Genomic DNA, 144,179 nt, shown 5'->3' on the forward strand with positions numbered 1-144,179 from the left:
CATAATTTGCAGTTTTCCCAGGTCTCTTAGAAATTCCACTAGACATCAGGTTTTTTTTTGCGTGCACAAAATGGGGTTGCCACCTACCTAGGCTTCAGGCTTTGCCTTTACTCCAAACTAGTCAATGGCGTAACAAAGGCCCCTGCATGCCTTAACGGTGCTGGAGGGCCCCCGAACTCCAGGGGGCCCCTTAGCACAGTACACTGGCCTGAGAGCTCCAACTTGGTTCTGGGCGGGAGTGCCTCAATGTACTGTGCAGGGGCCCCTCTCAAGTTTTATTACGTCACTGAAACTAATCCTAACAGTTGTTCTGCCGAGGGAGCAGATTGAGGATTTTGATGCAAATCTGTCCACAGTGGAGCAGAATGCCTACTAGAGACCAGGGATATACTTTTTCTTTGGAAAAAATATAGGTTGGGGACAGGCCGCCAAGGCTTATCCCCACCCCTAATTAACAAGCAGTCCTTCTGCCCCCCTGGGGCCTACAGCATCCCCATGGCAGGCAGCAGGACATTTGGATTGTTTTGAGCATAGTTTTTACATATAGGGTCGCAGAGGTGGGGAAGGGAATTAATGTCAATTTCTTCTCATTTTCCAGGCTGAATCGTTGCACTATTGAGGTTTGGGGTCAACCCTCAGTCTTGGAATCCTACTAAACCTAGACACCATGGGAGTCTAGGGTGGGGTGACTTGTGTGGATCCACAAGGTTTTCTATCCAGAATGCCCTGCAAACCTCACACTTTGATTAAAATTATGCATTTTCAACATATTTTTAAGACAGAAACTTCTCAAATTTGCATGTGTCCACAAAATTGTACTATCCAGTGGTCCTACACTTCTCACAATATAAATGGTACCCCACACTTGTGGGGCTGTGCAAACAGCTTTGATAGGATAGCACCTAACCAAGGCACTCAAGTGGGGTACCATTTTTATCAGGAGAAGTCTGGGAATACAGAACAGCATACAATTGTTCATTGTGATGAATATCTCTCCATTATTAGCTTCTAACTATAAGGTAGTGAGCAAGAAAGATCCCATGAGCCGAAAGGGGGGGAAGTGATCAAGATTGACTGTACCATGATCACGGTGCGGTGTGGTGTGGAAATCATACTGTGGGCGAGAAACATCTTGTAGTTCAAGGAGGTGGTCAGAGAGGATGGCACTGGAGAGTATAAATCTGAGGAGGGTGCCACCATAGAAAGTGAATGCTCCCTGCCTTTCACACCTCAGCAAATTGACAGTCTGGAAGTGCCAAGTGGAGTCGCAAGGAATGTGGCTACTCATGTTTTTGTGATCCGGCGATCACTGGGAACACTTTGCCTCCCTGTCCGGGGAGACCCTCAAGAGCCTCTGCAGGGGTCTGCGGTTAGATCTCCTCAAGAGGTCAGAAATATAGGTGGTCATTACAACCCTGGCGGATGGTGTTAAAGTGGCGGTAAGACAGCCAACAGGCCGGGGGTAAAAAATTAGCAATTACGACCGTGGCGGAAACCGCCAACAAAGACAGCCACTTTAACACTCCAACCGTCACGGCGGTACAAACAAAACAGCGCGGCGGTCACCGCCAACAGACAGGCGGGAGACAATGTACCGCCCACACCATTACAACCCACCAATCCGCCAACTTTTCCGGGGCGGACTCACCGCGGATAAAAACACAGTGGAAACAGGAATTCCGAAGGGAAAACGTTCACCTCTACACACCCCACGAGGAACGAGGACACCATGGACCCGGAGCTCCAAATTCTACCTGCAATAGTCTTCCTGCTCCTCTACCAGGAGCACGAACGCAGGCGGTGAAGACCATAGTGAGTACTGCACCTACAACACAGGGGAGGGGGGAGGGAAAAAACAGGGACACACACACGCAACACCCCCACCCTCACCCTCACCCACTACAACACACACACTATTGCATATTAATACATCACAGTTACACCCCCCAACCCCCCCGGAAGAATGCCAAGACAATAGAAAATGAGTGTAACCATTGTAATATATTAAAATCAAGTACGCAAAAATATATTTATACACCATTTACAAAATATATACCAAGCATAGTAGTCCAGGTAGTGCTCCAATTAAGTCTGCGGATCACTGGGCCCACACAGTATGGGCGAGGCCCACACAATATCCCCGACCATGACGGAGAGAACACTGCAGGAGCATCAGAGAGCAAGCAAACAGGCACCTCAGGGGGAGGGAAAGGGGGGGCACCTCAGCCGGTTGAGTGCACGACGCCAAATACACGAGGGGGCCACATGCCCACTGTTCAATCCTGGGGAGTGCAAAGCCACAGTCTCTCAAGTCTCACAAGTGGGTGGGTTGCTCACTCTTCCATCATGGGGAGTGCAAAGCCACAGTCTCTCAAGTCTCTACAGTGGGTGGGTTGCCTACTGTTCCATCCTGGGGAGTGCAAAGCCACAGTCTCTCAAGTCTCTATAGTGGGTGGGTTGCCCACTGTTCCATCATGGGGAGTGCAAAGCCACAGTCTCTCAAGTGGATAACAGTTTCCACTGGTTCTGGAGGGGGCATGGTGCCCAGAGTGCTTCATCCTGCTGAGGACAGAGGTAATGAATGGATCTCTCCACCGGTTCTGGAAGAGGCATGGTGCCCAGAGTGCTTCATCCTGCTAAGGACAGAGGTAGTGGATGGATCTCTCCACTGGTTCTGGAGGGCGCATGGTGCCCAGAGTGCTTCATTCTGCCCGTGACGGACTCAGCAGCGTCAGTGCCCTTGGCACTCATGGGACAGCGGTGCTTGAGACGGCGGTGCCTTGTTCAGCGGTGCTTGAGACGGCGGTGCCCTGTTCAGCGGTGCTTGAGGCGGTGGTGCCCTGTTCAGCGGTGCTTGAGACGGCGGTGCCCCGTTCAGCGGTGCTTGAGACGGCGGTGCCCTGTTCAACGGTGCTTGAGGCGCTGGTGCCCTGTTCAGCGGTGCTTGAGACGGCGGCCTCCATTGCAGGGACTCAGCTGCTGGCGGACCTTCATGGCCCAGCGGGGCTTTTGCTTGTGGTCCTTCATGGCCCAGCGGGGCTTTTGCTGGCGGTCCTTCATGGCCCAGCAGGGGCTTTTGCTGGCGGTCCTTCATGGCCCAGCGGGGCTTTTGCTGGTGGTCCTTAATGGCCCAGTGGGGCTTGTGCTGGCGGTGGCCTCCTGGGCAGCTGGGCTGGTGCTAGCGGTGGCCTCCTGGGCAGCTGGGCTGGTGCTGGTGGTGGCCTCCTGGGCAGCTGGGCTGGTGCTGGCGGTGGCCTCCTGGGCAGCTGGGCTGGTGCTGGCGGTGGCCTCCTGGGCAGCTGGGCTTGTGCTGGCGGTGGCCTCCTAGGCAGCTCGGCTTGTGCTGGCTGTGGCCTCCTGGGCAGCTGGGCTGGTGCTGGCCTCCTGGGCAGCGGGGATGATGGCGGTCTTCTCCGCTGTGCTGCTCTTCCCAGACTTGCCGGGTTTCTTGTGGCCCTTCCCCACCTTGGAAGGTGTCACAGCTGACTCCCACCGGGACACCTGGGAGCGGCTTTGGTGGCTGGAGTCTTCCCCCTCTCCCGCCGGGCACTGGCCAACTTCTGATGCTTCACAGGTGGGGGACTTTCTGTGCTGTGGCTCCCCGCCGCTCTGGCTGCCCTGGTGGCCGGTGCCATCCAGATTCCGGTGACTACAGGCACCACTTGTCCGGGAGATGTTGTGGCTGAGGTGCTAGTTCGGGACCTTGGAGATGGATGAGGTGGGGGAGGTGTGGGAAAGAGGTCAAGGTTGGACAGGAAAAGTTTTTTTGACACACTGCGACGGGTAGCTGGAGGGGGTTTGGGAGTGGAGGAAGAGTTTGTGGTTGTAGGAGGTGCTCGTTTGCTGACTTTGGGTGAAGGTGGATGGCTGTTGGGTGGGTGTGTGCCTGCGTTTGTGTTTCTTCGGAGGGGGCGTCACAGACACACTGGGAGAGGACACAGGGGACGTGTGAATGGTAGTGGGGGTGGTGACTGCACGTGAGCGGGGTGTGGTGGTGGGTGTGCTGGAGTGAGATGTAGTGGCTGTAGAGGTAGTGCATGCAGGTGTGAGTGTAGACGAGACAGGGAGAGGGGAGGGAGGAGGGAAACGAGGAGGAGGGGGACACAGTGGAGGCAGTGGATGTTGGTGTGTCTGCATGTGTGCGATACTTGCGTGAGTGCCTGTGGGATGTGTGGTGCTTATGTTTTCCTGAGCTTCCCTTGTGTGTTGACGTGTGTGCATGCTGGTCTGTAGGTGTGCTTGGGATAGGCTGAGGTACAGGTGATCGGGTCGGGGTGGAGGAAGTTGGAGGGGGGAGGCTAGACACAGGGACAATGGCTGCCATCAGTGCTGAGGCCAAAGTCTGAAAAGCTCGCTGAAGGGCTGCCTGACCAGAATGAATGCCCTCCAGGAATGCATTTGTTTGTTGCAACTGCCTTTCTACACCCTGGAAGGCATTCAAAATGGTGGACTGCCCAACTGTGAGGGACCTGAGGAGGTCAATGGCCTCCTCACTGAGGGCAGCAGGGGTGACTAAGGCAGGGCCTGAGGTGCCTGGGACGAAGGTGATGCCCACCCTCCCGGGTGAGCGGGCACGTGGTGAAGGCTGAGGGGCTGCTGGGAGGGCGGTGCTGGAAGGGGGGGTGGCGGCTGTACCTGTAGATGTGGGGGTCACGGATGTTGCCACCACCACAAGGAAGCTCCCATCAGAGGACGAGTATGTGTCACTGGTCTCAGCTCATGTCCCCGCCGTGGAGCTCCCCTCGCCCTCCGTCCCACTGATGAAGTCCGATTCCATAGTGTGGCCCTCCATGGCCATGTGGGATGCAGCCCCCTGGTTCTCCAGTGCCACTGCTCCTCTACCTGATGATGCTAATGCACACAAGAACAGGAAGACCACAAAAAAGGGGGGGGGAGACAGAAGAAAGACATGTTGAGTGCATGCATTACCGGTACCGTTGGCGGACACGACAGACACAGAAGCCCCCTGCACTACGCCGCGCTCTTGGGCTCCACTGTTCAATTTGTGGGAAATGGCCTACAAGGCTATGGACGACATCTGCACACATAGATGACACAGGGGCATGACTAGGTGTAGTTGTTACTCTACAGAGGTGGGGTGGGGTGCCACATGGCCTGCCTTACAGAGGTACCTTGCCTACAGAACTAGCCCTGGACTAGGGAAACCCACAGACCCCCTCCATTGCGCGAGAAGTCAGCAGAATGCGAGTGTACTCACCCCCTTGTGGCTGCTGTGATGCCCTTAAGTGCCCATCCAACTCCGGGTACGCCACCGCAAGGATCCTGAACATCAGGGGGGTCATGGTGCGACGGGCACCCCTCCCACGTTGGGAGGCCATCCCCGGCTGAGCCTCCGCCATCTTCTTGCTCCAGCGGTGAATGTCCTCCCATCTTTTCCGGCATTGGGTGCTCCATCTGTGGTAGACCCCCAGGGTCCGGACGTCCTTTGCGATGGCACACCAAATATGTTTTTTCTGGTGGGCGCTGACCTACATGATTTGTACAGGGGGAAGAGAAAGTTATTACCAACTGCACCGTCAAAGTGATTGACCCCCATCCCTACCCTTGCCATGTGGCACATGCACTCACCGTCGTTTCATGCACGCTGCACTCTCCCCCCTTCCTTTTTACATCCATCCCTCTCCACACAGGCATAGCCCATACAGCATGCTCCCAGTGTACTTACCTCTTTTGTCTGGAGGACCGTAGATGAGCGTGTACTGGGGGAGGACCCCGTCCACGAGTTTCTCCAACTCCTCCGATGTGAAGGCAGGGTCCCTTTCCCCAGACACTCAAGCCATTGTCTGAGGTCACAGCAGCACTTGCAGTGTAGGTCCTCTCCTCTCTCCGTCACCGCCGGCGTACATCGTCATTGGCTCCTGGGACCCATAGGGTCCAATGTTAACCAATGCAGCATTGCGCCGCGGTCTTTGACCGCCTACCGCAACAGTGTACAATGCCAGCGCAGTTACCTCACATCCCATTGTCCCACTTTAGAGGTCAGGCAGCCGCCATTTCAGGGGCCCACATGGCTTCATTTTCAACTGTGTCACACATACCTAGGCCTAGACTCAACACACATACAGGCCACTTTTTGAGTATGAATGGTGTTCTGTGTAAGCTGTGGGTACTTACCTCTGAGTTGTTTGACTCTGTGCTCGCTGTTGTCCTTCATAGGCACTGTCCGCTGGGACATGTGAGGAGATGGCAGCATCCTCCGGTGTACCGACCGTTGGTGGATCTGTCGACAATGGAGGAAAGGCATGTGATAATCACATACAGGCTTGACTGTGCCACAATCCAGGAACTGAGTACCCAGTTGGAGCCAGACCTGATGTCAGCTATCCACCATCCCACAGGAATCCCCCCCTCTCAAGTGCAGGCGCTGTCAGTACTCCATTTCCTTGCAAGTGGGTAATTTCAAACAACAGTGGCCATAGCATCAGGGATGTCCCAGCCTATGTTTTCCAACGTGTTGTCCAGAGTGTTGTCTGCCCTGCTGAAACACACACGGAGCTACATCGTTTTCCCTCAGGTGGAGGATTTGCCCACAGCGAAAGGTGATTTCTATGCCCTGGGACATATCCCCAACATCATAGGTGCCATTGATGGGACCCATGTGGCTTTGGTACCCCCCCACAGGAGTGAACAGGTGTACAGAAACCGGAAGAGTTATCATTCGATGAATGTACAGATGGTATGTTTAGCAGACCAGTACATCTCCCATGTGAATGCCATGTTCCCTGGCTCAGTGCATGACGCTTACATCCTGCGGAATAGCAGCATCCCTTATGTGATGGGTCAACTCCAGAGGCACCATGTGTGGTTATTAGGTGAGCACTTATAAGCTACTCAGTGGAAATGGTTGTCTGGGTCTGGGGATATCCCTCCAGGTTAGTGTGTGTCTAACAGTTGTCCCTCACCATTTGCAGGTGACTCTGGTTACCCCAACCTGTCATGGCTACTGACCCCAGTGAGGAATCCCAGGACAAGGGCAGAGGAATGCTACAATGAGGCCCATGGGCGAACTAGGAGGGTGATCGAGCGGACCTTCGGCCTCCTGAAGGCCAGGTTCAGGTGCCTCCATATGACAGGTGGATCCCTATTCTACTCCCCAAAGAAGGTGTGCCAGATCATCGTGGCCTGCTGTATGCTTCACAACTTGGCTTTGCGACGACAGGTGCCTTTTCTGTAGGAGGATGGTCCAGATGGCGGTGTTGTTGCAGCTGTGAAGCCAGTGGACAGTTAAGACGAGGAAGCAGAGGAAGAAGACATGGACAACAGGTACTCAGTGATCCAGCAAAATTTCCATTGACACACAGGTAAGGCTACAAACCTGCCTACTACATGTACTTAAACACTACTACCTCTCTACTGTCTGTCGTTTTCACCCACTGTATGGTCACTGAGTTGTCACTTTCCCTTATGATTTCACAGATGTGGGTCCCACTGTGTGACATCTGCTTTTATTCCTCATGGACTAGAGCTGTGTGACATAGGTATGTTGCCATTACCAATAAAAAAGCTTTTTGTCACAGTTATTGCTAATACAGTATTCCGAAATCACAGACAGACTCCAGATTTTTGTATGCTTTAAGGGTGTTTAATTAAGTGATCAATATTGGAGGGGGTTGCAAAATGGTGAGGGGTGATGGGGGAGGAATGTCCATGGCAGAGTCCAGTCCATTAGTCTCACAGGTGCATTGCCCAAATGGGCATAGGAAGTGGAGCTGGGGCAGTTTAAGGATGGACAGGGTGACAAAGTTGGACAGAAGGATCACATTCAGGGTGGTCTCATTTCTTGGCGGGGGTCTTGGCATCGTTCTCTGTCTTTGTCCTGGATCTCAGGGACCATTTGCAAGGTGGTTCTCCATCTGCAGGGGGTGGGGTGCTGGTGTGGTGGTCCTGTGGCGGAGCGTCCTGTCCACTAGCGCTGGCAGAGGTGTTGGGCAGTTCATCGTCCAGGCTAGTGTCAGGGGCCCCTTGTTGTGCCACAGTGTCCCTCCTGGTATTGAGTACTTCCTTCAGCACCCCTACGATGGTGCCCAGGGTGGAATTGATGGTTCTGATTTCCTCCCTGAAGCCCATATACTGTTCCTCCTGCAGGTGCTGGGTCTCCTGAAACTTGGCCAGTACCGTTGCCATCGTCTCCTGGGAGTGGTGGTAGGCTCCCATGATGGAGGAGAGGGCCTCGTGGAGAGTGGGCTCCCTGGGCCTGTCCGCCCCCTGTCACACAGCAGCCCTCCCAGTTCCCCTGTGTTCCAGGGCCTCCGTCCCCTGGACTGTGTGCCCACTGCCACTGCCCCCAGGTCCCTGTTGTTGTTGGGGTGGTGGGTTATCCTGGGTTCCCTGTAGTGGGGGACACACTGCTGATTGATGTGTCCTGGGGACGGAGGTATGGGCCCGCTGGGTGCTGTGCTGGTGTTTCCACAGGGGGGAAGCTCTGTAGTGGCCTGTGACTGGGTGTGGGAACCGACTGTCCCGAGGTCCCTGATGGGCCGGGCTCGTCATCTAGATCCAGTTGGACAGAGCTGCTGTCATCACTGTGGCCCTCTTCTGTTGGTGGTGTGGACATGTGTGGACCCTCCTGTCCCGTGACTTTGGATAGGGGTCCTGCAGGGGTATAAAAGCATGATTATTGCATCTGTGTGTGTCAAGGTGTGCAATGGGTGGGTGACCGTGTACCCCAGTGCTAGCATTCCTGTGCGGGACCTTGTGTGATGATGGTTTAGGGCGGTGTATGGGTATGTGCAGTGGGCGTGCTTTAGTGATGGGTGTCCATGCTTTGGTGTTGTATGCAGGGCTTGGTGTTGGGATGCGTGGTTTGTGATAGTGGGACATTTGTGAGGAGCAGGAGTGATGGGGGTGAGTGTGAGGGTGGGGTTATGTGCTGGCATGCAGGTAGGGTGGAGATGTAATAGTAAAGCTTTGACTTACCAGAGTCCATTCCTCCACCTACTCCTGCGAGGCCCTCAGGATGCAGAATCACCAAGACCTGCTCCTCCCATGTTGTTAGTTGTGGGGGAGGAGGTGGGGGTCCGCTGCAAGTCCGCTGAACCGCCAGGTGGTGTCCCCCGTAGGTTGTTCCACCTCTTCCTGATGTCCTCCCGATTTCTTGGGTGTTGTCCCACTGCGTTGACCCTGTCCACTATTCTTCGCCATAGCTCCATCTTCCTTGCAATGGAGGTGTGCTGCACCTGTGATCCGAATAGCTGTGGCTCTACCCGGACGATTTCCTCAACCATGACCCTGAGCTCCTCCTTCGAGAACCTGGGGTGTCTTTGCTGTGCCATGGGGTGGTGTAGATGATGTGTGGGATGGTGTGTTGGGTGATAAGTGTGCTGATATGTAGTGGGGTGTTGTGTGAGGTGCGTGGAAGTTATGTGGCTGATGGTGTTGTGTGCCTGTGGATGCTAGTGTTGTTGATGGTGGTGTCTCTCTCTGGCTTTCGTTCGTGATTTGTGGTCATAAGGGTTTGTGGGTGATTTCGGTGTGTGTTTTATATTGTATTGGGTATGTGGGAGTGGTGTGTGTATGTGTATCAGATGTGTGTATTTCGAATTGTCCAATGTGGCTGTGTTTTGTAAATGTGTGTGTATTTTGAGCGCCTCGGTGTGTACCGCCAATGGAATACTGCGGTTGAAAGACCGCCTCATGGATTCGTGGGTCGTGATAGTGTGGGCGTATTCCTGTTGGCGTGACGGTGGAGGTTTTGTTTTCGCCAGTTTATCACTGACCTTTGGTGTGGCGGACTTATGTGGGTGTCTGAATTTAGGAGGATTCCGAACTGTGGGTCATAATAGCTGTGGCGGAATTCCGCGGCCGCGGCGGTGTGGTGGCGATCTTCTGCACGGCGGTAAGCAGCTTTTACCGCCAATGTTGTAATGACCCCCATAGTGTTTGACCAAACACTTTCCCTAGCCAGAGGTTAAAGTACTTTGTTTATGTCAAAAGGAACCTTTAAATTTCCATTTGCTTCATTACTAAAAGAAGGGAAGGATGTAGAGAGACACCCGGCCTCTACAATACAATATACCCACTTTTCAGTCTGAGGGCAAAGAGCATCCCAAGGACAGAAATAATGGGCTTGAGGTTGCTTAAGGTTTTTAGCCGACAAAAGTACCCTGTATGAGTGTGTTGTTATTTTACTCCGTACCAGTGAGGCCTAGCAGCTAACATGTAGGCCCCTGCTACTATCACCATGAATCCTTTGGTTGAATTAAGTCCTTAAGTAAACAAATCAAATACTTACCTCAGTAGTAAGATTCAATGATTGCAAGCCGTTCATGAGAAAAATGAGGCTTCACATTATGGCAAAATGGCAGTAGCACAGCCAACCTCATTCCACACAGTATACATCACTCTGCTTCTGTCTAAGGCACGCCTGAGCAGTGGAATAACACAGGACCACACTGCAATTAAGAGATTATCTTCTCACACACAGTGTGGGGGAACCACCGGAGATGCATGGTTCAGCAAGCCGCCTTTGTGGCTTGGTATTTGAGTTTTTGCTTGGAAGAGAACTCATTAGAATCACTGGTAAATTGTTATATTGAATCCCCGACCAACCTTTTTCCATTCTGTTCACCTCATTTTTAGAATTCAGAGCAATTGGTGTTGCATACATCAAAGGATTTGTTCAGATAAAGTTTCAGTGTGAGTAATCCATCTCCTGTGGGCCGAATAGCGGTGTTCCAAGGCAACTTCATATTTTTCTGGAAAATCACACATTCTTGAAATCCTATGCATGTGTAAGCCAGACTTACATTCAAATAACTAATTTATGAATTCACTGAACTTCTGCAATTGTAAATAGTCTTTGTCACACAGAGGTTCCCATATTAGTAAATGTCCTACTGTGGGTACAGATCAGGCATTCCTGGGCGGGAATGTTCAAAAAGTGTGAGCAGGTTTACAAACATATTTTTGTAGGTATTCACAAACCATTTTGACACTTTACGTCCTCAAATTAGATATTTACATGCTGCTCTCAACATGTGTCTGACGGCTACACTACCTGTACAGTGCAGCCGTCAAGAATTTGTCACGGCCAACGGCCACATAAGAAAATAAAACCTTTTGGCGAAACCACCAGAAGCATATTCATTTAAAAAATCAAAGCTAGGACAAGAGTGAGAAGCAGTGCTTAATTTGTAAATGAAAAGGTGCCGGTGCCCAAAGCCCTTCTCTTAAACATGCGGCTGCTGCAATTGAATGTGCGAACACGGAATACTTAGGCAGCGTAATCCTGAAGCCATCTCGGGCCTCCTCAATCCATATAAAGCTACTCGCTGCCCCTTCTGCTCCCTTGCAGCTTTCTGCTTTCTTCCTTTGTGACGGTTTTTCGTTTTTCCCTTCCTCCGTCTGACCCATATGTGCCTTTTACTCCCAGCAAATGCTTGATGCAGAAGAATAAGCCCCGGCCCTCAAAAATAAGTGCAGGTGCTCAGCACCGGAAACAACAAGCACAAATTAAGCACTGGGGAGAAGCCACCTTCATGTCCTGAGTTAGATTTCTCTTACTTTTTGCTGTAACACCAGAAAACAAAGCATGCTGATGTCACAGCAAAACAAAGTGAAAGTAGACCTTGATAACGGTGCAGTCCTATTTCATATTTGATGGTGCTGTGGGGCAATACACTGCCCCCGAACACCGATTTCTGCAGGAGAGACAGCGCTGAAAAGGGACAATTTCCTGATTTCTGCAGGAGAGACTGTGAGCGCGTCTTACATTGTTTGGTTACTTACTTTAATTCATAAGGGGATGCGTTCTTATGTCTATGGACTTTTTGACTCGTTTAAGATGTTCACACCATTAATCTGTACATCACAATGAATATCACCAAATAAACAACACAATTCTTAGAGTCAGTATGCTTACACACCATGACTCATTTGGCCACAAATAACCACACCTTTTAGTATCAGTTAGAATATTTATTTCCCTAGATTAACAACTCTAAGATCACGTAAATTAGTCTCAAAATCACATGATAGACATCCAGAAACAACACTGGTTGACCGAAACGTCTAAAGAATCTTAACTTTACTAAAGCATTAATAACAAGACTCTCAATGGGGACAGTACAGATCAATAGCAAGAGTAATTGCGCAATGGAAATAACATACATTGGATCAACAATTGAATGATGTCAGATCGTTGTCAAAACGGATGAATAGAGAAAACTCCTCAATAGCTCCAGATTAGCATTAGGCTGTTAGGCTGCACAGAAAAGTTTTAGTAACACAAATTTAGGAAACATCTAGCTATGGCTCTATCAAAACAGCAGTTGGCACCTAGAAAAAAAAAGACGAATCAACAATGGTCCTTTCAGCATATACCTGTCCTTAAGGATCAGCAGGCGGCTTTGTCTTCATCAGGGGGGCATCATCATCAGGACAGAAAGGAAAGGAAGTGGAGATGGTTCAGAAGTGGGGCTCTAAGCTCTTTGAACCATCAAGATAATATCTAAGGCAGACAGCAAAAGCGCTACAGGTTCTAGGCATCAAGCGCTAAAGTAAGCACCAGCATCATTTCATGGAGCATTAGAAAGTAAACTCAAAAATAGGAAAGTACCAGAATGTCAGTAGACAGGCTGGCAAGTATGAAAGGGACAGAGTGTCAGAGATGTGGGGCTTTGCATAGAATTTGTGCTGAGAATTCCAAGAGCAATGCAGTTCAGTTGAAATTGTCCCACGTTGTCATTGGTCAGAAACATCTTGCGAGAAACAATCGTCCAATAATAATTTTATTCCACATCAGTGATATAACAAGGCCGTCCTTTGCACGTCAATGATTGGTTGGTCTCCATTTGCGTAAATCAGTTTTTACAATAAGAATCAATGTTTAGAGCCTTCCGTCCTCTGTTAGTAGACCCATTGTTAGTTTCCAGGAGCGTTGATGTTCCATACACTTCGAGTTTTAACAATTGCAATAATAATGTAAGAATATTCAGGTTTACACACATTTCCTCAAAAGAAATACATTTTGTTGTTTCAAGTCCGGTCAACTTTAAGATTTAGACAAAGAATTTGTTATTCAGCAAACATGAGATCATTTTACTAACGTTGCCTTTTTCAGTATTTGGCAGACATTCAGTTTCAGCATAGGCCTCGCTAACTTGAGGCTTTTAGTTAGCATAAGTACGTTCATAATGTTTAGCTACAAGTATGACAGATTACTGTACTGACATTTATTTAAACTCTTAAAACATATTAATAGACTTGTTAATAATTAACTTTGTATATGATAGTGGCCAATCAAGTGGGCACATTTCGAGTCACTCCATTTTCTATGTTAATACATTTTCTATGTAAAATCAAATACAGGAATACATTAAATAATTATAAGTAGAAAATCCATCTTTCACAAGACCGTGCTGGAAAGGGACAACATCCCCTTTCCTATGCTATTTCTTCTTAGTGGATACATGTTTGGGGATTGCTTCCCGGAGGGTCACACTCCAGTAGATATCCGCCCAATTAAACAGCAGGTAGTAGCTAATTGTGGGGGGAGCTGCCCCTTGGGCAAGAGCAGTGCCTTACCCAAATCTGTCCCCCACCCACACACGGGAGAGTGTAGAAAGCCCACTAGACACACCAAAGTGGGTATGGACAGTCCACACTCTCTCTGAGCCATGTCACCACCCCAGAAGTGGCTTAAAGCAAATGAGGGCATGTTCTCAATCTGCTCCCGGCCCAGAGTGGAAAAAATCCCACTAGACACAGGGGATTTCTTTATTCAGGTGGGGACAACAGTCCCATGGGAAGGGGATATTATCTCCCCACCAAGGATAATATGGTCTTTCCAACCTCTGAGGATTGATTGTGGGTGAGCCCCAAGCTGCCCCCCTCGGAAGGACAGAACACTCACTAAACATTATGGATTTCTACACGGCAGGGGGGAAAAAAAGGATGAGGAAGCCCACCCTGGCATTGGGCCATGCCCTGACACCAGAAGGTGCATGCAGTCTTGCCCACAAACTGCCCCAGGAAGTGGGAAAACTCACTAGACCATAGCAATTTCTTTTATTCTAGGGGGATGAAGAGTAACTTCCCCTTGGGCAAGGGCAAGTGCTCCCTCATGCCATCCAGGCTAATACATTCTTCCTGTCCATCTGGGAGCACATAGGGGAATTAGCCTCCAATCTGCAGCCCCCCCCCCCGGAGTACAAAAGCCATTGGACACCAGGGCTTTCCTCCTAGGAGACAAAAAAGAGATGGGAGTGGGCCTACTTGGAATAGGCCCATGCCCTCACCCAAGAAGGGGCATACTGTCATAGGGAGATTTGCCCCCAAAATGCCTTCTGCGTTGGAGGTAGAATGACCATTAGACAACAGGGATTTATTTTTTCTGGGAGGAGGAGGGGAGCGAGTCCTTCGGCAAGGGCCAGAGCCCACCCTCCAAGGAAATTATGGCCTTTCTGCCTACCTGGAGGCCAGATTAGGGAACTTGCCCTTAATGTTCTCCCTCACGAGGGTAGAAAGAAGAAGTGTGCAAAATCCACATAATTTGCTTGTGTGTAATTCTCCCACATATAAAAACTCACATAATTACTGTACATGCAAATCTGTCATTTACTGCTGTATTTTAGTACTAAACGTATCCTTGCACCCATATTTATTGCAAGAACGCATTCAACGCAAAACACATTGCCACGAAAGCAGTGCAAACAACAGCAGCTTGTGTTCTGTTGTTCCTGTGGTTCACTGTAAATGTTTACAGTAAATAATGCATTTGAGGTTTCTATTTACTGTGAATGGTGTACAATTTTGCAAAGTGGTGTGATGGAGTAATTTTGGTAATGTTGCATAGCAAGCATTATGCAAAATTCATGAAATTATATAAATAACTGTCATTATCACACAGTCCAGTCGCAAACCAGATCACAAATCCATCCAAAGTGCAACCCCTGACAGTCCATATACACAACCACATAGATCCAAGATATTACAGGGCTTAAGCGGAGGTGCAAAGCATGGTCAAACGGCTTTAAAGCAAGTGGTCAAGATATATGGTTGTTAGTGTCTGTAAATGACCTAATATGACATGCATCGGCATCCAGAACTGAGTAAATGAGAAATGTGGGCGAACTTATGGCCTTGATATGAGCACCATATGTGCACAAACATGAATGTATGTAAAAAGGGTATGCACACTGCCCCCAACACAAAGAACAGCAGCCACCTGAGGCAAACCCAAGACCAGAGCACTTGTAGTACTGGAACTTTCTGGGCATGGCACCTTGTTAGAGTTACTAAAATCTCTGCAGCCATTTTGGAGTAGTTGGAGTTCTCTCCAGCATCGAGCAAATCTTGACTTACCTGATCCAATAGTGTCTGGTCCTCTGCAGCAACTCTGAATTGCCTAACAGCTGACCAGCTTCTCTCAGGAAACTCTCCGGAGTCATAGAGTCGTCTTTATACAAAACAAGCAGTAAGTACCCATGTGACTAAAGCGCAAGCAATCTAAATCCCAGGACATCTGACTAATTACTGACAGCAACAGCAAACCTCCACTAATTTGTTTAGGTTTTAAAGCACTGGAAGTAGGTTTACTAATCTCTGCACACTAAATACTTGGTACTCAAAAAATGCATTAGAAATCTAAAAGTGCAATTGGAAATGACAAAGGCCAAACAATGTAAAACCTAGATTATTAATAGGCGGGCCTTGCGAAATAATCGCTGAGATTAACAAGATAATAAAACTGCAAAGACTGCAGCATGCGTCTTGATACAGAAGATCACTGTCAACCAGAGTATTCTTGACTCCTGAAAAATACAAACAGGTATACTGCGGAAGGAAAACCTTGCCATACCTCATCTGTATGACATTGAGTGACTGTTGTAAATGTAGGGAAGTATGCTCCTATCAAGGTGTATTACCACTCCGAGCTCAAGGGGGCGTGATAGGATTCTTGATGTTCATTGCCCCAGAAGGGCTGGATATCATAGGTCAGTGCAAATATTTGATATTGAATTTTGAATCTGGGTCTGACAATTACGACAGCATAATTTCCATTTTTCCCAGGTCTTTTAGAAATTCCACTAGACATCAGGGGATTTTTGGGTGCAAAAAATTGGGTTGCCTCCAACCTAGGCTTCAGGCTGTGCCCTTACTCCAAACTAGTTAATAGTGTAACAAAGACCCCTGCAGCCCCGAAGTGTTGGAGGGTGCATGAGCTCAAGGGGCCCACCTTAGCACAGTACCCTGGCCTGAGAGCTCCTGCTTGGCTCCAGAGGAGGGCCCCTGCATGTGCTGGTCAGGGGGGCCATCTCAAGTTTCATTATGCCACTGAAACTAGTCCTCACAGTCTTTCTGCCCACAGGGCAGATTTATTGTTTCAGTGGAGAAGTGTGGCACACTGGTTCGAGCGGGAGACCCTGAAGCAGAGTTCTGGCTCAAGACCACGGTTCAAGTCCTGCTTGGGCAGGTCTTGGGCTCAATTCTTTTGGACCAGATAATTCTCGCCTCGCTGCCTAATCTAACTAATGAGTCCCACTCTGCAACTCTGGGCAATAGCTTGCTTAATCTCCCCAACAGCGCTTGGATGCCTGGCTTCACCCGGGGGGTGCCCAGGAGTGGGCACCTCACAGGGAAAAGCCAGGAGGGGTTCCATAGCGGTATGAGTACAGCGCCTTGAGACCCTAACGGGTGAGTAGTGCGCTATACAAGTACAAAGTTTACAGTGCAAATCTATCCACAGTGGAGCAAAACACCTACTAGAGACAAGGGATACACTTTTTCTTTGGAAACAATATAGGCTTGGGACAGGCAGCCAAGGCATAGGGCCTATCTCCCACCCCTAAATACCAAACATTCCTTCTGCCTCCCTGGGGCCTTCAGCATCTCCATCCCCATGGCAGGCAGCAGGAAATTTGGATTGTTTTGAGCATAGCTTTTCATGTAAGCTGGCAGAGGTGGGTAAATCTCAATCTCTTCTCATTTTCCATGCTGAATTGTTGCACTATTGGGGTTTGGGGTCAGCCAGAAATCATGAAATCCTACTAAACCTAGACATTTTTAGGAATCTACAGACCCAGAGGAGTCTAGGGTGGGGTGACTTGCGTGGATCCCACAATGTTTTCTTCCCCAGAATGCCCCAAAAACCTCAAACTTTGGTTACAATTATGTATTTTACACTCACTTCAAAGAGAGAAACGTCTTGCATTTTCAGGTGTCCACAAAATTGTACTCTCCAGTGGTCCTACACTTCTTTCAATTTAAATGGTACCCCACACTTGTGGGCCTGGGCCAAACACCTGTGATAGGATAGCACCTGGCCAAGCCACAGAAGTGTGGTACAGTTTTCATCAGGAGAAGTCTGGGAATACAGAACAGTATAAAATTGTTTAGTATGATGAATTTCTCTCCATTATGAGCTTCTTACTGTAAGCCAGTGTGCAAGAAAGATCCTATGAGCCGGAAGTGTGGGAAGTGATCAAGATTGACGGCCCCATGATCATGGTGCAGTGTGGAAATCGTACTGTGGTGAGAAACATTTTGTAGTTCAAGTAGGTGGTCAGAGCGAATGGCGCGGGAGAGTATGAATCTGAGGAGGGTGCTGTCATAAAAAACGAATAGTTCCAATCTTTCAGATCTAGGTGAATTGACAGTCCGGAAGTGCCAAGTGGAGATGGAAGAAATGTGTCCACTCATGTTTTTTCTATCCGGTGATCACCGGGAACACCCGGCTTCCCTGTCCGGGGAGACCCTCGAGAGCAACTCTGCAGGGATGTGCGGTGAGATCGCCTCAAGGGGTAAGAAGTATAAACTCCGACCAAACCCTTTTGCTAGCCAGAGGTTGAAGGACTTTGGCCCAGATTTAAGAGGGCCTAGAGTGATAATAACAACACATTAGCATCATTTTTTTACGCTAATGTGGCGCTAGATGGCCAAAAACGCTGCACCATCTTTACAAAGTGCCACAATGCATGTATTTCGCCACTTTGTAACCCTTTGTGATACATTTTTCAAAAAAAAAATTTAAGAAACAAGAAGGGTGCGCGATACAATAAATAATACTTGCTACAGTTGTCGCAGAAGCATACATGTCAGGTGATTTACAGTCTTGTTGTTGTTGATCAGCCTATTAGCAATATACATCACCCTTGTAATATATATGATGTAACTCCCCATCATATTAGTGCTTGCTGCAGTGCTGATTCCTATGGTCTTACATATATATGTGCACTACCCTTAACAACCTGTACAGCAAACATTTACAAACTTAAGCTCTGGAATGTGTGTTTCAGGGGTTGCAAGCCTTTTGCGCTACATTTTGCCTGCATCAGGCATAATGTATGCAAAGGGGGCGTTCCCCCATTTGGGGGACCGAAAAAATGGCGCAAAGAAATCTAAGAGTTTTCTTTGCATCATTTTTTCAGCACTTTTAATGCTTGCTCTGAGCAGGGTTTAAAAGGAGGCTCCCATTGGTTACAATGGGCCTCTGGGTGCTTTGCAGGATTAGTGTCAACATTTTTTACGCGAATCCTGCAAAGTGGCAAACTAGTGTCAAAAATTCTGACACTAGTTCCCTAACTTTCACCATGGTGCACCGTATGTTAAATACGGCGCACATATGATGGCGTTAGGGGGGTGCAAGAAAAGTGGCGCTGCACTAGGTACAGCAGCGCCACTTTTTATAAATATGCCCCTTTGTGTATATCTTAAGAACCCTTTGAATTTACTTTTGTTTCATTACTAAAAGATGAGAGGGATGTAGAGAGCCACCCGGGATCTACAATACAATGTACCCTCTTCTCAGTCTGAGGCCTGGGAGTGGCCAGAGGATATAAATAATGGGCTTGAGTTCGCTTGAGGCTTTTAGCCGACAAAAGTACCTTGTGTGAGTGTGTCGTGATTTTACTGCGTACCGTTGAGGCCTGGCAGCCAACATAGAGGCCCCTGCTACAATCAGCATGGATTCTTTAGTTGAATGAACTCTAAGGAAACAAATCAAATACTTATCTCGGTTAGGGTGACCACCCGTCCGTAAATTTCACGGACCATCCGTAATTTCGCCCTGCTGTCTGTTGGTCCGTGATGAAAGCTTTAACGGATGGCATTTGTCCATAATTTTAGCCTTTCACCTGAAGGGCAAAGGAGGCAGGGAAAAATTATGGGCAGATCAGTTTCCCCAGCTGGACTGGAAGGCAGGGAGTCTCCTATGCTCTGAGGGAGGGAGGGAGGGGCAGACAGATAAGAAAAGGCCTTCTTGCCAGGGGGTCTCCTTCCCTAAAGACATGCAAATGTGGGCAAATGGTAAATCTGCAAATACAAAGGGGCCTGAAAACCTGCATTGACTTTACTAAAAGGAGTCACTTGAAGTTTTCTGGTGGCAAAGATATTTCTTTTAGAGAGGTATTGTAATTGTGTTCAAAGGTGAGCTGTGGAGTGTGTGGTTTTAATAGAGTAAGTAGTGTAGAGCAGCGTTTCCCAACCTGTGGTCCGCAGACCCCCAGGGGTCCGTGACACATTCCCAGGGGGTCCGCAGGCCTGGACTGGCATAAAAGGCACTTCCCCCAGCTGGGCCCTCTACAGAAACATGTGCGTGCTTTTTTTATCTGTTTATTCAGTTGTGTGGCAGCTTTAAAAGCACTGCCAAGTTCAGTGTAAGCTTTCCCACATAAATGAGAGTGACAAGATAACTCTGGTAATTAATGTACCTACTCGGGAGATGGGAGTTTCTCTAATAGTGGCAGTTTTAACCCATTGGAGGTAGTGCAGATGGTTAATATGCCAGATGCAAAGAACGTGCATCATGCAAAGAGAACCACATTTTAGGTGCATAGCACAGTGGGTTACCGCTTTTGTCACAATGATTCTTTTGTTATTGTGCAGTTCATAAGTCACAATCATAATCTAGCACAGTGAGTTATGAACTGCCAATAAAGAACTACATGGAACAAATTAGAAAATTATATTTTTTCGAATTCTTTCATTACTGCTAAAAAAAAGGTTTGATTGCATAGGAGTACGCTATTATTAAAGTCAAGGCTAGCCACTGTGTTATGTTCTGAATCCTGAATTTGTGTTTTTCCAGACCAAGAACTCTTAGAAAATGCGTAACATTATGGATGAGGTGAATCCTACACCTTATAGTCCCCTGTAAAGTGTTTCGACACCCTAGTATGAGAGGTGCTTTAATCAAACTAAATACATGTGACAGAAAGGCTATGGAGAGATGAGAAGCCTTTATGGTTTTACTTCCTTTGCCCACCACACATTAAATTCAAAAGTTTATGTATCTAAAAAATTAAGAGCAAAATTTGCTTGGGAAATGTAGAGTCTGACTTGAGGATTTAGCTTTCCTAAATAAAACCAAACATTGAAAAGTTAGTCGCCAAGATGCAGCACCAACCTTCCCATTAAAGTTTTCAAATGTTAGCAATTTTTTCCAAAATAAAATAATGATATCTTTACTAATTTGAGTATCTGTTTGGCGTGTACTTGTTTGTGTATTTTTTTGCAAATCACAGTTTTAATGTTTGAAATTTAAATCGTACAAATTTCTTGGGGGCCCCCGGCTTCCAGTAGTGATTCAGTGGGGGTCCTCGGGAGTCAAAAGGTTGGGAAACACTGGTGTAGAGTGCCACGGCATAGGGTGCTGAGGTGCAGAGTAGATTAGAGTGATGTACAGTGTATTGATGTAGAGTGCAGGGGCATAGAGTTGAGCGTTACAGAGTAAAGTGCATTAGCATAGAGTGTATTAGCTTAGAGTGGAGTGGCGTACAGAGCAGCGTTGCAGAGTGGTAGAGAGTGGAGTTGTGCGGATTAGATTGGTGTTGCCTAGACTGGAGTGGTATGGCATGCAAACGAGCAGAGTGCAGTGGTGTAGAGAGGCGTAAATTGCAGTGGCTTAGATTAGGGTAGTACAGAGTAGAGTACAGAGGCATAGTCTAAAGAAGCATAGAGAGCAATGGCATAATGTTGAGTGGTTCCGAATGGAGAAGAGTGCAGTGGCATGGAGTGGCGTAAAGTGGAGTGATACAGAGTAGGGTGCAGTGGTGTGGAGTGGTGCAGAGTGCATGTGTGGTAACACACTGCCATTACAGACAACACATTTTTGATTGAAATGACCATTACATTTGCACAGATATACCGTTTTTCAAATCAAACTATACTGTGCATATACGATGATGTGTGGAAACTGCATCACCTAATGCAATGATTTGATTTAATCATGTAAAGGTATTTGTTTCCACCACAGTTCATAATGAACAAAAATGTGCTTGATTTGTACTTCTAATTCTGATATATTCTGAAGTCTATTTAAATGTTGTCATCAAGATTGTCACATAAATCCTCTCACTTTGAAGTCAGAGAAAGGAAAGTAAACACTAAGTTCCCACCGAAGACAGAGTCTGACATTTGACTTCGTTCTTTGAATGCACAGCAAATATGATAAGATAAGAACAAGATTTACAGGCCTGTTTACAGAAAGGGAGCACTCGGTAGGATACTGTAAATAAGGTTTTGGAAAGGGAAGGGACGAATTCAAGCTGCATAGCCTAAAATAAATAAAGCCAGAAAATTGAAAGCAACAAATTGTGAGTTACAAACCACAAGGCCAATGGAAGCAACGGGAAGAATGCATTCACACGGAAGCACTATGAATTTACTTAAAGTGACAGCTGTGGGATACTTTGTGGGGAAAGTCCAGTATTTTAGTCCATATCTTGCAGAGGTTTGGCTACATCAATCACCCAGGTGGTATGACAAGAAGTGGTTTCCATGTTGCAGGATAGGTCTGTACACCCATTCTATCAGTTTGCCACCATTTCCTACGGTACAGAGCTTCTGGCACACCTCTTGTAGGGTTAGTGCTAGGTATCAGACATGAAATAGGGCATTTAATGATTATTTAAGGTGGTTGTAAGTAAGGAGTTGACCGGGGTGAAGATGGTAGTCTGCCACAAGGGTTTGGAAATCTAATAGCTCACTGTTCAGAAACAAAGTCCCCAATTTTAAGACACCTGCAACATGCCACTGATGGAGTTGCTCTGAGCACAGCCATCCTGTGCGAGTGGGAAGGCTTAGCAAAGGTAGTGCAGGAGCATAGGGTTTCTTCGTGTCAGTGAGTTTACAGGTTCTGGCAAGGCAAGAGAAAGCCTAATAACCCCGGATGGTGATCCGTAGAATCGTCAGTAGGAAACAATGAGCAGTGCATTAAGCCTTCCTTAAAAGTCTTTACTGGTAAAACCCATCTCATGCAGGGAGGTGGGCAGAAAGCCAGTGAGCCACCCATTGGACCTCTGCAGCTGAATAATGGCATTCTAAGTCCAGAAGATCTAATCCACCCACAGTCACAGTTAGCTTTAGAGAGGAAAGAGCTCCCGATGGCCCTGCAGCGACCAAATCAGAAGTGTTGCATGTCTGAAGAAGGAATGAAGGATGACCAGGGGAAGGTTTGCAAAATAATACTATCATTGGGGTAGCATACCATCTTCACTAGTGTCACATGGCCTCTACAGAAAGCAGAAGAGAAGAACAAAAAGCAAACCGGGCTTGGAGGGACCGTTCGCTCTGCCGAGATTTTCATCCTGGAAATCAGTGTAAGAATGGTAGATATTAATCACTAGGTATCAAAAGGTAACTGGTTCCCAGTTCAATCTGAGATCTAATTGTATATGAAGGCGAAAACAGTGCCATATGTTAAAGAAACACTAATTAAATTTTAACATTTGTAAATTTTGTTTGTGCAATTTACATCCTAAATATTTTGAAGATTCTATGTGTACTTGACACTTAGGGATAACCCAGATCTCTAGTTTGGCTTTTGCTCAATTTCAAAACCATATAAAGACATGGACAAAGCGGGCAATTGCCTTGCACAAACTTGCAAGGGGTCTGGCCCCTGCTCTCCCTTCACAAGCACTAACAGCGGACCATTGCACCAGAAGAGTTTGCCAAGGTGGATGGGTGTCGATTGTTCAACAACTTGACAGTGCCCCTTCTGTTTCGCTCCTGTGTGCAGAGACAACTCCCCAGGTACCCAATACCATCAAATAGTCTTGGTGGACCCATCTTGTCTGATTTTAGGAATTGTCCCACCTTGTTCTTCTCTTCTTTCCCATTTGATCTCGATTTCATCCTACTCTTTTATTATCTTTGATTGGTAGTCCGGGCTCCCATTTCTGAGATAATTGTAGAGTCCCAAGCATGCACTCTAGTGCAGTGAGACTACAGACAGGCAGGTTATGGGTACATCACATCCTGTCATTAGGTGTGAGACTGTCACCCACACCATCTGCCCTGCCTCTTAAAAAAATATATATATTTAGGTTGAAAGTCCATGGGCGATTGGGGTAAGCCAGATGTTTTTGTTCAATTTGTTTAAATTAGCATAAGGTTAATTACCTTAATGTTTCCCAAACTGTTTTAAAATGTTCAGAAACATAATCAAAATTTGGGTAGGGGTGATGGCCTTGCCATGAAGGGCATTAATTTACTACTGAACAAGGACGTAATGTGACACCTGAATGTAGCATACCAGGCGGCAATCACAAAAGGTCGACAGTGAATAAATAGTGCTATGTTAAAAAAGAGTAAATAAATGCACCGACAACATAGTGAGGCATGGCCTCTCTTGCGTGTGTCTGTAAAACTGTTGTTTGTTCTTGAATGTTTCTCCTGAAATTTGACCCTTTATCCTGAATTTATTTCCTCAATTTTTGTTCTGAATTTTGACCCTTTGTCCTGAAATGTTTACAGTCCTGTCCAGAATTTGCCTCAGTGTCAGGTGGTCACCCTAATCTCGGTATTAAAATTTAATGATCGCAGGCCGTTCTTGAGGAAAACGAGGCTCCACATTATAGACAAATGGCAGTCCCAGAGCCAACCCCGACACAGACAGTAAATACCTCAGCGTCACGTCTGTCTAGCGCACCTCTGAGCAGCTCTAGGGGGCCCCCTCTGTACAGAATACAACATTTTCTAGAGTAGCATTAAGAATTTTAGATTCTATTAAGGACACAAATTCTATGTCAGGACCGGAGGCTCCTATTATTCTGGTTCAAAGCTGATCCACCACCAAATTAGACACATGTACTATAGGTTTAAAATAAAACATTTTAAACATAGAATCACTAGACCAATTGGCCGTCCTAAGAACATCTTCCAGTCTGGAACCCAAAACAAACGCTTTTGATGCCTTGGCCCCCTGGTAGAATGGGCCCCATATAGAGACACATGAATACCTGCTTCAGACATCACCCAATTAACTCAGCATGCTAAAGTAGCTGCTGAAACTGGTTTGAAGGGTTTCTGGGTGGAAATAAGAAGAAAACCCAAAGGATCCACCCTGTAACTTGCAGTGCGTTCTTCATAAACTTTTAAACATTTGACAATACACAAATTGGCATTATGTGAAAAAGCTTGATACTCAACAGAAGAAGGCATACATTAAGAACGCTTGGAAATGATAAAAGAAACTTCAGAAGGAGAAAACAACCTCCCTCCTAAATCAAGGGCTTTGACGTCTGACACCCTTTGACAGGAGATTAAACAGAGTAGCTTAGTTAAGTTTGCGGATAATTGTTTCATAGATAACAAATGATTTTCTGGCCAATTAGACAAAAAAGATAAAACAACATTCACATCCCACAGCTAAGAATAACGTGGTCTAAGAGGCTTGACCACTCTGAGACCTCTCAGAAATTTACAAACCAAAGGGTGTTGCCCCGCTGCTTTATTATTGATCCAAGAACCAAGAATGCCCACCAGAAATAGCTTAATCTAAAATTATTTACCGACCTGTAACATAAACCAGAGTCTGCACACTCATATAATGTCTTTGACCTCGGATCCCACGGGATCCACGTCTCCTCGAATGCACCAACCCACCCACTTCTTCCATGAAAGGGAATATCGTTTGTGAGTGGAAGGAGCCCAAGCTTGTCATATAAATGAGGAAGCTGAAGCCAGGCCATGAGACACAGTTGACCTGATAAGAGAAGAGGCTGCGGGGAACCCACTGGGTCCAAAAGGAGCTGCGGAAACACCGGATGGGCAATCGAGAGTTCCAGAAGGGATGGAAACCAAGGTTGACTCTTCCAAAAGGGGTCTATGAGAACTGCAGATGCTGCTTGGCATCGTAAGAACGTTGCTACTCGAGGAATCATGGCAAACGGAGGAAACGCATAATTCATCTGAGATGACCAATCCTGCAGAAACGCATCCGTCACCATGGCCAAAGGGACTGGCCTCCAACTGAAAAATTTGGGAATCTGGTTGAGGCAAGACGCAAACAGATCCATCTGGCAAGGCCCCAATAGCCCCATGACCTTCTGAAAAACAGAAGGTAGAGGGTTCCAGTCACTGGCATCCCTCAGGAATCGAGAGTTCCAATCTGCCACTAGGTTGTCTTTGCCAGGGAGGAATTCCACTATCACCACGATCAAAACAAAGATGCTAGAATTCCCTGGCAATATTCACCAGGAGGCGAGACCTCGTTCCCCCCAGACGGTTGATATACCGGACTGCGGACACATTGTCCATCTTCAGAAGAATATAACAATTGCTCCTGAGGGGGGAACAGAGATCTGATGGCAAAAGAACCCGCTAAGAGTTCTAGACAATTGATGTGGAGATGCAATTCCTCTGAGGAACATCTCCCCCCTGGCCAAAACGGACCGCATCTCGCTCCCCAGCCCCAAAGACTGGCATCTGATTCTATCACCACCTCGGGAATGTCCCCAAAAATGGCCCCACCGTTCCATGCCTCCATGTGAGAGAGCCACCACTGAAGCTCTTCTTGGGCTTCTAGAGATATAGGAACCAGGTTATCGTAAGAGAAACCCCTTTGAAGGAAATGGATTTTCAGTCTCTGCAAGGCTCTGAAATGTAGAGGACCCAGAAAAACTGCTTGGATAGAGGAGCCCCAAAGGCCCACAATCTGAGCTAGGGACCTCAAAGAAACCATCTGTTTCGATAACGCCAGCTTCAACTCCCTCTTGATCGATTTCATTTTCTGAGGAGGAAGAAGCAACTGGGCTTGTACAGAATCCACTTGGAACCCCAGGAACTCCAATTGTTGGGATGGGATCATGCAGGATTTCTTGTGATTGATCAGAAACCCCAGACCCTGAAGAAGAGAAATATCCCAAAACAGGTGGGTCAGTAAGAGCGATTGGTCTTGAGCCATGATAATCATGTCGTCTAGATAGATAATCAATCGAATGCCCCGCTCGCAAAGGTTTTCCACTACTGGTTTCAGGAGTTTGATGAACACCCACAGAGCTGACGACAGGTCAAAAGGGAGAGTCAGGAACTTGTACCAATTGTCTTTCCATGGAAATTGAAGAAACCGTTGGTGCGAAGGCGCTATGGGAACTGATAAGTAACTGTCTTTTAGATCTAGACGAATCCTCCAATCGCCTTTTTGAAGAAGATCTTGTAACAGATGGATGCCTTCCATCTTAAAATGGCGATACACCACAAAGGGGTTGAAATGCCTTAAATTGAGCACTAGTCTCTGACCACCTCCCATCTTTTGCACCAGAAAAATGTTCCTGCAGAAACCCAATGAGGTGAAAGTGTTAACTAATTTAGCAATCTCTTTCACAAACTTGTCCCCAAAAAGTTGTCCCTCGGCTAGGGGGCCAGCTTCAGCCGAAGCCAAGTCTGCCAACTGTGGGTCAATACTCAGTAAAATGGATTTTATATGCTCAGACGCTAATGTGCAATTTGTATTGCCTAGGAAACATATTGCATGTTGCGCCCACCCAGCCAGCACCTATGGATGGATGGCCGTCCTGGTCTCCTGAACTTGAAGGGCCAATTCGAGAATTTTTGCCAGCGGACCAGATACATCCAGCAATTTATCTTGACAAGCCTTGAGGGCTCTGTCAATTCCTTTCTTTGGATCCTTGTTATATTTTTTTAGGAATGTGAAATAGAGTTGTCACTCTCCAGAGTGAGTGCCGTATTATGAGGTAAATCTGACCGAGGACACTCAGATTTCAATCTGGATCTGACCTCTTTCTCAAACCCCTTACGAATATGCATATGCATATAATCCGCTACAGCTGGGGCAGGGGCCCAGTCTGACGATTTAGGATGAATAATATCAGACAGCTCGAAAGAAAAAGGAGAGGGGGAGAAGAAAGAAGAAAGTTTATGCTTCTTAGTGCGTTTCTTAGGAGGAGTGGAATCCTGAGAGGAAACAGAATCAGAGACAGTTGTAGGCAAAGTAATAGGCGTAGAAGTGTCTGAAGCATAAGTGTGCTCTGATGTAGAAGGAAAAGGAATATTGGCCAATTTACTCCTGTGAGGCCACTGTTGGTCAGTAGAAGGGCCAGTCAGAGATGAAGTATCTCCAGAAGGAAAAGGAGAAGAAGGGCCAGCTAGATCATCAATGTTTTTGGATATGGGTACCAGAGCCGATGAAATTGCTTTATCCAATGACTTCTGAATGGAAGAGTCAATAACCTGTTCAAAACAGGGGTCAAAATAGTAATCTTCGTCTTCATAAGGGACATACATCTCCAGGCCCTGGCCATAATACTCTTCATCAGACATGATATTGACGTTGTCAAAACTTCCAAGATTGAAGTGCTCACAGATGCTGCAAACAGCAAACTTCTAAAATTGTTACAACCCCAGCCAGCACAGGTCAGGGGAGTCAGAAGACTCTGCAAGTTAAATATATCAAAATAGTGGTTAAATGATTATTGCTGCACTAGGAGACAAGTGCCTGCACAGAGCAACTAAAGCCACTGCTTAAGAAATGAGGCACCATAGGGTGAATCTTGTTGAAATATCACTGCCCCTGTTAGAGCAGCCCGGGGCCGGCGTCAGTAGTCCAACGAGAGAGAGAAGTTGACCTACGTCATGTCCCTCCCTCATGGGATGTAAAAACCATGTGAACAGTCCAATTGGGCTATACACACGTGTCTCCCAACGCGAGTTCCGCGTGACCTGGAAGTCAGGCAAGCCCTTCCTGACCTTCTGGACGCGGCAGCTCAAGAAAGGGAGGCGCGTCCACATGTTGATAAACACAAACTGCAGCGCAGTAAAGAGATGCGGCAAAAACCGAAGCAAAAGACCTCAAATGCCCCAGGGGGCCACCAGCCAAGTCACGGCCGAGCACAAACCAAAGCGCATCGGCAATTGGCATAAAAGGAAAAAAGGATGCGCATAAACCGAGCGCGGGAAAAGATACAACCACATAAAATAAATGAAATATGGTGCAACTAGCACCCTAGCGAGCTAGAAGGAGCAAAGCGCCACTATAATACACAATAAAATATTCAAGTAAACTCAATATAGAACAATTTAAAATAAGCACAAATGGGGAGACACTTAACTGACTGCGAAGCAACAAAGACACGTTGGTCTACTATTGGTGGTTACGGGAGGCGGGGTTCAAAGCCTCTTAATGTTACTGTTTTTTCATTGGCTGCTATATTTAAGTAGTAAAGAATTGAGAAGCATAATCGGAGCCCCTGGTCCTGACATAAAATCCTCTGCACAGGCGGCAGGCCTCTGGGTGAATCAAGGGGGGAGCGGGCCCCCTCCAGATACAGGGACCCTCATGTTTTGTTAGGCCACTGCCTCTGAGCTTTCTGAAGCCTTCCACATTCACAATGCTGGAGATCATGCAAAGCATATTAATTAGATCGATTTCCGGGAACGCTTAGAAGTACAGAAAATGATAAGACGTTATTCATAGACTTTTTCATGGATCAACAGTAATTCACATCCAAAATTGGTAGACATGAGGGTTCTGCGCCTGTTAATGATTTTTTTTATGTTAAAACATTAACATATCACTCAAGTGGAGCCGAAACTTCTGATCTCATGCTAGAGAAAGATATGCAAACTTACTGTGGTGAAACAACTCCAGAGCTGCAGGGCTTTACAGCGAATTTTATAACAAAAGGCAAATATTTGTACAGTGGAGAGTCACAGACCCACATCTGTTGTTATGGGTCTTGTGACATCAAGAGGAACCTGAGGTGCTTAGATGCAATTAAGAGATTAGCTTCTCTCACACAGTATGGTGGAACCACCGGAGATGCATGGTCCAGCAAACCTCTTTTGTGGCTTGTTATTTGAGTTTTTGTTTCCTTCTTCAATAGTTTGGAAGAGAACTCAGTAGATTCACTGGAAAATTGTTGTGCTGAATTCCAACCAACTTTTTACATTGTTTTCACCTCATTTTTAGAATTCAGAGCAACTAACTTACAAACAACTCTTTATACGTATTCACAAATCGTTTTGACACCTTGCAACCTCACATTAAAGATGTGCATACTTTAGTGCGGCTCTCAACACGTTTCTACACTACCTGTACAGCACGGCCGTCACAAACTTGTCACAGCCAACGGTTACACAAGAAAAGAAAAGAAAACATTTTAACGAAAACACCAGAAGCATTTTCATTAAAAAAATTCAAGTCTGGACAAGACGGAGAAGCCACCATCATTCCTGAGTAAGATTTCTTTTCTATTTGTTGTAACACCAACAAACAAAGCGGACAGAACACAAAACACTGTGGCCCAGATTTACATAAAAGTGGCATAGTGCGGTGCTGCAATAAAATTTGCAGTGCTGCATCACTTTTGAAACACAGGGATGCGCTGTTTTTACAAAAATATGGCGCACCGCTGTGTTTCTCCCTGCACAGGTGCCTAATTTAGCTTCCAGCACCAACGCAGGCATCCTTGCACGGTAGTGCAAGGGTGTCTGCATTGAGGGTTGTGATTGCTTATATGCAGGAAGGTGCCCCTTCCTGTACATAAACAATCGCTCATGGTATTTTGCTGTTTCATTGTGTGCTGAGGAATGGAGCACACATAGATAAAGCAAAAACGAGGAATAAAAGTATTCCTCTTCATTGCGCCATGCTAATCCCAACCCTGGGGTGGCGTACATTTTTGGCGCTACCACAGATTTTCAATTTCTCGTAAATTTGCGGCAGCATCAAAAGCAATTAGTGTTGCGGTGGAACACCCACAACAACACCCATTGCACTTTCCTTTGACACAGAAAACTGCATTGGAGGGGCCCATATTTACAAGGAGGCTTAACACTTCCTTGTAAATATGCTACAGTGAATAACGCACCAGAGTGTCACTAAATCCGGTGGCTCTAGGGCCTTGTAAATCTGGCCCTATGGATTTCCACACAGTGGAAAATAAAAGTCTGGGGATGCCCACAGTGGCATTGGGCCATGTCCTGACCCCAGAAAGGGCATAAAGTCTTGCACACAATCTGCCCTAGGAGGCGGGAAAACCCACTAGGCCATGACAATTTCTTTTTTTTTAGGGGGATGAAGAGTAAGTTCCCCTTGGACAAGGGCTAGTGCTCTCCAAGCCAATCAGGTAATACATTCTTTCTGTCCCTCTGGGAACAGGTAGGGTGGGTTAGCTCCCAATTTGCACCCCCCCCCCCAGATAGTACAAAAGCCATTGGACACCAAGGGTTTCCTCATAGGAGACAATAAAAGAGATGATAGTAGGTCCACTTGGAATAGGGCCAGGCCCTCACCCAAGAAGGTGTGTACTGTCATTGAGTGGTTTGACCCCAATATGCCGTCCCCTTTGGAGGTAGAATCGCCATTAGAGAACAGTGAGGTTTTTTTTCTGGGAGGAGGGGAGTGAGTCCTTGGGCAAGTGCACCCCCCACCACGGAAAATACAACCTTTCTGTCCCCCTTGTGGCCAGATTAGGGGGACTTGGCCTTAACCTTCTCCCCCACGGAGGTAGAAAGTACAGTTGTGCGAAATCCACATAATTTGTATGTGTGTCATTGTCCAAGTTTTCTGTAAAATTATGTGAAATTACACATAAGTAGTGTAACTGCAAATCTGTGATTTACTGCTCCAATGTAGCATAAAATGCATCCTTGCATCCATATTTAATGCAAGAACACATTTTATGCTAAAACATTGCAACAAGAGCATTGCAAACAACAGCAAAGCATGTTCTGTTGTTCCTGTGGTGTACTGGAAATGTTTACTGTGAATGAGAATTTTGAAGTTAATATTTACTGTGAATAGTCTGTAATTATGCAAAGTGGTGTTATGGCGTAATTTTGAGAATGTTGCATAACAAGCATTATGCAAAATTCATTAATTTATGTGAATTACTGTCATTATCACACAGTCCAGTCGCAAACCAGAGCACAAATCCATCCAAGCTGTAACCCCTGACAGTGCATACACACTGCCTCATAGATCCAAGATATTACAGTGCTGAAGTGAAGGTGCAAAGCATGATCAAACAGCTTTAAATTAAGTGGTCAAGATATATGGTTGTGAGTGCCTGTACATAACCTAATACAATATGTACCTGCATCCAGAACTGACTAAATGAGTAACGTGGGTGAATCTATGGCCTTGATACGAGCACCGTATGTACACAAACATGAAGGTATGCACAAGGGTATGCACACTGCTCCCAAAACAAAGATTAGCATTAAATTGAGGCAAAACCCAGGACCAAAGCACTTGTAGAACTGGATCTTTCTGGGCGTGGCACATTGAGAGAGTTGCCAAAATCCCACAGTCCTTTTGGAGGAGCTGGAGTTCTCTCCAGCATCCAGCAAAACTGGACTTACCTGATCCAATGGTGTCTGGTCCTCCACAGCAACCCTAAATGGCTTAGCAGCTGACCAGCTACTATCAGGAACCTCTCCTGAGTCACAGAGTCATCATTACAGAAAACAAGCAGTAAGTGAACATGTGAATAATGCGCAAGCAATCTGAATCCCAGGACATCTGACTTATTACTAGCAGCAACAGTAAACCTCCACTAATCTGCATTGATTTAAAAGCACTGGAAGTTGGCTTACCAATCTCTGCACACTAAATACTTGGTACTCAAAAAAGGCATTAGAAATCTAAAAGTGCAATTGGAAACTACAAAGGCCAAACATCATAATACCTAGATTATTAATAGGTGTGCCTTGAGAAAATATTTGCTGAAATTAACAAGATAATACAACTGTAAAAACTTGACACAGAAGAACACTGTCAACCAAAGAGTATTCATGACTCCTGGAAAATACAAGCAGGTATATTGGTGAAGGAAACTTTTACCATATCTCGTGTGTATGACATTGAGTGACTATGGGAAATTTGAGGGAAGTGTGCGCCTACTAAAGTGTATTACCACTCTGAGCTCCATGGGGCATGGTAGGATTCTTGACATTCATTGCTCCCACTGGGCTGGATATCGTAGGTTAGTGCTAAAATTTGATTTTGAATTTTGAATCTGGGTTAGACATTTATGGCTCCATAAATTACATATTTCCCAGGTCTCTTAGAAGTTCCACTAGACATCAGGGCTTTTTTGGGTGCAAAAAAAGGGGGTTGCCATCTACATAGGCTCCAGGCTGTGCTCTTACCTCCAACTAGTCAATGGTGTAACAAACACCCCGCAGCCCCTGCAGTGCGGGAGGGCCCCGAACTCCAGGGAGCCACCTTAGCACAGTACCCTGGCCTGAGAGCTCCTGCTTGGTTCCAGAAGGGGGCACCTCCATGTACTGTGCAGGGGGGCCATATCAAGTTTTGTTACACCACTGAAAGTAATCCTAAAAAAAATTCTGCCAATGGGGCAGATTGAGGGTTTTGATGCAAATCTGTCCACAGTGCAGCTGAATGCCCACTAGAGACCAGGGATATACTTTTTGTTTGGAAAAAATATAGGCTGGGGACAGGCCGCCAAGGCATAGGGCCTATCCTCCACCCCTAAATACTAAGCAGTCCTTCTGCCCACCTGGGGCCTACAGCATCCCCATCCCCATGTCAGGCAGCAAGCAATTTGGATTGTTTTGAACACTGTTTTTACATTTAGGCTGGCAGCGGTGGGGGAAAGGGTAAATCTCAATTTCTTCTCACTATCCATAATGAATTGTTGCACTATTGGGGTTTGAGGTCGGCTGGCAACAATGAAATCCTACTAAACCTAGATATGTTTTGAAACCTAGACACCCAGGGGAGGCTAGACTGTGGTGACTTGCTTGTATCCCACAATGTTTTGTACCCAGAATTCCCTGCAAACCTCAAACTTTGGTTAAAATCATGCATTTTCCACACATTTCTAGGACAGAAAATTCTCGAATTTGCAGGTGTCCACAAAATTGTACTGCCTAGTGGTCCTACACTTCTTCCAATATAAATGGTTCCATACACTTGTGGGGCTGGGCCAAACACCTGTGATAGGATAGCACCTGACTAAGCCACCCATGTGGGGTACTGTTTTTGTCAGGACATGTCTGGGAATACAAAACAGTATACAATTGTTTATTATGATGAATTTCTCTCAATTATTAGTTTCTAACTGTAAGACAGTGTGCAAGAAAGATCGCAATTTGGAAATTGCCCTCTTATTCACACGATAGTATGGGTAACACCGAATTTGTAGCTTTACCAATAACCGTTAATCATAGAATCAGTACCTAGGGCACATTTTAAAACAATACCTTGGTTTCCTTCACACACATTTTTCAATCATTATGTTTTACCTTACAAAGTGATGCATGGTCAGTATACAATTATATATCATTATAAACTGCAGCTCAGTTGATATCTTTGGGTACTTCTTGTGTTTGGACAATTTACAAACACTATGGGGGTTATTCTAACTTTGGAGGAGTGTTAATCCGTCCCAAAAGTGACGGTAAAGTGACGGATATACCACCAGCCGTATTACGAGTTCCATAGGATATAATGGACTCGTAATACGGCTGGTGGTAAATCCGTTACTTTTCCGTCACTTTTGGGACGGATTAACACCTCCTCCAAAGTTAGAATAACCCCCTATATATGCCTACGATCAGAAGGATCCAATTGATGTAAAGATATAGGCGGTCATTCTGACCCTGGCGGTCAAAGACCGCCAGGGCGGAGGACCGCGGGAGCACCGCCGACAGGCCGGCGGTGCTCCAATGGGGATTCCGACCGCGGCGGTAAAGCCGCGGTCGGACCGGCACCACTGGCGGGCTCCCGCCAGTGTACCGCCGCCCCATTGAATCCTCCAAGGCGGCGCAGCTTGCTGCGCCGCCGAGGGGATTCCGACCCCCCCTACCGCCATCCAGATCCCGGCGGTCCGACCGCCGGGATCCGGATGGCGGTAGGGGGGGTCGCGGGGCCCCTGGGGGCCCCTGCAGTGCCCATGCCACTGGCATGGGCATTGCAGGGGCCCCCGTAAGAGGGCCCCTAAATGTATTTCACTGTCTGCTGCGCAGACAGTGAAATACGCGACGGGTGCAACTGCACCCGTCGCACAGCTTCCACTCCGCCGGCTCGATTCCGAGCCGGCTTCATCGTGGAAGCCTCTTTCCCGCTGGGCTGGCGGGCGGCCTGAAGGCGACCGCCCGCCAGCCCAGCGGGAAAGTCAGAATTACCGCCGCGGTCTTTCGACCGCGGAACGGTAACCTGACGGCGGGACTTTGGCGGGCGGCCTCCGCCGCCCGCCAAGGTCAGAATGAGGGCCATATTGTTTATGTACATTGGCCATTAAGGTAAAATAATTACAAATTAAAAGGTTGTCAGCTGTCTCTATTTGTTCCTCTGTTTTCCATTAATTTGTATTTCAATAACTAGTTTCTTGAGAAAACCATTTACTGCCAAAAATATTAGTCCTTGGTGAATTTGAAATTTTGCCTATATTTCAGAAATATATACCTTTCTGAGTTCACCCAGGTTTTTCACAAGAGTTTCCACTACAAACTGCAAGTAGGATGAAACCACAAAAATATGAAACATGAAGTAACACTTAGGAAAATGCAAACACTGTTGTTATGTTTTTCTTTTTTTACATCTCTGCTTCTCCCCAAAAGCTGGTAAGTTAATGATCCTGGCACTAAACATCTTTCATTAATATTACTGTTAGAAACAGCACAAGTTGTTGCAGGTATTGGGAAACAGGTTTTTCCATAGGAAAAATAAATTGGAGAGGAAGAAAAGTTAGTAAGCATGATTTCTGCTTTAATGTATATATGTATTTTCTTGCACAGAAAACAAAATCAAAGCAATTCCTTATATTCATAAATGCATTCCCATGTGAGCCTGTAAACATTTTGGAGTAGATTTACTAACTTTTTTTCTGAATGTGAATGACCCTTTGTACAGCTCCTTAAATTACAGAAATAGAAATAAGTAACATATCCAATTCTTTACTGAAACCTGTTTCTCCGAACGAACTCCTTCACTAATTTTTTTTATCATTTTAAGGGATTGACAGGAGTGTAAGGTTATATGTAATACTCTAGGAGAATACTTTGATTGCCATGGTTTCCCTAGGTATGCATTTAAATCCTAAATGTTTGTTTAGATTGTTGGCATAGTAGGTGATGCAGGTGTAGAGATGATGTGCATACATATTGTTTTTTTTTCTTTCAAATAGAACAAGTTTTCCATATGAAGAAGCTTCTACCACAAGCACACGCTACAATGGAGAGGGACTTTTGGGGAGCGCTTTCCTTATAACGAGTGTCTGTTTAGAAGAGCAATGACAAAGTTGATGCAAATTCAGCGGGGAATACTCCATAGGAACGGAGGAGCATCACACCCAGCACACTGCTGCGCAAAAAGCGTGAAAAAAAATGGTAATAAACTTTTTTTATTACCATTTTTTTGTCTCTGCAAGCAAACCGAGTGTGAGTGTGGGACGGGGCCAGTGCACCACTGCTGCGGTTTGGCAGCAGTGAGGAATGGCCACTTCAGTTTGAAGGGCGCATGTTGGTTTGGTGGGCTACCTTGCTACGGCCAGACCGACATGCGCAATTCAAACCTCTCCCAACCTGCTGTCTTTGACAGCTGGGTTGGAGAGCACCCACAGGCCTCCAGTGCCTTTTGTAGCTCAAAGCCAGCCCACTCCAGCTAATCCAGAGGCTTCACTAATGCTGCTTAACAGCATGAGAGCAGCGTCATTTTTGAGAAGCGATTTACACTCGGACTGGAGTCAGCCAGCCAGGAACTTTGAGGGTGTGCTGCAGAACATCGAGGATGTGCTGTAGACAGTATAAGGTAAAGTAAAACTTATTTATTTTGTAAAAAATCTTTTTGCACCTCTCCAATTTAATATGTCACCAACCCCTACTGTGCAAATACTTGTTTGTATTGATCACATTAGCCAGGAAATATCCAAATTTCACCTCCGCCTTACAATTTTGGGTGCTGAAAATTCAGCTGACTGGCAGATTATCAGAAGCCATAAGATGCAACTGTAGCCAGAAAATTCCACGGATCCTGATCCTGCAAATGTCGATCTGTGATTCAAGCACACAACACCTCTTTAGTATGTAAATGTGAGACACATGCTGAAAATCTGCTGTGCCTCAACTTGAGAAAATGTTGTTGACAAGTTTTCAAGATGCATCAAAAACTGAGGCATTGAATGAGAATCTATTTCGTTCAATCTTAGAGAGAGGCAATTGGAAGGTCTGAGTTCCATAATTATTAAAGTGCTAGAACCAGGGAAATTTGGATTGAGGCAATGTGGTTCTAAGGAAGAGCCCCTTCTGTCTACTACTGCAGGAAAATGGTAACACAAGATGTTATATCTCATGATATGGATCATTTCAGCTCCCTGCTTTTGGAGCAAGCCACCATATTGCTAGACTTTAGGCGGTCCTCGCTGCAGCAGCCCATGTTACCATAGGACTCAACAGATCTGATTGGACTTCCGTCTACTTGGCCTCTCTTCAGTGGTTTCATGTAGCTAAGATGCTTTTTTTAAGTGACTTTGCTAGACCTGGGGAGCAGTCTTTAGATCGAATCTCCTATTTTTTAGATAAATATTCAAGAAGTACTTTCCCAGTTGTTCCCTACGTTCTTCCTAACAACAAGTTGTCTTTTGTAAGAAAGCTTGCATAGGATGGCGAGCCTTCCTTTCACTGAATTTTCAGTCTACTGATCTGTCCTCTTGAAAAACTCCTAAAGCCTATTTTTATGTGGCTGCCATTTAAACACATAGCTGTTGTTTTCTTGGGACTCACAACACTGGCTTCTGGACACCCTTTTACTGACTAGCAAATGCACTGTACAAATGAATTTAATCAATAAAAAATTAACATGTACAGCAACCATCACAGTGATGTCATCAGACTGGTGTTTTACAACTGACAACCTATCAATCAATCAATCAATCAAACATTTATGGAGCATGGCACAATGCCTGTGAGGATCTTGAGGCACTGGAGCTGGTGCTGCTGCGTGGAGGAATGACCATTCCAACATCCAGGTCCTTTGTTCTCTTCTGATTTGCTAGAATGGCGGTGCGGTCCTAAAATGGAGGGGAGGTTGTTTCAAGCCTTGGCTGCAAGGTGCGAAAAGCAGTGTCCTCCTTGTTGGCTCAATGGATCCATGGTGTGTCTGTGAGGGAGAGAGAAGCTGAAAAGAGGTGTCAGTTGGTTGAAGGTCAGGTGTTTATTTATGTATTCTGGTCCATCTTGAACTGGCATCTCTTCTGAATTTGGAGCCAGTGTAGTTTTTTTTAAATAGGTGTGATGTGGGTTCTTCTGGAGAGGTAGAGTACGAATCTTACTGCTGAGTTGTGTATCATCTGGAGTCTCTTCAGGAGGCATGCTGTGATTCCTATGTAGAGCATGTTTCCGTAGTCCAGTGTGCTGGTGATGAGGGACTGTGTGATGATCCTTTTGATGTCTGTTGGGAGCCACCTGAAGATCTTATTGAGCTCGGAGGTGAACAGTCTTAGACTGATCCTTTGGGTTCTGCCAGTGAGGTACGAGGTGATCCATTTGAGGGCATTTCCTTGAAGCACGATGTGGTGGAGTCTGTTGATCAGGATCTTGTGGGAGACTGTGACAAACGCAGCGGGCAAGTCCAGGAGGATGAAGGCAGCTGTTTCATCATGGTCCAGGAGGGCTCTGAAGTAATCTTTGTCTGCAATCAGGGCCATCTCAGTGCTGTGGTTAGCTCGAAATCCAGATTGTGAGTGGTCCAGAAGGTTGTGGTCTTCTAGGTGTTAGGTGAGTTGTTGGTTGATTGCTTTTTCAATGACCTTTGCTGAATAGGGGAGCAGAGAGATGGGGCGGTAGTTCTTCAATTCGGCTGAGTCAGTGGATAGTTTCTTCAGGAGGGGCCTCACTTCAGCATGTTTCCAGACATCTGGGAAGGAGGCCACAGTGATGGAGGTATTCAGGACCTTCCTGAGCTCATCGCTGATTGTCTTGCTTCTGAGGTTGAAGATGTGGGGGGGGGCAAAGTTCTGTGGGTGCTCCCGAATGTATGGAGTTCATGATGGAGATAGTGTCTTGTTGGGTGAGGCGATCCCAGTGGTTGAGAATGTGTTAATTTTTGGGCATGAGAGATGGATGAAAATATCTGTGGCGGAGGTTTCGAAGTTTCTGTAGACAGTCAAGATCTTGTCATGAAAGAAGTCCGCAAGGTTGTCGCACAGTTCCTGCAAGGGAGTGATGTTGTTCTTGGTGGCTGCGGGATTGGTGAACTCCTTCACAATGGTGAAGTGTTCTTTTCAGTGGTTTGTGCTGGCTTTGATGAGGTCTGCTAGTGCATTTTACTTGGTTTCTTTCCGGAGGCAGTGGTATAGGTTGAGGGCGGTCCTAAAGCCGGTGCTGTCTTCTGTTTTTTCCTGATGCATCACTTCCTTTCAAGTTGTCGGCAGTTGCATATGGAGGATTGCCATTTCTCCATGAACCAGGTGCTCTTTTGCTTTGTTCTTTGACCTTGACTGTCTTGACGGGGGCGATGGTGTCAGCGCATTCTGTGATCCCCTGGAAGAAGCTATTTTCTGCTTGTTCTGGGTTGTGTGTAAAGTCTGGGAGATGAAAGCGGAGAGTGTTGTTCCACTTGTCTTATTTTTTCCAGTTTCTTCACGTGGATCTGCAGGGCATGGTGACCAGTGGGTCCAGAGATTGTAAAGTGCACACTGTGATGGTCGGACCAAGTGTGGATGTACCTGACTCTGTCGCTGAATATGAAGATGAGGTCGTGTGTGTCTGTGATGTGGGTAGGGTCGGTGACCAGTTGCTTGATGCTAATGTTGCTCAGGCTTTCTAGGTCAGTGGAGTTGGCGTTGTTGGAGTAGTTGAGGTGGGAGTTGAGGTCCCCTCAGAATATGTAGTACTCTGAGTCGCTTATGGAGCAATGAGTTCTGGGAAGGCTTTGCAGAAGCTGGAGCGCGGCCCTGGTGGTCTGTAGGAAAGGGTGACTCTGATCGTGCTTTTTCCATCTGTCTTGAAATTGGAGGTTGAGGTGTTCCGTTAGCAGTGTCGGGTCGTCAGGGGAAGTTGTGCAGGAGATGGTGTAACTGTAGATGATGGTGATTCCGCCTCCGTGCTTGTTGGTTTGTCCCGGTGAGTTATCTTGTAAACTTTGGGGATGGCAGTTGTGATGTCTGGTGCAGAGGAGGGGTTGAGCCAGGTTTCTGTGAGCAAGATGACATCTGAGGTGAGGGAGGAGATCATGTCCCAGACATTGGTAGAGTGTTTAAATAGTGAACGTGCTTTGAGTTGGATGCACTTGAGTTGTGTCATTGTGGTTTTGGTTGAAATGTCAGGTGCGTTGGTTGCTTTGGCATTGAAGGTGAGGCAGCAGTGTCGGTAGGCTAATGGTCCTTTGATAGTACACGGGGTGAGCGGCAGCAGTGGTTATTGGTGCATCCAGGGCTTGGAGATCAGTGGCAGTGTATCTTTGGTGGGTGGAAGAGCCATAGGTCTTGGCAGTGGGTAGGGTCCAGGCGAAAACGGGCACATTTGGGCTTGTCTTTGGCGTGCTTCCAGCACACAAACGGCACAGTCACGCTTGGGCCTCGATTAAGTAGGTCCTGGGAGGAGCGGGAGCGCTGGGAGTTGGTGGGTGAGGCTAGGCAGGAGGCAGGAAAATGGGCAGCAGGCAGGAATGAGGAAAGAAAGGAATGAACAGAGAAAGAAAGGAGGCAAACAGCAGAAAAAAGTACTCAGAAAAACTGGGGGAAAGGAGAGAGAAAGCAGCAAAAAACTAGACAAAAGAAGAAGAATGCACTCAGTAAAACAAAGGAAAAAGAGGGCAGAAGCAGGGAAAACGAGGCAGAAAGTAGGGGAAAGCACTAAAAAAACAGGGGGAGAGGAGGAAAATTTAGTGAGAAGGAGACAGCAAACATGAGAGAGCGATGCAGCAGCAGTGGAGAGCTGGTCTGGGACCTGCTCAATGGGGTTGCGTTGTGGCCTCCATTAAGTAGATCCTGGGAGGAAGGAGGGGCACTGGGAGGTGATGGGAAGGGCTAAGTGAGACGCTGGAAAATGGGTGTCAGGCAGGAGTGGGAAAGGGGAAAGAAGGGAATGAACAGATAAAGAAAGGAGGCAAGAAGCAGGCAAAAGTACTCAGAAGAACAGAGAAAGGAGGGAGAAAGCAGCAAAAAACAAGGTAAAAGAAGGAGAAAGCACTCAGACAAGCATAGGAAAAAGGAAGAAAGCAGGGGAAATAAGGCAGAAAGCAGGATAAAGCACTCTGAAGAACAGGAGGAGAGGAGGAAAAGGTAGTGAAAATGAGACAGCAAACAAGAGAGAGTGATGCAGCTGCAGCTGGAGGAAAGAGCTGGCCTGGGACCTGGTCAATGGGGTCGCACTGCAACCCCCCCTTAGTAGGTCCTGGGAGGAGGGAGAGACACTGGGAGGTGGTGGGTAGGGCTAGGCCAGAGGCGGTAGGCAGGAGTTGAAAAGGGGAAAGAAAGGAATGAACAGAAAAAGAAAGGAGGCAAAAAGCAGGAGAAAGTATACAGAAAAATGGGGGAAAGGAGGGAGAAAGCAGAAAAAAGTGAGGCAAAAGAAGGAGAAAGCACTCAGAAAAATTGAGAGAAAAGAGTGAGAAAGCAGTGAAAATGAGACAGAAAGCCGGAGAAAGCACTCAGAAAAAACGGGGGAGAGGAGGAGGAGGTAGTGAGAGTGAGGCAGCAAACAGGAGAGAGTGAGGCAGCAACAAGAGATAGCTTGCATGGGACCTGCTCAATGGGGTCGTACTGCTGCCTCCAGTTAGGAGGTCCTGGAAGCAAGGAAGGGTGCTGGGAGGTGGTGGGCAGGCTAGGCAGGAGGCAGGTAAACAGGCAGCAAATGGTAGTAGGAATGGGGAAATGAATGAGCAGAGAGAGAAAGGAAGCAAAAAGCAGGAGAAAGTACTCAGATGAACAGGGGAAAGAAGGGAGAAAGCAGGGAAAAAAATGAGGCAAAAGAAGGATAAAGCACTCAGAGAAACAGGGAGAAACGGGGGACAAAGCAGTGAAAATGAGTTAGAAAGCAAAAGAAAGCACCAATGAAAACACTCCTATTTTTTAGGCCACAAAAAGTTGATCCACCTGTAGTCATGGTGGAAAATCATAGACCATGTTGGTATGACTCATCACACTTCATTTTTGGAACTTCATAGAATGAAGCCTTGCAGTTGTAGGCTTGGTGGTAAAGCCTTGAGTTGGTGACAAGGTGCCAGTAGCCCGTATTAGGTATTTTGCCATCTAATGGCCAAGGAATGCTATTGCTTAGTAGACAATGGTGAGGGTATCTCTTCTTCCCTCATAGTCTGAGTAGAAGAGGGAAGCTTTACATTTTCTTCTGAACTTTAAGAATTTGTCTTCAAATGCTTCAAGTTGAGTGAATTACAGAGGGTTGAACTTTGTACATGGTGAGCTCTTCCACCAAAATCAAAAGCCTATGAGGGCTTTCAACCATTATATGCAGATGGTGTCATGTGATTGGGAGGCTAATAGTAGTGAAGACCTTCCCAGGGTAGCTTGGAGAATGTCCATGTAGGTCTTTGTTGAATATGTAAATTGTCTTGAAGTTGAGCTTCTCATTTCATTGGAAACCAGTGGAGTATCCTATAGATGAGGTTGTTTGATTGTGCTGTCTTAGTCCAAATTACTTCAGCAACATATTTGAGTGATCTAACCACAGTCAGCCACAGTAATTCAAAGAGGATAACATCACTGATAGTATCAACACATTTTCTATAGGTAAAGTAATAGGGGAAAAAATACCTGTTGGACATGGCCCTTTTTTGCAGGGTCATCCTCAAACTTTTTTTCTCCTTCCTCCTATTTTTGCTGACCTACGTTTGTTGGCTTTAAGACTTTTGACACTTTTCCACTGCTAACCAGTGCTAAAGTGCAAGTGCTCTCTTTCCAAATTGTATGGGTGATCGATTTCCCCTTGAATGGTTTATTTGATTTAATAGTAAGTCCCTAGTAATGTGCACCAGCGGTGCCCAGGGCCTGTAAATCAAATGCTACTAGTGAACCTGCAGCACTGATTGTGCCACCCACATGAGTAGCTCTGTAAACATATCTCAGACCTACCACTGCAGTGTCTGTGTGGGCAATTTGAAACTGCCACTTCGAGCTGGCTAGTGTACCCATTGCCAGGCCAACACCTTCCCTTTACTACATGTAAGTCACCCCTAATGTAGGACCAAGGCAACCCCATGGGTGGGGTGCAGTGACTTTAAAAGGTTGGACATGTGCTGGTGTGTTTTACATGTTCTGATAGTGAAATGCTGCTAAATTCAGTTTTCACTACCGCAGGGCCTATCTCTCACACATGATAAAATGGGGGTTGCCTTGAAATAACTTTCAAGTGTAATTTCCCATTGGGAGCAGATAGAGATAAAGAGTTTGGGGTCTTTGAGCTCAAAATTTAAAAATACATCTTTTGGTGAAGTTGTTTTTTCAACCCTAAGTTTGAAAATGCCACTTTGGGAAAGTGGGCATTTCCTTGCTTAACCATTCTGTGCCTCTGCCTGTCCTTGGAATACACGCCTTGGTCAAGATGACAGTTAGGCTGTTTGTGAATTCACTTTAGACAATGACACAAAGGAAGCAGAGTAGTGCCCTGCATAGCCTGATGGGTCTTCCTGGGCTAGAGTGGTGGGAGGAGCTGACACGCCTCCCGAATAGGTGTGCCTGTCCTTACACTAAGCAGTCTTTAACCCCCTGGAGTGTGTCTGGGGCCAGAGCAGGAAAGGCAGGGTCTTGTGCGCTACAAAGACTTTCCTTTGAAGTTTGCCTGCTTTAAAGGCAGGAATCAGTATAAGTATTGGGCCTTTGAGACCACAACTTCAGAACACTTCTGGATCAAGAGGAGACTGCCAAGGAGAAGAGCTGAAGAGCTGTGAGGAGGAGTACTGCCCCTTTGCTGTGTGTGCTTTGCTGGGTTGCCTACAGTTGCTGGTTCTGCTTTGGTGAGGACAAATACAGGACTCTGCTATGTATCCAGTTTTTGAAGTTTCTCCAAGGGCTTGGACTGAGCTTGCCACCGGTTAAAAAGTCTCAGGGACATCTAAGACTTCACCTGGCAGCCTGTGGGTTCTCTTGCTGAGGACCCTGACTCGCTAAGTGATGCCCACTCCAGTTACTGGGTCCTTGGGAGTAAAAGCTGGCCTAAAAACAAGCAGAACCAGGCACATCGACTGCAGATGACTCCAGAACTGGTGCTGCCCCCCGACTCTGCGCCTCTGCCTGAACCTGAAGCCGAGGTCCAATGACCGATGCCGCAGGCCCGGCACCACTAGCCCGCAGCCACTGCAGCGCCTTTGAAGTCCAGCAACATCGTGAGTCCCAAGTGCTGTGTCACCAACATCCATGACACCCGACTCCGATGTGGCGCTTGTGGCCCAGTGGTGTGACTGTGACCCTGAGAGGTCGCTCCGTTGCATCTTGAACCGCAAGACTCATTGACCCCACAGAATTATAAGGAACCAACACCTCGCCGCTGATGCCGCTTCACCTCCACTGCTTCCATAAGGAACTGAAGCCTCACCTCTCCTGTGTGCAGTAAGGAACCAACACCTCCCCTCCTGCATAGCAGTACAGAACTAATGCCACACCATCTCCAGCGACGCCTCACCTCCCTGACTCCATGCCATATCTTTGACTCCTTGTTTCTGAGGGTCTGTACCTGGGGTCCATGCGACTCTGTGACTGGCACCGCACTCCCTCACGAGTGCCGTCGGACTGTTGGGAACCACAAACCAGTTGAAGCTATTGTGTTTCTAAGCACTTTATTGGGATTTAACTTTAAAAATTCATATCTTTGCTTGTGTTAATTTGATTTTGTCATTTTGGTCTTGTTTTATTCAGATACATATTGACTATTTTTCTAAACTGGTGTGGGGTACTTTTGTGGTGTTTTCACTGTGTTACTGTGTGTGTGTGTTTATGTACAAATACTTCACACATTGCCTCTGAGATAAGCCTGACTGCTCACGCCAAGCTACCAAGGGGCTGAGTAGGGGTTGTCTTAGGTGTGTGACTCCCTTACCTTGACTAGTGTGAGGGTGCAAACCACTGCCAACTAGAGACCCCATTTCTAACAATACCCAAAGTAGATGCTGGTGAGGAAGACATTCTTGGCCATTCAGTTGTTTGATGAAGGAGCGATCATTTGCAAATGACACAAGGATCTCAGACACTGAGAATTAATGTAGGTGAAGTGCTTATTGAGCAGGTCCAGGTGAGGGGGAGACTATGTTGAGGTTACTGTGTCTGCAGCAATGGTCCTGTTTTTTTTACTTCAGGCAAGGTGATTGTTGCATTCAATATTGCAGCAGCCTCAAGCAGCAGGCTACATTCCATAGAGAATTCTTCTCCAATTTGATGTGGATCTTAGTGTTTGGCTTAAGCTCACCTGGCCATGATCAACATGAAAACATACTATAAGAATAGATGTTGAGGACCTGCAAAGATGGTTTCCATGACCATAGAAAGGCAATACTGGCTATGACCCAAACATCGCTGTCTACAAATTTGCTGTCTACTCGACAGTGATAGTGCGGTCCGTACTAATAATTTTACCTGTGTTCGGACGCTCTTTAGGCCGATGAATCTTTTGACTAAGTGGGACTCTCCGTACTCTTAATCGATCAATTGCATCAAATCAATAATCAATAACGAACATAAGCAATACCTTGATCGACATAACACTTAACAATTAATCCAGAATACATTTCGGCGAACCCTGACCTTTCAGCCAGGAATAACCACACCAGTTTATTCAAAGTTAGTGAATTTTATTTCCCTATATTAACAAAGCTAGCACAATATAGATGTGTCTCAACACCAAATGATAAACATATATGAACATTAATAGCTGTCCATAACGGCGAAACAAGTGCAATCTATGTAGCATTTGGATAACAAGGCATTCAATAATAGCAATGCAAATCACTAATACGATAATCTGTAACGAACTAATTGCATACATTTAGTCAGCATAACAAGATCTCAAATTGCATCGTGCGGCAAAAGGAATCCTCGTCTAACCTCAAATTAGCATCGGCATGTGGGACTTCATGCAAAAACAATTTAGCAACATTAATTTAGAAAAACTCCTAACTAGGGCTCTTATCAAAATCAGCAGTTGGTTACCTAAAGGAAACACAATGCAATTGTACAATTTCCTTTCATATTTACCAATTACGATATCAGCATACAAGGAAGTCTTCGTCTCACAGGTACCGTTTCTCGATCAGCATGGGACGGGGCAAAAGGGGCAGGGGTGGACGGGGCAATTGCCTCACGGCGGCAAGGTAAAACTACTACTTCATGCAAGGGATTAAATCAAAGTTAAAGTCTCTAGGGCAAGAATCATCTAAAGTCTCTTTCTCTCGATTAGAGAAAGAATCAAAGTCTCTTTCAAAATGGCGTCGCAGCAAAGTGGGCCATAATAGCTGCAAAGTCTACAAAATGGCGGGATGTCCAATAATGGCGGATGATAGCGCAATGGCAATAATGGCAATCATAGCGCATAATGGCTACCTTCTTCTCGTGCACCTGGTTTTTATAGACAATAGTTCAAATCCAGTAGGGTCTTCCATTGGAGGGTTCATAGGTTAGCTTCAAATTGTCCAATCAAAAACGACAGTTCTCAAGCTTTTACTTAAGCATACATTATCCTTGGAGATGGGTACGCAAGTTGCAACATTTTATACCAATTAGCTCACTTTCAGAGCCTCCATTGTCCGCACCTGCAGATCAACCTTGGAGTAAAGAGAAAAATGCCAAGCTGGCACGAAACCTTAAGATAAGCATGTGAACGGTCTCAGTGGAAAAGTACAGCTTCAAGCAAAAGTACACGTTTAATAGCACATTGGAAAAATACGAGCATCTAAACCGTGAGACCAGGCCACTAGGCCGAAGCCTGCACTAAAGTAATGCTAAGCTAAAACATTTCAAACAAGCAAATCATAGCACACGTTTACGATTATGTCGGATTAGTGCAATTCTAATACACCACGTTATATAAAGCACGCTTATAAATGTTGGCAAACTACTCTGAGGGCACATTTTGTCCCCGTACAATCTTTATTAGTTCGGTTAAAGTCACACATGATTATTTCACACTACGTTTACGTGTTAATAAATGTAAAACCTTCATTTTCTGCTTCATCAATCCCTCCTCTGATGACTACTTGTCATCACACCAAACCATGCCCACAAATTTTATTCCATTAAAATTCTGTCAGTTCTCTTTTCCTTTTAGTTCCCCTAGTTTGCGCTTTGTATTCTTCTGCCATTCTTTTCATAATTTTCTCTTCTTTTCTTCTCTTAATTCTTTCCATAATCATTATTATTCCCCTTTTTATTCCCCAAATTCCAAATATGCAAATTATAACTATTAAAATTCCCTCTATTATTTTTAACAATATTCCATTCCAAATTCCCCCAATCCAATGTCCCACTGAAGCAAGTCCTTTTCCAACCTTCTCCCACACTCCTGGTTCTTTCAGTTCCTTCAAATCTGCACTTTCTTTTGTTAGATTAGCAAGCATAGTTTTAATTTTCACACTATTGTCAGGAATATATGTACAACAGTGTCGTGCACCAAGCATTTTGCAAACGCCACCATCCTTTGCTAAAAGAATGTCTAAAGCAAGCCTATTTTGAAGAGTCATAGCTCTTTCCGCTGCAAGTTCAGCATCTATCAGGATTATAGCACCTGAAAACTTCGTCAACATGTTATCCACTATAGTAGACAACTTTCTTATTTTGATGGAATTCAACACGACTCCCAACGAAGGAATCATGGCTCCAAATATATCTCCTACCACAGCAGCTGCGGTCTCTCTTTTCTGGATACGATGGGATCCAGATGTCTTTTGAATCATCGATAGGTCATCCAGTTGATAAACCTTTGGGAACACTATACCCAAATAACATCTCCCCCACCATCCCTTTGGAAGACGATAATAGGCATTATACCCACAAATGTAATATACACCTGGAATGACAGGGTCAAGTCCGTCCATCATGAATGTCCATTTGGCCTTAAAGATAAACGTATGTTTACACTCACTCGCTCCTACAAAAATGTTGTCATAATAATATTCACCTCGATATATACAAAATTTCCCTACATGCCAAGCATCTAAAGCTATTTTCCCTTGTGTCTTTATTGCAGCAAAATCATAATTATCTACTGAAGTCCTCTTATGTAGCTCCTTTTCTAATTTCGCATTCATTTGTGCCCTTCTATCATCTGTGCGATCTAAAAAGCTTATTTCTACTGCAGAGAGCGAGCAGGTAAGGTTTTCCCTATGAGCGTGAGCCGTTTCAAAAGGTTGCATTGGCTCGAAAAATTCCCTCATTATTTTAGCATCCCAGTCTTTAGCAATCTGGCTTAGCTGCGCTATTATAGGAACATAAGCAAAGGTAACATCATAATTTGAGTAAAAATACTGTATGTTAGTCTGACCATAAAACCTAGACATTACTATACTACATGTAATCCCGTATGTAAGAGGCATGTGGTGATAAGTCATCCCTTCCTTTACTGATGTCGGTATCTGTGTACACACATAACAATCTTTTGCATCCATAGTCTCAACATATTCTGTTAGCAAGCGATAGAAAACGTTATACGAAAGCTCTTTCTTATCGTGCAAGAGTCTCTCATCCAATGCTAGTCTTTTTAATGCGGTTAGTTCGGTGACAGTAACAAGAGCAAGAGTAGAAGCATCAATTCTCTCATTCTCAGTCTTACCATGTATTCCAAGCACAATTGCCATTATTATTAGTACACATGCAAGTATCAAGCCTATACACACATATTTACAATATTTCTTTCTATTGTTTTGCGTCATGATCTGTATAGAATCAGAGAGCTAGAAGCACTTGTAAATGAAACTATCTAGCAATTCAGTTACAAAGCTGAACGAGCACAATGTTCACACCGTCTTCTTCAGGAGGCCAGTCACTTATCGGTTAGCAGCATTTGTCTCAATTCGGCAATAACTCAGTCTTTATCAGTTCAGCAAGTCTCATCCGGTTTAGCAATGTCTCAGCTGGTTGTTTGTTTCACGTTATATTGTAGCAAGCAATTTCATTTATTACCCTTTCAATCGACAGAGTCCATAAAACTTTTCTTTTCTATTGGTATCTCTTCTTCTTCTTCGTTCTCGATGCTTAGAGATACAAACTCGTCAGTCCAATCGTCATTGACTACATATGCCCATTCAGGACCGGAATATCTCCTGTTTGGTATCCTTTTCCTTTTCAATTTTGCTTCTCTTTTTGATTCTGCTTCGCTGGTACTTTCCTCTTTTGTCAAGTCCTTTTCTTCACTTGAGGATTGTTCCACAACAGTCACTTCCTTTCTTTTCTCTTTTACTTTTGGCCTTTCTCCGTCGTTCAAACTTTCTTTAGTCCTTTCTTTTATTGGTGATATACTTAGTCTCCTCTTTGCACCGTGTCCATTTGATGGACTTGCAATCTTTTCTGTGGAAGCTTGAACTTTTTCGTCCTGTTCTGCCTTGTCCCCTCCTTCTGGGGAATCAATCACGTTCTCCTTTTCTTTTTCTCTATCGCCTGCTTCTGGGAAAGCCCTCCTCTGATCAGGCTCTCCTGCTTTTTCACCTTTTTCGAGCCCTTCGTCACCGTTACTTTCGTCAGGCTCTTTATCACTCTCAGCTGCTTCAGGCTCTTTGCTACCCTCAGCTGCTTCAGGCTCTTTGTCACCTTCAGCTGCTTCGTCACTGTCTGAACTTTCTCCTTGGTCTCCCCCAAGCGAGTTGGTCTCTTCGTCCTCAGAGAATATCTCTCTCTCTCCCTTTTCTGCCTGTTCGCTTTCAGTTCGGTTTTGCTCTGTCTCAGCACTCAGCACTGTTTTGTCAGGCACTGGCAGTTTTAGCGCTTCAACTTCCTCATCTGTGGGACACAACACCTTCTTTGTGTGACTGGCGTGAATCCAGTTGGGAACCCCCGCACACTTCACAGCGGTAGTTGTCGTCAGGATCACTTGGAAAGGGCCTTTCCAACGGGGTTCCAGACACGACTTTCTCACGTGCTTCTTTACCACGACCCAGTCACCTGCTTTCAGTGCGTGTCCTGGACCTTGGATCGGTGGCAAGGTGGTCGCTTCCACCTGGTGAGAGAAAGAGCGAACCACGTCAGCCAGACCTTTGCAGTAGTCTAACACCATATCATCTGTAATATTCAAAAGCACGTTTGCGGGAACTGCAGGAAGTCTCATAGCCCTGCCCATGAGAATTTTGTGCGGAGACAATCCAGTCTTTCTATCAGGGGTGTTTCTCATTGACATTAGCACTAAGGGCAATGCGTCAGGCCATTTCAAATTTGTCGATGCACATATTTTCGCCATTCTTGATTTCAGTGTACCATTCATTTGCTCCACCAGTCCTGAGGCTTCAGGGCGATAGCTACAATGCAGCTTTTGCTCAATGTTCAGCGCTTCGCAAAGTAACTTTATCACCTCGTTATTGAAGTGACTTCCCCTATCTGATTCTAAAGAGATCGGGAATCCGAAACGTGGTATCAACTCCCTCAACAATAGCTTTGCAACTGTAAGGCTGTCATTTCTACGTGTGGGGTATGCCTCAATCCAGTGACTAAAAATGCACACAATCACCAACACATACTTCAGACCTCCATGCACAGGCATCTCAATGAAGTCCATCTGCATACGACTAAAAGGCCCGCTTGCCCTACCAATGTGGCTCGCGTTCACAACTGTTCCCTTTCCTGGGTTCATCTGCTGGCAAGTGACACATCGATGGCAAACTGCTTCTGCAGCTTGACGAAATCTGGGGTTAAACCAATCAGTTTTGAACAATCTTATCATGGCATCTCTCCCTAGGTGAGCCTGCCCATGATAGAACCGCGCAAGCTGTGATAAGAGACTGTTTGGCAAAACAAATTTTCCCTCATTTGAAACCCATAACTCGTCTGGTCTCTTTATACATTGTAATTTAATCCAGGAATCTCTTTCATCCTCCCTGACATTATTTTGTAATGCTTTTAATTCATCTATTGTATCTACAACCTTCAAGGCAAATGCTTCAGCTGGTTCTAGTTCTGGCTCACTTATTGAATTCCATTCGTCCCTGAGTAATATACAGTTCAAGGCACAAAATCTCGCGACTTGATCCGCATATGCATTTCCCAGAGAAACATAGTCCTGTCCTTTCGTGTGAGCACTGCACTTTACCACTGCAACTTCGGCTGGCACTTGAATGGCGTGTAACAATTCCCTTATCCTCTCCCCGTTCTTCACTGGGGATCCTGAAGAAGTCAGGAAACCTCTCTGTGACCATAGTTGTCCAAAGTCATGCACAATCCCAAACCCGTATTGACTATCAGTGTAAATGGTGACTTTCATCATTGCAGACAGTTGACATGCTCTGGTAAGGGCTACAAGTTCTGCTACTTGTGCAGAATAGACTCCTTGAAGCCATCCCGCTTCCAAGACCCCTGTTACAGTACATACAGCATATCCTGCTTTCAAAATCCCCATCCCGTCTCTTAGACATGAACCATCAACAAAAAGAATTTGGTCATTTTCATCAAGCTTAGTATCCTTAATGTCCGGTCGAGGTTTTGTGCAAAATTCAGTCACCTGAAGGCAGTCATGCTCGACGTCTTCAGCGTTCTCAATTTCGGCATTTTCTCCAGGGAGCAAGGTTGCTGGATTCAACGTAGTGCACCTTTTCAGCTGCACATTCGGTGAGCCCAGAATTATCGTTTCATACCTTGTGAGTATAGCTCCAGTCATGTGCTGCGTTCGGGAGCGGGTCAAAAGTATCTCAACTGAGTGAGGGACCATGACTGTTACTGGGTGTCCCATCACTATTCCTTCACTCTGAGTGAGGCTGATACCAACTGCTGCTACGGCGCGCAAACACCCTGGAAGTGCTGCTGCGACCGGATCCAAAGTAGCTGAAAAATACGCTACTGGTCTGTTTATGCCACCATGGGCTTGGGTCAAGACAGACAAAGAACATGCATCACGTTCATGACAAAACAATGTGAAAGGCTTTGTGTAATCAGGCAGACCAAAAGCTGGAGCCCTACACATGCATTCTTTCAATTCAACAAAAGCATCCATCTCGTCTCCTTTCAGCTCAATTTGATCCAAAGCATCCTTCTGGGTCAACTTCAGTAAAGGCTTTGCTAGAGTCGAGAAGTTGGGAATCCACTGGCGACAGTAGCCCACCATTCACAAAAACTTCCTCACCTCCCTCCTTGTCTTTGGTGGACTCATCTGAAGTACACTCGTTATTCTTTCCTTCATAATTCTCCTTGACCCTTTCTCTATCTGGTGACCCAAGTATTTCACTTTCTTCTGACAGAACTGCAATTTGGAAGGAGACACTTTATGTCCATTCCTTCCCAAATGATTCAACAGAGCAATGGTATCGGCTGTGCAGCCACTTTCTGTCTTTGATGCAACCAGTAAGTCATCAATGTACTGTACTAGGGTTGATTCGAATGGCAATTCTAATGCTTCCAAATCTTTCTTTAGAATCTGATTGAAGATTGACGGTGACTCAGAAAACCCTTGAGGAATTCGACACCAACTGTACACTCTGTCTAGGAATTTGAAACAAAAGAGAAATTGGCTGTCCTCATGAAGAGGCACCGAGAAGAATGCTTGTGACAAATCGATGACTGAGAACCACTCAGCATCGCAAGGGACCTGGAACTTTATCACAGCTGGATTCGGTACTACTGGGCAGCATTTGACTATGATGTCATTTATTTTCCTCAAGTCCTGCACGAGTCGGACCTTTCCACTCGGCTTTATTAGTCCCATTATTGGTGAATTACATGGACTGCTTAACACTTCTTTCAGTACTCCCTGTTTTACAAATTCGTCAATAAGTTGAGCAACTTTCATGAGGGTGTCTTGTGCCATGTGGTATTGTGGGGTCTGGGGAACGATTGCATTGGGCTTTACAGTCACTTTCACTGGTTCCACTCCTTTCATCAATCCCACCTCTTTCCCTGTCATGTCCCACACTTCCTTTCCGACTGTCTCCCGTAATTCGGCTGGAATATCTTCTTCAGTTATCATCGGGAAAAGACAAATCAGAGGATACTCTTCATCTACAGTTTCCATCTCATCCCCCTCTACACTGTCCTCTTCTTCCCCATCACTGCTCGTCTGTATTGTTATTCCTTCGTTCGAACACATGATCGAACAACCCAATTTGCACAATAGGTCTCTCCCTAATAGTGCTATCGGGCTTGAGTCACATACCACAAACTGATGTACCCCTTGATAGTTACCGATGCTGACTGATACCGGATCTGTTATTGGGTTCGTCAGATGTCTGTTTGCTACTCCCACCACTTGAACTGTCCTCCCTGAGAGTGGCAAATTTGGTACTTCACTGCTCTTAACAGTTGAACGTGTGGCTCCCGTGTCAACCAAGAATGAAACACGATGACCCATCACTCTTCCCTCTACGTACGGACCCTTTTGATCAACTTCCAAGGATGCTGCAAGCACACAATCTCCTTCTTCTTCTGAACTTTCACTCTCCCATACATTGTTTATTCCACTCTCACTGTGTAATGGGAACTGTTGTACGGTGCCATTTGTACTCATTACCTGACCCGAGACCTGTGGAGGAACCATCACTTGCTGCTGACTCATTGGTGCCAAGGGTATTTGCATTTGCTGATTAGGTACCATGGGTAACTGCTGTTGCATTGGCTGCATTTGCGTCATCTGCATACGAGGCATCTGTATCTGCTGCGGCTGCATAGGTTGCAATCCCTGCAATTGATTTACGGTCTGAAAATTTGGGTTTGGACCTCTCATTTTCGGTCCCCTCATTGTCTGAAATACATTGACATCATTGTTTTGCTGACCAACACCTACACCTGCACCTGCACCTTCCTGCACCACCATCGGGCACTCGCGTTTCCAATGACCTACGATTCTGCACACATGACACGGCATCACCTTCTTCATTGCCTGCACACCCGTCACAACAGTGTTCAAATCCGGACCATTATTCGCAAAACCTCCTCTGCCTCTGCCTCTGGCCTGTGGCTGAAACGCCGTGTTTCCCTGTAACTGCGGCTGCGGTTGCGGTATCTGCTGTTGGAACCCTTGCAACCCTTGCAGACCTTGCAAACCTGTCTGAGCTGCCTTAAGCTGCATCATCATCACCTTCTCTTTCAACTTTTTCTGTTTCACTTCAATTTCGTCGCTACAGTATTTCGCATAATTCAAGACTTCGTCAATCGGTTTAGACTGCCAGCAAATCAAATGCGACTTTATCATCTGACTTATCTCTGGCCTCAGCCCTTCCACAAATCTAAACACAAAATGGAGCATGTCCTTCGCCTCTATTGTTTCCGTGCCACTGTAGTTCTTAAACGCCTTCAACAACCTCTCATAGTAACTATGAATCGATTCTTTAGCCTCCTGGGCAGTTCGATCAATCTTCTGCAAATCCACATTTTTCGCGGCAACTTTCGTCTTCAAATGCTCAATCACCTTATAGTACAGGCTCATCACCATAGGTGATGGTGCACCCGTCTCCCTGTCTCTCTCTGGTTCACTTGTCGGCCAACCTACAGCTCTTTTGCAATCCTCCCACAAATCTGCCGGAACCACAATCTCAAAGAGAGTATTCAGGTCTTCCCAGAGACATTTTGCAAGCTTCACAAACCTGTCAGTCTGCTGATACCATTCAATCGGTTTCTCTCTCAGTTTGGGAAAATCATCCGTAAAAGACTGAATGTCACTTCTGTGCCATGGTACATGTATTAATTTTCCCCCTGCTGTCTCCCTCATTGGTAACATAGTTACTGTATCACTGCTCTGTGGTCTTTTCTCATTGTGCTCTGTAGCGCTGTCCCTCCTCTTTTCCTTTCTCTTTACCCACCTGCTTTCCCACTTGTCTAAACACCTCCACACTTGTGCACTCTGCAACAATTCTCTAAGGTGTGCCTTCATGCCTGCTGACCTCATGTGTTCAAAATCTGTGGTCCCAAAATCCAACCTGTAGCTCCTGCTCAAGTGTTTTGTCTTGTCTATGTCAACCCCGTTTTTGTCAGCTATTTCCTGCAAGCTTTTATGTACCTTGTTCACTTCCTTCGTAATCTTTGGACATAGATACCTCAGCTCCTCTTCCGAGTAGGACTCTAACCTATTCACACCCATAGTCCCTTCCACCAATTCTTGTGCTTCCATGTTTAACCTCATCCTATTCATATAATCTTCTCCCTTCCCACTGGCTGAGCTTTGTGTGGAATTCAGACTGTTGAACCACTGTGTCAGCTGTTGCGCATTCAACCCCATAAGTGTAGCATTTACATCGACTGCCATTGATGGTTGCGGCAACTTTTCAGTGTTCGATGTTAGAGGTATTATCAGTGGGGGACTCGACCTCACCAGCGTTGACTGAGCACATATGGGACTAAACTCCATCAAGGACCCAGATCCAGTTGGCTGAACCGCTATCGGAGTTATCCCTGGAGTGTTTTCTATGCACCTCCTTTCAGTCCCATTCTGCAGCATTGATCCTTGACTGCTCATACCTAGGTTAGGCTGACTATACAAAGGTACTGGTGGACCTACAGTAATGGGTAGTGATATCGCATCTGGGTTTTGTCCATTTCCCATGTTCTGAGGCATGTTCATTCCCACACCATGGGTCATCATTGCCGGCATGCCCATCTGGCTCCCCGTCATTTGAGCATGTGCTGTTCCCCCCTGCATCTGCTTTTGAGGCATCAAAAACTGAGTTGATTCAGCTTGTGCCGATGTCTGGTTGTGACCATTCTGTACTCCCCTTACGGTTTGTTCTAGAATCATTCCTGCACCGTTGTCACTGCTGTAGTACCCTGGCATCTGCGGCTGATAATTTTCTGCTGGTTTCAACATGGGCACATCTGGATATATTCTCCTAACCTGCGGTATCTGCGGGGTGAACAATAAACTCGGGTCCTTAGATCCCGTTGACGCTCCTGAACTCTGGGTTTCACTGTTCCGTACCGGTGCTGGAGGGGCAGAACTGGTACTTGGACCTTGTTCATTCTCCGCATAAGGTGGTGGACGGTCGTTCAGCAATTGCATTATTAACTCCTCATCCACTAACTCCTCTTCTCTTCTCAACTTTTCCTCGTCCTCTCTATCCTTGGAACACTTCCTGTCTGTCTTACAGGTAGCTTTCTTACCTGCCTCCCCTTCTTCCTTAGTAATTGCGGGAAACAATTTTATCCCCTGCAATACATCTGACCTCCACACCTTCTGTGCATTATCCCACCTAGCATCCGCTAGTGTCTTTTCTACCTTTCTCATCCTGGTCTCAAACTTCTTCTGCTGTTGCTGTCTGGCCATTAGTTCCCAAATCGCTAGAGCCTCAAACTGGGCTGGCCTTGGAGGCACCTTCATGTCGTACATCGTGAATCTCAAATTCTCTAGGATCCTTATATTGAATGTCCCATGTATCGGGAACGCTACGCTCCCATGTTTCTCTGTCAGTTTGTGCCATTGCTTTAGCCAAAGGCACGGAGCTACCCCCTTCTCTTCCATGACAATGTAAGCTGGTGTGCCCTCGGGCGGCGTCTCCTCTCCTACGCTCGCTTTAATGTAAGACTCCCCCTTCATCGCACTCCTAAATGCTTTAAAGAATTTCATTTTCTCGTCTTTTATTTCACAAAGTTTGTAATCAATAGGTGACTTTAATTCCCGGAATACTCTTCGCTTGCCTTTCCCCTTCCAATCGAGTCCCACGGACTGCGTCCAATCCGTGCGCGACCCTTCTCTGCTACCAACCTATCCCAGCGCGGCTCCTAGTGACGTCACACTCACACACACTGCGGCTGACAAAGCCTCGCGGCTAGTCTTCCTTCACTCAGCTCCTCTCGTAACAACTTCCTGCATGTATCGCGAGCTACCAAAAACTAAAACAGATCTGTCGGTTTACTACAGGAAGGGTAACACAATCGCTTCAGGACCTTAGGGATTTTTCACTAGCCTCGGCAGTTATTCCATCTTTCTCGGTCCCCACGTTCGCAAGCAAATCTGACCCGCAGACCTACTCTCAACTTGTCAATGATCTGTTCTAGTGCACTTAGAATCTTGTCAAAGCCCGAAGTCGAAGTTTCTTTCACTCCCTTACACACGTACCGACTCGTTGACCACGCCCGATCAACCTACTAAACCGCCCAGACCACAACATAAAACAACATACTCCGGAGTCTCTTGACCTCGCAGGGCCCGTCTCAACAACAACAACCACGTGGACCTTTTTATGCACAAAGCGCCACACGCACATGAAGTTCGACGACTTCCCTACTCTCACACTCGGAGTCGCACCTCCGCTATTTCTATGAAGTTCGACGACTTCTCTACTTCTACACTCGGAGTGGCACCTCCGCTATCTTCTAAAAGAAAAATCCTCGCAACCTTTTCACACACCCTGCGGCAATAAGCTGTGCAAGCGCAAAACCCTAACTTCACTCATACCATCACTAGTACCGCCAACGCCGAATCCACACCTCCATTCTCTCCATTTGCAAGCTCCGAGATCCCGGGAAAGTCGCGGTGGACCTAGCCCATCATCATTCTGTCAATCTATTTTATCCAAGAAAAATCTAATTCAACTTCTCGAGTGGGGTCTCAAAATGCGTAACCGTTAATTCAACACCATGTACTTTAAGAGTACAGGGTCCCAAAAGACGAAACCGTCCTCTGCTACCATCTACTGATAGTGCGGTCCGTACTAATAATTTTACCTGTGTTCGGACGCTCTTTAGGCCGATGAATCTTTTGACTAAGTGGGACTCTCCGTACTCTTAATCGATCAATTGCATCAAATCAATAATCAATAACGAACATAAGCAATACCTTGATCGACATAACACTTAACAATTAATCCAGAATACATTTCGGCGAACCCTGACCTTTCAGCCAGGAATAACCACACCAGTTTATTCAAAGTTAGTGAATTTTATTTCCCTATATTAACAAAGCTAGCACAATATAGATGTGTCTCAACACCAAATGATAAACATATATGAACATTAATAGCTGTCCATAACGGCGAAACAAGTGCAATCTATGTAGCATTTGGATAACAAGGCATTCAATAATAGCAATGCAAATCACTAATACGATAATCTGTAACGAACTAATTGCATACATTTAGTCAGCATAACAAGGTCTCAAATTGCATCGTGCGACAAAAGGAATCCTCGTCTAACCTCAAATTAGCATCAGCATGTGGGACTTCATGCAAAAACAATTTAGCAACATTAATTTAGAAAAACTCCTAACTAGGGCTCTTATCAAAATCAGCAGTTGGTTACCTAAAGGAAACACAATGCAATTGTACAATTTCCTTTCATATTTACCAATTACGATATCAGCATACAAGGAAGTCTTCGTCTCACAGGTACCGTTTCTCGATCAGCATGGGACGGGGCAAAAGGGGCAGGGGTGGACGGGGCAATTGCCTCACGGCGGCAAGGTAAAACTACTACTTCATGCAAGGGATTAAATCAAAGTTAAAGTCTCTAGGGCAAGAATCATCTAAAGTCTCTTTCTCTCGATTAGAGAAAGAATCAAAGTCTCTTTCAAAATGGCGTCGCAGCAAAGTGGGCCATAATAGCTGCAAAGTCTACAAAATGGCGGGATGTCCAATAATGGCGGATGATAGCGCAATGGCAATAATGGCAATCATAGCGCGTAATGGCTACCTTCTTCTCGTGCACCTGGTTTTTATAGACAATAGTTCAAATCCAGTAGGGTCTTCCATTGGAGGGTTCATAGGTTAGCTTCAAATTGTCCAATCAAAAACGACAGTTCTCAAGCTTTTACTTAAGCATACATTATCCTTGGAGATGGGTACGCAAGTTGCAACATTTTATACTAATTAGCTCACTTTCAGAGCCTCCATTGTCCGCACCTGCAGATCGACCTTGGAGTAAAGAGAAAAATGCCAAGCTGGCACGAAACCTTAAGATAAGCATGTGAACGGTCTCAGTGGAAAAGTACAGCTTCAAGCAAAAGTACACGTTTAATAGCACATTGGAAAAATACGAGCATCTAAACCGTGAGACCAGGCCACTAGGCCGAAGCCTGCACTAAAGTAATGCTAAGCTAAAACATTTCAAACAAGCAAATCATAGCACACGTTTACGATTATGTCGGATTAGTGCAATTCTAATACACCACGTTATATAAAGCACGCTTATAAATGTTGGCAAACTACTCTGAGGGCACATTTTGTCCCCGTACAATCTTTATTAGTTCGGTTAAAGTCACACATGATTATTTCACACTACGTTTACGTGTTAATAAATGTAAAACCTTCATTTTCTGCTTCATCAACAGCAAGAACAAATAGTGTTACATTGTTACATTGTTATTCAGAAACATATTTCTTGCCTTCAATACAATCGGGCGTTCAACATCATATTAGCAACCGAGGGAAAATAATTTAGGTCACAGGGGACAGAACAAACACAAGATTTTCCATTTCTGCTGCAAAAACAATCTTTTCAGACCTAGTCAAGCTTAGAAAACCTAAATGCACATTATTAATTCAATTAGTACATTAATAAGCCAATTGAGCACCTTACAATTAAAATCAAATATGCAAATTAATTGATTGTAAACATTATAAATTTGATTAATACATATTAATTTAATACTCATAATATATTTAATTTCTACTGTTTCCTACGTGAAACAATACTTTCGTTTTAAAATTTAATAATTCTTTCAAATGTAAATGCACAATGTCTTCATGTTAAATGTGATAACAAAAGTACGAGTAGTAACCACAAATGTGCACTACAATTTAAACGTACATATTTTCATTTCTGCGTTATTTTTCCCTGTTTGGCCTCTAAATTAAGAATTTGTAAGTCGCCATATGCTAAATTGTAGGCCACTGATATGTTAATAAAGCTTGATCTCTCTCACATAAAATTCAACACATGGGAACAGACTTAAGCACACACTTTTTTCTCTGTGGAGGAAGTGTTTTTTCCCATAATGAAAGATCTTTCTCTGCACCCCAAGCAAATCTGGGACGATCCATTCCCCTTCACATCCTGAAGTTAATATCTTACCATAGTTCTAAGGGAAAGGGGTAGATTAAAACCTTTAATCTTTCAAGGCAAACTACCCTTTGTAATACACACTGCCCACTCCTTGAATGGAATATTCTACTGCAGTTTTCTCTGCACTTGCAGTGGAGAAATCCTCAGTATTTAATGCAGTTATGCCCCATAGGAAGCCTTTTGTGAATTTCTGGCAGGGTACGTAAGGCATTAATACCCAATAATACATTTGTGAACAAGGTCCTGCCTACTTTGAGGTCAGTTCAAATTTGCAATTTGCTCACATTTTGGGACAATCAAATAATTTCAGACAGACAGGGTAATAATGTAGACATTTATACCTAATGGTCTGAAAGTTGCATAGCAACAAACACCAGCTTTTAGAACCCTAAGAGGAATATTTACAAGAAAATGGCACATCATAAATGATGCGCCGCTTTTCTTCCACTCCCTACTGGCACCTAATGAAACCATGATTGCACCTTATTTACAACACAACGCACCATGGCACAATAGCCTCAAACTTTTTTAGGCTATTGTGGCCATTTGCGTCAGGCATAATGCATGCAAGGGGAGCATCCCGGTGCAGGGAGGCCAGAAAAAATAGCGCAGTAAGATTTACAACATTTCACTGCGCCATTCTTGCTGTAATTTTTAATGCCTGCTCAGATCAGGGGTTAAAATGACACACTCCTTATATTCAATGGGCCTCCTTGTGCTTTGCTGCACTAGTGTTAATTTTTTTTATGCTAGTGTAGCAAAGTGGACTCTATTGTGCCAATGGCTGCCATGGTGCACCGTATTGTTAATATGGCGCAACCATGGTGTCGTTAGGTGCTTGTAGGTGGGGCGCAAGAAAGCTGGAGCATCTTCTATGATGCGCCACTTTCTTGTAAATATGCCCCATTATGTCATCATAATGAAATCCACGCACCTTTGACACTTTCTGCATGACTTGCTATACTTCATTCAGGTGGGAATGGATTGTGCAAACAAGTGTGGTAATTGCCTTTATAAACCTTTGTGATTCAACACTAAAATGGCTTGAGGAAAGCTCACTACACCAACACCAACTGAGTTCTTTTCTATTGCACCTCTACCAGAAAAGCAATTTTGAATGTTCCACAAACACCCTAAAACCCATCTCTTCGATAAGCTTTCCTTGGTGATATTAAAACTTTACAAACTCAATTGCCTAAACAAATAGATAGATAAATAGAAAGATAGATAGATAGATAGATAGATAGATAGATAGATAGATAGATAGATAGATAGATAGATAGATAGATAGATAGAAAGAAAGATAGGTAGGTAGATAGATAGATAGATAGATAGATAGATAGATAGATAGATAGATAGATAGATAGATAGATAGATAGACAGATAGATAAATAAATACACAGTGAATAAATAAATAAAAACACAAGTAATCAAATAAATAAACATCAATAAATGCATACATAAAATACAAATGAAATGCATTAAAGACCTTCAAGGTTAGGTAGGTAGCTGTACATGATTTATTTCCTCCTCTTCTTTTCCACCCTGCTATGCCTTCTTTATGTATATAAGCATATAGAATAGTTACTGAACTGTATGTGTTGTAATTTTGCACAATAGAACTCCTCTAGTTATAAGGTGACCTTTCGTAAGTGTGAAATGCATTTTGGTTCACTAAGTGCACAACAAAAGATTAAGAAAAACATGATTGTAAACAACCTCAACTTTGCAATTGTACACCTCATTTGCCATGCATTTTCTTATCACTCCTCTGCCTCTTTCAAATTCAACTTCTCCATTCTCAAGTGGCACTGATGAAGTTGGAACGCACACACCTGACTGTAGCTTCAATCATTTAGTTGGAACCTCAACACGTGTAGCTCGATCTTTTGGTTTATGGCCTTATTTAGAGTTCCTCATACTAGTTACTCCACCACAAACATGATGAATATCGAGTCCACCATATTACAATGCCATACAATATAATGCACTTGCAATACAGTAAATGAGATATCTGTCATGTTTGTGATAGAGTAACTAGTCTGCTGAACTCTGTCTTTACCCTAGTGACTTGCCAGTAAACTCATAGGGCTAGTAGCTACGTTCTCAACACCCTTGTGACACACATACATAAAAACCCTTTGTTAATATGGCACATTGTGTTCAATTCTAGGCTCTCACTAGACCACTAGACATTTGCAGGCTATTAGGGATGGGCAGACCATGAGTTTTCTGTTGCTGGATGCCCTGCTGACTCTGTTGACAGAAACCTTCCTGGATGGCCAGGGATGGCCTGATGGAGAAGTGGTTGCCAGAGGACGGGCAATACACGGTGTGGTCTATTCAGGGTAGACAGAACAGTGCCCTTTTGTTTCTGTCCCTCACTGACAAGGACAGAAAAAACAATATTGACCCTCAACTCCCTAGGAGAAAAAGTGTGTCATTAGTATTTTTATTTTATTTTTCAAAAACAAACTCCCACTTTTCCCAACCTTTTAGCAAATAAGCAGAGCTGTTTCTCATTTACGTTTCTGGACACATACCTAGTGCCAGGATATGCATCATTTGCGCTTTACAAAACTATTAATATTAACAGTTAAGATGCTCTGTTGTAATGCCACTTAGTCCACTAGTGCTAGGCTAAAGAAAGGAGAGGATCTCATGTTGGTTGGAAGAAAGTGTGACACCAAATGAAGAATTACTGGCCAATCATTCTGTTTTCCAGATGCATTATGGTGCTTCAGGGCATGAACTTATTTAGTTAGAATTCCAGCAGGCCATGCTTGGTCCAAAGGTGGTCATGTGCATCTGTATGAGTCTTAACAATGAAACACAATTGTTCTTCCAAAACCTTAAACAATGTGGCCTGACTATCCAAGATAGAGGGTGTAGGTAAGTAGTTAAGGGGAGGGTTGCATCTCTGTTCAATGGATGGATTCAGCTGGAGTTGAAGTTAATAGTACCCTGTCATGATGACCTTCCTGCACAGAAGAGTCTTCTGACTAACCCATCTCAACTGTGGGGCTTTCTTTGGGCAAGGTGGTGACAGGAAAGCACAGGGATGTGGATGGACTGCCACTAACAGAGATTGGCACAGGCAAGGGCTTTCCGAAATCAATGAGTGCTCACATTGGCTGAGGAGGATATGAAAACAGACACCCGGGGAAGATGATCCCCTGAATTTCTCCAAACAGACATGTTTAGTTTATTGTGTGTCATGACAAAGGAGTTGAAAGTATCAAATTATTCGAAAATGTAATATTTCGGTGGAATCATATGAAGCCATGGAATCGACAATGGACTTTTGCTGTGAAAGTTTTGAAAAGTTGGAAACTTGGTGGCACTACCGCTAACCATTGGATGCTGAATCTGATGCCCAGAGTATGCCAACCTTAAGGACCAATCACAAGAAATGACTTGCAGTCAGTCCCATGTCTGCTTCGATGTTGTTCAGAACTCTGTCAGTGTCTGCTTAAGTCTGCTGTCACTCTACTATTCTTTAAGTCCCTCAGATGTTTTTCCTCATCTTAGCCTTATTTGCCCTATTTTGTTATGCGGTTCAGTACTAATAAGACCAACTAATTATAAACTGCTGATTTGTCCTATGTGCAGCTCGTGTTCTCCACTATCCAGATGCTTCTGTCAGTTGAAGCCGGAAGAAGGTGACCATCCTTTCTGAAAAACTGCTACTGTCTGCTGTCCCACGAGGAGAGGCATAATTGAATGTGGCTTCTTGTTTCCTTTTCAGTTAGGACCTTACACCAGCATATTTTTAGAGTTAGTTATTCGAGTTAGATTTTTTTTTTCAAATAAGTTTTGTCTTTCTTTTATTTTTGCTTTTGCCCGCATGTTTTAATCCATTCCCACACGTGCAAGTTGAAATTTGTGTTAGTGAGAGGAATGGCCCAGCTTGGAAACCTGAAATTTGAAAATGAATGTTAAACTGTATTTTCATGATTTACTGATGTCACCATCATCTGCTTTGATATCTGATGATAATGTTCATATTTTGTTGTTGCTAATTTATATTATTCTTTTGGAGTGTTTAACGGTTTTGATGTTTAGTAAGTTAATCCTTTTCAAATGTTTTGGTCAGCCTACGGTTTTTATGTATGTTTAAGAAAATTATTATGGGATTGTAATAAAGCTTTGAAGCTTTATTCAGTTTGAAGTCTGATTGAGTTTAAATTGTTCATGGTGTTTAATACTGTTTATGGTTTCATGTTATTGACTTGTGCTTGTATGATTCTGACTACTATCTCCTTCACCGAGTCCAAAGATTTAGTCGACCTCTGAAGGTGGGAATACTGATAGTGTCTCACTCCAGCGTGCTAGCGATTTTTGAATCTGAGGTGGCAAGAAGGCTTCTGTGGGTGCACTATCATATGCTATGCCGGCATCCACACAGCAGGAGTAAGAGCCCATGGGAATTGTCGCATGACATTCCCAGTAATATGCCTGCAGTATGGAGAATGGTAGCAGTTAGAGAGAAAAAAAGTAGAAGTACATTCAGTTACAGCTGCAGAGCCCATTTATTAAATAGATTGCACTGGTATTGTGCAATTTTGCACTGTACTTGTTCAATTTTGAACTGTCCAAAATATTGAAACACTTTATTTGCACTGAAAAAACTGTTGCAAATGTCGCTGTCTGCTATGGTCTGTCAGTGAAAATACTAGATTTGTGTATGTTGGTTGAAGTAAATCAAGGTGCATAACTAACACTAGTGTGGGGTGACCAGACGTCCCGGATTTCACCGGACTGTCTTGGTGTCCCAACGCTTTTGTTCATTTTACATAAATGTCCTGGTTTTGGGGGCAAGTTCATTTTACATAAATGTCCTGGGTTTGGGGGCAAAGGTCACGTCAACCTGAAGGCTTTTGTTAGTTTGAAATCGATGTCCCGGGTTTTGGGACAAAGGTCAGGTCAACCTTGAATCAGAAGTGAAAGGTATGCTCTCCTTTCACATGCAGCTCTAGAGTCTTAAATACTTCTGCTGCCTGCTTGTGTGTGTGTGTGTGTGTGTGTGTGTGTGTATAGATACATAAACACACACACAACACACACATGCACACTCGTTTACAGGACAGGTCAGATATGCAAGTGAGATTAAAGGATTTAGTCCTACTTTTATGTCTAATCTGTCCTGTTTTTTTTCTTTTCAAAATCTGGTCACCCTACACTAGTGGAGCACATTTAACTTGATCTCAAACACCATTTCCCAGTCTATGAAAAATACAAATTTTTCCGAAGATGACCCTAAGTGATCACCCTCTCCGAATATCAGAAATATTTTCATTTATGGTGGAAGCAGCAGAGCAGCTCGTAGTGTGGTTCATAGGAGCTTCGCAGGAGAGGCACACAAAATGCTCAAATTAGCGTAAGAAATGGTGCGCTGCAGCGATGGTGGGTGGGGGCAAGAAGAGTAAGGAGGCTGTGATTTTCCCGAGCCCTCCAATGCCTTCCTAAGCTCACTCAAGTGTTGGGGGGACAGCATGACCCGGACGCACAGGCCCAGCAAGTGGGCAGCACAGCATAGAAGAGGCCAGGACACTGGGCAGCTGAGAACGGATTCTCCTGACCTCCACCTTCCAGGTTGGTGGTAGTAAACCCTGGAACAAGGGGTTAGTTCAGCAGCTTTAGGCACTGATGTGTGGTTGAGTGGCATTGTTGTTGTAGAAGCGGCCGGCCTAGAAGCCGGTGCTGCTTGCTCCCCTGCAATTCCCCCACACCCCTACCTTCCCATGCCCCGCGCTCCCCTTCCGGTCTCCCATAGCACTTCTCTATAGCATTTTAAGTAGATCTTTCAAGACTTTTGTGCTTGACCAATGAGTCAAGCACAGGCTGGAGAACTCTGGATGATTTTTTTCATTTGTTCTATTGCAATGCTAGCCTCCTTAAGGCTAAGTCAGGTCCTACCACCATTACAAGCTCCACTGGCATATTCCCTAATTTCAATTTGAGATAATTATTCTAATTGGTTCAGCCTGGCTGGTACTGCAGTTTGCGGTCTATCTCAGCGCACATTGGCTCACTGTAGCACATCCTAGTGCAGTCTGCTCAGTCTTTCAACTTTTCTCAAAATGTGCACTTGAAGCTCTATGCTAATAAACATAGATAAGGAGAGGGCAAAAAAAATCATAGCCAGCACGTGCACGAAAAGTCTCAAGGCCTTGCTCTCATCAAATCTATTCGAGTCCCAATCTCTGGAATCTCCCACTTCCACCAAAACGCTGTCTCAGCCTAAAGACCTGGTCATTTTTACGTCAAGATGCTGGCATTAAGAAGTACTTAAAGTACAATTACAAGGAAATGGAAGATGGCAAGCTTAATCTTCTACTGCCCTCATTGCCTTCGACTTTAGAACGGATCTAGAACTCCGTCTATCTCTGCTGGCCCCACTCACTGCAAAGCTAGTTAAAAGGACAAGCTCCGCAGACATCCTTCTGCCACGTCTCAATCAGTGAGTAGAGACACATCCTTATTCAATCGGAATTTATCATTTATGACCCTATTTGACTAAGAACGTATTAAAAAATATATATATATATTGCATTTCCCAGACTCTCTACAGAAGCCACATGCACTGAACTGGATGGCAGGGCCTTGACGCCTCTTGTATCAAATACACTGCACTTGTCATGGCAAAATGACATCCGCATCCTAGAGGAATCAAGGCTGGTTGTATATCTTGGGAACTTTACTCCCCAATCCATCCTGGAACCCCACCCTACTAATAGGCTTCCAGTATCCCAGACAGTACAGGTTATAAACCCACAGATCCCTTCTTTGGTCCAGATCATATTATCTACACACTCCAAGGAAATGTCAGTCTATTGTGGAAAAGAACATGTGGCTCTAACAAGCCAAATGTTATGCACAGACACTGCCCCTGCACCAAAACTATGCTCAATAAGATCTGCAGACAAACAAATGCAATCGTGCTAGCCAAGCATTCAATTTGGGGAAAACTGACAATAATTTCCTCTACGCCCAGGAGGAGTTGAAGGAGAAAGTCATTCAGTCCACTACCAGCAAGAAAAGAAACTCCCCCACTGACAGCATGGAAAGTCAACAACCCAAATCATTAAAGGTGGAGGAACTCTCTGTTCCAAAGCCCACTACTTTGGATCATAGCCTAGACACACAGCCTCAAACTTCTCTAAATTGTATTAAAAAAAATAGAAAGCGCTTGAGGAAACTTAATAAAAAGGCAAAAAACGACTTACGTTGAAACATAGTTTGCTCAATAGATTCTTCAAAGTAGAGCCACAGCAATATGAAACCAGCCATGCCCTGGACTTAAATAGTGCGGCGAGTGACCAGCATCCCCATTTTACTGCTTCGTCTGATAGCAGCGTTCCGGATGAAACCAGGGCGAAGACACAGACATCAAACTCGGCCAGCACTTCTGAACCTGCTTTCCAATCTGAGACGAATCCTTCTGCTGACTCGCTCCCGTCAACATCATGTGATGTGCGGGCATTTGCTCTCAACAAGAGTCAGTCAACAAAGGCCGTACCAATGGACCTAGGGCCTAGGCTATTTTATTCACCAAAGAAGGGGACTGGTGGCCAAACACCTGTTCAGTCCATGACAGCGGTTGGGGTCAAAGGGCAGTGTCAGCCTCTCTGAACTCTAACCTGGGAGAAACAGGCCTATGATAGGCCCAAACATAGCTCCATCGTGACCATTAATGGTAATTATCTCAACGAAGACAAATTTGGGTAATATTCTTCTTTGTTTCCGGCCTCTTTTAACAGTAGGCAGCATACGCCTGGATTTCCAACTCCAGCCAACATCCATTAGAATAATTGGCACAAGCTTTGTGACAGTCAACCCAGAGATCATCCCTCCATTCTTGTAAGGGAGTAAAATAAATAGAATTATACTTTATCCGGATTATGCTTCATGTGGCAACAAAGACATAGTAAATAGGGCCAATCTACTAAAGCTATTTGTAGCCATCCCACGTTTGAGTAATATAATTTCCAGAGACATTGACTTTATTGCTTTCACAAAGGGGGCAAATGGTGAAAGCAATTCAAGAACGGAATTTAGATTCTTTGACAAGAGCATGGTCCATGGAATTAGATCTAATAATGAACACTTAGAGCAATAGAACATAAAAATTGTCAAACCTATTATGTTCAAATATCCGCTAATTTTCAATCTTGCTATACTGCCTACAAGAGATTTCAGTGTCACAAAACTTGCCCCAGCCAAAGTCTCAGTCTTGCGATGCGCCACTGGTCAGCTTATTATCAAACCACACCAGAACGATCTACTAATGCACAGAGCCTGCCACCTAATGAATGCTGATGCTGCCAAGGGGGTCACGCCTGCAGGTGTGACTGCTTACCAATCCTAGTGTGAACCCAAGTCAACCCCTACAGTTGCTAAACATTTGTTCTTGGAACACAGGGGGCTATAACAATCCTGTCTCCTCAACAGAATATCTGTGCACTTTTAACAGTGTCTGCCTGCAAGAGACCTGGCAATTATGCTCAAACCCTTGGCCAAATTATACAGAGAATCATTCGCCAGCAACAGGATCGACCAAGGGTGGCTGCTTCTCAGGTGGAATTTCCACGTATGTATGCAATCATCTCGATTGTACTACTACTATCCTGGCCGAATTAAGAGGTGCAGTCGTAATAATTGAACTTGCTCCCTTTAATGGTCAACATAGCTCTTCAAACTCCTTGGTGGTGGCTAATATATACATCAATCCAAACCCTGATAAGAAGGAAACAATAGAATGTTTAATTGATATTGTGTACAGTCTGAGACCAGACCACTTAAACTCAATATGGCTCTTAGCAGGCAATTTTAACAACAACCTGCTCACACCTAGAAACAGGTTAGACTGGCTCGATGTTGAAGACAAGATATGGAAGATTCCATCACTAAATGCCCTCACCTTCACAAGACATTCCAAGCTATGTAACACTTTAGCTTGTGCCCTGAATACTTTGGGTTTCCACTCACTGAATGGCAGGAGCTCCACTGCTGCTGCCTACACGCACACATCCCACCAAGACTTTCACAGAAATGATGTCTTTAAAATTGAGCACATACTAATAAGTGACCATACCTTATTGTCTTGTTCCATTTGCTATGAGATCCACTTGCACAAAGCAATTTTGTTCGGTCAGCTAGCAGGTTTGGAACCGGTGCACCGAATCAGATGGGAAGGTAAAAAAGAAGCTTTAATAAGAAGGCAAGCTTACTTGCTAACTGCCAAAAAAGAACTCTCAACCATAATTAAAGAATGATGAGATGTAACATATGGGTGGTCATTCTGACCCTGGCGGTCTTTGACCGCCAGGGCGGAGGACCGCGGGAGCACCGCCGACAGGCCGGCGGTGCTCCAATGGGGATTCCGACCGCGGCGGTAAAGCCGCGGTCGGACCGGCACCACTGGCGGGGTCCCGCCAGTGTACCGCGGCCCCATTGAATCCTCCGCGGCGGCGCAGCTTGCTGCACCGCCGCGGGGATTCCGACCCCCCCTACCGCCATCCAGATCCCGGCGGTCGGACCGCCGAGATCCGGATGGCGGTAGGGGGGGTCGCGGGGCCCCTGGGGGCCCCTGCAGTGCCCATGCCACTGGCATGGGCATTGCAGGGGCCCCCGTAAGAGGGCCCCTACATGTATTTCACTGTCTGCTGCGCAGACAGTGAAATACGCGACGGGTGCAACTGCACCCGTCGCACAGCTTCCACTCCGCCGGCTCGATTCCGAGCCGGCTTCATCGTGGAAGCCTCTTTCCCGCTGGGCTGGCTGGCGGTCTGAAGGAGACCGCCCGCCAGCCCAGCGGGAAAGTCAGAATTACCGCCGCGGTCTTTCGACCGCGGAACGGTAACCTGACGGCGGGACTTTGGCGGGCGGCCTCCGCCGCCCGCCAAGGTCAGAATGAGGGCCATGGTGTGCTAACATTACTATTTGATGGCAGCTGGTGTCACGTACCCCTTGTCATCCCCTACAGACCTCTTATGCAGTCAAGAATTGGTCTTACTGAAACAACAGTTAAGTAGAAGTATCAGGGCTGCTCTCAAGGATCCAACTAATTCTGTTTACAAGGAAGAAATCGAGCTGCTACGTAAGCTTTACAGGTGCTGCCTCTTTAAGGTACATAAGCACATTCAGGACACACAATGGAAGGCGGTCTTCCTTGCAATAAAAGCCAAAGATTACGAAAAATGTTGGCGTTGGGTCCACAGTCTGTTCGACAAGCAAAGAAGAACAGAAATTCCCCATATCTAAGCATCTGGTTGGACGACTTATATCTCATCACTCTATGTCGACTCCACCACTGCACAGATGCGGCCAATTGTTAATTTAGATAAGACTGTGTGGAAGACCGGGTCGGAAAGAAGGTTTCTGAGACTTGGTATGGTGTGACATTTTGGCTGTTTTTATTTCTTTGAAGTTGTGCAAACAAAAATAATGGACAAGTATACCGCAGGATTTTCTTTGCAGGGATACTGGTAGTGACAGTGATGTAAGCTTCTGGAGTTGTTGTGATTCTTGAAGTTCTAATCTTTCTCTTCTTTCTTTTTCCCTTTTCAGCATACCGGTGCAGGCCAGGAATTGTGACTACTGCTGGAGTCTCGTGGGAATCGAGAGAGAAAAAACAAATCCTGTGATAGGAGTACCAAGAAAGATTATGGGCATTCCCCTTTCACCAAGACGCCAGAGGTGAATACCTTAGTGAGTTCAAGTGCCCCTATAGTCTCATACAACAGATGAGAGTGGGAGAAAAAAAAACTCCCATAGTAGAAGAACTTTGCCAAACACAGGACTGTGCGCTCACCTGCCCACCTCAACAAACTATTCTCAAGGTGGGTAAGCTTTGCTGAGTGCTTCTCTTCTCTAGAAAGATTTCACTCTAAACACTCATATGGAGGGGAAAATGTACCGAATTTAATCGAGGCCAGTAACCCTCTTCCTCTTCCCCCCATTCTGCTGTTCTTTATCCAGTGCACAAAATACCTCATTGAGATAGTGCTCTCTTTTTCTCATACACCCCCTTTTTTTTCTTTTCTAGCCTGAGTCACTCACCACAAGAGCCACGGTTCCCCAGAACCATGGCAGTGCCTTGGCTTCTCCGTCAGAGTCCCAGGTCTCTGCTTTGAACCATTTTTCTCACCCCTCGTCTTCTTCCTCCTCTCTGCTCTGGCCATCTGCTTCTTGTCCTGGTGTCGCTCTCCTCTCTTCTGCTTCTCGTTCTCGCTCCGCTCTTCCTTCATCGTCTTCTCATCCTTGCTCTTTCCTTCCTTATTTTCCTGTTCCTCCTTCCTCTTTTTCTTCTGTCTCGTCCATTTTTTCTTCTTGCTCCTCTCTCCTGGCGTCTTCGGCTTCTCCTTCATCTCCACCTTCTGCGAGCCACACTCTTCGCTCATCCCTGTCTTTATTGCTCTCTGTTCATCCTCTCTTTTCTTCTTCTGGGTTTTCCTTAGACCTGGCCTTGTTCTGAAAAGTAACAACTGGGGCCAGGGTTGTTGTTTCCTCTGATTTTCGTTTCCTTTTGTTCCACAGATGGGGCGCCATGGATTCCTCTGCAGAAGTCTCAGGTAAGTGTTCGGGATGGGCAGACTGAAGCTCCAGACAAAACACCAAATTGAATCACCTTAAGAATAGTCCTAAACACCTGGGCATCGATACGCTCAACCAGCACCCCCGGCCTGAATGGCCTTCCAGCCAGCATATTCAAGGCTGCTAGCGAAGAATGGTCCATCTTACTGACTTCACTGTTCATCTATTGCCTACTACATAACCAGGTGCTGGGGAGCTGGAGGGCTCCCTCCTAGTCCCTGTTCATAAGAAGGGTGTCTTTGATAGGCCAGAAAACGTTCACTCATTGCCCTCCTGGATGTGGACGGGAAAAGTGCTTTGCAAAGATCCTGCACAAGGATGAGTACTTGACAAAAAAATCATCCCTGTAGCGCGCACTTGCTTCCATAGGGGTAGTGGGACAGAGGTCAATTTGCTCTGCATTTCATCCTTGATTAAATGTGCAACCACAAAGGGTTAGGCTCTCTCTTCACTGGGTTTATTGACTTCACTACCACGTTTTACAAAGTTGACAAAGATCTCCTATGGGTCAAGCTGTCAGAATAGGGTATTCCCTCTCATCCTTTGGCAGCTATAATAAGCCTGTACTCCAACACAAAGGTCAAAATTAGAGTGGCTAGTAAGTGGTGCACATCAGCAAAGATTCATATGAACCGAGACCTCAAACAAGGTTGTATATTGCCCCCCTACTCTTCGACTTACATCTTGCTGATTTGAATGATGAAATAAATAATGCAAAAATGTTCCCACCTAAAATACTTCGCAGCATTCTACCACTACTGCAATACGCAAATGTTATGTTATTATTTGACCAAACAGCAATCGGGCTAAAAAGATCTTTGATTAGCCAGCGGAATGTTGCAAAACCCAAAAGCTCAGCCAAGGCCAAGATCAAGATCTTAGTTTTCAGTAAAAGAAAAATCAGGAATGAGGCCTGGTTTATAAATGGCCAGAAAGTGAATAACGTGTCAAATATTAAGGGGCATGTTAAAAAAAGTGGTGCTGCACACAGTGCATCGCCACTTTTCTTGTGCCCTTTAGTGACTCCCCTACGACCACCATGTGTGCGATGTATTTAAAATACAGCGCACCATGGCGCAGGATATGGGGCAAAAGCGTCATTTTTTTTTAATGCTATTGATGTACTCTGCAGGAGTAGTACCAAAATGTTGGTTCTACTCTTGCAGAGTACATAGGGGCCCGTTGTATTCAATGGTATGCCCCCTTTTAATGCCTGCACTGAGCAGGCATTAAAAGTGAAAAAATAATGCAGGACAAACTGTTAGATTTCCTTGCGCCATTTCTTCAACCCCCACCCTTAATGGGGAAACACCCTCTTTGCAAATATTATGCCGGGTGCAGGCATAATGTAGCGCAAAGGGTTACAAAGTGGTGCAATGCATGCATTGCGCCACTTCGTAAATATGGTGTACCGTTTTTGGCCTTCTAAGGCCACATTAACGTCAGAAAATGATGCTAATGTGGATTTAGAACGGTGCTAGGGGCTCTTAAATATGCTCCTAAGTACCAGGGAGATTGGCTAAACAAACAGAGCCTCCTCACAGCTCAGAATGAGGCCCTGACAGTCGCATAGGATGCTCTCACTTTTGTTTTCCAGTGCCTGCTTAAGAATCTATCGGGCCCGGTTCTTTCTGCCATCTGTAAAATCACTCAGTGCAAACTCATGCCCACTCTCACTTATGGCTTCTTTGTGTACCACAATTGCATCTTTAACTGGCTGGATCGGGCGCAATACCAACGCTACAGGTGTGTTTTCCAGTTACCAGCCTGCACAGCGCATGTGCAAATTCACCTGGAGTTCAACCTGTTCCGCCAAGAATATGCACTGAACGCAAGTTTCTTTCCATCTATGCCAAACTATCAACAGCTGAGCCTAGGACTATAAAGCAGCTTTTGAGGGATATCACTCAGGACACCTACTCAGACCTACATATGTTCCATCAGACGACCACCGACCGGCTTGCTTCGAAGATCTCCTGCGAAATGCTCTACCTGCAAAAAATCTCTTGAAAATTCTGCTGAAACATGCTAGGCTACTTTCAGACCTTGAGGACCTACAAACCACCCGCGTGACAAGCAATGCTCATTTAACACCTGGCCTCTATGAACCAAAATTCTTCCGGCATGCCTATCCTGGACTAGAGATCCTGCTTAGGTATAAGGAGATTTCCACCACTTGGTCCCATGTGCAGAAGCTTCTTTTTCACAGGGCTTTATGTTTTTGAACCTTCACTTTGGCATATCTACGTTCACAATTAAAATAATTGGTTTTAAAAATGTTGCATGGGGTTGCAGGTCAGACCCTGGTAAGCACTAGCATTTTAACCCTGGGAGGCTGGTGTGTTGTGTCTTTTGTCAGGGTCCTATTTGTCTGAAGCCCTCGGATTGCATTTTTAACTTAACTATTGGGTTCTCGCTATTTTGGTTAGATTTTATGACTGTTATATGTGTTTATAGGGTCTGTGTTTATTATTAATTGAATTTGCGAATATCCTTTAAACTTTTAAAATGCGTGTTCTATTGTCTTAGGAATGTATATTTTGCAATGATTTCAATTAATTGTGCAAACTAGAATAAAAATCTTTGAATCGTTGAAATCTTTCATTTATGTTACTGTAGTAGCCTAAACTGAGGGCATTGCACCAGAGCAGTAACGCCTCTTAAAACCTGCCTTTCAAGTTCCAAAGAAAAAGTAATTGTAACATAGCTACCTAAGACACATTCCTGAACAATTTCTGTAAATAGTGGAGGGAAGGTTAACATGCTTCTTCAAACTAACTGTCAGCTGATACCCTCAACATTACTAATCAATCACTGCTTCTATATTTGCAAAATGACAAGATATGCTGGCTTGTAGGCATACTTTGAATAACTGCTTGGTATATTTGTGGGTAACTGTGTGTCTGTGAGCTTAAACATATGTCATGCTGGTGCTGATTCAAACTGGTGGACTGTAGGTGGGGTTATGTTGCGCATTTCAAGAAGATCTGCAAAAAATGTTTTTTTGTTTAACTTTGACAGTTTTTAACCACTACTTTTCAAATAACAGTTTGCATTCCACGTGGGGTTGCACAAAAGCAATGTGGCAACCATTGTTGGAGGATTTCATTGTTAAAAAAATATATATATATATTTTGCCGCACACGCCTTTTTTGCCAAAAATAACTTTTTATTAATTTTATTGGCTATGAGATATTCACTGACATTTCAATAAGCTGTAATAGACTTGGCTCCAGGTAACTACATAGCAAAGAATCTCAAACCAACCTGCTTTTTTCCCTTACCTTAGGTACTTTTTTGAACGTAGTATCATACACGGTACGCGCAAGTGTCTCAAAGGTGCGCGCATCGAACGTCCCCAAATAATGCAGTACCCAATTGAACTGCTTCTGCTTGGGTGACAAAGGAGTAGATGGCCTCATAAACATGCCTGACTGCTAACAGTGATCCGAAATGGTCCTAATATACAAGTTCAGCATTCAGGTCCGTAATCGGCGATACCAATATACTGGTCCTTTATAGTACATACTAACAGGCTCGAGTAAAAATAAAACATTCTAAGTCAAATTATGTAAACTGTAACAATCTCAGCATTCTACAGAGGCCTCATCACTGCATTAATGCACCAATGCATAAACTTTAAGGGGCATATTTAAGAGTAGCGGTGCTGTACACAGTGCAGCACCACCTTTCTTGTGCCCATAGCGCCTCCTAACACCACCATGTGTGCCCTATATTTGGCAGAAGTTTGGGGACTAGCGTCTGAAATTTTGATCCTAGTCCGGCGCTTTGCAGGATTAGTGTAAATAATGTTGACGCTAATCCTGCACAGCACCCAGAGGCACATTGTAACCAATGGAAGCCTCCTTTGCGTTAAAAGTGCCCCCAAAAAAATGGCACAAGGAAATCTCTTCAATTTCCTTGCGCCACTTTTTTGCTCCCCTAACGGGGGAATGCCCCCTTTGCATACATTATGCCTGGTACAGGCATAATAAAGCACAAAGGGTTACAAAGTGATGCAATGCATGTCAAAAAATGAGGCTAATGTGGCGTCGGAATGGCGCTAGGGGCTCTTAAATATGCCCCTAATTCTTCACTTTGCAGACAGACAAGGGCTGTACTTGACATCTAAGATGTGAAATTTAGAAAACACTGCTGTGTGTGTAAAACGACAAGGAGCCGAACTTCATGTTTAAATACAATTGAAGGACACTTACTCTATGTGCCATTGTCTCTTACAATCTCATTTTAACACCTGCCTCGTAGAGCTTTAAAACTCGAATCCTGGCCCCATTCTAGAAGCTTCTAACATTTTCATTAAGTATGTGCTCTGCATTATTTACTGGAGCTCATCTCTTTTGCTGATGCTATGGTGACCGTTGCCTGATTTTTCTGTGATGGCAACATTTTTACATACAATTTGCAGACTTGTCACAAATGCAGAGTACTGAAACTTTCTTCTACACTTGAAATCATCTATATCAACATTAAGGAGTACCAGTAAACTGGCCCACACTGATACCTACGGATGTATGTTAAGACTACTAAACTAGGACATTCTGTTATCAATATATACATGCATTCTAATACCTGTATAATCACACTGCTCCAGATTGATACCAGTATACTTGATCATTAGTGTAACAGTGTATTGAAGCATACTGTTAAATACATGTGCCAGTACATTTGTTGATGGTGGAACTCATTTAGCCTTGCATCCATACTGGTCTATACTTACACATGCTGATCAGATACTGTGGTACGTATACTATGGGGGTCATTCTGACTCCCGCCGGCCGCGGTAACCGCAGGGCCGGCGGAGCCACCAGAATACCGCTGCGCGGTCAGAAGACCGCTGCGGTTATTCTGGGTTTCCCGCTGGGCTGGCGGGCGACCGCCAGAAGGCCGCCCGCCAGCCCAGCGGGAAACACCCTTCCATGAGGATGCCGGCTCCGAATGGAGCCGGCGGAGTGGAAGGGGTGCGACGGGTGCAGTTGCACCCGTCGCGATTTTCAGTGTCTGCATGGCAGACGCTGAAAATCTTTGTGGGGCCCTGTTACGGGGGCCCCTGCAGTGCCCATGTCGTGGGCCCCACGACACCCCACACCGCCATCCTGTTCCTGGCGGCCAAAACCGCCAGGAACAGGATGGCGGTATGGGGGTCAGAATCCCCATGGCGGCGCAGCAAGCTGCGCCGCCATGGAGGATTCCCCAGGGCAGCGGAAAACCGGCAGTACACCGCTGGTTTTCCGTTTCTGACCGCGGCTGTACCGCCGCGGTCAGAATGCCCATGGGAGCACCGCCAGCCTGTTGGCGGTGCTCCCGCGGTCCCCAACCCTGGCGGTCTCGGACCGCCAGGGTTGGAATGACCGCCTATGTCCTGCTGGTCCATCCATTTGTCCCATACTAACCAATTTATTTTGTGAAACTTGCTAATCCTTGTGACAAGTATTCTCTGTTATGTCTGGACCCAATCCTAGCCCACTGTTATTTTTCACACCATGTCTCCTCAATTTGCACCTAACTATATGCAAATCAACCTTGACCCGGCTCCAATTGGAACAGCTCCCCGAACTGCCAAGCTGATGGATTGGGAAACGACCTGAGTAATTACCACTGGATAAGATTATTTCAAGCATTCACCCCATCACTTTTTGTATACTTTATTATGATGACATAAGTAGAATGGCTATGCCCAGACGTGGGTCCAGTGCACACTTTGTCACTGGAACCAAGCTATACCCGGCTGATGACCCCATACAGGGGTGAATCTGGTCCTGGGTTGCTTGTGTTCTGGTTCAAGAGAGGACCTCGCTTGGCAGTTTGGACTGGTGTGTTCCAATTTGAGCCAGGGTCAAGGACTGATTTGCATATGGCATATTTGCAGATGGCATGGTTTGCAAAATAACAATGGACTTTACAAGATGGCACATTTCCTTCCATTTTGGATTTTCCTAGTGCAACAGTGCATAAAAGGTAGTCCAACTTCATGTTCCACCAAATAGCATACTAACAGTCGGAGACACACAATTCACCTCACAATGTTGGACATTGTTTTAGAAAACAGAGGGGGAAAGATTTAAGTCTATCAGTTTTCTTCCTGGTAAAATGGCCTGAGTGAGAGGGAAAATTAAACCATACAACAATATGTTCATTGCTTTTTTACTCGACGCCCAACTTTCAGGGAATTCTTACTGGCCACTGGACACCAAACTACAGATTCAAGTGGAAAAAGGATAAACCCCACTAACAAACAGATGACAACCAAAAGTACAGCCACCACCAGCCTTGCTAGTGTTTCTTCACAGCTTATGCAGCTATCTCTATTCTTCCCACACTTTCCTCCTGAGCAGTCTGGGTCCCAGGCCAGTCCTGGACTGTTTTTGTCCTTATAGGTGAGCAAGAGAACTCTTTTGAAAAGCATTTTCAGGTCAAGTGATTCAAGTTGAGGCAGGAGTTGGCACTGCTAAGCCCTTAACCAGCAAACAGTAACTCAGTTCCATGTAGATCTCTGCTTTAACCCCTTTGCTGCCACGCCTTTTCCTCCTCAGGTGCCAGGCCTTTTTTGGCCATTTGGAGCAGTTTGTACTTAGGCCCTCATAACTTTTGTCCACATAAGCTACCCACGCCCAATTTGCGTCCTTTTTTTCCAACATCCTAGGGATTCTAGAGGTACCCAGAGCGTGTGGGTTCCCCTGGAGGAGGCCCAGAAATTAGCCATAATACAACAAACATTTTGTTTAAAAAAAATGGGGAAAAAAGGCTGCAGAAGAAAGCTTGTGTTTTTCCCCTGAAAATGGCATCAACAAAAGGTATGTAGTGCTAAAATCACCATCTTACCAGCTTTCAGGAACATGCAGACTTGAATCAGAAAACCACTTTTTTCAACACAATTTTGGCATTTTCCTGGGACATATCCCATTTTTACTATTTTGTGCTTTCAGCTTCCTTCCAGTTCAGGGGTCTTCAAACTGGGGAGTGGGCCCCCCTAAGGGGGCCTCAAGTGATCCCAGGGGGGCACAGGCCCTGGCCAAAACAAGCATTACACAGTTAACAGTGGTTTGTTTTAAGCAGAAACATGTTATTACACTTTTTAAAAAGGCAACAGTACTCAATTGCAATGTTTTAATACATCTAGACATATTTGACCATTGCCATCTTTATAAAATAATTTTGAAAAATTCATAGGGAGGCCCAATGATTTCTATTTTGCAACTGGGGGGACGCAGCATTAAAAAGTTTGGAGACCACTGTTCCAGTTAGTGCCAGAAATGGGTGTGAAACTAATGATGGATCCAAGACAGCTAAACATTTCTGAAAAGTAAACAAAATTCTGAATTCAGCAAGGTGTCATTCGTGTAGATCCTTCAAAGTTTTCCTAAAGAAAGTAACAGCTAAAATAAAAAAATATTGAAATTGAGGTGAAAAAAGAGCCATTTCTGTCCAAGTTTTCTTCTATAACTTTTCCCAGCTATGGCAGATTTTTTAAAGCAATACACCATTACATCTGCTGGACTCTTCTGGTTGCGGGAACATATAGGACTTGTAGGTTCATCAAGAACCCTAGGTTCCCAGTGCCAATAAATGAGCTGCACCTTGCAATGGGTTTTCATTGTATACCAGGTTTACAGCAATTCAGTTGGTGAAATATAAAGAGTGAAAAATAGGTATCAAGGAAACCTTTGTATTTCCAAAATGGGCACAAGATACGGTATTGAAAAGCAGTGGTTATTTGCACATCTCTGAATTCTAGGGTCCCCATACTAGCACGTGAATTAAAAGGCATTTCTCAAATAGATGTCTTTTTTACACACTGTCTTACATTTCAAAGGAAAAAATTTAGAGAAAGACAAGGGGCAATAACACTTGTTCTTCTATTTTGTCTTCCCACAAGTCTCCCAATAAAAACGGTACCTCACTTGCGTAGGTAGGCCTAATGCCCTGGACAGGAAACGCACCATGAACACATCACATTTTTACATTGAAATCTGACGTGTTTTTTGGAAAGTGCCTAGCTGTGGATTTTGGCCTCTAGCTCAGCCGGCACCTAAGGAAACCTACTAAACCTGTGCGTTAGTGAAAACTAGACACCTAAGGAAATCCAGGATGGGGTGACCTGTGGAACTCTCACCAGGTTCTGTTACCCAGAATCCTTAACAAACTTCACAATTTGGCAAAACAAACTTTTTTCTCACATTTCGGTGCTACAAAGTTCTGGAATCTGAGAGGAGCCACTAACTTCCTTCCACGCATCGTTTTCCCAGGTTTTCCCAAAAAAATGCTACCTAACTTGTGTGGGTAGGCCTAGTGCCCGCGACAAGAAATGCCCCAAAACACTATGCGGACAGATCAAAATGATCAAATACCTGTTTTTGCGGGGCACCTGTGTTTTTGGTACTGGGCTCAGCAGCCATCTAGGGAAACCTACCAAAACCAAGCATTTCTGAAAACTAGACACTCGGTGGAGTCCAGGAAGGTGTGACTTGCATGGATCTCCTAGTGGTTTCATATCCAGAATACTCAGCAAACCTCAAATGTAGCTAAACAATCACATTTTTCCCACATTGCTGTGTGGGATCACCGCACCAGCACAAATTTCTTACCACCCAATGTTTCTCTCAGTCTCCCGGTAAAAATGATACCTCACTTGTGTAGGTGGGCCAAGTGCCTGTGACAGGGAAGAGCCAAAACATGTTGAAAATGAGGGGGAACCAAAGTGGGTTCAAAAGGTCAGTTTAGAAAAAAACATTTTTAGGGTGACAAGTGGGGCAGAATGTTTATCGATATAGATGCAGCAATGCTGGGTGATAGGTATCTTGTGGATTCCTGCAGATTCTGGAAGGTTCCATCACAAAAATGTAGGGAAAAAAGTGTGATTTCAAGCAAAGTTGGAGGTTTGCAGGGCATTGTGGGTAATAAAATGGTGCGGGTGCATGTGAAGCACACTACCTTGGACTCACCCAGATGGCTAGTTTTCAGATGTGTCTAGGTCTCGTAGATTTTTCTTCATGCAGCATCCCAAAGTCGAAAAAGTGCAGCCCTCACCATTCCAAGTAGGACGATTTTCAGGCAAGCTCTCATGGCCCAAATGTAAAACCAAAACCCAAAATAATCAAATGTCCTCTTGCTTGCCATGGGATAAGATGTTTTAGAATGCTGGGGGAGAGCTGAAAGACTGTTATCCCCTTTAGTTGGGGTGAGGGCATAACAATGCCCATACTGGTTGGTAGTCACCACCCTACTATTTATTTTGTTTATTCCCTGGCATATAGTAGGCTTTCTGCCTCCCTGGGAAGTGGATTAGGAGTAATTGCCCCATATACCCACTGCTGGGAAGAACAACTTTGTCCCCATTTATTTGGGGTGGGGGTATACCCCCACCCTCTTTTTAAAAAACTAAATCTTCCCTGGTCTCTGGTGGGCTTTCTGCCCCCCTTGGGGGCAGATGGGCCTTATAGAAATAGGCTGATCTGCCCCCAATGGGGGCAGAAATAGCCAATAGTATTGTACCCCCATGGGGAGAGACCCTTGCCCAAAGTGCTTTGCCCCAAACAAAACACACACACCAATCCCTGGTGCCTAAATGGTTTCTGCCCCCCCGGGCAGATTGGCCTAATAGAAATCAGCCAATCTGCCCCCAAGGGGGTCAGAAATGGCCTAAAAAAATGTGCCCCCAGGGGACGACCCATGCCTAAGGGGTCGCTCCCCATCTGTAAAAAAAAAAAATCCTGGTGCCCAGTGGTTTCTCCCCCCTTGGGGTCAGATCAGCCTAATTAAAATTGGCCAATCTTGCCCCAAAGGTGGCAGAAATGGCCTAAAATAAATTTGCCACCCAGGGGAACAACCTTTGCCTAAGGGGTGGCTCCCATTGCGTGAAAGTGACACAAAAATAAAATCCCTGGTGTCAAGTGGTTTCTGCCCCCGCTTAATTCAGAAATGGCCAGCAGGGGATCGACTCTTGCCAAAGGGGTTGCTCCCATTTATTGTTTATGTAAAAAAACATCTCTGGTGTCTAGTGGGTTCTACTCCCCCTCAGGGCAGATCAGCCTAAGTAAAATAGGCCGATCTGCCTCTGGGGGGGGCAGAAAAGGCCTAAAAATAAATTCCCGCTCTGGGGAGCAGTCCTTGCCAAAGAGACCGCTCCCCTTATACATAAATAAAAAATAAACAAAGATCCCTGGTGTCTAGTGGGCATTTCTGCAGCCTATTGCTTCACGATCGGGCTGCAGTAATGCTCAGAGAGATCAAATGAAAAGAAAGGACTTTCCTTTCCTTTGATGCCTCTGCCTGCCCCTACCCCCACGATCGGAAGAGATATGCAAAGTGTTGGGGGCGACCTCTAATGAGGTTGGCGCGCGATTGCGCTCTGACATCATCAGACATCACTGGAGGGCGGGGGTTTCGGGGTGGAAGTCACCCATGGGAGGGGGTGCGAGGCACTCGGGAGGAGCGCTAGCACTTCCCCTCAGGGCAGTACCAGGACGAGGTGGTTATATCTCAGGCACCTCAGCGCCACTGCCGAGGACGTAACCACCTCATGCTGGGCTCCCGTGGGCTTCAGAGAGACTTCAATAATTACTAAGGGCCCGATTCACAAAGGTAAACTTAGACGTTTGGTCTAAGTTTAGACCAAACAAAATTTAGATCAAACATCTAAGTTTACGATTTTTGGGAATTCAAAAAGGCCATTTATGAGTAGTACCTTTACGTCTGCACTCAGGTGGATCTCTAAATTTAGGCCAAACAGCTAAGTTTACCTTTGTGAATCAGGTTCCATATTTATATGTTGAGTGTAACCATGATAGTGAAGTTATGGTTACTTAACAAAATCAAAACTTCCCTAAAATTTGTCTGTTATGATGTTTCCTAAGCACATAATTCCTTCTGCCACTGCCTTGCAGACCATACCTTGCACTTAAAATGTAATGCTCACCCATGACATGATTAATGATATTTAAATTACATTTATGACATTACTGGTGTTATTACTAATCACATTAATACTGACTTTATTGAGTAAATCTTTATAGATACAGTATTGTTTCATTATTGTGGTATGGAGTGTAATTTGATGATGTTGTGTTGTTCACTCTTTTTTATTTGGATGAATATTTTGAAGCCAGTAGCGTTACATTAGGGGTGCCAATTATTGTTCACTTCCAAGAGGGAGTAAGGGTTTGCTGAGCTTTGGGCAGCCAATTTCAGTGGGTTTTCAGTTTTGCTTAGTAACCACAGCTTTAATTTAACTGTGTTTTTAATGGAATATGTAAATTGTTTAAAACATATGTTAATGTATTATGAGCAGAAGAAACCACAAATAAATATTAACAAATATTTTCAATCAATGCTTGAGATTCCTATGGTGTTTTTGGTCATATGCATTCTTCCCATGAGCTGCATTTAAAACCCCTGTATGTAAGACCTTCGGCTGTACCTAGCAGGGGTTAGAGAAAGGGTCTGGCTAGCAGCCATGCCCTGCATTGATCCTCCTGTGCACGCAACCTCCGCAACATGGCCTTTTGCGAATCGGTCTGTTTGTGACCGCTAAAAAGTTTTGTACATCGGACTCTATATATTTTTAACTTTAAATTGCAGAAACACCATGGTTCTAGATCAATAGAGGGTTCACTAGTCCAAAATTACAAAAATAAACAAATCTAAATGGACAAGGGAACATTTGCTCTGTTTGTTGAATGCAGGATCTGTGTGTCTTTGGAGGATTTAAGAATCTAGAAGATTTGATTGATTGGTCATATCTGATATTTTATATATGGTTTGCAGACCTGCAACCAGATCCACACATCTATGAATTTCCAAGCAGGTTCAAGAATTGTGTATCCCCAATGCTTTAACAGTACAGGTCATATTGGTCACCTAAAACAGGTCTGAGGAGACATGAACACAAAAGGGAACAACTCAAAATGAAGGGAACGTTAGTGCACAGATGGCTCTACATAAGCAACAAAACCAATTACAATTGAGAGCAATTTGTTGAGAATGTTCTTTTATGGGAAAAAGAACATGTTGGTTGCATATGAAATAATTGTTTTCTGAATGAAGAACATTCTGAACTACAATACATTAAAGAATTAAATTAACTTTAAGGAAGAGAACACTACAGAAAAGCTTAGCAGAGTAATTGGAAATTAGGGTAAGAATTTTAATTGCTTTCAATTTCTATCACTGTACTCTATTAGAACTTGTTGAACTTGGCCCTCTTTGCACGGTCACCTCTAATCTTTTCACTTTCTTCCCTCCTATTTTCTGATATTCGTTTTTTGGTTGGCATTAGGACTCTTTGCACTTTACCACTGCTAACCAGTGCTCAAGTGTTTGTGCTCATTCCTTTAAACATTGTGAGATTGGCTTAGACCTAATTGGCACATTTCATTTATCTGTACGTCTCTAGTAAAGTGGTGTTACATATACTCAGGGCCTGTAAAGTAAATGCTACTAGTGGGTGTGCAACACTTATTGTGCCACCCACTTAAGTAGTCCCTTTAAAACATGTCTCAGGTCTGCCATTGCAGTCTTTGTGCAGTTTAAACTGCTGATTTGACCTGGCAAAATAATCACTTAAACCTCCCTTTTTAATACTTATGTCACCCCTATTGTAGGCCCTAAACAGCCCTTAGGAAAGGGTAGAAATATATTTTTTAAGTAGGCCATGTGTTGTTAGGTTTTACATGTCTAGGTAGTGAACAACTCCTAACTTTGTTTTTCACTACAGTGGGTTACCTTATTATATTTAATATGTACTCACTTTAGATTGGGAACAGGTAGAAATATCATGTTTGGTATCAAAAGAATTGTAATTTAAAATCGTCTTTAATGGTAAAGTCGTATTTTAAGTCACAATTATGAAAATGACACCTTTGGAAAGTTGGCTTTTTTTTGTCCTTACCATTTGGTGCCTGCAGCTTGTATCCTGGGTCACATGACTGGATGTAGTTCGCAGTTGGCCTTTGAGTATTTTTCACAGACAGTGACACAAAGAGGAATAAATGCGGGTAGGACAGACCATCCTGCCAGGGTTGGAAGGCCAGATCTGTTCCATGCCCAACTTACATTTCAAAGGGGCTGTCTCCAGCACACTCACAAAGAACTTGACACCAGTCCTTTGTCACACAAGACCTCTTGGAGCCCGGCCAGGGGAGATAATAAAATTCCGGGACAAATTGTGGATGGGGAGTGTAAACGTTTCTCCCACTTGAAAGGTTGGCACCCGGTATAAATATAGACCCTTCGGACCAACTCTTCAGTTCTCCACTGAGCTTGGGTAGAACTACCAGAATGATTGCCTTGTACCTCAGAGGGCTGCCATGCTTCTTGAGGCTGATTTTGTAGCTCAGAGGACAGTCTTGCTGCTACCAGAAGACTACCCTATTGCTTGAATCTTTCCTTGAACGTTCACAGGACTGTACTGCTGCTTGAGGTCTGCCTTGCTGCTTGATCCCAGGATTACTAGAATGCCTCCAAGGGCTATGTGTCTGGCCTCCTCGTCTGAAATACAGGGACACAAGAATCGCCAACAACCTTAAACTGACTCCTGGACTCTACCAGAAGTAAGTCCTACCCTTCAAGTGGTTCCCACCAGACCTGAACCATTGAAAGTGGTTCTAAAGGTGGCCAAACAATGCAAAACTGAAACTTTTAACCTAGAAATTTTCCACCAAAAAGTGGCCTGAGAACTGATTTGAGACCAGGACCTACCAGCTCGCCAAACTGCCCATGGTACATCGCCAGTTCACATGACTTTGCAGTAGCTCCCGCAACAATCTTCCCTGAAGCAGCAAATCCTGTTCAGCTGCTCCTCTCAGGAATGGTAACCAGCCTTGTGGAATGCAGCACACATAGAAAGAGTTAAAAACGAGGAGAAATAAATATATTTCTTCTCCTTACGCCTCACCTGGGGAGGCAGAGCATTTCTGGCAAATTCCCAGGTCTACCCCATAGAAAGAGGAAAAGATGAGGGAAAATAAACATATTGATACTTCCTACGTGTCACCTTGTGAGGCTTAGTAGTTTTGGCGCATTCCCAGGTCTACCACTTATGGTAAATCTGGAAATGCATCAAAATCCCTGGCTGTTGCGAGGGGACACTCATGCACCACCCATGGAACACCTCCCTGGGGCAGAGTTACATTGCATTGCATTACTTTGGATTTATCAAGTCGCTGAGGACCACAGAAAATCGTGCAAAAGCGAATCAACCTTTTAATACATTTGCCCCTCAATATTTGCATCTCTGTATTGGCTTGTGGAAATATACTAAGTATGAAAAAATTAGTAAGAATTTGGTGTTTCTTTTCCATGAAAAACAACCCATTTGTTCAGGCCATGCCAGCAGAGAATTAAAATGTGTACTTTAGCTGATAACAGTACTCAGATGTTGCCATTCGCTTGTTACTCCATTGTTAATCCTCTGATCCTGGCATGCCTCATTGTATTACACCTACTATGAAAGCTTGGACATGACATACTTATTCTGATTGTGTATTGTGGGTTTGGTAGAGCAGTGTGTTTCATTCTATTGTCTACTCTTGAAGCCGCGTCACAATATGGTGCGATATCACTTTTGGAATGTTCTCTAAAAGGAAAGACAGTGTTCCAATGGTTATTTGGCAGGCAAAGCGGTTCAACCGAGGTCGATAAAAAGGAAAGCCTTTGTGCAAGGTTTGTGGCAGAGACTTGAGCACACCTAGTGGTTTGGAAACTCTTTTTCAAGAAGTTGAATGCCTGTATTTTAGGGCTTTGAAATGCCAAGATAACTCTGAGGTTATGGCTGAATATGGAAATCTAAGTAAAAATGAGGTAATAATCCCTTACCATCTCGTTTTTACAATTTCACTGAGCAGTAGATATTCAAATACACACATTAACACACTAGCTTCATTGACCTGGGAAGAATAAAAAAAAATGCTGAGATGGTTCTTCCGGAATTATATCGGAGAACTTAACCCAATTTTGTAGCATCGTGGATGACAGCAGATATTATTTCACTGGTACCACTATTGCTAGATGGTGTCTATATGCATGACCGCTTACGTAATCAAGCACATGTGCAGTCGCCAGAATGACTGCACACATAACAGACTCCATCTCTTAGGAGCATGTGGTGTGAAAAACGTTATGCCAGTTTCTGTTTTATATAACAGACAGTATGTCAAATTGCATGGAAATTACTTGCAGTGTAAGAAAATGATATATAAATGTCAATTGTATGTCAAAGCTTCTAATGCTGCAATATAATACAATGAACCTGGTGGCCCTTATCCGGGTGGATCCTGGGGCCACGATGGGCTCGACCATGCATACATTGCATTGCCTCCCTGTGAAGACACGTCTGTCCTTCAAGGCTCTCTGCTACTGCCACAAGGCCTCCAGTAAAGCGGGTGCTAGCTGCCTGCACCGTTTATTTAAACCCGCCCTTCTTCCGAGGTGTCTGAGATCTTCAGGGGCTCTGTTGACGGAAATTCCCTCAGTTAGGATGCTCGGAGTAGATAGCCTCCTGGTTTTCCTCTGGGTTTCTGTGTCTTCTGTTCGGTAGCTAAACCTTGTCAGCGCTGGAGTACTTCATTGAAGTAGCCTTGCTCTTTACAAATTGTTGTATTGTTATTATTATTATTTTTTTTTATTTTTTTTTTATCATAAACATTCAGGCCCATATTTATACTTTTTGACGCTAAACTGCGCTAACGCAGTTTAGCGTCAAAAAATTTTGCGCCGTCTAACGCCATTCTGAAGCGCCATGCGGGCGCCGTATTTATGGAATGGCGTTAGCCGGCGCAAGCGGACCGGCGCTGCCTGGTGTGCGTGGAAAAAAACCACGTAGACCAGGCAGCGCCGGCGTAGGGGGAAATGGCGTTAGGGCGTCTTAAAATGGGGCAAGTCAGGTTGAGGCAAAAAAATCGCCTCAACCCGATTTGCGCCATTTTTTTGCGACGCCCAGACGCCATTTAAATGACTCCTGTCTTACGAAAGACAGGAGTCATGCCCCCTTGCCCAATGGCCATGCCCAGGGGACTTGTGTCCCCTGGGCATGGTCATTGGGCATAGTGGCATGTAGGGGGGCACAAATAAGGCCCCCCTATGCCACCAAAAAAAAAATTAAAAAAATAAAAATTTATACTTACCTGAACTTACCTGTACTTCACTGGGATGGGTCCCTCCATCCTTGGGGGTCCTCCTGGGGTGGGCAAGGGTGGCAGGGGGGGTCCCTGGGGGCAGGAGAGGGCACCTGTGGGCTCATTTTGAGCCCACAGGCCCCTTAACGCCTACCCTGACCCAGGCGTTAAAAAGTGGCGCAAATGCGGGGTTTTTTGCCCCGCCCACTCCCGGGCGTGATTTTTGCCCGGGAGTATAAATACGACGCATTTGCGTCGCCGTCATTTTTTTAGACGGGAACGCCTTCCTTGCATCTCATTAACGCAAGGAAGGCGTTCACGCAAAAAAATGACGCTATTTGCCCATACTTTGGCGCTAGATGCGTCTAACGCCAAAGTATAAATATGGCGTTAGTTTTGCGCCGAATTTGCGTCGAAAAAAACGACGCAAATTCGGCGCAAACGAAGTATAAATACGGGCCTCAACATCTATACGATCTGCTTTTCTTGTGTCCTTTTCAATGTATTTGCTGATGCTGCCCTCTCCTGGAAATATCTCAGATTGCAGTGTTCAGATTTCCGTTTATTAGTAGTTTTAAAACTGCCAACCACTTCCTGAGCACGAGAAATGCAATGCACCGTTGATCTTCCCTTTTTGACTGTTTGTATTGATACTTTTTATCAGGATTGCTGCGGTTGGTTACCTATTGAGTTCCATTGGCAATGATTTATATCACACCGGATTAACCTGGAAACTCTTATTGCTGTGCAATAGTGGATGCGTTTCTCACGTAGCCTTAGAGCAGTGAAAAAAGTGTTTAGAGTTACGAAAAGTGGTTATACATGATAAAATATCAGGAGTGTCTGCCTGACCACGGATGCACTGGATAATGTACAAATAAACAAAGTTCTATAAATTAGTCAAGGCCTTTTGATAGCGGTAGGTTGGAGATTCATTATATAGGCAAAATCTATCAGAAATGTTCCGGATGCTATGGTGAAATGAACAACTTGCACACGTTCACGTGGGTAGTTGTACAGTGCTGGATCAAAAACAAAACACCCTTCCGACCACACACCCCACATGGTGTAGCGTGCTGCCAGTAAGTCAAGCGCCTTTGTGTCCCACATAGTGATAGTAAGCTCTACATAAGTGTTGCAATGCAATGCAGAGCAATTATGGCATTCATCCTTAAAGTTAGCATTAACCCGTATGACACATTATTGAAGTCTTTCATTTTTCTCAGTAAGATGTTCTTTGATTATTCTTTGTGTGAGTTCTCACAAATGTGAGGCACAAATGTCACATAAATTAAAGAAAACTTACAATTTCAAACACAAACTTTAAAATTGTAAATTAAATCTCGGACCTTACATTGTTGTTACTTCATACCAGCATGTTTTGAAATTTTATTTTCAATTCAGCCAATTAAATATTATTAAACACTTCAAACCAAAGCCTTTCTTGGAAAAATCCATTACAAAGGAGCAGTTAGAAATAAGTTACACCATATATGAAGATGTGGTAAGAAGAACATGGGAGACAGGAAAAGGGAAGGAAAGAGTAGACGAAAAGAGGGAGGAAATAAAGTATAGTTTAGTATTCTGATTTTATAGTGTGTATTAGAAAGCATGGAGCATTGATCAGTAAGTGAACTTCATAGGAATTAGGGAAAACTCTAAATCCTAACCATTCAATTAATTATTAGATCCATAAAAGCTCTAAGAAACCGGTTTCGCATCTGTTTATGTCCTCGTGTTGATCTCCTAAAGCCTGACTCTTTAATTAGACAGAAAAGGTTGTATTGTCTCTATTTCTGTATTTTAGCCACTATTAAGAAGGAAATAGGCAATTTGTTGAAGGCAGAAAAAAGGCAGAAGTCAAATTCCCTTGTATCTAGTTGATAAAAGCACAAGATAATTGGCAGTGACACCTCCCTTTAGTGAAAACGTTTTTTGCTCATTCTTATTTCTTAATGAGTCCAATTACACCATTGCGCCCCCCAGATGAGTTCTCTCAAGGTCCACAGATATTTGCATCGTTTCTTAATCAGTGTCGTATTTTTATCCAACCCAACAATCTTCCCAGATGAACATACCAAAGTGGACTTTGCCTTGTCATATTTAAAGGGCAATATGGTCAATTGGAGGATTCCATTGGAAGAAAGAAATTACCCTTTGCAGCTTTTCTGCTCGTAGTGCTCAGATGCCAAAGCGGTTTGATAGGAAGTCTCATATACAGGTTCTTTAGAAACAAGGTTTCTGAAATCCAAAACAGGGCTAGATTTGTCATATTCAGTCAATTGGTAATTGAGGCTGATGGTCCAGAAGCAAAGAGTGTATCTTTGTTTAAACAAGTCCTCGTACTGAGCTGAAAGATGCTCAGCTAGTAAAGGCATTTCCCGCATGGGCCCAGACCGAATACCCGCACTTTTATACGCAGATGATGCAGGGCTGCTGGCTTGAACAAGGATGGGGATGCAGTGTCTTTTGGATTGCTTTGTTTACTTCCTCGATTTAACCACCAAGTACACCCAATAACACATTATGGTTATGGGCCCCAAACTGAAAGGTAATAGCCTGAAGAAAGGTTTGGGGACGAGGTTGAAATTATGAGAGTTAATGCATTTTCATATTTGGGAGCAGCTCATGGAAAGCAATAAGGAGGGCTAAAAGAAATGTCATGTCCAGAGCCCCAACAGCCGTGTTTGAGTTTGAAAGGAAACTGGGCGCCAAACCAGTTCAGTCCCTTCTGAAAGTGTACCGCTCGAAGTGCATCTCCCTAAGCAGCTATGGATGTGACATTTGGGGGTACAAGATGATGCCTGAACTGTTGGCTGTTGAGAACAACTTTCTGAAAAGGCTGGTAGTGGTTCCTCAGTCTACAGCCTTTCATATTGTTCATGATGAATCGGGTGCTGGTTATAGATCCGATCTCCTGGCCTTGTGCCAGGTGGTTAGATGGCTCAGGATTTGGGCCAATCCAGAACTAATCAAGGATTGTCTATCTCTGGAGAACGGTAGTAGGATCCATTTGTTCAACTACATTAGATCAGTCATGGACAAGTTGGACCGCCATGAATAGTACAGCTCTCCAGAATTAATCACTAGTAAGGAGCTGGTCTGGGTGAAGACACACGTTTTATCCTTGGCCCAGGCTGAAAGAGAAGCTAGGGAGTTATGCAAACCTTCAATTCGGGCACATGTATTTTTAAAGTCTGGCCCTGCAATCGAGCCCTACTTACATGTATTCACTATTCCTCAACATGTGTTCCTCCTTACTAGATTTCGGTTGAACTTTCTGCATTGGCTATTAGCCGAGTCCCAGGGCTGGAACACTGTAGCCAACCTTAGCCCATGTGGCTGTGATAATTTCTCGCCCAAAGACACCAGGCACTTTGTCATTTTTTGTTACTTCTATCTCTTGTTAAGATGAAGATATGCTCCCCATTGTTAAAAGGGATGGGCTGGGTACAAACCAGACCTACCCTCCTATGTTTACTGATGATGTTGAACATCAAAGTATGTTTTAATAAGGCAGGTTTTTTAACGGGGGCTTTATGATTAATAAGAGCCTCCAGCCCTGATGGAGGGCTCATAGCCATAATGTTATTGGTACCCTAACTGGAACTCAAGGCGTATTGTATACTACTGTATGAGTTTGTTTTACTGACGATTTTTATGATGCATCTTTTAACATTTTTATATTTTATTGTATGGTGTATACTCCATCTTTTAGGATTTTTAAATAACCAAATAAAGAATATTTGAAGATGAGTTGAAAGATGATTTAGCACAGGTAATTAATCCTCCTACCAAATCAAATGAGCTTATAGATTTAGTGGTTCACCATTTATACGCATACAAACCACAAAAAGTCAAGATCATTAGTTGTTCAGAGTACCACAGAGAACAGTAAACTATTGTAAACTCCTGGCTGATACAGTTAGGCTTTATTACAGGTGCCTATATCTAACAAAGAGAGATAAAAAGACATATAATTGGTCTGTGTTTATATTGTAAAAAGTCAGGACATTTTGTCAAAGAACGCAAAGGTACACCCAAGACTTAAACGTCACGCGTCAGTATTGCTGCTTAGAATAGGCTACAGTCAGCGGAAGACTAATTCCTTCACAATGAAAGAGACTGCCTTGCTGAGTGTGCAATCTATGTCATATTCCAGATGGTTTGTAAATAAATGATGTCAGCTGTGTGGTTGTTTCTTCATTCCCGCATAAAAAACAATCTATAGAGGCTATTTCCTACCACAATGCAGCATGAAAGAGGAAACAACAAGGAGAAACAAAGATATTTCTCCTCAGTGCGCCTCCTCCCAGTCTTGGTAAATCTGGGAATGCATCAAAATCCATGGGTGGGTGGATGCATGGAAACACCACTGCTCCACCCATATCATGCCTTCCCAGGGCAGATTATAGCGAGGCAGCAAGTTGTGCTGCCTTAGGTTACTCCTGATTTACCAAGTAACAAAGGGCTACACAAGGTAGCCTTGTGTTGCTTGGTAAATCTGACTTTAGTATTGCACTGCCCTTTCAACACCATGCTTGACATAAGAGCAACACAATACATTGATAAATCTGTCTCTAAATGAGTATAGTTTTCTGTCGCTAGATGAGCATAGTTTTCTGTGAATAAAAGTCAATGAAGAATAGTCAGAAAGCTGTTTTTCTCAGCAAAAGCTTATCTAATGTGCAAGTAGAAGGATCGTCCCCTCAAGAAAGCACAAAATACCCTTGGGGAGATGTTATCATTCATATGCACAATCCTAGTCTTACTATTAGCACAAAGTCCTACTTTTTTGGCAGGTTGTTAGAGAATGCGCAGTGTACAACCCACAGGTGGCTCCTCCGCAGTGGCAGAGGAGCGTCGCCCTACTGGCTCAGAGCCAGCAGCTAAAAATTAAACCAATATTTTATTACAGTTTTAACTTTCAGCTGCTTACTGAGCCAGCATGTGCAGGGACGGGTGGGGCCAGGCCATGGAAGGGAGGAGGAGGAGTGGACTTAAAAGTGTGCATGTTGGTTTGGCTGGCCACACAGACATGCGCATTTAGGTTTCTCCAACCCAGCTGTGTTGGACAGCCGGGTTAGAGAAACAGCAAAGACTCCTATGCACCGTCTGAGCCGCAGACCAAGCCGCTCAGAGCAATCCTGGCACTGCTGTCATGCTAGGTGTGTCTCGGGCTCACTATACCACTGGATTTTAGCTAGCCTGGCTGATGAAGGGTGATACCCTGAAACCGGACCGAGGATGCTTGTTTCTGGTCCAAAGAGGTCCTGGCCTGGCAGTTCAGGCTGAACTGTTCCCATGAGGAACAGGGTCAAGACTGATTTGGATATGTCTGGGTCCAAACTGGGATGGCATGGTGAGCAAAAGAATTGATGGATTAAACCCAGATCTGTGACTGGGGGTGAATGTTTGATTGTCACTTGTGTTAGTTTGTTTAGGTATAGCATGAGAACAGTGCCAGGCTTCCGTGCGGACCCTGTGCTGGTGTCCCAAGGGTATGCTGGGACACCGCCTGGAGTAGCAGAGAAGGGGAGCGAGGCGGCCAGCGGCAGGACAGGTAAGCCTTTTATTTTGTTATATCCCTAATCTCCTGTATGCCCCCCAACAAACCAAAACAAAGAGGTTGCTATAATTCTAAAAGAACTTCTTAAATGGAACTTCATGCATTTTATATTCCAGGGTGTGAAAGCCTCCCCTTTGGGATAGATCTTTCGCCAACCTTTACTTTCTCTGGGCTTTTCTCTGGGTCAATAAACTATTGTAGAAATTTATTAACAAACATCTCTTCAGATCCTTGGAATATCTCCAAGCAGGTTTCTTTCCTGACTGCAGCACAGAAACAGCACTCTTAGCAACCACTGATGAACTGAAAATGGTCCAAGATGGATCAACTACAATTTGTTTGCTTGACCTGAGTGCAGCATTTGATACTGTCTTCTATCCAATTCTACTTCAAAAATTGGAAGAGGCTGGGATTACTGGACTGTCACAAAAATGGTTCGCCTCCTTCTTAAATAGTAGAAGCTTTCAAGTCTGTGAAGGGCCTTTCTACTCAGCCTCTCATCATTTAAGATGTGAGGTTCCACAGCGATTCTCACTGAGTCTCTCACTTTTTCACCTTTATGTTCATCCACTTTCAGATATCATATGTTCTCAAGGATTTTCAAGGTTGTCACTGCCAACATAGGAGTAATATCACACCAACTACATTTCTGCTTAAAGCAAGTTACAGATTGAATGGCTGCCTGTTACCGAAAATTAAATGGTGTCAAAACTGAGGTACTATTAGTTGGCAGTAATCCATCCATATGGAATGAACTTGGTTGACTTACATTCCTTGGAGATCACACTTCCTCCAAGTCAGAAGTAAAATGCCTGGGACTTATAATTGACAGTAAACTTACCATGGAGGCTTGGGCTAGAAAGTTGTCATCAAGCTGTTTTGGCTACTAAGAACACTCAGGAAGCTGCTGGGCTGGCTGCCAATCCCCACATGTAGAGTGGTAGTACTAGGCTAGGTACTATCACACCTAGACTATGGGAACTCCCTACACTAGTGGAGTCCACACTCAGTGATCAAAAAACTCCAAGTGATCCAAAACGCTGCAGCACAAACTTTTCTAGGAATCCTGAAGCATCAAGCTTTACTAGCCACATTATATTGGCCACCAAAATGTAAAAAGGATTCCGTTTAAAGCTTGGTGCCTGGCCCACTTTGCATTGCAAATGAAGGAGATACAAATTTCACAACATTTTATTAATTCCTACTTTCCCAGGAGAGATCTACAGTCCAGGAATCTAAGTCTACTCTCCATTCCCGGGGTGAAGCAAGCTAAGCATGGGTGGCCTTCGTTTGCATACTTAAGGCCTGATAACAAACTTGGCGGACAGGGTTGCTCTGTCACAAATGTGACGGCTATCCTGTCTGCCATATTGTGATTCCATTATATCCTATGGAGATCAGAATACAGTGGATGGAATATCTGTCACCTTTGTAAAGTAGACCTTAAATGTAATGAATATTTAGGCCGAATGTATGACGAAACAACGACTGCAAAAAAAACTACTGCCTTAACAACGGGGTCTGAACACCGACCTCGTTGCTACTACTAATGATTTTACCACGAATGCCTTAACAACGATATTTCGTTGTAAAGGCATTCCTGATAAAATCATTAGCAATAGGCACCATTCACCCTACATCCCTCACCCCACCCCCCCAACCCCACCCCAAAACCTAAAACCCCCTGACCCCCCACCCACTCCCCAAAACCAAAAACGCCCCACCCCCCCAAACCCACCCCAAAACCGAAAACCCCGTGATCCCCCACCCACTCCCCAAAACCAAAAACACCCCACCCCCCAACCCCACCCTAAAACCTAAAACCCCCTGACCCCCCACCCACTCCCCAAAACCAAAAACGCCCCACCCCCCCAACCCCACCCAAAAAAAACTAAAACCCCCTGACCCCCCACCCACTCCCCAAAAACGCCCCACCCCCCCAACCCCACCCCAAAACCTAAAACCCCCTGACCCCCCCACCCACTCCCCAAAACCTAAACCCACCACTTACCTTCGCCAAGTCCCTTCTTTGTACCTTAACCACGCATGTTCGTTGTTCAGAACATACGTAGTTAAGGCACAAAAAACCGAAGTCGTGGTTAAAAAAAGCATTGTTGCGCTTTCGTTAACCACGACCTTCGTAAAAAAAAAGTCATAAAAAAGGATGTTTCCCATTTAGGCCTCATATTCTCAGATCGTAGGAATTATCTTAACAGCTGATCTGTGATTGGAACATAAGTAGCATTTATGTATTTGTTTAGAGGGTGGAGCATCCTTGTCTCTCAAGGCTCCTTAGTTCTCATAGAGGTCAAGAGGTCAGCCAGCTGACCCCCCCCCCCCATTTGTCCACACTGTTTTAAGGGTTACTATTAAAGCCACCTCTGGAACAATTCCTCACTCACACCTGGAGACCATATTCTTCACTCCTATCTTCACAGCAGCATTCCTAGAGCTTTTAATGGCTAGGGCTAACCGTTAGGACTGCCGCTGGGACTTGCTAGTGAGTTTCAAAGATAGAACAGATGGAGCAGGGAAGGACGGTGTGTTTAAACAAAGGTGGAGAGAACAATTACTTCCTGTTGTTCTTATCAGTTTGTTTTTCATAACATGTCTATTGATGGCCTCTGCCAACTGTTGTATTTAATGAAATAATGTTAGAGGGACCCTCTGTCAATTCTTTGATTCTGGCTAATGAACTATTGTGACTGCTGTAGTGTCTGGGTGGTGGGTACTGTTGCCGCATATGATGAAATCTTCAACTCTGTTCCAATTTAGAAAAGTCCTACTGTAGCACTAAACAGAGTGGGCCATAATAGCAAAGTGTTTTCAACCCTTTTATTTTTAATTGAGTGGTCACGATGACTTTCAAAGAGGGTGTGCAACCTCTGGCAAAAAAGGACTCCATGATGGGATTCAAATACAATTGGGACCCGATTCACAATGATAAACTTAGACCAAAAGTCTAAGTTTAGATCTAAGGTTCGATTTTTGGTCTAAACTTAGACCAAAAGTCTAACTTTACTACTAGCAAAGTTAGACTTTTGGTGTAAACTTAGGCTTTTTGTCTAAGTTTACCTTTGTGAATCGGGCCCTCAGTCTTTAATACCTCCCTTACCTGGAAATTCTAGTGAGTTCAGGTGCAAGAAGAACCAATTGTTTCTGGGTCCATGGCCAAGTGTAGTGACCAATACCACAGATCGAGTTCTGTTTGTTCCAGGTATGTAATTGTGAACATATAATCTAGCTGTTATCCATTATGGTGTTGGAGTTATTTTGCAATACTTTTAGTTTGTGGCAAATGTTTTACAATACAATATGGGAGTGTAGGAAATTTGAAAATTAATTGAGTATGGTAAGTTGAATCACTAAAGTCACTAAATTAACCTGAGCACAACTCCCTGGTAGCTGGGGCACAGAACAGACAGATTTAACTTAGAGATAACGTGTGAAGTGTTTATGCAGTACTAAAACATTAATAACGTTTTTGAGGATTTGGGTGTACTACATGATACGGCTGTGGGGCCTTACCGTGCAGTACACTCACAAATACCATTTTGGGTCAAGTCTGGTTTGTTTACTTCACCTCAAGCTCAACCCTGGATACCTGTGGCTGTGAGCAGTAAGGCTTAGTGAAGGGACTATGGGGGTCATTATGACCCTGGCGGAAGGCGGAGAAGCGGCGGTAAGACCGCCAACAGGCTGACGGTCTTTTTTTTGGAATAATGACCATGGTGGTTACCGCCATGGTCATCCGCCGGTTGTCCGTTCCGCCCGGCAGGGCGGAGACGACCGCCGGGCTGGAGACCTGGGTCTCTAGCCCGGCGGCCGTCACTATACCGCCGGCGGTATTTGGACCCGCCTGACCGCCATGGATTTCATGCGGTTTGAAACTGCCATGAAATCCATGGCGGTAAGCACTATCAGTGCCAGGGAATTCCTTGCCTGGCACTGATAGGGGTCTCCACCACCCCCCATCCCCACCCCGACTCCCTCCCCTACACCCCCCACCACCCCTGCCACCCCCCCAAAGGAGGCAGGGCCCCCCTCCCCACCTGACCCCCAACATCACATCACTCACTCACACACGACACGCACGCAGGAACCACCCACACACATACACGCACACACACCGACATACATGCCAACATCCACACACACAGTCAGACACGCATACCCACATTCAAACATACACGCACACATCCATACAGACATACCCACAGACATACACGCACTGATTCCCAAACATGCAACACCCCTGCAAGCATACACGCACTCACACACCCCCTCTACATACACACACGCACACCCCCATGCACGCACACAACACCCCCCCACCCCTAACGGACGATCGACTTACCTGGTCCGTAGATCCTCCGGGAGGGGACGGGAGCCATGGGGGCTGCTCCGCCGACACCACACCGTCAACAGAACACCGCCACGCCGAATCACAGGACGTAGGACAGTATGGCTGTTGGCGGCTCTCTGTCCGAAAAAGGACGGAGAGCTGCCAACAGTCATAATACGCAGAGCGGAAAACCGCCACCACCGGCGGTCTTCAGCACGGCGGTCCCTCGGTGGTCTTTTTAAAAGACCTCCCTATGTCTAAAGTATTTAACAGCACTAACTAATGAACTAAGAAAGCAACAGCACATGAAAGAAAGAAGACATGACTTTATAAAACTAGATTATATTTTTAAGAATTTTTAGAGCCCTTGATAAACAAAATCCATTGGAGAGTTTCAGAGATACAGATTTTAAAATATACTATCACTTTTAAATGCAACCACAAACAAGCATTCACCGACAAAAACTTTGGAAACCTTTGAAAAGTTTGAAATAATTTGGCTAACCCAGCCCAGGCTGGGTGACTAATTCTTGCAGGACAGTGGTTTAGGGGGCCAGAGTGGACACTTTGGACAGTTACCTGGCCACCAGAAAGTTTTTGAAGCAAAATCTAAACTTTAAAGGGTAACTGTCATTGACATCAATAGAGTGGTCTTGATGCTGAGGGATGCAGGCAAAAGATGCTCAAAGGATACTCCAGTTGTGGTGTGGTGGAGAGGGGTGTCTTTGTGGGTGCTCCTCTGTCCACAGATGGAGTGGAGTGAGCTTGGCCACAGAGATCAGGGTCCCTCGAAGTCTTCTATTTTGCAGTAGCAGGCCAGCAGATGCTGGCCTACTGGTCAGTCTGAACCGCGGTTGGAGTAAATTCCTTTGGTGGGGACTAATATCCCATGGGTACGACAAATCCAAACTTAGATAGCACTCGCGGTTCAGGCAGACTCAGGTTCAACTTTTGGCTATCTCTGATTTGCCCTTTTGGGTGACTGGCGACTGGTAGTGGCAAAACCTTGGTGTGGCTTCAAACTTGTTGGTTTAGGCTACTTCAACTCTTGTGTCCCTGGAGCTGGTTCCAGGAGATCATCTGACAGAACCTTGGAGTCCATCTGTAGGTTGTGGCTGGGAATTAACTTTTCCTCAAGCCAGAAGCACAGTCCAATCTTTGCTAACTCAAAGTGCAACAGATGCTGTCCTTTCAACGCTGCACCCTCTCTTTGTGAAAATTCAAAGGCAGCTGGACAGTCCTTCTTTGGTCCTCTCTCTGATTCCAGCCTTATCTGATGGTCAGATTGCCAGGAGTGCTCTATTTATTCCAGAAAAGCACCCTGAGCAGACAACACAGTCACTGGCCAAGACGTTAATGAGTCAGTTCTTACCTAGTGTTGAATTGCCTGTGATGTGTGGCATCTGGCTATCCCAGAGTGCCACATTCTTGTCCCTTTCAAGATGGCATTACTCTTCCTCAGTGGTTAGGAGCTTGGTAGGCCACCCTAGAAGTGTGGCCATCAGAGGACTACACACCCACTATATAACCAGTTTGGGACGAGCTTTGCCTTCTTGGCCCTGTTGCCACTTTGTCTGCAGGAGGAAGTGTCATCCTGCTCAGGGGTGTTGGCATTACTTCCCTCACAAAGGTGGTTTCACTTTTTAAGCCCGTCTTTTGGGCTAACACCCTGAAGTTCTGGGGGATGAGGTGCTACCTCACTCTGTGGCAACTGCCTTTGTTCCTGTGTTGGGGAGTCACTCACACATCTCTCCAGGCAGTCAGAAACCTGTCTGTGTGCCAGAGCCTTTGTGAGACTGCTGGGCTAGCCGGAGAACATAGAGGCAACTTTCTAAAAGTTGCTTAGCTGTAATAGTGTTACTAAATTCGACCTGGGCATCCGGTCAGGTTTAATGCCATATCTGATTTGATACCTTTCATGACCCAGATAGGTATTCCCACTCAGGTTTTTTTTTTTCTAATGCTGTTTATTGGAATTTTAGACAAATCACAAAGTGCAGCATACAGACCAATACAAGATAACATACAGGTCAATACATAACAGCATATGTAGTGTACCACTTACAACATTTACAGTAAAAATGCTGTACTTCACTCTAACACAAGAGAGGGAAGCTCTCCATGCAGCAGTGTGGTCAAGCTGCTAATCAGCCATCCCAGTGCCAGGATTTGTAGCATTCATTTCCTTCATATCCTGCGCACTCAAAACCATCGCAGCCGGATTATGACCATAGCCGGATTTCCACCACAAGGATGGCGGAAATCCAGCTGTGGTCATGCCGGCGGATGGCGGTAAGGTGGCCCTGCTGCCAGCAGCAGCGCTACGCCAGTAGACTGCCGCACACCGTATCATGACCCATGATACGGCCTGGCGGTGTTGTGCTGGTGGACGCTGCTGCTGGCAGCAGCTCTCTATCCCGTCTCCTTCCGGAGGACCCCCTGACATCAGGTAATTTGGGTGCTCTGACATGGGAGGGAGTTAGGGGGTGTTGTGTGTGGGGGTGTGTGTGTATGTATGTGCGTGCGTGTATGCGGGTGTGTGATGCGTGTTGTCTGTGTATGTGTGTATGGATGTGTGAGTGCATGTATGTTGTGTTGTGTGCATGCATGTGTGCATGTATGTATGTCTCTGTGTGTGGATGTGTGTGTGAATGGATGTATGCATGCGTGGATGAATGTGGGTATGAGAGCGTGTATGCATGTGTACATTGGTGAGTGAAGGTGCGTGTATGTCGTCGGAGGGTCTAGAGAGGGAGAGGGGTTTGGGGGCAAACCTGGGGAGGAGGAGGGGGGCGGGGAAGACCCATATCAATGACAGGGAAGGGATTCCCTGTCACTCATGGTGCCTACCGCCATGGTTTTCATTGCGGTAAGGTTGCCACGAAAACCATAGTGGTAGGCTGGGTCCTAATACCGCTGGCGGGCTAGTGACGGCCGTCGGAGTGGAGACTGAAGTCTCCAGCTATGCGGTCATTACCGCCGTGGCGGATAGTGTGGTACATTGGCGGTTTGGCTCCAGCCAAACCGCCAATGTTGTAATATGAGGGAAAGTACCGCCAGCTTATTGGCAGTTCTTTTCTCCATCTTACCACCGTCCGCCGGGGTCTTAATGACCCCCTAAATATCTTTAAGGAGGGATCTTGTGGGCATCAGGTCCCAAGAGTTGGTGGTCAGCTGTTCCTGACAGTAGGCTGCATCTCAAAGCTACCCTGCTCTATATGGCACCCTCCGTCCACCTCCACCTGACTCTTAGCTAGCAAAAGCAGGAGTGGTGTTAGTCTGCGCACCACAGGGGAGACCTCTTTCACATACCCCAGCAGCGCAACTCTTGAGGAATGCTCCAGTGGCCTCACATAAGGGCAATGCCATGTAAGGTGCAAGAAACCAGTACAGAGCGCAGCACGATGCACACAGTAAGCATCTTCAAACAGGCCCATCCTATACATTTGCTCCGGTGTCTGGTATAGTCAGTGTAGATACTTGAAATGCACTAAACGCAGCTGTATTTGGGCGAATGTTATCGAGACTGGGTGCAACAAATCTTCCATTGGTCTTAGGTAATGGGGGCCACAAGTGGATTGAATCACACCTGCCAGGACCCGGATAGACACCATACCATGCATACCTGAATAAAGTCTAATGGTCAGTGATCAGCCGGTGCGAGTAAGGGCATGTAAGAATATCTTCAAGCACCTGAATTGTGGGGGGCTGCAGGAAAGGAGTCATCAAGTGCGCAAACAGCAGCTCGCTGCTGGTAGTATGTAAATGTGTCCAACAGTGTAATGCCGGGAGCCTGCAGGGCCTGCTGTGGTGTAACGAAAGTGCTATTGAGATGTACAGAACCCATGTTGGTAAGCATAATGGGGAGTGCGGGATGCTTGAGAATCAGGACTGATGGGTGAAAAGTCTGCTCAGCCGAGCTCACCGCCGCAGCTTGCTCCACGCCCACACAGTACAACCAACAGTATCAATTGTCATCCACAGTCCCCTAGTGGTCAGATACAATGCCTCCTGGAGGGAACACAGTGCAGCATGATCATGCTCATGCACAGTGTGAGCCTAAAATTGCATAGGATAGAGCCAATGCTACACAAACTGAGCCTGGGAACACCTATAATACAAGTCCATATCTGGTGCTCCAATCCCACCCTGCTGAAAAGGGAGGGTTAAAATCACCCACGTGAGGGCCACCAGATGTGACCAGAGGTGCCACATAAATCTTGCTGTGTAAAACATGCCGACAGTGGGAGCGGAAGATTTAGAAATAAGTAAAGGAATTTAGGGAGAACCACCATCTCAGCAATGCACAACCACCTGGTCAATGATAGCGGGAGCTTCATCTACTTCTCCTACCGCTCCTCCAACCAGGCCATCAGTTAACCACAGCTAGCCCTCCAAAGTTCTTCCAGATCTTGGCTCATCCAGATCCCCAAATATCACACAGGCTCTCTTACCCACCGCAGTGGGAACTCCGATACAAAATCCTCTGTCACTGCCTTAACAGGAACATCATTGTTTTAGCCCAATTGATATTAACCCTGTTAAATAATCAAACTTATTGAATTCTCTAATCAGTGGGTACAAGTTGTCCTATGGGTCCCTCACATTCAAGGCAACATCATATGCATAAATGGAAACGAGAACCCCAGAGGGTCTAAAGGGTGAGGCCTTGGTGAGATTGATGTTGCTGCAGCCAGGCCATAAGAGTCTCCATAGCAATAGCAAACAAAATGGGAGATAAGGGGCATCCCTGCCGGGTGTCCCCTTGATATTGGAAATAGAGGAAGATCATCCCATTTCCTGCAGGAGAGCAACCAGCTGAGCATATAGAAGACCATTCAGTCAGATGAACCCAGGACTGACTCCTAGACAGGGGAGTACAGGGAAGCGGTAAAGCCGAGTGAATTTAATGCCTCAGTGGAGTCTAAAAAGATTGCAGCTATTCAGTCCAGGTACAAAGCCCGATTGATCTGGTTGCACTATAAGCGGTAGTAGTGGAGTAATCAGTTTTGCAAGGAGTTTATTATCCATGTTAATCATGGATAAGGGCCTATACAACTCACAGTGCTGAAGGTCTCTTTCCGGCTTAAATATAGTCAGTATCAGTGTCTTCACCAGGGAGTGGGGGAGAATTCCAGCAGTAAGGGAGCCAAGACCTGAGCAAACTCTTTATAAAATGTGGTGGTGACGCCATCCAAGCCAGGGGCTTTGTCTCTGGGCATTGCATTAATGACTTTGAACACCCTCCTCCACCGTGAAAGGCTCATTGAGGAACCATCGATAGCCATCTTCAAGCCAGAGCAACTTCACAGAGTCAAAGTAAGATGCAAGATTAGGGTAGTCCCAGTTTATGTGGTTGTTTATAATGTAGAATAGAATTATGGTAATTTCCCTCTGTATGGCATCCACCCCAACATGCGCACAGTTATCATCCTGCAATTCTACGTCTTACTGGCCCTTTTGCTCTCGCCATAACGTAGGACACAGACCTCCTTTCCTAGGAAATGGGCTTCTTTTTGCACCGCCTCATCAAAATCAGTGAGTTTACTCTGAATGCCTGCCAGCGTGGATGCACTGCAGTTCGTGAAGCACTGGAGTTCCAAAGCACAGATCTCCCATTCCAGTTGCACAAGCTCCCCACGCAACACCTTCATGAAAGCCTGCTTGGTTCACTATACAGAATCCTGAATGACGGCCTTTTAAGGCCTCCCATAGGGCGGATCGGGTGACACTGTTCCAACATTTCAATCAAAATAGTCTTCAATAGCCATTCTAATCTCATCTCAGAACACCTGGTCGTGCACCGCTCCTGCCAGAAGATGCTACATAAAAGCGCACATTCTATAATGCAGGGACGTCATCTCCAGCAAAACTGGGGCATCATCTTATAGTGGCTGCGGCAGGTGCAAGATGGCAGTGGTCTAAGTGTCGATACCACGCGTTGCCAGACAGTAGTCAACCTGCAACCATGTGGTATGAGTAGGAGCTATGCATGTTCCCTCTACACTATCACCAAACCGGGATTGCCAAAGATCAATGAGATCATTATCCACCATTGTTAATCGTAACTGCACAGCTGCATTCAGGTGTGAGAGTCCGGAGTCACTCGATCTATCCACCCCGGGGTCTAAGACAACATTGAAGTCCCCTCCCCACAGAATTGCCCCAGGCCCAATCGTGCCCACCAGCCTCCAGGCTTCGAAATAGGGGTCATTTAAATTTGGGCCGCATATTGAGCCTGAGCGGATGGCCCTGCAGCGTTCCAGATGTCATCACGTATCTCCCCTTCTGGTTACAGAGTACATGGCGGGCAGAGCAATCCCTTATGATTTAATATAGCCACCACTTACACATTGCTCCAATAGTAAGCAACATGTTGCTTGCCTATCCATCCTGCATGCTGGCATAAAGTGAAGCTCCTGTAGCATACAAATGTCTATACTGTGCCACTGTAGGTACATCATGTTGCGCTTTGCGTATATCATTGAGACCCCACATGTTCCAAGTCCCACATTTAAGTAACGGCATGTAACTCTATATGCAGGAGAGAACTGCTGGGCACGGCCACAGGAAGCACCACGTAAGCAGAGCACTATCTGCGTGCTAAGTGGAAAAAAGGGGAAAAGAGATCAATGAAACATAAAAGAAACTAAGGGGGTCATTCTGACCCTGGCGGTAAATACCGCCATGGCGGAGGTTGGCGGTAGCACCGCCAACAGGCTGGTGGTGCTCCGCCGGGCATTCTGACCGCGGCGGTACAGCCGCGGCCAGAAGCGGAAAGCCGGCGGTGTACCGCCGACTTTCCGCTGCCCATGGGAATCCGCCATGGCGGCGCAGCTTGCTGCACCGCCATGGGGATTCAGACACCCCATACCGCCATCCTGTTCCTGGCGGTTCGCCCGCCAGGAACAGGATGGCGGTATGGGGTGTCGTGGGGCCCCTGGGGGCCCCTGCAGTGCCCATGCCAATGGCATGGGGCACTGCACGGGCCCCCGTAAGAGGGCTCCACAAAGAATTTCAGTGTCTGCTTTGCAGACACTGAAATTCGCGACGGGTGCAACTGCACCCGTCGCACCTTCCCACTCCGCCGGCTCCATTCTGAGCCGGCTTCCTCGTGGGAAGGGTGTTTCCCGCTGGGCTGGCGGGCGGACTTTCGGCGGTCGCCCGCCAGCCCAGTGGGAAACCCAGAATGACCGCTGCGGTCTTTTGACCGCGGTACGGTCTTCTGGCGGTTCCCGCTTGGCGGGCGGCTACCGCCGCCCGCCAAGCTTAGAATCAGGGCCTAAGTATTGTCATTAATATCAAAACCTCAACATACCTCACACCACCCTCTTTGGCCCCCCAATTAGGCTGAACAAAACCATCCCACCCTATACAATACCTCTATTTTGCAAACAGTGAGAACAACCAGGGAATCTTCCCACAGGGTGAACCAGGGGACCGGCGCACTCCCAGCCAGAGGGTAGCTGGGTAGCCAGAGAGGCATAGTGTCAGGTGGGCTGAGTCCCGTCCGGGCAGGTCCTACAACTCAATCAACATGTACATCTCCACTGCCATAACTGCAGTAAGGCAACCCAGCAGCCCACCATTGCAATAGGGTGAACCAGCAGGATGGCCTCCAACATCAAACATCTGTCAGCAGCATCACATTTCTCTCACACAGGGAGTCTTCAACTCAGTGATTGGCATTCAGGGGACCCATATCCACCTCCTGGACTGCAGGCGGTGACCTGACTGTGGTGAATGGGATGTTTCTGACCATTTTGGCAGCTGCCATTGGATCTGTGAAATAGTGGGTGTTTTCAGAGTGAATTATGTGCAATTTGCTGGCTAAGGGCCTGATTTAGATGTTGGCGGTCGTACGCCAAGCCGCGTTGGGTGGGGACCAGAAAATACCATCCCGGCGATGGCCTTCCACCCACCAAATTTAGATGTTGCAGTCATGCTGGTGGTCTGAATAGTGGCGGCTTGCTGCCAGCGGGAGACGGCGAAGGGCTCTATGGACTTCATACAATGGAAGAGAGGTAAGTGGCACAAACACACATTGTTCCTTAGCCATAGGTGTACCCCCGCACCACACACTACACAACACATGCTCACAATTACCCATTGCCATTCCGATACAACACAACCCGTACATGCCACATCCATGACACAACATACACACACCATTGACACTGCCACCACATGACACAACCACAACAAACAACACAACCACACACTCAGCTACACAAACACACTCACACACACCCGCTCCCCCACCTCAACCAACCAATTGCATTGCATAGGCACATGCACATACTGACTCACACAGACAACTCGCAGCACTATATGATAGGTACAGGTCCCCTGGCAATGTGCACACATGGACACCATTTGCAGGTGTGAATATACCGTCATTGTGGTTCCAGCATTAATTTTCCCCATGAATACTGGCACTATATTGATAGCTGTGTATCTGTGTGATATGTGTTGTGTACCAGTGTATCCCCATCTGTGTCTTGGAGTCCGTTGACAGAGGGGTCGGATTTCCTCTGTGAGTCGGTGGCAGCAGCGATGGCAGGTGTTGTTTAGTCATGTCCAATCAAAGATGAGGGCAAGTGGAAAATGGGGAGTTTTCACCCCTTACCCTCTTCCCCTAGTCTGGCAACTCAAAAGTGTAGCTCACTACGGGGAGGCTGGCATCGGTCTCGCCAGCATCCCCTTTTCCCTTTCCCCCCATTTTTGTGGGCAGTGTTTCTTGGTAGAGATGGCAGTTCTAATGTGGTCTTTCGTCTATGGGATCACCAACATCTAAATATGGCAGGCGAACCGCTGCAGTGGCGGGCGGGTTTCCAGACTAAACCATTACCACCAACATTTAGATCAGGCCGGAAGTCAGCAAGTACTTGTCAGCAGTTTTTTGTAACGACCGATTGATTGAAAGGAAGTCCCTCCTAGCTGCTTGGACACCGGCTGTTAAGTCTGGGAAGATGGACAACGTGCTGATGGTTAAGTGTCTGATCTCTTGCCAGTTTCAGAACCGTGTCCATGTCCCTGTATCCATGTAATTGAACAGCCACTGGGTGGGGGTCACTGACTGAGAAATCTATGAGCTCTTTTCACAAAGAACACAGCTGATAATGCGTCACCAAAACAACATGTGGAGCATTGTCTCTACATAGTTCTCCATGCGACCCTTCGCCATTGACTCCAGGATGCCCAGTATTTGCAAATTGTTCCTCCACCAGCATGCCTCAAATCTTCGTTCTTGCTCCAAATTACTTCTAGTACCCGTTCCATCCTAAGCAGTTTCTCTACAGCCATGAAAGTCTCATCATCTGCCACTGATGTTCGGCACTCGAGTTGATCCATCCGCTCATCATGCCTATCAGCTCTCTCCTCCAGGCTATCAAATCTGTCTGCAAACAGGTCAGTTTTAGTGTCAATGGCATTTATATTAAGTTTGAAGTCCAGAAACATAGCACGAATGTCAGTTTACTGAGATGAGCCCTCTTCTCATCCCTGAAATAGCTGGAGATCATCTAAAGGTGATGCTGTGCTGTGTGTATCTGTCTGCAATATTCAAAGGAGAGCTTGGACAGTTTTGCATCATCCTTCTCCATCTTGCACTGGGAGGGGTCCAGCAGAGGTTATGATCAGCAGATACTCATACACAGTTTGGATCGCAGGTGTCATGTACAGCCAGCCACCGGGTCCTGCCTCACCCCTGGAATGGCACAGAAGAGGAGCATGAGCAAACCATGCATGATCCAGCAAAGAGGGCACCCAGAACAGGGGACAGGTAGCTATGTAAAGTGGCAGATTCATACACAGGGTGTACATTTCTTCTCCAGGAATGACGAGAGGGGGGCCATCAATGGAGGTCAAACCAGTCCCCACCTCACCCCGGCAGTGAGCTCATGGGAGGCACAAGCAGGCCAATTCATGTTTGTGGGTCACAGAGGCCCAGCATCAGGGCAGAGAGATACCTCCCACAGCAGGCCCAAAGCAACTGAGGAGAATTCTAGGATCCCCTTGTGACTGCTGAGGTAGGGTCAGGGCATCCAGGGATGTATTTCCTCTGCAATCTGGACTAGCTCGTTCAATTACAGTGGGGGAGGCCTTGCAGATAGGGAGTCCCACTGGTTCTCTAAGCATCACCGCAAACCCGACAGCCATAGTCTTGTGCAGCGCATGAGCAAGGGTACCTCACCAGTCCCTGGGTCCTAGTCTGAAAGAAAGAGGTAAAGGCTTACCACGTAGGCTGCTGGCTGGCTGACAGCCTGCTTCCTCTAATTTCCCAGACCCGGGCGTGACCGTCTTCCTCAAAGACCATACACATCTGGCACAGTGGCAAAAACCTGCAACACCACAATCAGCAGTGCAACACGGTGTCCCATCCGCTTGGATTCCACCCCCAGGGCCCTGTGAAGCAGTGACTAGCACAGAGCAGCGCGAACAGGCACAGGTTGTCCCTACTCTGGCTGCATAATCATCGGGTAGTTCACAAGCTGTCGGGTACTCATTCAGTCAGCTCCCAGGCGATCTCGCTGCTTGTGAATGACCGGGTTCCACTTCCCATTATCGGCTGCCTCGTTCTCAAAGCTGTCTCTGCTGTATCAGTAGCAGGGGCCGCGCATTGTGCCTCCACATACAGGCAATGCCTTGGTCAGGCCGCACTCGATCCTAAGCTGCTGACCATTCTCCCACTTCCATTCCACACCCAAAAAAGTGCTCCAGGCAGGAAGCAAGGCCAGAAAGATGAGAGTGGCCCTGGGCAAGCCCTAATACATCTGTTAATTATGGATGGATGACGGACAAGATTCTCTGGTGGGCTGATCCGCCTAAGTGCATGCTCCCGCCGCACGCCCTTCTGGAGTTGATAGCATATACACATGGGTTGTAGGCGGTTCTTGGAGCTCATTGTGTTAACGCCCTCAGTCACATTAGGTTGCCCTGTGTGCACTTTATCTTTGGACTCTGCTTTAGTAATGGGTGGTGAACAGGGCTTTATATGGCTTTGGTGGTACTTTGGTATTTGACATATATACATAGAGATAAGTACGACAATTTATTGGTTTTCAATAGGTAGCTCTATCTTCCAATGTCCTGATGAGGCCCATAAGCATAAAGGGCTGAAATGCATCAACATCTACATTGAGGAGTATTTTTGGACTTATGAATGGTACAAACGAAAAGGGATTGAACCGAATGGAATAAGCATGGATAAAGAATATTCCCCATCTGCGGTTCCTTCTACCTCATTACATAAACTGTGTTTGATAAAACCGGACTTACAGCCACTTCATGTATACATAACCCAGGAAGATTGAAGTATGGTGGTTATTCCACCAATTTCTTTCTATTTGTTTTGTATATCATAATCGTTTTGTTGATATATATGTGTGTCTACATTTGTTGATATGTACAGTGTGTTTTATTTTATATGTAAGATTACATTTATGTTCTTATGGTGAAGGGTGGGACAGTGTGAGACAAGAAAGAGGTTTCAGTGGCAGAAATGGGCATTTTCTTTTCCAGTGATCAATTAAAGTTTTCACTGATGTTGCAATAACAGATTGGTTATATGCTACTTCACATTGATTTGAGCCTCACAGAGTGCCCAGTCCATTCAGGAGTTAGCCAGGTTGGGGTTCTAACCAGTATCCCTGTGTTACCCAATGGGGCTTCTATCTTTATCCACAAGAAAACAACAATTTGGAAGTGTTGCTGTTAAAACATATTAGAAATATATGTCTTACTTAACAAAATAAAGCTCCCTGCCATAGAGCTCTATAGCTCTTCCTGAGGGGAGACTTACATATAATGTTATGGGATAAGGTAGATTTGCCATTGATGTGAATGGAAAAGGCGAACTAGCAGTGAAAACACTGGCTTTCCAGTTTCCAGTGGCAGGCTGGGGACCATTTTTTACTTTTTCACATACAGTTGGGCACAAAGAGTGCTGCAGCCCTGAGTGGATACTCTACCTTACATGCCATTGGTACCATATACTATGGACATATAAGTAAGGCAGTCCTTGCTGATTGGGTGTATCCAATTATACATGTTACCTGTATAGGGTTAGAACACTGACACTGAAGTCCAGTTAGCAGGCCTCAGTGGACTCTCTGAGTTAAAACCAGCAGCATTAGTCCACAAATGTGAGGGTAAACATGCAAAAAGAGGCATTTCTTTACATGGCCCCCTCCAGACGGAAGGTGAGCAACTAACCATTATTGTAGTAATTCTCATCAGCTAAGTAGAAGAACCTGGTAAGGCCATACCCTTTACGTAAATGGACATCTCAACAACTTGGGGTTCTCTCCTCTCATCTGCATCCACCATTTGAGAGGCCTGTGGTCAGTTTGAACTGTGAAGTGAGTCTCAAACAAGTAGGGTCTTAGCTTCTTCAAGGACCAAACCACAGCAAATACTTCCCTCAATGGCATGCCAATGTTGCTTTCTGGGAGGAATCACCTACTGATGAAGGCAACTGGTTGATTTTGACTCTGGTCATTAAGCTGTGACAGAACTGCCCTAATCCCATGTTCTGGAGCATCATTTTGGACAACAAACTCTTTACTAAAGTCAGGTGCCTTTAGGACAGGTTCTGCGCACAGAGCTTCTTTAAGGGTGTGAAAGGCCTTTTGACAGGAGTCAGTCAATATGACTTTCCTTAGCTGGTTTTTAAATGTTAGCTCTGTTAAAGGTGTCACTATGCTACCATTTCCTTTTACAAACCTCCTATAGCATGCAGTCATGCCTAAGAAGGCTGCAACTTGGGTCTGAGTCTTTGGAGTTTCTCAGGCCAGAATTGTCTAGATTGTGGGCAGGAGAGGTTGTACATGGCCTCCACCTACTTGATAGCCCAAGTACAGAACTGCCCTTGCCCTGTCTGGCACTTACTTGCCTTGATAGCCAGCCCTGCCTGTTGAAGGGCTTGAGGCACTTCCTTGGGATGGACCAGGTGATTCTCCCAGGTGGCAATACAAACAGCAATATCATCCAGATATGCTGCACTAAAACCTTACAGGCCTGAAAGTACTCTATTCACCAACATCTGGAAGGTGGCGGGTGCATTTTACAACCCAGAGGGAATCACCTTAAACTGTAAGTGGCTTTCAGGGGTTGAAAAGGTAGACCTCTCCTTGGCTCCTGATGTGAGGCCTATCTGTCAATAACCTGAAGTCTGTTCAAAGGTACTCAGATATTTGGCAGCCCCCAACTTGTCTATGAGCTCATCAGCTCTGTGTATGGGGTGAGCGTCAGTCTTGGTGATTGCATTTAGGTCTCTGTAGTCCACACAAAATCTAATTTCTGGTTTTCCTCCTTTTGAATTGGGTTTGGGCACCATAAACACTGGGCTGGCCCATGGAGTATTAGAGGGCACAATCACCCTTGACTCTAGCATCATAGCAACCTCAGCTTTAACGCTAGCCTTGACTTGGTAAGACAGTCTGTAAATCTTACTTTTGGCAGGTAAACTGTCATCTCTGGCTGCATCATGGGTACACTAAGTTGAAAGACATTGAGTCAGAAGGAGCATAACCTTAAGGGGCAGGGCAGGGCAGAAAACTGTCCAAGCAAATCGTCACAGTCTTTATTTTGCTGGTTTGTCAAAGTGGAAGAGAGAACTCCTCGTTCCACTGGACTATCTTTAGGACACTGGTTCACAGCAGGTCTGGGAGAGGTTCACTTTCTTCCTCTTCTCCACCATCTGTCATAATGAGCATGGTAATGTCTGCCATGGCATGATGCAATTTTAGCCTAATCACATGTATCACCCTATCCTTGGGGAATATAAGGGGGTTATTACAACTTTGGAGGAGGTGTTAATCCGTCCCAAAAGTGACGGTAAAGTGACGGATATACCACCAGCCGTATTACGAGTCCATTATATCCTATGGAACTCGTAATATGGCTAGTGGTATATCCGTCACTTTACCGTCACTTTTGGGACGGATTAACACCTCCTCCAAAGTTGTAATAACCCCCTAAGTCCACTAAGTTTGTGACTCCCCCTTCTTTTGCAAGATGGGGTAAGGCCCAGTATACCTGACTTGTAGGGCTGTGGGTGCTACTGGCTCTAACACACCAATTGTCCAGGTTGGTACTCAACCATAGCAGACCTTTGATTATACCAGTGCTTGACCAGCTCTTGGCTGGCCTCCAAGTGTCTGTCACCTGCCATCCTGCAGTGGAGGCCTAATACAACATCAGGGGTGTCCTGTTTGGGCTCTTTGAGAGGTCTCTCCCAATCGTCTCAGAATAAACTCAAGGGACCCCTGACAGTGTGTCCAAAGATTAGCTCAAAAGGACTGAAACCTATTCTCTTCTAAGGAACCTCCCTGTAGGCAAAGAGTAGGCATCGGAAAGAACATCCTATCTTCTCCTGAGTTTTTCAGGTACACCATAATCATGCCCTTCATGTTCTTGTTAAATCTTTCAAAAAGGTGATTTCCTTGTGGATGGTAGGTGTGGTGAACTTTTAGGTCATCCACACTCATCCCACATTGTCTTCAGATAGGCAGACATTATGGGCCTGATTACAACTTTGGAGGAAGTTGTTAATCCGTCCCAAATGTGAGGGATATACCACCAGCCATATTACTAGTCCATTATATCCTATGGAACTCGTAATACGTCTGGTGGTATATCCGTCACATTTGGGACGGATTAACACCTCCTCCAAAGTTATAATCAGGCCCTATATTTTTGCCTCTATCTGAAATTACCACCTTAGGAACATCCACTTTGGTAAAAATACAAAGTAGGGCTCTAGCTGCTGCAGGAGCAGTAATTGCCCTAAGGGGAGTTGCTTCAGGATATCTGTTTGCATGGTCCATAGCCACCAGTATAAAACTATTCCCAGAGGCAGTAGGTGGATCTAGGGGACCAACAATGTCAATCCCCACCCTCTCAAGGGGAGTTCCCACCACTGGAAGTAGTATCAGGGGAGCCCTTGGCTTGTCACCTGCCTTGCCACTGGTTTGGCAGGAGACACAGGAGTGGAAGAACTCCTTCACCTTTTCAGACATTTGGGGCCAATAAAAATGGTTGACCGACCTGTCCCATGTTTTGGTCTAAATGTCCAGCTAAGGTGATGTCATGGGCCAGGTTAAGGAGGAACTCTCTGTACTGTTGGGGGCCCACCACTCTCCTGGTTGCCCCTGGTTCCCTCACTGTACAGGATTTCCTCCACCAAGTATACCTTATGGGCACAATTGACATCTCCGTCCTTCTATTCAACTGCCAACTATCGCAGGCCTTCAAGAGTGGAACAAGTCTTCTTCTGTCACTGTCTCATCCTCTCTGGGGGGACCACTGCTCCTTGATGTTCTGCCAAGTCAAGCAAGTCTCTTAAGGTAGCACCCTCCTTTTCAGAACCAAGGCCCTGCCCCTGAAGTTTATGCTCCTTCTAACTCTGTAGACTTTTTGTAGAAGCCTTGCCCGGCTTCCCGCCCTTCCTCTAGGTGCTAGGGATAGGGTCCACTGTTTAGGAATCCACACTCTGGACTCCCCCGCTACCTTGGGCTTCTTTTGAGGACTCTCTGGATTTCTCTGACTTTTGAAGCTTGTTCCATCTTTCCCCTGAAGGGGGTTCTATCTCCCTTTTTGTGTTGACCACCTGAGGACTTTTTGGATACCCTAGTGATTACTGACTCGTCAGCTATCATTCCAAGCTCTCTGAGGCTAGATAACTTGGAGTCTACCAAATGCTGGTGTAACATCTCATATCAGTAGTCTATCTCTCACACAAGTTGAAATAAGTTCCTACAGTAAGGAACCCACCGTTCTCATCCTAAGTGCTCTCTCATAGGATGCCAGCCACTTATCAATGTAATCCCCCTCTACATAATTAGGCACAATTCCCTTGGGCAACCTGGGATCATAAGCACCCTCTGTAATTGCCTCTGCCTCTTTACTGCTGCCACCATGTCCTTGGAGTTTGATCCCCAGTTTGACCCTCTTCTCCTCCAGGGCCAAACTTCTCTGCTCCAGGTCCAGCTTTCTCTTCTGGATCTTTAAGAGGCTGTGCTGGGTCAATTTCAATTTATTTATTTCACGATTTGGAACTCTGAAGAGGTCGACAAGTTCACCCAACATTTAATCAGGGATATAAATAATATGGTCCCTAACAAATATATACTAACCTATCTTAAATACTATATAAAAGACAAAAAGAAATAAAACAGCATTATATTTCAGTACAAAATAATCAGGTCACAGCCCAACATTTGTCGATTAAATATCATACAGTATTTACATAAAAACACTATTCGATAAATAACCAGTTTAAAATGAGAAATAAAAATACCAATTAACAGAATAATTGATGCCTAGACCCAAACAAAAAAGGCCTACCATACGTCCCAAAATATTAAGGCCCATATTTATACTTTTTGACGCTAAACTGCGCTAACGCAGTTTAGCGTCAAAAAGTTTTGCGCCGTCTAACGCCATTCTGAAGCGCCAAGCGGGCGCCGTATTTATGGAATGGCGTTAGACGGCGCAATCAGACCGGCGCTGCCTGGTTTGCGTGGGAAAAAACCACGTAGACCAGACAGCGCCGGCGTAGGGGGAAAATGGCGCATGGGCGTCTTAAAATGGGGCAAGTCAGGTTACGTCGAAAAAATCGTCTTAACCCGACTTGCGCCATTTTTTAACGACGCCCATCCCCCATCAACATGACTCCTATCATTGTAAAGATAGGAGTCATGCCCCCTTGCCCAATGGCCATGCCCAGGGGACTTCTGTCCCCTGGGCATGGTCATTGGGCATAGTGGCATGTAGGGGGGCACAAATAAGGCCCCCCTATGCCACCAAAATAAAATATAAAAAATAAAAAATTATACTTACCTGAACTTACCTGAATGTCCCTGGGGTGGGTCCCTCCATCCTTGGGGGTCCTCCTGGGGTGGGCAAGGGTGGCAGGGGGGGTCCCTGGGGGCATGGGAGGGCACCTGTGGGCTCATTTTGAGCCCACAGGCCCCTTAACGCCTGCCCTGAGCAGGCGTTAAAAAGTGGCGCAAATGCGCCGTTTTTAGCCACGCCAACTCCCGGGCGTCTCTTTTGCCCGGGAGTATAAATACCACGTAAAGGCCTGGGAGTCATTTTTTAGACGGGAACGCCTCCCTTGCATATCATTAACGCAAGGAAGGGGTTCACGCTAAAAAATGACGCACATTCCGGGAACTTTGGCGCTATTCGCCTCTAACGCCATAGTATAAATATGGCGTTAGTTGGCGTTAGTTTTGCGTCGAAATTGCGTCAAAAAAAACGACGCAATTTCGGCGCAAACGGAGTATAAATATGGCCCTAAATACCATACTATTCAAGATTATGACAACCTCTTTTTAACTATTGAGAGAGCACTCGAGTCAATACAAATTTTAAAAGGCCTTAAAAAATGTAAACATCCTAAAACAAAACATTTTGTTCGGAGTATTATACATGAATTTCAGTACCCCATCATATGATCATATGTTGAAATTCACACATAACTGTTTCAACCATTTTTTCCTTAACTCATCTAAGGACAGACAAACAAATAACACTTGCATGAAATGTTGTATCCCTAACTGACAAAGATCACAAATATTCAAGGAACTATCCCACTTAGCAGTTACATCTCTCAGAGGTAATCTATTAAATCTCAACAGAATGAGAAACCGTCTTACTCCATGAGGTAAATTCCACTGTAAATAAGGTTGTGGGTAATTAAAAATCGCCGAATTTGTTAATGACCTTAACCTCCACTTTTTAACGCAGAACTCCATGTCCAATGAGAAACGTTCCCATTGTAGCTTCTTTTAGACTCTTTTTAAATAACCAGGGTTGCTGGGATAACAACGAATTAACATCTAACTGAAGAATTTGCATAGCACGGTTAATATTTCTAGAAAAGTGAAAGTTATCTCTTAGTGAGTCAAATATTTCTTTACAGGCAAGGGATCTTAAGGATTGTGCTGTACTCTGGGCTAAACAGTAGGCTCTCCGGATTACTGTCGCTAGGCCCTGTATATAAATACTCTGGAAACCGGGGGCGTGGTTTCGGGCGTCAAGATGGCGGTCGCACTCTGAGAGTGCTCTGGACCCCTCTGTCATCCGCCCTTAACTACCGCGGTCCAAGGGAGCAAAAAACGCTATACATGGCTCCCCCGCGTCCCGGGGGCCCGTAGAGAGGTCTGCTGGGGCGATCTGGTGGGAAGCCGGCGTCCCGCCTTCACATAGCGGTCCGGCCGATCCCGTGAAGAAGTGTTCAAGATGGCGGCCGCGGCGAGATGCGCCCGGCGGAGCTGATACGGGCTTGAGAGCCCCGCCGGAGACGAGTGCTGCAGGTTGGAGAGCGGCGGGAGGCCCGGAGAGGACTGGGGCGTGCTCCGGCGGTGGATCCCGGCCGCTGGAGTGCCGACGAGCCCCCGCCTCTCGTCGAGGTGGAAGACGCCGGGTGAGCGGCACCGCGCCGACGCGCGGAGGCGCGGGTGCGGCCCGAGCAGCTTGCGGGACCGCACTGAGGCCGCGGCAGAGGCCCTTCCCCCGGGGTAAATCGGAGATCGGGAGGGGGTGGAGGGGAGAAGACAAGCAGTGACATCCCCACCCCCCCATCCCTGCAGCGGCGGGAGAGGGCCTGAGGGCCTGGAGGCCTGGTTCCGACCCCCCTCGGGCCCGGATCCAGATGGAGCACGGGCTGGACTGCGGCAGAACCTAGACTGCGGGCTGAGCAGTAGAGAACAACACCTTGGGACATTCGGATACCCTGGTCAGAATCGACTCGAGAGATTGAGAGCCCGGTCGTGACGGCACGGGGCCTACGGCGGGGGCAGAGAGGCCTTAAGGTGGAGAAGCCTGGGTCTGGGTCTTGGACGGGTCCCCCCAACCCCGATGGAGAGAGCGAGAAAGGGACCTGAAAAGAAGGTGCCAACGGTGCCAACGCTGGCCGCCCTTGCGTGATCGGACACTGCGAACCCCCATACAGTCCAAGGCACCGGACAACACACCGAATTCTCAGGCTTGAAACCGCATTAAAGAAGGTGTGGCCCACCTGACACCCGCTTCAAGTGCCACGATGGGAAAAGACAAAACGAACAAACAACCTCCGCCCTCCCAACAAAAAATCGACCAGTTCACGACTACGATGGGCCAACGGGGAGGGGGAGAAGTGGCTGGTGGGGGCCCGGCCCCAGACGGGGTGAGTGCCATTCTCCAAGCTATTCAATCATCGCAGATGGCTGTGGAAACGAAAATTGGAGAGGTGCGAGTGGACATGGGCCTCATTAGGCAGGACCTTAGGAATGCAGTAACTCGAATTACGGAGGTGGAAACCCGACTTTCCCAAACCGAAAGTGATTTGTCTGACCTCAAAACCAAAGTGGCCCAACTACAATCCCGAACAGGCGAGCTTCACCGCCGCGCAGAAGATGCGGAAAACCGGGCCAGACGCAACAACCTACGCTTCATAGGTTTCCCAGAGGGCATAGAGGATGACAAGGCCGTCGAATTCCTGGAGAGGTGGATTAAATCTTGGATGCCGGACCAATCCCTCTCGCCCCTGTTTGTAATTGAAAGAGCCCACAGGGCGCTCGCGCCTCGCCCACCCCCGGGCGGCCCGAAGCGCCCGATGATCGCACGATTCCTTAACTTTAAGGACAGAGACAATATCCTCAGGGAGGCGAGGCGGCAAGACGGTACGCAGTGGGAAAACCACAAAATCCTAATTTTCCCGGACTACACCAGAGAAGTCCAAACCCGCCGTAGGTCGTACGAACATGTTAAGCAAAAACTTAGGGCAATGCAACTCTCGTACATGCTCCTTTTCCCCGCACGCCTCAAAGTCCTCATGGCTGGGAAAGCTTATTTTTTTGAATCTCCTGAGGAGGCTTGGGACTGGCTGACAGAGGAGGGCATCGGAGCCCGAAAGGGTCCCCCCATAACCACTGGAAGAACCCCACATGTCGAGCCCTCGCCATCGGGGGGCCCCGGAGGAGCCGGCGACGCACCAGATCCCGGAGAGGCAGACAGAAAGACTCGATCGCTCCGGCAGAGGATGGAACAGCCTGGGACCCCAATCCTCATACCGAGACTAGCACTGAGGCTCTTCCGATGCCTCGGACACCGTCCCAGCCCGCTGAGGACGGGCGATTGAGTCAGTCTCCGGTACTCGGCTGACGGGATATGTGAGGCCCCTGCGCGAGACGTGGGGGGATTCGGGCTACGTTTGATCCACTCAGGCGACCCCTGGCGAGACTAACACTGATAGCACCGAAGACTTCCTAGAGTATGGTGTTGAACGCTTGATTTGTGACTGCTAATTGCAATTGATCCGAAGGAAAGGAGGGGTCCATCACTCCACTCCAACGACAGCTCCACTGGCTGTCTGGTTTTGGTTGGGTACATGGGCGACAGATGCTTCCGGGGGGGGAGTATGGGGAGGGGGGAGTTCAGGGGGGAGGGGAAGTTTAAGTTAGGTTTAAGAGGCGACAAGTAAGTTAGCCTGGTTTGAAAATTTAGAATTTCGCAGTCACGTTCGAAATGGTCATCCCAGGGCCTGCACCCACACATCCAAACATGCCCAACATCGGCACACCTCACGCTTGGTCCTCAGTAACCCAGGTCCTCTCCTGGAATGTAAATGGCCTATTAGACAAGATCAAAAGATCGGCAGTATTTAATACCCTCCGCAGGTATTCCCCCTCAGTGGTTCTCCTGCAGGAGACCCATCTTCTTGGGTCCAGATGCCCTATGCTTGCAAGGGGAGGATACGATAGGGTATACCATGCAGGATTTTCCAGAGGCTCTAGAGGAGTGGCTATTCTGCTCCATCGATCTCTGCCCATGGTGATCACTTCCACGCAATCTGACTCACAAGGTAGATTCATGGTAGTCACAGGGACTCTTCACGGACAACCGCTAAACTTGGTATGCGTATATGCACCCCCGGCAAATCTTGACTCCTTCCTACTTTCGCTCCACCGAGTAACCTCAGGATTACCCCAAGGAACCACCCTACTGGGTGGCGACTTCAACGCGGTCCTTGACCCAAAGCTGGACATCTCTGGGGAAACTACCATAAATAGATCCAAGCGGGCCTCAGCCCTAAGTAATTGGGCGGAGAGCCTTGGCTTGTGTGAAGTGTGGCGCACCTGGCATCCCAGAGAACGCCAATACACACATACTTCGGCAGCCCACCAGACGCAGTTCAGAATAGACCTGGTGTTCATGCCCGCCCTAGATTTCTTAAAAGTCGCAGGGGCAGAGATTCTTCCACGGGGGGTCTCCGACCATGCACCAATACGAATCCGACTGGGCAGAGCAGACCTTACCAGACGGCCTATGTGGCGCTTGAATGCGTGGCACTTACAAGATAAAGAGTATACCCAAGATATCAGGTCACACCTCGGCCAGTATTTCGAATTAAATGAGGGCTCGGTTCGGTCCCCGGGAATGCTATGGGCTGCCTGCAAGGCCACTATTAGAGGTCACGCCAGAAGCATTCTTCGGTCCCGTGAACGGGATCAAAACTCACAGATCACCGAGCTAGAGAACAAGGCCCGGAGACTCGAATGCCAACATGTAAACTTGGCATCTGTCTCGACTATGAGGAAACTGACCAGGGTAAGAGAGGATATCAAACATATAATGCTAGAATCGGCCAAGCACATGTGGAGAGCCTCAGCAGCCCGAATCTATGGATGGGGGGATAAGAACGGGAAGCTACTGCATTGGCTGGCCACCCACCCCATGGCTAACAGAATTATACCGGAGATCTTAGATGACTCGGGCACCCTTGTCAAAACAGCAGTGGAAATCGCACATAGCTTCGCCTCCTACTACGCCCGTCTATACGCCGGACACCCACGCCCTGCTGTTGAGAGAGAGTCCCCCCTACTAAATGAGATTACCCTTCCCGGGGTATCCCCAGAGGCGAGAGACAGACTGGACGAGGCCATTGGTCTTGTAGAGATCTGCAGCGCAATATCGGGCCTGGCATCAGGCAAAACACCAGGCCCCGACGGCTTTCCAGCGGAATTTTACAGTAAATGTAGTGATATTCTGGGCCCCCACCTGCTCAACATGTACGAAGAAGCGGAGAATCAAGGCCGCTTCCCAACAGAGATTGATCAAGCCACTATTGTGGTGATCCCCAAAACCCAACCCCCATCACGACACTGTTCGGCGTACCGGCCTATCTCGCTCCTAAATGTGGAAGTCAAGGTGCTTTCTTCGATCCTTGCTTCCAGACTGAAGGAGGTAATGCCCACGCTGGTGCATCCTGATCAGTGTGGTTTTATGCCCACCCGTAGCACAAGGCACTGCATCAGACGACTACACCTTGCTTTGGCACACCGCGAAGCGCTACCGCATACACAATTGGCACTGCTTTTACTCGACTTCGAAAAGGCATTTGATACGGTAGATTGGTCCTACCTCGAACAGGTCCTATATAAAAATGGGCTTGGACCTAAATTCCGGGGATTGGTGAAACTCCTATACTCTAACCCGACTGCCCGTATCAGGGTGAATGGAGTGGTCTCCGATCCAATCCCCATTGGCCGTGGGACTCGGCAAGGATGCCCGTTATCTCCCCTGCTCTTCGCACTAGTAGTAGAGCCACTGGCGATATTACTGAGAAGCGATCCACTGATCGAGGGCTGGCGCTGGCCCTCTGGTTCGGAGGACAGAGTGGCCTTGTACGCGGACGATGTGCTCCTGTACATCTCCAGCCCATCCAAAAGCGGCCCACGCGTTCTAGAGATCCTTAGACTTTTCGCGGAAGCCTCAGGACTGACCCTGAACCCAGCCAAATCTTTGCTGATTCCCCTTCATCGCGCGCGCGACTGTATAGATTGGCAACAAAATATCCCTGTACGGAAAAACAGCTTCAAATACCTCGGGATACACATCTCACTTCTCCCCGAGCTAGCGTGGGAACTCAATGTCACGCCGCTTACAAAGAAAATCAAAACCGACCTTCTGCGCTGGAAGGCCCTCCCCCTGAATCTACTTGGTAGAATAGCGCTGTACATGATGATGATCCTCCCCAGGCTCTTATACCTCCTACAGAATTTCCCACTCCCCATCCCCGTGAGATGGTTCAAGGAGATGGACTCTTTAGCACGCCAATTCATATGGAGTAGCTCACGTACAAGATTGTCGCTAAGAACCTGTCAGAGGGATGTATATGAGGGTGGACTGGGCATGTCGAAAATTCAATACTATTATCTAGCGATGCACACACTTGTAATCAATGACTGGATGGGAGGTGGATGGACAGACCCCGCATACCAACTAGAATTACAGACAATGGGCTACCCACGGATCCTTGACACACTCTACGGGAGCCCGATACCCCGAGGGACCCCAGATGTGACCAAAGTGGTACTTCTGGGATGGCGTACTGCCCAGAAAGTGACGGGGTGGTGGGGACGTCTAACCAAACAAACCCCGCTTTGGCATGGAAAGCAGCTGATACATGTGGCAGGTCTGGAGGGCTTTCAAAAATGGGACACCATAGGGATCTCCACACTGGGAGATATTTGGAGAGGGTCACACATACGATCTTTTCAAGACCTCCAGAAACAATATTCCTTAAACAAGACACAATTCCATCGATATCTCCAGTTACGACACGCTCTACTAGTTCTCCTACAGACAGGAGACACCATACCTGAACATAGCCCCATGGAAGCCAAGGCACTGATGGGAGACCTGGGAAGGAGAGGGGTTTCTCAGATTTATCGCACCTTAATCACCGCCGCTGGGGGACCCCTGAGAGAGCTTCGCCAAAGGTGGGAGAGTTGGGTGGGACCCATGGAGGAAGCGGACTGGACAGAAGCACTAATGGCCCCACGCTCCTTAACAATGGCCACACGCTTCCGGTTAATACAATCCAATTTCCTACATGCTGCATACCTCACACCCGCCATGTTACATAAAGCAGGCCTCCGCCCCACAGCGGAATGCCCCCGCTGCAGGTATCATACAGCCGATTTCTACCACATGGTATGGGCATGTCCGACTATAACGGCCTATTGGGAAAAGGTGGTGCAGGAGACATCCCGGGTCCTACAGGAGGAGGTAAAGAGGTCACCACTGCCCCTCCTTCTGGGGGTCATGGGAGATACAGAGCTACGAAGAGCAGATCGGTCCTTCTTAGGGGTGGCATGTCTAGTGGCCAAAAGGGATATAATGGCAGATTGGAAGGCCAGGGTGGCTCCGACATTGGCTAAGTGGAGACGGGGTGTGGATTGGTGTGCGCAGCGAGAGAAACTAGTGTACGAGGCCAGAGGCTGTTTACACAAACACAAGAAGATATGGGGGAAGTGGGAGGACGTAGCAGGCCTTTAAGCGTTGATGGTGAGCAATACTTAGTAATAAAATGTGGCAGGGACCGAGGATTTGACCATTATTGTTTGATGCCCGTTGGCATCATGTTGTACTGTAAGCACAATTGTTTTATGGAAAATGTATAAATTCTCTTTATCAAAAAAAAATACTCTGGAAACCAAATTCGAGCCTTAAGGCTGCCACAGAAACTGAATTATTACAGGAAACCAGGCTTCTCAGAATCCTTCCTTCAATTTTATTCAAGAACTCCCATTTCGAAATTTTGATTCCTTCAATGGCATACAGGATAGAAGATGGATTTGTTGCTTGATAAACAGATAGTAGGTACGAGAAATACCGCCAACCCACCGTTTTATAAAAGGCTAATAACCCCTGAGACTCAGACAGAGCCTTACTGCTGTTCTTACATATGTGGTCCCGATCACTAAGGGAACAGGACAGGATTTTACCCAAAAAACAATAGGATTTTACCCACTCCAAACTCTGCTGACCCACCAACCATATAAAGTTAATATTTTAATGGGATTTATTCCCCTGGAAGCATACTACTTGGGATTTTAACACATTTATTTTTAGGTAATGCTGATTCAAAAAATCATGTAAGGCTGCGAGCCGCCTATTAAGACCTTTCGGGGTGAGATCGAGCACGACAATATCATCGGCATAGAGAAGGCAAGAAATTGGAGCACCTCCAATTATGGGCGCAAACCCTTCGGTGTTCCCTAATACAGATGGCAGATCATAGATAATTAAGGAGAAAAGAATAGGTGCCAACAGGCAGCCCTATTTTAAACCATTTTTTGTCACGAATTTAGAAGACAGACCCTGCTCTCCACCTAGCAGTACTTTACACCATGTTGAAGAGTGCAAGGCTATAATTAGATGTAACAAATTTAAAGGAACACCCAGTTTTGATAATTTTTTCCATAATATCTTACGGTCCACCCTGTCAAAAGCTGTAGAAAAGTCAATAAAAGCGGCATATACTACCCCACCCCTAAGCTGAACATACTTTTCATTTATGATTTGCATTAAAAGAATATTATCTAGGGTGTTATGATCCTTCCTGAAGCCTACCTGCTCGATAGGGAGGATCAAATTTTCTTCTACCTAGGAAGTTAAATGTATGAGTATGCTTTTAGCGAAGATCTTACCAACAGTATCCAGCAGGGCTGTTTGCCGATAGTTTATCATTAAAGATTTATCACCCTTTTTATACAAAGGGACAATGATACTCCCTGTCCAAGATGCCAGGATAGTACCATTCAGATAACAAGAGTGGAATACTGGGTTAAGAATCTTTGCCCAAAGCAGGGACTCTTTGTTAATTGCTGCCACAGAGACTTGATCTGGACCCATTGCTCCCAAGGCCCTCATCGACCTTATAAATCCCTCTATCTCGAGGATTTTAGGGGCACCGAAAGCACCTCGGTTACTTGATCTTCTCACCACTGAGGAGACCAAACTCTTGACCTAAGTGATGGGACCACATTCTCAGGGTATTTCTCGGCGTCAGCATGGATCCTACTCTGTTCTTCATCACCACTCTCAGGGGTCATTACTTCCTCCAGTTGAGCCTGGTTCCTTCTGATTTCTTCCTGGGCTCTCAAGGCTTTCTCCACTGTCTCTTTCTTGGCACAAGACCTGAAAAAATACTTTTCTCCTTGCACAGTGCTCTTAGCTCATTAATCCTAAATGTGGGGAACATGGCCAAGGTGACTCCCTAGTTCCCCATCTTTGATGACTTTTGGCAAATACATTTTGCAAACTTTTTTTCATTGAGAAGCATGTGTCAAGATGAGCCACTCACCTGGATTCCAGGAGATTTCAATGGGACAATGAGGCACCTCCTATCTTCTTGAGGACCGTTCTTAGTGGCAGTGGGTGGAACACTGCACTGGTGCTGGTTCTTGAAAGGAGGGGGTTGGGATTGAGAGAAAGAAAGAGGCTTGTGGTGATCTGGATTCTTCTCCTTAATGATGTGTAGTTTACCACAGGAATGTAGTTTTGTGGTATTGGTATTTGACTGCCACTTCTGTTATCAGAATTGGCTGCTAATGACACAAACACAATTAGTGTGCAGATAATACAGAACATCGGTCGCTTGCAACCTTACTCAAGACCAGCTGTTCTTTAGACATACCTTTAATCACCAGTACATCACATAGTGCAACAAACAAAATAGGCATCCTCTGTTTATATAGTCTCTCTTGAATGATGACCAAAGAGTCTCTGGGATTAATCAAAGTCTCTCTCTTGAGTACTCACAGTTCTTGGCTAATCACAAGAATACACACGGTCTCTTGGATAATGATAGTTTTTGGGTTATCACTGTTCTTGGTTAATCTCAAATATTAAACAAATAAGGAAAAAAGAAAGAAAATCACGTGCAGGGTTAGTAACAATGACATCCCAGTTGTGTGCCAAATCGTTCACACTAATATTTGAAATAAGTCAGCCAACAGGGAAGGAATAATTGCACTGAGGAGTTGATATATTGTGAGTTTAAGAAAAAATGTGTACAGGTCTCTAACATAGGAGCAAGTGCGCTGCCGATCCTCTGCAGTCTTTCCGTACTTAAAGCAAGCAATCGTGCATCTGAGGCGCATCTCGCTTGTGAGTGCATAATGGTACTTTATATTAATGCTCTGTTTCTCTGTTTCTTGTTTTTATATTGCATGTTTGAGGATCCAAGGATTGCAGGAGACTAAAAGCGATTGCAGGAGACAGATGAGTTCTCGTCACGATGCACAGAGGCTAAGTTGACCTCGCACTTGTGAACTAATTAAATACTGAGACGAGTGAAGATGGCCGCCACAGCATGTGTCATCTCGGGAACTAGCAGGATCTCAATATTACAGCTCAGTTGGGGAAATAAAGGCATAAATAACAAAACAGTTTCCTCCACTGCCACCAGGGAATTAAAGGCACAATTAGCCATGATACAAGTTCAGCAATAGTCCACTAGTTGCACAAATACAATGGGACCTCCACTACCACCAGGAATGCATGCAAGAATTAAAAAGGTATCCCTAGAATCCCCACATGAGTCTTGGACACTGGGTATGAGTTGGGGCATACTGTAACCATTGAAATAGGTGGAAATGTAGTAAGGTCCATGCACATGGTGCATGTTTTACTATGACAAGGGTCATGAGCATGATGCATGTTGAAGGCCTTGGGCATCCTGTGGCCACCCTGTAGCTGGAACCCTAACGGCAGGTGCCTTGTAACAGAACTTGGTAGTCTTAGTAAAACCTTTTCTCAAGTCGACTTGGATATTTTTTTTTAGTGGTCATTGACTTATTAATTGTATGGTACAGCTAAACACAAGTTCTAGAGGGGGCCCACTGCTAGGCACCAATGTGAGGATTTGGGTGTATTTTATGATATGACTGTGGGGCCTTCTTGTGCAGTACAATCACAAATACCATCTTGGGTCCAGTAAGGCTTGTTTATTTAACCTCAAGCTCAACCCTGGGTAGCTTTGGCTGCGAGCAGTAGGGTTTAGCAAAGAATTATGTTTAAAGCATCTAACAGCATCAAACAACAAAATAAGAAAGTACCGACACATAAAAGAAGAAAGACACAACTTTATAAAAATAGATTATATTTTTATGAATTTTTAAAGACATTGATGAACAAAATCCACCAGAGGGTTCCGGAGATACAGATTCTAGAAGATATTATCACTTTTAAAGGCAATTGCAAACAAGAATTGGCAAAATAATATTTGGAAACTTTCCAAAAGTTTCAAACTGTTAGTTTGGCTACTTCGGCACAAGTTGTGAGACCAATTCTGGCAGGGTAGAGTTCTAGTGGGCCAGAGTGGACACTTTGGACAGCTACATGGCCACCAGAGTGCTTTTGAAGCAAAATCCATACTTTAGAGGACAACCGCCATGGACATCAATGGAGTGGTCCTGATGCTGAAGGATCAGGCAAAAGATACTCACAGGATGCTCCGGTTATGTTGTGGTTCACGGGGGTGTCTTTGTGGGTGCGCCTTGATCCAAGGGTGAAGTGGGGCAAACTTGTCCACAGAGATCAGGGCTCAAAGTAGGCCAGCCGATTCCGGCTACTGGTCAATCTGCACAGTGGTTGGGGCGAAATCCTTAGTTAAGGGCTAGTGTCCCATGGGTATGGCGAATCCAGACTTAGATAACGCTCCCAGATCAGGCAGATTTGGATCACACTTTTGGCTCTCTTGGATTTGTCCTCTTGGGTGTCCAGCAACTGGTAGAGGCAAAACATCTGCAGTGGCTACCAACTTGTCGGTTTGGGCTACTTCAGCTCTTGTGTCCCTGAAGCTGGTTCCAGGAGATCAGCCATCTGATCCTTTGAGTCACTGCTGTAGGTAGGGGCTAGGAATAATTTTTTTCCGAGCCAGGAGCCAGTCCAGCTAGCTCCAGTTGTCCCAAAAGGCTAAAGGTGCAGTCCTTCCAGTGGTGCAGGCTCTCTTTGTGTGGGTTCAAGGGCAGCTGGGAAGTCCTTCTTCAAGTTCTCTCTCTGATTCCAGTGTGACCTGAGAGTCAGAGTGCCAGGGCTGCCATATTTATCCCATTGAAGTGCCTTGAGGAGACCATGCAGTCACTAGCCAATGGGCTACCGGGTCCCCTCCTACCTAGCGACAAAGTTCCTGTGGCTGCCCAAAGTGCCACATTCTTGCCCCTTTCAAGATGGCATGAACCTTCTTTGAGCTTGGTAGTTCAGCCTAGAAGTGTGGCTATCGAAGGGCTACATGCCCATGATAGAACTGGTTTGGGTGCCAGTTTTCCCTCCTTGACCCTGTCTCCACTTTGTCTGCAGGAACAAAATGCATCCTGCTCAGGGAGGTCAGTGCTACTTCCTTCACAATGGCATCTTCACCTACACCCTGAGTGGCCATCCTGGAGAGCAAGTGACACATCGTTTTGTTGCAACTGCCTTTGTTTCTGTGCTAAGGAGTCATTCACATATCGCCTCAGGCGGTCAGAAAGCAGTCTGTGTGCCAGGTACTTTGTGAGGCTGGGCTAGTGAGCAGAGTGGCAACTTTAAAAGTGGTATTAAATTTGACCTAGCATCAGGACGGATACAATGCCAACGATTAGTTAGATACCTTATATGACCCAAGAAGAAGGCACACAACAAATGAGTGAAAAAGCAAGGAGAAATCAGTGTAAACAAGGGGATAACAAGGAGAAGACACACAAAATATGGGGGAAAAAGCAAGAAGGAAGGAGTTAAAATGAGAGAAAAACAAGGAGCAGGCATACAAAAAATGGGGGTAAAAGCAAAGAGAAAGCAGTGAAAACAAGGGAAAAGTAAGGCAAAGGCACACATAAAACCTAGGGAAAAAGCAAGGAGAAAGCAGTGAAAACTATGGAAAAGCAAGGAGCATGGGACCAGGATTAGTATTTTATTTTGCACCCCAGTGTTCTTCTATGAAACAGCCAGCCTTGCTACTGTGAAAATAGCTTTGGGGACCTTTTCACTATAAGGACATTTGTAACATTATACTCTTACATGTCTTACATGTAAATACCTGCACACTCCCTTATGGGTAATACACCTACTTAGGGGTGATTTATAAGTATTTGTAAAAGAAAGTTTAGGCCAGTCAAAAACTGTTCTTTTGACAGGGTGAATTTTCAGTTTAAAACTGCATATCCAGGCTACAGAGTGTAGGTCTAACGTATGTTTACACTGTCACTGTACTTGATGGCACAATGGGTCCTGCAGTCCACTTGTGACATTTAACTTACTAGCCCTGGGGACACTTTTGTACCACATATTATGGACTTTTATGTTAAATATACCAATTAGGGGTATGCCAATGTCATCATGTTGAGTGAGGTAGCACAGGCACTTTATCCCTGGTTAGGAGGGCAAATGCATACAGAGTTCTGCAGCCAGCAAAAACTGTCAAGGCATAAATCTGGGGGTACACCACACGAAAAATGGTCATTTCTAGCATGGAGCATTTGCATTTGTGGGTTTTGGTTATGAAATGAGCAATGCCAGTCAGGAGGACCATGCACCATTTAAATGGGAACAACAGCCCACCTAAAATAATTATAAATCAAAGGAGATCCTGAGCTGGTGGCCACTGAAAGCAACTCATTATTACATTTACTGAAAGAAATGGATACATGAGTGAGCGAATGTGTTACTCATAAAACACACTGTGGCCTGTGGGCATCTTGTTAATAGGACTGCTAGAATGGAAATAGACTATACTAACTCCAAATACCACATTTCGGAGAATAAATGAGACTTCAGGGCTGTTTAGAACCTTTCCTCATTTAGAGTCTGCCGACACACAAGAGGTAAATTATTCCTGCGCAGTGGTGTTGTAACTAAAAAAAAGCCCACCCACTGAGAAGAGCATGCTCATCATGGGTGAAGGATGTGAACCTCACTGGAGGGAATTTGAGGGTACATACTAATCTCATTCAACTGCATTTTATTCCAAGCCCATAAAAGGCTGTGCAGGCTAAGAATAGTACTTGAGTAGAATGTGCTGCACTACTAGGAGCATTAAAGCACATGATGGGGTTTTGAAGCCGGGTTACATTTATGGAGGTTAAAGACTATGATAACCGCTATGTCACAGCTATATCTTCTGAATAGCAGTAGGGCTCCCATTCTGAGTCAGGTGGAACAAATTACCATATATAATTTCACTCCGCTTGAGTCACAGTTGGTAGATTTTCCATATATGGTACAGGGAGACATAACTGATTTTTTCAGGCAGTAATTCTAGACAGAAAAATTGCAGAAGGCTTTGGCTACTGCAGCCATACCTCAATACCTGTGTTGAAATAAAATACAACACATCGAAAAGCACTCCAGTCTCAAGGCTCCACTCACCAAAACTCCAGGTCTTCTGCGGGAGAGAAGAGAGTCCTTCCTATCCCCTCGAGACAAACCCTCAAGATTCTTCCTACATGAGTGTTGGTGGTTGAGTTCTGGGGGAAAGAAAGATTGAGATGACAGAGAAAGAGATGCTGGGCCCTCTCGTCTTTTCAAGACCGTTCTCTGATGGGATGTTGCTCTAATTGTCTGAGGTTCTTGCTCCTGCCTCAGGGTGTCTCAGGATGTTTTCCCATGATTAGATGGTGTTTAGAGGGGGCCATGCAACAAATGTTAGAAAGCTTGCAAAGACTTCTGCTTCCTTACCTCTGCCTCTCTTCTCAAATTTCATTCAGCCTGAACTAACTACTTCGTGAGGCAAATAGAGTCTGATAACTTGTCTAGAATGCCCATGCCTAAATGAGAAGATACAACAAATGTTAAACGATTCTTGATACCCATGCACAATAGCCCTCTATCTTCTTGTTACGTCAATATGATTCCGGAACTACTTACAACTCTAATTCACTATTACTTTATATAGAGGAGTTCTTGAGGGTGACTGTACCCTGTGTAGAGTCAAACATCTTTTGCTCAAGAATTGTCTCATATGAGGAATTATCAGTCTCTGATTTAGTTGGGCCCTTTAGCCTTTTTAGTCATTCACTATTCTTATCTAAAAGAAGTTTTCAGCTGTTTATTTATTAAAAATGCTAGGGGTTCAGTGCACTGGACTTATATTTCTGCAATTTGGTAGTTCGTTGGTACAGACGTGTATATATTTTCATTTTATCTTATAGGAGTGAGAAATGTAGGAAATGATGACTCGCACCAAGAAAGAGATTTTCAGGAGAGCCTCTGGAACATGCCAAGGACCTCTGCTATGCTGAAAAAAGGTAAGACATATAATTGGGAGGTCTTGCAGGGAGCCAGAGTCAACACGTCATGCTTGCAGGAAGTCTTGAAGCCTAGCAAAAGCACAAGAAGAGGGAACAGTATTTATAAATATACCACACCCAAGATGGTTGACTGTGTCTCAAGACTTTGAGTCCCACCAGAGACAGTGCAGGCGGCAAGACATGAACCAGAAGGAGGTGCTTTCATGTAGGAAAAGTGGGACAGAGAATGCGCACAAGCTTGGGAATGCTAATGTAACCACTGGGAGAAAAAGAGTTTCAACCTGATACTATCAGATTGAGATGTAAAGGAAAGGTCAAGGTTCAACTGCCTAAGTAGGCATGGAGCGGGAGATTGAGGGAAGGGCTAGGGGGTCAACTGCTGATGTGGACATGGAATGGAATAATGAGGGGAGGGTCAGGGAGTCATCGCTGGTGGCGGCCTCAGGAGCTGCAAAGGCTGTGAAAGAGCACAGAGTGAGCAAATCACAACACCCAGTCTAATGTGTGAAAGAAAGTTTTTAAAAATAGTTGCCATTTTAACTGACCTGACGTCTTGTTAGATGATGGTTAGTTGGAGTATAATACTAAAATACATGAATGTTAAGTCTGTGCAACCTAACCACATGACAGAAATTTGTTACTTCCAGCAAAAACGTATCTATTGAGCAGGTGGAAAGATCTTATACTGGAAGAAGCGCAAAACATCTTCGGGTGAAAATACAATGCATGAATGGAATACTGAGTTCATTATTCTCATAGAATCCTGCTACCAACTGCCAACTCCGAGAACCAGGTTACACTTTGTAGAAAAGCTTGAATGTGAAACTCTGATTAAAATGGCTTTTGGGCCTTCTAGAATCATGATCCTTAATGAGCATATCTAAGGATAAGAGACACTTCAGATCAATAAGAAACCACATTCATATCTGATTATGAAATATATCGGTACACACAGTGAGGAAAATATTTCTGCAATAATTCAATAGAAAAGAGCCTCTTCACTCACTTCTATCTTTGTATCCTCATTGTCATTTTCCTCATCATCCTCTTAAACAGCATGCCTAAAGGTATTGACAAGGTCCTATTTTTGGAAATGTATAGGGTGACCCATTTTAATAACTTTGTTGATATGTATGATGCAACCGCAGTTTAAAAAATTGCATTAACGGACTCAATTATTTTAATTCCCTAGACCCCCGAAACTTCTCCCAGCCATCTTAAGATGTCTTAGATTAATTAAGATCTGGCCCTCTCTGTATCTCATATAGGGGCATATTTATGAAAAATTATGCAAAACTGCACAAACACAGTTTTGCGTTATTTTTCCTAATGCCTGCTAGCGTCATTCCTTAGCTCCATCCTAGTGCCATATTTATGAAATGGCATAAGATGGCATTAAGGGATGGATAGCACCAAAAAAAAAAGCACAAACAGCTGCGCAATGCCGTAAGGAAAAATGACGTTAATGCTGCAAAATTGGTGGCTGCTGCAACAGTTTCCAAAAACATTGTGCATCATTTGCACATGCATTTCAGATATCATCAAAGTACCAGGTACGCACACAGCATTAACATCATATGCATATGTGATGTGACCTACATCACTCACAAATATCGTGGTGGCAGGACCATGTTGTGAAAACTGCGTGAGATCTGGTGTGGGAAGAATCATAGACTTCACACAACCATCTAGAGCAGTGGTTCCCAACCTTTTCACTTCTGTGGACCCCCACTTTATCATTACTGAAACCTGGGGACCCCCACTGAATCATGATTGGAATCCGGGGACCCCCCAGTGAGTCATTACTGAAAGCTGGGGACCTAATCTGTGAGTATTATTTAATTTTCTAAGAAGTTGCGGACCCCCTGAAGAGGCTTCGCTGACCCCCAGGGGTCCCCGGACCACAGGTTGGGAACCACTGATCTAGAGGTTAGTTGTCTACTAAATGTGTACACTACTGATTGTTGTATAGCACAATATGGCTCCTTGCAGTACTACAAACTCATTATATCTGAAGGGTGCTGAGGCACCGGTACTGTATGTATCTCCCTTACACGACCCCTAGAGACCTCTGCAAATGTCATCCACATCTGTACTGTCTTGTCAGTAAGTGCACGCTATGTGTGGCACACTGTGCTGACAATGGTGGTATGACAAAGTGGCTGTAAACAGGCATGCTATGTACATAGACAGCTGCCCTGAGACCTATCATGGTAGGCACCAATGACTAACTAGCCCGCCATGGCAATTCCCATTTCACATAATCCCATGCCAGCATATGTTGCCCTTTGAACTATATACAAGCCATTCTCATTGCACAACATTTCAACATACATGATGTCACCATCCATTCTCCAATGATATCAGATCATTGGTCAGGTAAAACCATCTTTCATGGCGTTCCACACTTCAGACTGACTCACACCAAACCCTGGATTAGCACCCATGACACACAAGATGATACTTGATGAATCAGAGTCATTGAATCGCGCAACCTCTCCCACTGTGTAGGGTGCAGGTCCACCTGCAAGACATGGACGGAAAACATGGGTTAGTGTGATTTGTACATTTCAGTAAATGGATGACATTGTATACTGTTAACTTGTTAGGCTAGGTGAGCATGCCATCCTAGTGGTAGGGCAGAGCAACTATCAAGCATCTGTGATCAGTCAATCACACATACGTGGTCATTACAACATTGGTGGTAAAAGGCGCTTACCGCCGTGCAGAAGACCGTCAACACACCGCCGCGGCCGCGGAATTCCACCACAGCTCTTATGACCCACATCTCGGAATCCGCCAAAAGTCAGACACCCAAACAAGTCCGCCACACCAAAGGTCACTGATAAACTGGCGAAAACAAAACCTCCACCGTCACGCCAACAGAAAAACGGCCACACTATCACGGCACACGATTCCACGCAGCGGTCTTTCAACCGCGGTATTCCAGTGGCGGTACACACCGCTGTGCTCAAAATACACACACTCTTACAAAACACAGCCACATTGGACAATTCGAAATACACACACCTGATACACATACACACACCACTACCACACACCCATTACAATATAAAACACACCCCCACATCACCCACAAACCCCTACGACCACAATTACCGAGAGAAGGCAGAGAGAGACACCACCAGCAAAAACAACAGCATCCACAGGCACACAACACCATCACCCACACAACTTCCATGCACCTCACACAACACACCACTACATATCAGCACACTTATCACCACACAATCCACCCCACACATCACCTACACCACCCCATGGCACGGCAAAGACACCCCAGGTTCTCGGAGGAGGAGCTCAGGGTCATGGTGGAGGAAATCGTCCGGGTAGAGCCACAGCTATTCGGATCACAGGTGCAGCACACCTCCATAGCTAGGAAGACGGTGCTATGGTGAAGAATCGTGGACAGGGTAAACGCAGTGGGACAGCACCCAAGAAATTGGGAGGACATTAGGAAAAGGTGGAACGACCTACGGGGGAAGGTGCGTTCTTTGGTCTCCAGACACCACCTGGCGGTTCAGCGGACTGGCGGCGGACCCCCATCTCCTCCCCCACAACTAACAACATGGGAGGAGCAGGTCTTGGCGATTCTGCTTCCTGAGGGCCTCGCAGGAGTAGGTGGAGGAATGGACTCTGGTAAGTCAAAGCTTTACTATTACATCCCCCACCATACCTGCATGCTATCACATACGGGAACCCACTCTCCACGAGGCCCTCTCCAACATCATGGGAGCCTACCACCACTCCCAGGAGACGATGGCAACAGTACTGGCCAAGTTTCAGGAGACCCAGCGCATGCAGGAGGAACAGTATATTGGCTTCAGGGAGGAACTCAGAACCATCAGCTCCACCCTGGGCACCATCATAGAGGTGCTGAAGGAACTACTCAACACCAGGAGGGACAATGTGGCACTACAAGGGGCCCCTGACACTAGCATGGACGATGAACTGCCCACCACCTCCGCCTGCGCTAGTGGACAGGACGCCCCGCCACAGGACCACCACACCAGCACCCAACCCCCTGCAGAGGGAGAACCACCCTGCAAACGGTCCCTGAGATGCAGGAACAAGACAGAGAACGATGCCAAGACCCCCGCCAAGAAATTAGACCACCCTGATTGTCATCATACTGTCCCACTTTGTCACCCTGTCCATAATTAAACTGCCCCAGCTCCACTTCCTATGCCCATATGGGCAATGCACCTGTGAGACTAATAGACTGGACACTGCCATGGACACTCCTCCGACATCATCCCTCACCATTTCAGTACCCCCTCCAATTTTGAGCATTTAAATAAACACACCTAAAGCACAAAATGATCTGGAGTCTGTCCGTGATTTTGAAATAGTGTATTAGCAATTACAGTGACAAAATGTTTTTAAAATAGTAATGTCAACATACCTATGTCACACAGCTCTAGTCCATGAGGAATCTAAGCAGATGTCACACAGTGGGACCCAAATCTGTGAAACCGTAAGGGAAAGTGACAACTCAGTGACCATACACTGGGTGAAAACGACAGACAGGAGAGAGGTAGTAGTGTAAAAGTACATGTACTTGGCAGGATTGTATTCTTACCTGTGTCTCACTGGAAATATTGCTGGATCACTGAGTCCCTGTTGTGCATGTCTTCTTCCTCCGCTTCCTCCTCATCACTGTCCACAGGATCCACAGCTGCAACAACACCGCCATCTGGACCATCCTCCTGCAGAAAAGGCACCTGCTGTCGCAAAGCCAAGTTGTGTAGCATACAGCAGGCCACGATGATCTGGCACACCTTCTTTGGTGAGTAGAATAGGGATCCACCTGTCATATGGAGGCACCTGAACCTGGCCTTCAGGAGGCCGAAGGTCCGCTCGATCACCCTCCTAGTTCACCCATGTGCCTCATTGTAGCGTTCCTCTGCCCTTGTCCTGGGATTCCTCACTGGGGTCAGTAGCCATGACAGGTTGGGGTAACCAGAGTCATCTGCAAATGATGAGGGGCAACTGTTAGACACACACTAACCTGGAGGGATAACCCCAGACCCAGACAACCATTCCCACTGACTTGCTTCCAGGTGCTCACCTATTAGCCACCCACGGTGCCTCTGGAGTTGACCCATCACATAAGGGATGCTGCTATTCCGCAGGATGTAGGTGTCATGCACTGAGCCAGGGAACATGGCATTCACATGTGAGATGTACTGGTCTGCCAAACATACCATCTGTACATTCATAGAATGATAACTCTTCCGGTTTCTGTACACCTGTTAACTCCTGTGGGGGGGGACCAAAGCCACATGGGTACCATCAATGGCACCTATGATGTTGGGGATATGTCCCTGGGCATAGAAATCACCTTTCACTGTAGGCAAATCCTCCACCTGAGGGAAAACGATGTAGCTCCGCATGTGTTTCAGAAGGGCAGACAACACTCTGGACAATACGTTGGAAAACATAGGCTGGGACATCCCTGATGCCATGGCCACAGTTGTTTGAAATGACCCACTTGCAAGGAAATGGAGCATTGACAGCACCTGCACTTGAGGGGGGATTCCTGTGGGATGGCGGATTGCTGACATCAGGTCCGGCTCCAACTAGGTACACAGTTTATGGATTGTTTCACGGTCAAGCCTGTAGGTGATTATCAAATGTCGCTCCTCCATTGTCGACAGGTCCACCAACGGTCGGTACACCGGAAGATGTCGCCATCTCCTCACATGTCCCAGCGGACGGTGCCTATGAAGGACAACAGCGAGCACAGAGTCAAACAACTCAGAGGTACGTACCCACAGTTTACCCAGAACACCAATCATACACAAAAGGTGGCCTGTATGTGTGTTGAGACTAGGCCTAGGTATGTGTGACGCAGTTGAAAATGAAGCCATGTGGGCCCCTGAAATGGCGCCTGCCTGACCTGTAAAGTGGGACAATGGGATGTGAGGTAGCTGCGCTGGCGTTGTACACCGTCGCGGTAGGCTGTCGAAGACCGCAGAGCAATGCTGCATTGGTTAACATTGGACCCTATGGGTCCCAGGAGCCAATGACGATGTACGCCGGCGGTGACGGTATGCACCGCCGCGGACGTGACCATCATTTTCTATCTGTTCAATGACTCGATGCCTGATCTTCAACAGGAGAGGACCTACACTGCAAGTGCTGCAGTGACCTCGGTCTGGAAGAGACAATGGCTCGTGCGTCTGGGGAAAGGGCCCCTGCCTTCACAAGGCAAAGCCAAGTTGTGAAGCATACAGCAGGCCACGATGATCTGACACACCTTCTTTGGTGAGTAGAATAGGGATCCACCTGTCATATGGAGGCACCTGAACCTGGCCTTCAGGAGGCCGAAGGTCCGCTCGATCACCCTCCTAGTTCACCCATGGGCCTCATTGTAGCGTTCCTCTGCCCTTGTCCTGGGATTCCTCACTGGGGTCAGTAGCCATGACAGGTTGGGGTAACCAGAGTCACCTGCAAATGGTGAGGGGCAACTGTTAGACACACACTAACCTGGAGGGATAACCCCAGACCCAGACAACCATTCCCACTGACTTGCTTCCAGGTGCTCACCTATTAGCCACACACGGTGCCTCTGGAGTTGACCCATCACATAGGGGATGCTGCTATTCCGCAGGATGTAGGCGTCATGCACTGAGCCAGGGAACATGGCATTCACATGGGAGATGTACTGGTCTGCCAAACATACCATCTGTACATTTATAGAATGATAAATCTTCTGGTTTCTGTACACTTGTTCACTCCTGTGGGGGGGGGACCAAAGCCACATGGGTACCATCAATGGCACCTATGATGTTGGGGATATGTCCCTGGACATAGAAATCACCTTTCACTGTAGGCAAATCCTCCACCTGAGGGAAAACGATGTGGCTCCGCATGTGTTTCAGAAGGGCAGACAACACTCTGGACAATACGTTGGAAAACATAGTCTGGGACATCCCTGATGCCATGGCCACAGTTGTTTGAAATGACCCACTTGCAAGGAAATGGAGCACTGACAGCACCTACACTTGAGGGGGATTCCTGTGGGATGGCGGATTTCTGACATCAGGTCTGGCTCCAACTAGGTACACAGTTCATGGATTGTGGCACGGTCAAGCCTGTAGGTGATTATGAAATGTCGCTCCTCCATTGTCAACAGGTCCCCCAACGGTCGGTACACCGGAAGATGCCGCCATCTCCTCACATGTCCCAGCGGACGGTGCCTATGAAGGACAACAGCGAGCACAGAGTGAAACAACTCAGAGGTACGTACCCACAGTTTACCCAGAACACCAATCATACACAAAAGGTGGCCTGTATGTGTGTTGAGACTAGGCCTAGGTATGTGTGACGCAGTTGAAAATGAAGCCATGTGGGCCCCTGAAATGGCGGCTGCCTGACCTGTAAAGTGGGACAATGGGATGTGAGGTAGCTGCGCTGGCATTGTACACCGTCGCGGTAGGCGGTCGAAGACCGCGGCGCAATGCTGCATTGGTTAACATTGGACCCTATGGGTCCCAGGAGCCAATGACGATGTACGCCGGCGGTGACGGTACGCACTGCCGCGGACGTGACCATCATTTTCTATCTGTTCAATCACTCGATACCTGATCTTCGACAGGAGAAGACCTACACTGCAAGTGCTGCTGTGACCTCGGTCTGGAAGAGACAATGGCTAGTGCGTCTGGGGAAAGGGCCCCTGCCTTCACATCGCAGGAGTTGGAGAAGCTTGTGGATGGGGTCCTCCCCCAGTACACGCTACTCTACGGTACTCCAGACAAACAGGTAAGTACACAGGGAGCATGTTGTATGGGCTATGCCTGTGTGGAGAGGGCTGGATGTAAGAAGGAAGGGGGCAGAGTGCTGCGTGCATGAAAGACGGTGAATGCATGTGCCACATGGCAAGGGTAGGGATGGGGGCCACTCACTTTGACGGTGCAGTTGGTAATTACTTCTCTTCTTCCCCTGTACATTTCATGTAGGGCAGCGCCCACCAGAAGAAAGATATTTGGCGTGCCATTGCCAAGGATGCCCGGACCCTGGGGGCCTACCACAGACGGAGCACCCACTGCTGTAAAAGATGGGAGGACATTCGCCGCTGGAGCAAGAAGACGGCGGAGGCTCAGCTGGGGATGGCCTCCCAATGTGGGAGGGGTGCCCGTCGCACCATGACCTCCCTGATGTTCAGGATCCTGGCGGTGGCCTACCCGGAGTTGGATGGGCGCTTGAGGGCATCACAGCAGACACAAGGGGGTGAGTACACTCTCATTCTGCTGACTATGCGCACAGTGGAGTTGTCTGGGTGGGGGAGGAGGGCTGTGGGTTTCCCTAGGCCAGGGCGAGTTCCGTAGGCAAGGCCCCTCCGTAAGGCAGGCCATGTGGCACCCCAGCCCACCTCTGTAGAGTGACAAGTACAGCTATTTATGCCCCTGTGTCATCTATTTGTGAAGATGTCGTCCATAGCCTTGTAGGCCATTTCCCAGGAATTGAACAGTGGAGCCCAAGAGCGCGGCGTAGAGCAGGGGGCTTCTGTGTCTGTCTTGTCCGCCAGCGGTAGCGGTAATCCATGCACTCAACATGTCTTTCTTCTGTCGCCCCCCCCTTTTTGTGGTCTCCCTGTTCTTGTGTGCATTAGCATCATCAGGCGGAGGAGCAGTGGCATCGGAGCACGAGGGAGCTGCATCCTACATGGCCCTGGAGGGCGAGACTACGGACTCGGAATTCACCAGTGGGACGGAGGGCGAGGGGAGCTTCACGGCGGGGACAGGAGCTGACACCAGTGACACGGACTCATCCTCTGATGGGAGCTCCCTTGTGTTGGCGGCAACAACTGTGCCCCCCGCATCTACAGATACAGATGCACCCCCCTACCAGCACCGCCCTCCCAGCAGCCCCTCAGCCTTCGCCCCCATGCCCGCTCACCCAGGAGGGTGGACATCACCTTCGCCCCAGGCACCTCAGGCCCTTCCCCAGTCACCCCTGCTGTCCTCAGTTCCCTCACTGTTGGGCAGTCTACCATTTTGAATGCCATCCAGGGTGTGGAAAGGCAGTTGCAACAAACTAATGCATTCCTGGAGGGCATTCATTCTGGTCAGGCGGCCCTTCACCGAGCTTTTCAAACTCTGGCCTCAGCACTGATGGCAGCCATTGTCCCCGTCTCTAGCCTCCCCCCTCCAACTTCCTCCACCCAGACCCAATCCCCTGTACCTCTGCCTATCCCAAGCACACCATCAGACCAGCCTGCACACACGTCAACACACAAGGGAAGCTCAGGCAAACATAAGCACCACACACCCCACAGGCACTCACGCAAACAACACACACATGCACACACACCAACATCCACTGCCTCCACTGTGTCCCCCTCCTCGTTGTCTCCCTCCTCCCTCCCAGTCTTGTCTACACTCACACCTGCATGCAATACCTCTACAGCCACTCCGTCCCTCACCAGCACACCCACCAGCACACCCCGCTCACATGCAGTCACCACCCCCACTACCATTCACACGTCCCCTCTGTCCTCTCCCAGTGTGTCTGTGACGCCCCATCCCAAGATACACAAACGCAGGCACACACCCACCCAACAGCCATCCACCTCACGACAGCCTCCAGCGCATGCACCTGCACCCAAATTCACCAAACGTACACCTCCTACTACCACCACCTCTTCCTCCACTCCCAAACCCCCTCCAGCTACCCATCCCAGTGTGTCCAAAAAACTTTTCCTGTCCAGCCTTGACCTTTTTCCCACACCTCCCCCACCCCGTCCATCTGATAGGTCCCGAAGTAGCACCTTAGCCACAACATCTTAGTCACCAGTATGTGGAGTGCACGGGCCACCAGGACAGCCAGTGTGGCACCGAGCCACAGCACAGACAGTCCCCCACCTGTGAAGCATCAGAAGTTGGCCAGTGCCCGGCGGGAGAGGGGGAAGACTCCAGCCACCAAAGCCGCTCCCAGGGGTCCCGTTGGGAGTGTGGAGTCAGCTGTGACACCTTCCAAGGTGGGGAAGGGCCACAAGAAACCCAGCAAGTCTGGGAAGAGCTGCACGGCGGAGAAGACCGCCATCATCCCCGCTGTCCAGGAGGCCACCACCAGCCACAGCCCAGCTGCCCAGGAGGCCAACACCAGCCCCAGCACAGCTGCCCAGGAGGCCACCGCCAGCCCCAGCACAGCTGCCCAGGAGGCCACCGCCAGCCCCAGCACAGCTGCCCAGGAGGCCACTGCCAGACCCAGCACAGCTGCCCAGGAGGCCACCGCCAGCAGCAGCCGCGCTGAATCATGAAGGACCGCCAGCACCAGCCCCGCTAGGCCATGAAGGACCGCCAGCAGCAGCCCCGCTGACCCATGAAGGACCGCCAGCACCAGCCCCGCTGGGCAATGAAGGACCGCCAGCAGCAGCCCCGCTGATCCATGAAGGACCACCAGCCCCGCTGGGCCATGAAGGACCGCCAGCACAAGACCCGCTGAACAGGGCACCGGCAACTCAAGCACCGCTGAACAGGGCACCGCCAAATCAAGCACCGCTGAACAGGGCACCGCCAAATCAAGCACCGCTGAACAGGGCACCGCCAACTCAAGCACCTCTGAACAGGGCACCGCCAAATCAAGCACAGCTGAACAGGGAACCGCCAACTCAAGCACCGCTAAACAGGGCACCGCCAAATCAAGCACCACTGAACAGGGCACCGCCATCTCAAGCACCGCTAGCCCATGAGCAGCCGGGGCACTGACGCGACTGGGTCCGTCACGGGGTGAGTGATGCACTCTGGGCACCAGTCCCCCTCCAGAACCAGTGGAGACATCCATCCACTACCTCTGTCCCTGGGCACCAGTCCCCCTCCAGAACCAGTGGAGACATCCATCAACTACCTCTATCCTTCACAGGATGAAGCACTCTGGGCACCAGTCCCCCTCCAGAACCAGTGGAGACATTCATCCACTACCTCTGTCCTTCACAGGATGAAGCACTCTGGACACCAGTCCCCCTCCAGAACCAGTGGAGACTGTTATCCACTTGAGAGACTGTGGCTTTGCACTCCCCAGGATATGACAGTGGGCAACCCACTCACTGTAGAGACTTGAGAGACTGTGGCTTTGCACTCCCCAGGATATGACAGTGGGCAACCCACCCACTGTAGAGACTTGAGAGACTGTGGCTTTGGCTCCTCAGGATATGGCAGTGGGGAACCCACCCACTGTAGAGACTTGAGAGACTGTGGCTTTGCACTCCCCAGGATATGGCAGTGGGCAACCCACCCACTGTAGAGACTTGAGAGACTGTGGCTTTGCACTCCCCAGGATATGGCAGTGGGCAACCCACCCACTTGTGAGACTTGAGAGACTGTGGCTTTGCACTCCCCAGGATATGGCCGTGGGCAACCCACCCACTGTAGAGACTTGAGAGACTGTGGCTTTGCACTCCCCAGGATATGGCAGTGGGCAACCCACCCACTGTAGAGACTTGAGAGACTGTGGCTTTGCACTCCCCAGGATATGGCAGTGGGCAACCCACCCACTTGTGAGACTTGAGAGACTGTGGCTTTGCACACCCCAGAATATGGCAGTGGGCAACCCACCCACTGTAGAGACTTGAGAGACTGTGGCTTTGCACTCAAGCGGCTGAGGTGCCCCCCCTTTCCGTCCCCCTGAGGTGCCTGTTTTCTTGCTGTCTGATGCCCCTGCAGTGTTCTCTCCGTCATAGTCGGGTATCTTGTATGGGCCTCGCCCATACCGTGTGGTCCCAGTGTTCCACGGACTTTCTTTGTGCAGTACCTGGACTACTATGCCTGGTATATATTTGTACATGGTGTATATATATATATTTCTGCCTACTTGTTTGTAATATATTCCGATGGTTACACTCATTTTCTTTGGTCTTTGCATTCTTCCGGAGGGTTTGGGGGGTGTAACTGTGATGTATTGAGATGCATTAGTGTGTATGTTGTAGTGGGTGAGGGTGGGGGTGGGGGTGTTGCGTGTGTGTGTGTCCCTGTTTTTTGCCTCCCCCCTCCCCTGTGTTGTAGGTTCAGTACTCACTGTGGTCTTCGCCGCCGGCGTTTATGCTCCTGGTAGAGGAGCAGGAAGACTATTGCATGTAGGATTTGGAGTTCTGGTTCCATGGTGTCCTCGTTCCTCGTGGAGTGTGTAGAGGTGAGCGTTTTCCCTTTGAAATTCCTGTTTCCGCGTGTTTTTATCTGCGGTGTATCCGCCCCGGAAAAGGTGGCGGATTGGCCTGTCATAATAGTGTGGGCGCTACATTGTCTTCCGCCTGTCTGTTGGCGGTGACCGCTGCGCTGTTTGTTTGTACCGCCGTGGCGGTCTGAGTGTTAAAGTGGCTGTCTTTGTTGGCAGTTTCCGCCACAGTCGTAATTGCAATTTTTTTACCGCCGGCCTGTTGGTGGTCTTATCGCCGCTTTAACACCGTCCGCCAGGGTTGTAATGACCACCATAGTCTCAGATAATGTAGACCCAAACACTTACAAACCTTCATGGTCCCTGACACTTCAGTGGTGCATCTCACTACACCATTTATACATGGCATTGTCATGCAGGTGTCTGTTAGCTCTCCATGAGCATATAGGACTACTTGACACTGTGTATTGCATCTGAGGGACATGTAATGGTTGTTGCAGTGGCTGTCAGAACTACTGTGCTGTGTGTATTTATACACACCATAGTAGGTATGCATGCAGACACATCAAGAAGTATTGATACTGGCAAACCCGTTGCTACCTAGGACATACACCCGTACATCAGCCTTCACATGTTTGCCTTGATTTGCTCTAGGCATGTGTCAAGACAGCAGATTTGTGTACCAAGTGTGCACCTCATGTGCATAGTGAAAATTAGACACTCTGCTACATTCAACCCAGCTAAAAATTTGGTAGTCATTGTCCCAAGAAATCCATGGATCGTGACTATGGGTCATGTGTTTGGATAGTGATTTTGTACCCATAGCTGATAATTTAGTCAGGCAACCCATTGAGCACTCCACCGCCAACATGTGTGTGAATAAGTGAGGTACAGTCCACCATGTGCCCAATGGCAGTGCCCAGACACATTCCCGTGCAGGCTCAGCATTGGACATTGGTTACAATCCCTGGACATTTACTGAAGGACCACAGTTGGCAATGATGTTCCACCCTTGTCACACATGTACCATGCAGGTAAAGCTACTGTCACAATGAGTTGTGACAGTGTTCAGTTCCTACATAACTTGAAATCCATTTGTCGACATCCCCTACCTTATGTGTACCCCCCTTGCATACATCCTGTTATGCATAGGTGTTGTTGTGGTGAATGCGCTAGGTGTTAGTACCTTGCCCACTTGACAGATGGTGGCAGTAGACCCTCTTACATCATAAACAATGTGGCTACCACACTGGTCACCTTTGTGTTACTTACCAGCTCACTGAGGTTTGAGTCACATTCCAATGGTGTATGTAGTGGAGAATGAATAGACCAAGAAGATTTAAGTGCAAGGTGATTTATTTGTGCTATTTACAATGTGATGTTTACAGTAGAGTGACTATGGCCCTCATTACAACACTGGCGGTCAGTGTTAAAGCAGCGGTAACACCACCAACAGGCCGGCGGTAAATAAAATTAGATCACGACCATGGCAGAAACCACCAACATGGATAGCCACTTTAACACTCCGACCGCCACAGCGGTAGCAACAAACACCGCAGCGGTCACCGCCAAAAGACAGGCGGAAGACAATGTACCACCCACACTATTATGAGAAGCTAATCCGCCAGCTTTTCCGGTGCCGTACCAACACCATCAAAAGCACGTCAGAAACAGTACATCGAAGAGGAACCACTCACCTTTCGACACTCCACGAAGAACCAGGACACCATGGAGCCCAAATTGCAGCTCCTCCCCATGTTGGTGTATCTTCTCATACACCACAAAGTAGAAAGAAGGTGATGACGATGGTGAGTACTGCACCTAGCACACAGGAGAGGGGAGGAGGGAAAAGAGAGTGACACACATACGCGTCACGCAACACCCCTACCCCCCACCCTCACCCACAACAACATACACACAAACACATCCAACAACAATACTGATACACCCCGTCACCCCCTGGAAGAACGCAAGGACAAAAGGAAATTAGTCTAACCAGTGTTATATTGTAACATTCAGATATAGCAGTAGAATTGAAATAAACAGTATATATAATTTTTACATTATATACACAAGACCGTACACTGTCCCTTGTAAATGTCCGTGGACCAGTGGTCCAAAAAAGCATGGGCGAAGACCACACATGACACCTGCCTCAAAACGGATAGAACACTGCAGGGGCATCAGGTCGAAAAAAACACAGGCACCTCAGGGGGAAGGTGAGGGGGGGCACCTCAGCCGGAAGATGGTACAACGCCACTTCCCCTCGAGGGGCTTCCATGCCCTCTGCTTGGTCCTGGGGTGTGCAAAGCCACAGTCTCCCAAGTGGGTGGTTTGCCCAATCCTTAGTCCTGGGGAATGCAAAGCCACAGTCTCTCAAGTGGGTGACATGTTCCACTGGTTCTGGAGGGGGCATTGTGCCCAGAGTGCTTGATCCTGCCAAGGATAGGGGGAGTGGATGCATCTATCGACTGGTTCTGGAGGGGGCATTGTGCCCAGTGATGCTGCACCTAGGGTGTGGCAGTTACCCTCCTGTCACCTGGGTGTCTAAGCCACGAGATGTACATGGAACAGGTAGCATGATACTCCATGGAGGCAGAGCCGCACTCCATCCTGCGGCGACTTAGGCTGCCAACTGCTGCTAATGCCAGTGCTGGTGCCTCAAGTGGCGTGTCCAGGGTCCAGGACGCCAACCTGCAGCCTCGGACGGCTGCCCACTGGGGATGCTGCTGATGTCTGATATAGTGGTACCGGCTGGGCATGTGGCGATGCAGATGGTGGTGCAGATGGTGGTGCAGGTGGCGGTGCACGTGGTGGTGTAGGTGGCGGTCGTTGTGGCGGTGGTGACTGTGGTACAGGTCACTGGCATTCCTGAGGAAATGGTGGTCACCAGCCCATCACCAGGAGGCATCATGCCCTGAGGTGACTTGCCCGTTGTCTTGTGTCCCTTCCCCACCTTGGCAGTCGCTGCTGGGGCCTTGGCACTGTCCTCTCTGTGTTTGGGTGCGGCCTTGCTGGGTGGGTGGTGCGACTTTCCCCTGCTGG

This window comes from Pleurodeles waltl, chromosome 7, assembly GCF_031143425.1.
Source record: "Pleurodeles waltl isolate 20211129_DDA chromosome 7, aPleWal1.hap1.20221129, whole genome shotgun sequence".
In the NCBI taxonomy this organism is placed as follows: Eukaryota; Metazoa; Chordata; class Amphibia; order Caudata; family Salamandridae; genus Pleurodeles; species Pleurodeles waltl.